The sequence below is a fragment of the Pan troglodytes genome, chromosome 6, assembly GCF_028858775.2.
Source record: "Pan troglodytes isolate AG18354 chromosome 6, NHGRI_mPanTro3-v2.0_pri, whole genome shotgun sequence".
Classification (NCBI taxonomy): domain Eukaryota; kingdom Metazoa; phylum Chordata; class Mammalia; order Primates; family Hominidae; genus Pan; species Pan troglodytes.
In genome coordinates, this window is record NC_072404.2 from 75,675,853 (window position 1) to 75,788,862 (window position 113,010).

The 113,010-nt window shown below is 49.3% G+C and overlaps 6 protein-coding genes and 1 pseudogene across 10 annotated transcripts; 1 reads left to right on the top strand and 6 right to left on the bottom strand.

Annotated features, from left to right (window-relative positions):
- Positions 1-16,706: 16,706 nt before the first annotated feature.
- On the bottom strand, positions 16,707-31,433 carry LOC134810439 (ras GTPase-activating protein 4-like). Its single transcript, XM_063814420.1, has 4 exons — positions 31,349-31,433; positions 25,736-25,867; positions 25,339-25,433; positions 16,707-19,293 (listed from the first exon to the last, which is right to left on the bottom strand). The coding sequence occupies exons 2-4, from the start codon at positions 25,799-25,801 to the stop codon at positions 19,188-19,190; spliced, it is 267 nt and encodes an 88-aa protein (XP_063670490.1). The 5' UTR covers positions 25,802-25,867; positions 31,349-31,433; the 3' UTR covers positions 16,707-19,187.
- On the bottom strand, positions 19,892-25,333 carry LOC104005172 (nucleoporin NUP35-like; annotated as a pseudogene).
- Positions 27,804-53,721, bottom strand: LOC134806942 (ras GTPase-activating protein 4-like). Of its 5 annotated transcripts, none has more exons than XM_063814311.1 (14): positions 53,581-53,721; positions 46,915-47,046; positions 46,518-46,612; positions 42,620-42,737; positions 42,242-42,392; positions 41,913-41,977; positions 41,056-41,168; positions 40,658-40,850; positions 40,315-40,452; positions 39,602-39,746; positions 38,890-39,059; positions 36,784-36,921; positions 34,829-34,942; positions 34,243-34,310 (listed from the first exon to the last, which is right to left on the bottom strand). In XM_063814311.1, exons 2-13 carry the CDS (start codon positions 46,978-46,980, stop codon positions 34,901-34,903), a joined length of 1,434 nt encoding a protein of 477 aa, XP_063670381.1. In that variant the 5' UTR covers positions 46,981-47,046; positions 53,581-53,721; the 3' UTR covers positions 34,243-34,310; positions 34,829-34,900. The 5 variants fall into 5 exon arrangements, with proteins under 5 accessions (XP_063670382.1, XP_063670381.1, XP_063670385.1 ...); XM_063814315.1 differs by having other exon boundaries at positions 42,620-42,715; positions 53,581-53,598; XM_063814312.1 differs by lacking the exons at positions 36,784-36,921; positions 41,056-41,168 and adding an exon at positions 27,804-27,885 and having other exon boundaries at positions 34,249-34,310.
- Positions 53,667-84,317, bottom strand: LOC134810622 (DNA mismatch repair protein MutL-like). Its single transcript, XM_063815930.1, has 9 exons — positions 84,238-84,317; positions 83,165-83,276; positions 82,101-82,323; positions 81,826-81,888; positions 75,669-75,755; positions 75,389-75,491; positions 74,021-74,204; positions 53,939-54,065; positions 53,667-53,759 (listed from the first exon to the last, which is right to left on the bottom strand). Exons 1-9 carry the CDS (start codon positions 84,315-84,317, stop codon positions 53,680-53,682), a joined length of 1,059 nt encoding a protein of 352 aa, XP_063672000.1. The 3' UTR covers positions 53,667-53,679.
- Positions 62,453-67,344, top strand: LOC134807025 (speedy protein E2-like). Its single transcript, XM_063814380.1, has 4 exons — positions 62,453-63,246; positions 64,197-64,415; positions 65,727-65,954; positions 66,984-67,344. The coding sequence occupies exons 1-4, from the start codon at positions 63,087-63,089 to the stop codon at positions 67,061-67,063; spliced, it is 687 nt and encodes a 228-aa protein (XP_063670450.1). The 5' UTR covers positions 62,453-63,086; the 3' UTR covers positions 67,064-67,344.
- A 137-nt stretch (positions 84,318-84,454) lies between the features above and the next one.
- LOC134810437 (uroplakin-3b-like) lies at positions 84,455-91,026 on the bottom strand. Its single transcript, XM_063814378.1, has 4 exons — positions 87,579-91,026; positions 87,264-87,413; positions 86,434-86,659; positions 84,455-85,230 (listed from the first exon to the last, which is right to left on the bottom strand). The coding sequence occupies exons 1-4, from the start codon at positions 87,661-87,663 to the stop codon at positions 84,792-84,794; spliced, it is 900 nt and encodes a 299-aa protein (XP_063670448.1). The 5' UTR covers positions 87,664-91,026; the 3' UTR covers positions 84,455-84,791.
- Positions 91,027-91,168: 142 nt separating this feature from the next.
- Positions 91,169-110,904, bottom strand: LOC134810438 (probable E3 ubiquitin-protein ligase DTX2). Its single transcript, XM_063814379.1, has 9 exons — positions 110,752-110,904; positions 108,880-109,053; positions 104,745-104,845; positions 99,492-99,632; positions 95,678-95,757; positions 93,754-93,903; positions 92,623-92,784; positions 91,763-91,852; positions 91,169-91,273 (listed from the first exon to the last, which is right to left on the bottom strand). The coding sequence occupies exons 3-9, from the start codon at positions 104,779-104,781 to the stop codon at positions 91,247-91,249; spliced, it is 687 nt and encodes a 228-aa protein (XP_063670449.1). The 5' UTR covers positions 104,782-104,845; positions 108,880-109,053; positions 110,752-110,904; the 3' UTR covers positions 91,169-91,246.
- Positions 110,905-113,010: the final 2,106 nt, after the last annotated feature.

The window sequence follows — 113,010 nt, forward strand, 5'->3', positions numbered from 1 at the left end:
AGAATTGCTAGCACTGTATCTTCTGTAGGAGGTAAGAGAGGGAGGAGGTTAGGAAAACATATTTATGACATCAACAGTTATGTTGAGGATGACATAAAACATAGCAAACATTTATCTTTGTTTACTCATAATTTCCATATTTCTCTAACACTTGTGTGTGACACTATGAACAACAAACATTTATTCCATATATTTTATTAGCATAATAGGCACTAGAAACCATGCTATGACTATGTACAGTGTACATTGGATACAAAACCAAGTAGACACTGCCTCTGTTCTGAAGGAGCAGATGCGCGAAAAGCAAATAGGTGTTATTCTTGTCATACCCGCAATATGAGAGGAGTAGACGCTTGGTTTTTTTTCCTATGAAAGTAGCCATAGTTAAATTTAAGTAGTGAAAGTTCTGTTGTTTAATGAGTATATCCATTTTTCACTGGCTAGGATAAGGGATTAATATGACAGTATAAATTATCCCTATGATTGAAAATAGAAATGCCAATTCCTTCCACAAGAATTGACCATTAGGTTAAATCTTAATAACAAGCCATAAGCTCATACAATACTGATTTTTTAAAAAATCTAGAGCAATGAACTCAGTACAGATGCAATAACCCTATCCATCTAAGTCCTTAAGAGAATTTCAGAATGAAGAGAAATTCACATTCCTTCTGCAACCACACTACCTAGGAAAATTGTTTCACAATAAATGATCTCACAAGAATTTCATAATGATGAACATATGATGAGTCTTTTAAAATTCTGTAGGCTATTCAGTGTTTAACATTAGAGCGAGAGAAAAATCCCAGGAGCAAACAAAAATGTAGAGAATGCCTATCCTTTCTGATCACAGAAAGAAGAAAATGGGAAATGTCCACTCTCTGAAAACACATGAAGAATAACTTTTTTGTGTGTATTTCTAATTATTTCCATGGGACAAATGCTGCGAGTTGGATTTTAAAGGTACATTTATGACTTACAATCTTTAGAAATATTTTGCTAAATTATACCCCCCAGCAGCTTCTCTTCCCACACTCAAAAATTCTGGGTCATCTTTCTTTTGATGTTTGCATACGACGAAATAATGATGTTTCACCGGCATTTGATGAGGTGCACAGAGCTGAGGTCCAAAACACAGCACTAATGGTGAGCTCTTGTGTCCAGGCCTGTGATGGCCCTAGTACCTAAGGTGCTGGCACCTGCTGCAGTGTTAGTCATATGATGGAAGGCACAGATCCTTAGGAAGGCCTGGCTCTCTACAGGGCTGAGGTGGTACCCAGGGCATGGGCCGCACAGTGAGTACTTGGCTCTGGGGCCCCACGTGCAATGGTTCTGATGTCTAAGACGGCAGCAGGCCCAGTGCTACCACACAGCCTGGGTCTGTACTGTGGTTACTTAGAGCAGCTGGGACTCCTGACACGTAAGAGGTTGGGAGAGGTGGTAGCTCCTTTCTCAAAGCAGGTCAACAGCAGCTGGTCCTGGAGCATGAGGGGTGTGCAGTCAAGTTTCCCTCTCAGGTTCCCTGGTGGGAATGGCTGTTGGTTACCTCAGTGGCAAGAGATGCCACTCTACTGAGCAGACTGCTGGGAACCCGGTGGCTGCTGCCATGTGGCTGATACTGATAGCCTCGCCTTTCTCCATTGCTCCTGGTGTCTCAGGCATGTCAATCTTATCAGCAATCCTTTCCATGTGGAAATTCTCTTTAAAAAAAAAATTTTTTTTCACTGTGTTGTTGTAGATTCTTTAATCAGCCCTTGAGCCCACTCCACGCTATTTTGGTTTGTGAATAGCTGTCTATGTGTATGTGTATACATACATATGCATGTGTCTATGTATATGTATATGTGTGGGGGGGAGGATAAAGGGATAAAGACTGGTATCTCCTACTCTGCTATCTTGCATTCATATTTCTAAATACAGTCATGCACTGGGGATATGCTCCGAAGAAATGAGTCATTGGCCGGGCGCGGTGGCTCATGCCTGTAATCCCAGCACTTTTGGAGGCCGAGGCGGGCAGATCATGGGGTCAGGAGATCGAGAACATCCTGGCTAACATGGTGAAACCCTGTCTCTACTAAAAAATACAAAAAAAATTAGCCAGGCATGATGGTGGGCGCCTATAGTCCCAGCTACTCGGGAGGCTGAGGCACGAGAATGGCATGAACCCGGGAGGCGGAGCTTGCAGTGAGCCGAGTTCGCACCACTGCACTCCAGCCTGGAGGACAGAGCGAGACTCCGTCACACACAAAAAAAGAAAAAAAAAGAAATGAGTCATTAAGCAACTCCCTCCTTGTCCAAACACTATAGACAGCACTTACGCAAACCTAGATGGTATAGGCTACTACACACCTATTCTATATGCTATATGGTATAGTCTATTGCTCCTAGGCTACAGACCTGTACAGCATGCTACCATACTGAATTCTGTAGACAATTGTAATACAATGGTATGTATTTGTGTATTTAAACATTGCTAGCCATAGAAAAGGTACAGCAAAAATATGATATAAAAGATAAAAAATGTGCACCTGTGTAGGGCACTTACCGTGAGTGGAGCCTGCAGGACGGGAAGTTGCACTGGGAGAATCAATGAATGAGTGGTGAGAGCATGTGAAAGCCTAGGACTACTGACCTGCACTACTGTAGATTTTATAAACACTGTACACTTGAGCTATGCTAAATTCATTTTTTAGAAATTTATTTCTTTAATAATAAATTAACCTTAGCTTATTGTAAGTTTTTTACTTCATAAACTTTTTAATATTTAAAAAAATTTAACTCTTATTGTAATAACACTTAGCTTAAAACACATACACATTGTACAGCTGTAAATTTTTTTCTTTATATTCTTATTCTATAAGTATTTTATATTTTTTAAGTTTTTAAAAAAACATTTTTGTTAAAAAGCAAGATATTCACTCATTAGCCTAGGCCTACACAGGGTCAGGATGATCAATATCACTGTCTTCCACCCCATATCTTGTGCCACTGGAGAATTTTCAGGGGCAATAACATGCATAGATCTGTCATCTCCTATGATAACAATGCCTTCCTCTAGAATACCTCCTGAAGAACCAGCCTGTGGCTGGTTTACAGTTAACTTTGTTTTTTGTAAGTATAAAGAATACACTCTAAAATAATGATAAAAATATAGTAAATGCATAAACTAGTAAAATAGTTGTTAATTGTCATTATCAAGTAATATGTACTGTACTGTAATTGTGTGTGGTATACTTTTATAGGATTGACAGTGCGGTACATGAGTAATGCATTGTGCTACAAACTTAAAAAAGCTATGACACCAGGCAATTTGAATTTTTAAGATCCATTATAATCTTTTGAGACCACCATGATATATGTGGTCCATCATTGACTGAAATATTGTTATGCAAAGCATGACTGTATTAGGCATTATATATATATATATATATGTATGTATATATAACATGTTTCACATTCTGGGATACATGCACAGAACATGCAGGTTTGTTACATAGGTACACATGCCCTGGTGGTTTGCTGCACCCATCAACCCGTCATCTACATTGGGTATTTCTCCTAATGCTATCCCTCCCTGAGCCCCCCACACCCTGGGCTCCAGTGTGTGATGTTCCCCTTTCTGTGTCCATGTGTTCTTTTTGTTCAATTCCCACTTATGAGTGAGAACATCCAGTGTTTGGTTTTCTGTTCTTGTGTTAGTTTGCTGAGAATGATGTTTTCCAGCTTCATCCATGTCGCTGTAAAGGACATGAACTAATCCTTTTTCTACGGCTGTGTATTCCATGGTGTATATGTGCCACATTTTCTTTATCTGTCTGTCATTGATCGGCATTTGGATTGGTTCCAAGTCTTTGCTATTGTGAACAGTGCTGCAATAAACATATGTGTGCATGTGTCTTTATAGTAGAATGATTTATAATCCTTTAGGTATATACCCAGTAATGGGATTGCTGGCTCAAATGGTATTTCTGGTTCTAGATCTTTGAGGAATTGCTACACTGCCTTCCACAATGGTTGAACTAATTTACACTCCCACCAACAATGTAAAAGCGTTCCTACTTTTCCACATCATTGCCAGCATCTGTTGTTTCCTGACTTTTTAATGATCACCATTCTAACTGGCATGAGATGGTATCTCATCGTGGTTTTGAGTTGCATTTCTCTAATGACCAGTGATGATGAGCTTCTTTTCATATGTTTGTTGGCCACATAAATGTCTTCTTTTGAGAAGTGTCTGTTCATATCCTTCTCCCACTTTTTGATGAGGTTGTTTTTTTTTTAATTTTTTTTCCTGTAAATTTGTTTAAGTTATTTGTAGATTCTGGATATTAGCCCTTTGTCAGATGGCTAGATTGCAAAAAATTTCTCCCATTCTGTAGGTTGCCTGTTCACTCTCATGGTAGTTTATTTTGTTGTGCAAAAGCTCTTTAGTTTAATTAGATCCTATTTGTCAATTTTGGTTTTTGTTGCCATTGCTTTTGGTGTTTTAGTCATGAAGTCTTTGCTGATGCCTATGTCCTGAATGGTATTGTATTAGGCTATTTTAGTGGTGCTTTTTTTTTTTTTTTTTTTTTTTTTTTTAGTGTGTACTGGCTCTCTGATATGGTAGCTGAGGATCTGGCATTCTTTTACCACGCTCTTATTTCTGCTTCTTCCATCTTTCTGTTATAATTACATTGTAATGTTTGGTTAAATCAAAAGTCAATGTTTATATTGCTATGAGACTATAAGTATTATTCACCGTTAAATGATGTAAAAAAATTGTATTTCCTTTCTCATGGAACTTTTTTTCCTGATGATAATTTCTTAAGATTTTTCTTCTCTTAGCTTTTCCATGTAGTAGTATCACTCTTTCCCCTCATATAGCCCAACATGACTGGAAAATGCTCAAGCACATCAGCCTTTGGTTTTCCCTCCCTCTCACTCCCTCCATCCCTCCCTCTTCTTCCTTCTCTCTTTCTTCCTTTCTTTTTCTTCTTCCTCCCTGTCACTTTTCCTCCTTCTTCCTCTTTCTTTTACTTCTCAGAGCACGTCCTTATTCTAGTTCCAATTGGAATTTCTTACTCTTCAGGACTTGAAAACGTATTTTTTCCTTTGACCTCTCTTTGTTTAACTGATGTACACCTTCCAGTAGGTTCCTAAGAGAAGTCATCATGGTAGATAAATTGTTTTACCTTGAATGTCTGAAACCACTTTTTCCTGCTCTCACAGTTGATTAGTAATTTGGAAATCATTTTCCTTCCACCTCTCAAAAGCTTTAGCTCACTGGTCCTGGGCTCCAATAAATTGCTGTTGAAAAGTGTAAACCTCACTCCTGCCTGAATAGTTTCTGCTATGTGCCTCTCGGGATTTCTGTATTTCAAACTCCCTCACTTTTAATCAGAATTTCCACTCTGCTTGAAATTAGCTCTGTTTTCCCTCCAGCTAAGGTATTTACCAATCTTCCAACTATTTTCTGTTTGAAAAAGTTGTTGAAATATGTCTTCTGTAATGAGAAATCTGACTCCATTGTTCTACGTCTGCTGGTAGCTTTTGAGCCTCATCCCCTCTTCTTTCCCTGCTGTCTACACACAGGCAAGCTGCTAAATAGGCCTGGGTGCTCCCTTCTCAGGTGCTATCAGGAGATATAAACCACAGAGTCCCAGCCCATACGTGTGGGAATCCTCAACCTGTTACCTCACCTTAACCACAACAAAAACTCAGGCCTGACTTCCTTCTTTGTTCTCTCAAACCACTTCAGACCTGCTTGAGAGGCCTGTCCTGCTTTCCCTAGAGACCTTAATTATGTAAGTCATAAACTTTTCATACCCTCTTGGTGTCAGCATGTGGTGTGATTAGTCTCAATATCCAAACCAAACCTGGAGTGGGGCTCCCTCCCACTTTTGCAGAGTGACCATAACATTTACTACTCTGTCCTATTCCCTTTGTCTTTATAAGATATTAACTTTTTAATGCTCTGTTGCATTTTCGTGGGATGTGTGGAGAGAAAGTGAATAAAAGACTATTATATTTATCCAGAAATCTTACCATCATTTCCTTTAGCATCTCAAACTCCAATCATTAGTCATACTGGATTTTCATGTCTCCTTTTTCTCTATACCCAAGTTTTGTTGATTTTTTTCTTTCTTGATATCTGTCTGTTCTTATTTCTGCACAGATACTTTAAATATTACAATTTGCTTGTTTATTAACACAATTTAAAAATGGAATTCTTTCTGCTTCAGCTTCAGCTGAGGTCTAAGGCCAAAAACAAAACAATAGGTGGTTTCTTCTATATTCTTACATGAGTGGTTAGAATAATTATATAGGGATTTCCGAGGGGGTGGTTCAAAAACTGGTTTTATACTATGAAAGTATGTAAAAGGGTTGATTTTGAAGAGGTGGTCTGTTGTCATTTAAAAATGGACCCCATCCAACTGGGCTTCATGCGGCAACCTTGAGAGCTGAATGGAAGGATGCCTGCAGAGTGCTGTCTGGTGCAGAGCTGAGGGGGGCAGGTAAGCAGCTGGAGGGTGGGATGGCTTTGCCCTCATTTAGGTAGCCACAGTTAGTAGTTCTCAGTGGGAGGGTCTCTGAGAAACCTATGAAAGCACAATATGATAAAAGCATTCAGCATTTGGACACCTGCCAGGGTACATTAGCATCAGAATATAACTGCTAGCAAGTAAAACTGTCTCTACCCCTTATGTCTCTTCCAGCTGGCCAGTTTTATTATGTATCCAGCATTTTGTGGGGCCTTTTAAAATGGCTCCTATGCTGGCTCCCTCCCACAGGGTCCACATCCAATCCAGAGGAAACACATACCTCTGGGGAGCTTGTGGGGGCAGGAGGGTAGGCAGGGAGCAGTTTGATGTAACAGTGGTCACCTCTGTGAACCCTCCTGCCTGGCAGATAATCCAGTCAGAGCCTTTCACTCTCTCCTTCAATATTAAGTCAAAACCAGCCTTTTTGCCCCATCAAGCTTCTTGGGACACATATCAAGCAGTCAGAATCATGTCCTAAAGCCCCTCTCACTCAGCGTGAAGTTTTGGGGAAGAGTTCCTGCTCTGTGATCAAGGAGAGAAAGATGCTTAAGCAATCCAAATTATTTCTCAAAATAACTCCCTCCCTTGGTGCCTAAAATGCCTTTCTCCTGACTTCACCTGGTCTGTGATAGGAAGCCTACCTTTATGGGGCAGATTTTTAAGTGATTGTTAGTCCAGTTTTTGACCTCAAGCATTTGATACTATTGAGATAGGTTAATGATCACAAAACTGATTTTTGAGACACCACTTTGGTAGTGTTTGCATAATGGTATACTATATTATATCTCATTTCAAAACATGGGGGTACTTGCTACTTATTATATTCTCAGCACTTAGGACTTTATTAGAATTAAACCAGAAAAAGTCTAATTTTATCAGTGTTACGTTGGTTCATTGATTTATCTATGTCTATCTTACAGCTTAGAGGCAACTTGGAGCTCATATGAGTTAAAAGTAGGCAAGAAAGAGGGGGGAAAAATTCAGTAGAGATAGAACACTTGAGCAACAAATGAAGGTAATATCAAAATATATCCTATAAAAACCTATATAGTACTATGGATGAGCTAGACATAGCTCTGAGAATTATCACTATCAAGGTCATAGAATTTATTTTACTTATTCATTTAATTATCTATCTCCCTTAACTAATTGTAAGCTCCTTAAGGACAGTCTTTTTGTTATTGATGTTTTGTTTCATGTTTTTGCTTTGTATTTTTGTTTTCCACTGACATAGCTCCAGCATCTGAAGCTTTGCATGATGGATGACTTATGCTAAAAAGCTATTTGTTGAATAAAAGGATGAATAAATATATGTATTTTTATGAGTTTTGTTTTTGTTTTTGAAGTTGAAACACAAATACCTCTCTGGGGATATATACTATAACTATGTTCTCTCTGTCTGGTCTTTGTTTTTCAACATTAGGAATCTTTGCTGTCATAGGAAAATTTTTTTTTAATTCAACTGTATTGAGGTAATATTTACATAAAATAAAATTCAACAATTTTAAGTGGACAGTTGGATGGGTTTTGATAATTGTTATATAATTGTGTAGTCACCACCACAATTGTGATATTTCCATCACCCAAAGAAGGTGCTCTTGTCCCTATTTGCAGTGAATCTCCTAACCCTACACCACGCCTGAATTTAGTTCTTGTAGTTTTCCAATAACTTTAATCATAGAACATGGTAGTATGAGAGATTCTCTAAGGAATTCCTTGTATTCTGAAGATATTTTTTCTTGTTTCCATTGAGTCGTAGCAGCCCAATTTTCCCCTCCATAATTAAGATCAATCATGCAAGCTAGTACAATAACTCACTTCTTTTCCTGTTGATTCAAAGTCATGAGGAGCCCAAAGTGGCTGGGTGGCAGTCATGACTTCCAATTCAATGGAATCATTGTTGTGTCTCCTGGTAGAAGCATTTCTCCTTTGAAAGCAACACCCTAGATCAGCAAAGCCTAAGGTCATGGGAACAGGAAGCACAATTTTGTTAATTAATTACCAGGGTTAATGAGTGGTGCCACTGCCATTTTCACCCCTTGATTCCTACATCCGTGAACCTTTGTTTTGGTAAGGATAGTGCCATACTGAATGCTGATTTGGAGCACATACAATATCCAGCCCCACAAGGCATTACCACTTAACTAGCACTGTAATTGACTCTTCAAAAGACCAATGTATCATTCTATAAAGCCAGCTGCTCCAAGATATTGGGTAACATGGAAAGACTGGTGAATTCCATGAGCATGGTCCTTTTTTGCTATGAAGTGAGTTCCTTGATCAGAAGCAATGTTGTATAGAATACAATGATGATGGATAAGGTAGTCTGTAGGTCCACAGATGGCAGTTTTGGGAGAAGCATTGCATGCAGGGAAATAAAACCATATTTGTAGTGCCTCTTCTGGTAGGAACAACGCACTACCCCTCCCATGATGGAAGCTGCCCAATATAATCAACCTACCACCAGGTAGTTGGCTGATCAGCCCATATTAGGGCACTCAGTATTTGCCCAATTTGTTCATGAGTTCACTGGAAAAGGAAAGGAGTGTCTTTAAAAGAGGATGGCACTCAGTATTGGTCTCTGATACTGACAGATCGGGCATTCAGTAGTGGCTATTGACAAGCTAGTGGCAGGCTGGACTTGGTACGTAAAAGTCCGTGTTGCTTAACACTTGGATAGCCTCCATTGCAGCCAAAAGGACAGTTTGTTCTTGGACTCATTGGAAAATGAAAGGAGTGGCTTAGAAAGAAGATGACTGGAATCCAAAAAACTGGTCATCCTATCCACATGATTATTAAAATCCTCCACTCCTGTGGCCATCCTCTACCAACACTCATCTTCCCCAGACCACCTTGTCACCAATTTTCCAATCATATTCCTTCTAAGTCCCTTAACATACAGCCAAACTAGTGGTCACAGCTTGTGAATCATTGTAGACTCTCAGGGCTGACTACTTTTCCTTCCAAGCAAAATGAATAACCAGATGAAACGCTCAAAGTTCAGCCCTTTACATGAATTTCCCTTCACAATGGTCTTTTATGCATCTCCCATAAAAGGAATTTAGTGCTACAACTGTCCACTTTAAGGCCATGTCTGCATATTGTGCAGAACTGTCTGTTAACCAAGCCTGAATGTTTTCTTCCTTAGTCAACTAGTTACAGGAAACACACCATGAGGAATATTCTCGGTTTAACAGTTTGTAAATGTAAATAGAAAATTTCTTTCTTTTTTTTTTTTGAGATGGAGTCTTGCTCTGTCACCCAGGCTGGGGTACAATGTCTTTGTCTTGGCTCACTGCAATCTCCACCTCCCGGGTTCAAGTGATTCTCCTGCCACAGCCTCCCAAGTAGCTGGGATTACAGATGGCCGCCACCACGCCTGGCTAATTTTTGTATTTTTAGTAGAGACGGGATTTCACCATGTTGGCCAGGCTGGTCTCGAACTGCTGACCTTGTGATCTGCCCACCTTGGCCTCCCAAAGTGCTGGGATTACAGGCATGAGCCACTGCGCCCAGACTGTAAATAGAAAATTTCTTATCACAGAGAAATGGTTTCTTTGTATTTAACTATGTAGTGAGTTTTTAATTTCAAGTGTATTTCAAGGCAAATTTAATTATATCATTGATAAATAATGTACTTCAATATTAAATAAGTTTAACTAGAACAGGGTTGCTCAGTGTCAGAACTACTGATCTTTGGTGTCAGATAGCTTTTGCAGTTGGAGAATAATTTGTGCATTGTAGGTTTAACATCACCTCTGGTTTCTACCTCCCAGATGTCTGTTCCTTTCAGTTGTGACAACCAAAAATGTGTGGGCAAAATATCCCATGTGGGCAGAATCATCCCAATTGAGAACCACAGAACTAGGGCTATGTGCTGCCTTACTATTATGCACAGTATTAAATATTGGATATGCATTTCTTTTTTTCTTTTTTATTTTTCTTTTTTTGAGATGGAGTCTCGCTCTGTCGCCAGGGTGGAGTGCGGTGGTGTGATCTCGGCTCACTGCAATCTCCACCTCCCAGGTTCAAGTGATTCTCCTACCTCAGCCTCCCGAGTAGCTGGGATTACAGGCATGCACCACCACGCCCAGCTAATTTTTGTATTTTTATTAGAGATGGGGTTTCACCATGTCGGCCAGTATGGTTTCAATTTCCTGACTTCGTGATCTGCCCATCTCAGCCTCCCAAAGTGCTGGGATTACAGGCGTGAGCCACCGCACCCAGCCAGATATGCATTTCTTAATGACTTAAATGTGTAACTGAAAAAATTGAAAGACTAAGCAAAATCCTAGATTTTGCAATGCCTCTCTGTTTTGTAAAATACACAATTCATTTTTTCTTCTCAGTGATTCAAGTAAGTTTGCCTGGTATGATAGAAAAACACCCCTGTAATCATATACTTAAAATTCTGTTATAAAACTAGAATTCATTACAGTAAGTTATGTCTTTTAGTACTTGCCATGTATCATTAATTTATTAATTAAGGGTTGTTATCTTTTGACTCAGAGATTTAGAGGATATAATGATAACATAAATCATATACCACATTGAGAATACTTATTTGCCTATTTATGTTCATTGGTGTGAAAACTTCTTGGGGGGCCCCCAAAATTTATTCTTTACTTAGCTTTCTTCCTTTGGATTAAAATATGCCCTATTTGTAACCAATATTAAATGTTCAGTAAGTTATCATGAATGAATCAGCCAAGAAACTGAGAGCATAAATAAATTTTAATATACTTACTATTTTTACTTTCACACTAGATGAGCAAAGCACAGTAAAAATTACTGTGGTGAGACTGATTGATTTAGTCACTTTCATAGTTACTTTACGTAAGGAACCCTTATCATACATAGGAGCTAGGTTAGGCTTTAGTCTATTTGAAAAGCATGCCAGATTATTGTTCGTCTCTATACCAATTTTAAATAGTTTGTGATTGTGAAGTGTTTTTTCCATAATTTTCATGTTACATGATTTTGTAACACGAACTGGAGCAGTCATTCCTAGACTTTAGTAAGCACAACTATAACCTGGAGAGTTAACAATGAGGTATTTGATATTTTGTCTTGCGGAAACTTAAGCAAATTTGCAAAGTAGGCGTCTATTGCCAAGATTCAATGCCCTTTCTCCCACTCCTTGCTGTATTGATCTTTGTCCCATTTGTCAATATTATCATATTGTTTTTTTGTTTACTGAGCTCTTTCCTCCCCTGTTCTTCCATTTGTATGACCATTCCCATGGTTGTTTCATCCTCCATTAGCATTACCCAAATTTTGAAATGTTATCTTTTAGTCCAGTGGCTTACAAATGTCTATAAACCAAGTCTTGGAGGAAAATATAAGTGGAGATATTCTAGTTGAAGTTCTTGAGACACCTTCTGGAACTTCTAAGGCCCCATGAAGGAGCATTTGAAAACTACTTCTTTGAGATTCCAAAATTTAACAGTTTTTGAGTAGTTGACACTTAAGAAAGAGTGGAGCAATGTCATTTACATTAGGTTCGCATACATGATAAGTCATATATATTTTTTTCTTGTGATACACACTTTTGAATAGAAAATACATTTCAAATTAGGCACTACATTGAATAATTACTAGTAGAATTTAAGACGTCAATGAAAGTCTTTTAATATGGTGGACAGAGATTTGGCTAGGTGCCTTTAGAGTTTCTTAACATACTTCACAAGCTAACATCATTTGACTTTTTCTGAAGATCAGTCTTGGTCATATGTAAATTACAGAAAATAATATTAGAAAAACTATTCACTTGATATTAAAAAAGAGGAAGTTTGATAAGAGCAACTGACCTATTACATACTGTTTTAAATTTGTTTCTAATCTCCAGCTTGGACCTTCATAGTATATATCACTTACCAATATTAACTTCTTTTTATATATCTAAAATTATTGTTCCAATGAACAAAAGGAAAACTAATGAAAAATAGAAATAATTCCCAAGTCACAATATTAAAGGCCAGAGAGATATTAACTGAATATGTTGCAGTGAGCGAATGGAGTATTAAAAAAAACTAAGGAGTTTTGCAGTGCTTATTGGAAAAATGGCATAGTAGCAAGCAAAAGGGAATACTTTTAAGCATAACTGATGTATCATAAACTTACAAAGTGAAAATTTTAATTTTTTCATATAAAAAACATTGGCAACTTTAACTTTTGTTAACTCTCAGGATATCAATTATGAAACATTAACATATTCTGATAAAATGGCTAGATTATGATGTAATTAATCTGTGTAATTCTACAAATAGGAAATGTTCTTTATATGTGTACATATGCATATTCCTACAATCATCATATGCACATAATCAGCAGTAAACCCTATCATTCTGTGGGTTTAATGTTTGCTAGGTGCAAACATTAAACACAGTAAATGCTATATTTCACCTAAGTACCCCAAAGAAGTATATATTAAAACATATTTTCAGAGTAGATGAATAGAATTTTAGAAATAGGAAAAACATCCAATTCCACTTTGTATCTTATTGTACAGCAGATGACATTAAGATCCAGAGAGGTAAAATGATTACTGAAAGTCAAAGAACTAGCTAATTGAAGAGCTGGAATGAAAACTGCCAGGTCCACACATTCTCAGCCCTCAGGTGGCTCCTTATCTCCACATACCAACTAAAATGTGATTGGTTATATCTAGATTATATCTGCATTTGAATAGACTGTAGGTTGTTTCTCAATTGAAAGGAGACTTCTTAATTAAGCTTCTTGATTTAATTTGGGGTACATAAATGCTTGCTGTGAATTTGGACACATTCCTGGCTTCAGACAAATCTACAAACCTGATGAAACCAGAGCTTTAATCAAGAGAATAGAAGGAACCTTTGAAATGCTAAACAATGAAATGAACTGAAGGAAATTCACCCATTTCTTTTTCTTTTCCTTTTTCCTTTTTCTCTTTACCATATAACTTTGAACCTATTTGAAATCCCCTGGAGTTCTAACTTCAGCTGAAGGGTTCAGGAGGATGTAAACTCCCAAATTTCACAGAAATGTGAAATGGAGCACTTTTCCACTTTCAAAAGTATTTTGATTTGTATCTTTTAAAGCTCATGTGGCCTTTGTCTGTCCATGACATTTTTATTTGTAGGTATGGTTTTAATTTTGTATACTAAGGCAAATGCATAAGCAAATATGAAAAGAACAAAGAGGGTCTACTGAAAAGGCAGGCAGAGAAATCCTATCTTTTACTGTTTCAGAGGATGATAAAATGGGTTGTCTTTTATTCTCTTTTTCAGTAGTATAAGAATCTCTATGGTGAGTTACAAGCAGGATTTTAGAGTTCCCATTTCTAACCAAGAATTTCATTTCAGGCCTTTTCTATGTGAATTTACAATGGCAAATTTTTTTTTAAATAGTAGGCAAATAGACTATGCAAAAGAAAACATGATTAACTTGACCTATGAGAGATTTTTGTTCTGCTAACATTGTAATATGAAGAAATAGTCAGTATAAGGCTACAACAATGTATCAATAATTAAGGGGTTAAGTGAGATATCTATTTTGAAGGAAGCATAGGGAAGATCTCTGTAAATTGCTCATGGAAATCACTTTAGGTTTGTTGTTTAAGTTAGAGATACTTGACAGATTAAAAAGTGTATCTCTAAAACTTAAGACTGAATGAACATTTTTAGAAAACTACATTTCAACACAAAAAAGGAACATACTTCACTTTGTATCATAGTATTTACATTTTGCAATGGATACCCTGAAGTAAGAAGAAAAGGGAAAGCACACAGAGGAAAAACTTCAAAAGAATAAATCAGAGTAATGATTCATATATATTTAACGTTCCATGTGTTTGAGTGTTTGTTGAAGCTTTTAGTCCCTTATGGTGCATTTTTATTAAGTGAGGTACAAGAAAGAAAGAAAAGGAATTCAGAAAATGAGGTGGAAGAATAGGAAATATTCTTGAATTCACTACTGCTAGAATATAATATTGCCAGACAATCCTTTTCACTTAACTCCTTTTGACTTACTACCTTGTCCCTAATTCTGCTGTTCTCCTACTTTCCTTCACATGCTCATCTGAACTCTGGGCCTTGGTCTTAGCATAGCATTACTGCTATCTCTGGAGAATGTCACAGCTGCTTGCTGAAGGCCCTCTGAGTGTCCTGTGTGCACCTAGGAATCTCTTTACTTTCTGTCTCTATGTTGTTGTTGTTACTATTATTATTATTATTATTTATCTCTAAGAAAGAGTATTCCTCCTTGATATAGTTTGGCTCTGTGTCCCCATCCAAATCTTATCTTGAATTGTAATCCCCACATGTAGTGGGAGTGACCTGGTGGGAGGTGACTGGATCATGGGAGCAGTTTCCCCATGCTACTCTCATGACAGTGAGTGAGTTGTCATGAGATCTGATGATTTAAAAGTGTGGCACTTCCCCTGCTCTCTCTCTAGCTCTCACTCCTGCCACCATGTAAGAAGTGCCTTGCTTCCCGTTTGCTTTCCACCATGATTGTAAGTTTCCTGAGGCCTCCACAGCTATAGAGAACTGTGAGTCAATTAAACCTCTTTCCTTTATGAATTACGCAGTCTCAAGTATGTCTTTATAGCAGTGGAAAAAGAGACCAATACACTCCTTTCAAAGGTAATTTATCACCTGCTTCCTTAAGGCATCTCCTGCACTAATTATCTACTCCTGTACATTCCTGTCCAATATCTTTGCTTTAGATTTTCCCCTGAGTAAACAAACTTAGTAATGCTTCAAGCTATTATTCTATTTCTCTATTTTCTATCACCATCAAAATGAGTTTTTAAAAATATTCTAGTTACTCTTTATTCTCTCACTTCCTACTCACTTGTTATTCCTTTATATTTTGCATAATCCCCCTGATTTTTCTCACACACTTTTTTTTCGGATAAATTCTACCTCTACATCTCTAGAGTTAGTCTCTGGTTCTTGTTTGCAAGGAGCAGGTACCAACTGTGCTCCAGTTAAGTAGAAAAGCAATTTAATGAAAGAGTATCAGATCATACAAAGAACAGATGGGAAGACTATGCAAACAGTTCAAAAATTAAGCAAGAAAGAACTTATAATTGAGCAATAAAAAGACAACCCAATTTTTACAAAGGTAAGGCCAAACCACAAAGAAACCTTTTTATACCCACTAGGATGGCCACAATAAAAAGACACATAATAAGAAGTATTGGCAAAGATACGGAGAAATTGGAATGATCATAGATTGCTGGCGAGAATGTAAAATGGTGAAAATACTTCGGAAAACAGTTTGACAGTTCCTCAAGATGTTATCACTCTGTCTGTTGGTGAGTGAATGGATAAATAAAATGTGGAGTAAAGATACAAGAGAATACATTTCAGTATTTAAAAAGAAGTTACTTTTGTCATTTGCAATGACACAGATTAGCCTGGAGGTCATTATGCTAAGTGAAATAAGCTAGGCAAAGAAAGACAAATACTGCATAATCTCACTTATTATCTGGAATCTAAAAAAGTTGAATTCATAGAAGCAGAGATTAGAATGTTGGCTGCCCAGGCCTGGGGGTGGGAGAAAGGTAGAGGGAAATGCTGGTTAAAGGGACAAAGTTTTATTTAGACAGGATAAACAACTTTTGGAGATCTATTGTACATCATAGTGACTACAGTTAATATATGGTCTACTTGACAATTGCTGAAAGATTAGATCTTAAATGTCGTCACACAAAAATAATAAGTATGTGAGGTGATGGGTATGTTAGTTATCTTGATTTAATCATTTCACAGTGTGTGTGTGTGTGTGTGTGTATACTGAAACAGCACATTGTAAATCCACAAATATATACGATTTTTATTTGTCAATTATACTTTAATAGAGTTATCAGTGAAAATCATCTGTTAAAACAGATTCTGGCAGAAAAAGTTAAACATGGTGTTGTCGTATGGCCCAGCAATTCCATTTCTACATAGCCAAGAGAAATGAAAATATGTGTGTCCACATCAAAATGTACACACAAATGTTCATAACAACATTATTCGTAATAGCTAAAAGGTGAAAACAACATGCATGTCTGCTAGCTGATGAATGGAAAAATAAAATGTAATATACCATATAATCATTTGGCAATTAAAAGGTGTGAAGTATTGATACATACAACAACCTGGAACTTTGAAAACATTATGCTAAGAGAAATAAGCCACTCACAAAATATTGCACATTGTAAGATTTCTTTTAATGAATGTCCAAAGTGGAAATATCCATAGAGATGGAAGGGAGAATATTATTAATATTTGTTCGGAGGGAGGTGAAGGTTGACTGTTAATGGGCACAGGGTTTCTTCTGGATGATGAAAGTGTTCTAAAATTAGATCATAGTGATGGTTGCAAACTCTGTTAATATACTAAAAGCTACTAAATTATAAATTTTAAATGCGTGAATTTTGTGTTGTGTGAATTATGTCTCAATGAAGCTGTTTTTATTAAAGTCAATCAGGGACCAAGGAAGGTCATTCATAATAAGGCATATCTAGCTCTGGCCACAAGACCAGTCAGATTTCCATGCTGCCAACGGTCCTGTTACACCTGAATACATGCTGCCTCTGCCACCAGTGGGCAAAGATATTGAGTGTTGGTGGTGACATGAGGCCTTTTCTCTTCTCTCTTCTCTGTGTCAGCCACCTCAGACTCATGCCCTGAGAGGGAACATCTGATTGTCCAAGTTTAAGACAAGTCTCTGAGGTCTACGGTCAAGGAGTCTGGGGGAACACGTACCTGATCTTTTATATAAAACAAAAGCAATGTTCTACTCTCTAACTATAGACAAGGGAGTTCAAACACTAGGCAGCTATAAAATGAAAACTGTTACCTAGGGTCTCTACAGGAAGATTTGGATTTGTTTTCCCTATGGTCAGTTGTACTATCTAACTAAATGACCTGCCTAAACTTGAACATTAGAATCCTCAAGATTGGAGCGAGGAGAACACTCTGGCTTTAAAAAATGTGGTACATGTATGCCATGGAATACTATGCAGCCAGGAAAAACTACAAAATCATGTGCTTTGCAGTAACATGGATGCAGCTAAAGGCTATTATTATCCTAAGCAAATTATTGCAGGAACAGAAGCCTGAATACCTTATGTTCTCACTTATAAATGAGAGCTAAACATTGAATACACATGGACATAAAGATGGGAACAATAGACACTGGGACTACTAGAGTGGGGAGAGAGGGGTAGAGAAAGGGCTGAAGAACTACCTACTGGGTACTATGCTCACTCCCTGGGTGATGAGACCATCCATACCCCAAGCCAGTATACCCATGTAACAAAACTGCACATGTACCTCCAAATCAAACAAAAAAGGGTGCTCAAGACAACCCCTTCAACCATTATTGGATACTGAATTACTGCATTCTCTCCTTTATTGGAAACTCTATTCATCCTGACACTGAAACAAATGTTAGAGTTCTTTTTGATTTCTCACTTCTCATTACTCCCTACCACCAACAAGTGGCAAAGTCTTAAACTCTGTTATTATCCACCCACTCACTTTAAAAATAAGTTATTAGTACTGCTAGTTTTAATTAGTTTAAGCCTCTGTAATTTTCCATTCAATTTATTTCAATTAAATTGTAACAGGATTTCCTTCTCTCCTAAGTTCAAACCACTTCATATGCCACTGCCTAGAACAAACTTCTCAAGGCATAGCTTGATAAGCTATTGCCCTGTTCCAAACCTTCCACGATAAAACATGAATTGCATGTTAAACCAAAGTGTGATTGATATTCGAGGTCCTTAAAATTTGACCCAGTCTCCCTTTCCAAAATACTTTCCCAATTTTCTCATTTAGGTAAACATGTATTGACAAATAAGTTTTGCTTTTCACTTAAAGTATATAATTCAGTGATTTTTAGTATATTCAATGACAATTTTGAAAAATTGTTTCAAAAATAGATAAAATTACAATCCACAGGAATAGACAAATTTGTGTCATTCCTTTATCACTACAAATCTAATAATTTCTTACTAGAAAATCTGTTATTTAAATAGGTTTAAATTTAGATAAACTAATTAAAATTTCCTAAAAATGGTAAAAGTTATTTCCCTGATCCCTTAAAAAATCTGAATAAGCATACAATTATTCAACAAGTGGCAAACTTTATTAGTGGCTATCAGATATCAGTTATAGGTAAAATGACATAAAATACATAAGCTTTTGGCCACTTACAATAGACATGTCTTTTTCAATTATAAATACCTACCCTAAAGTGTATCTAATTTTAACTGAAAAGCTTTTTCTTTTTTTTGCCGTTTTTGACTTCATGGAAGTATAACTGAAGTCCACTAAACTTCACATATTTAAAGTATACAATGTGATCACTTTTGGCATATGCATGCACACCTGGGACATGATAACCACTGTCAGGATAACAAATATTTCAATTTCTCTGAAAGTTTCTTTGGACCCATTTCTAATCTATCCCTCATGTGCCCATATATTTGTTCTGCTTTTTGTCACTATAAACTAGTTTATTGCCATGGTCTGAATGTTTGTGTCCCCCCAAAATTCACGTGTTAAAATCTTAAGCCCTAAGTGATGGTATTAGGAGGTGGGTCCTTTTGGGAGGTGATTGGGTCATGGAGGCAGAGACCTCATGAATGTAATAAGTGTGAAGGGAGCTAATTGGCTCATTCTACCATGTGAGAACACAGCAAGCAGGTGCTATATATAAATCAGCAAACAGCTCACCAGACATTGAATCTGCTGGAAACTTGATCTTGGACATCCAGCCTGTAGAGCTGTGAGAAATAAATTTCTATTGTTTATAAGCCACCTAGTTTATGGTATTTTGTTATAGCAGTGTAAATGGACTAAGATATTGATTCCCTAGAATCTTATATGAATGGATTTATAAGATGTGTTTATTTTCCCCCTTTTTGCTTTTGATTTTTGGCCTGGCTTTGTCCACTTAGCATAATCATTTTGAGATCCAACCATGTTATAGCATGAATTAATAGTTTCTTTCCATTGCTAAGTAGTGTGTTATTAAATGGATATATCACAATATGGTAACTCATCATGTGCTGGACATTTGAGTTGTTTAGAGTTTTTGTCTATTTCAAATCAAGTCGTTATGAATATTTGTGACCTGGTCTTTGTGCAGTCACACATTTTGGTTTCTCCCCGGTAAATACCTAGGAAAGGAATATCTCAAGTGTCTGATAAGTATATATTTAAGTTTACAATAAACTTTCCAACTCTTTTCCAAAGTGATTATACCATTTTATATTCCCACCGGCTATGCAGGAAAGTCCCAGTTGCCCCACATCTTTTCTGCTTCTGTTCTAATTTTTTTAATTGTTATTTTGCCCATTCTTCTGCATGGGTTGTGATGAATTTGCATCCCCAAACACTAGTCATGTTTTATACCATTTCTATAGGTCATCTGTGTACTTTCTCTTTCAAGATAACTATTAAACTCTTTTGCTCATTTAAAAAAATGCTGAATTATTTATTGTTCTATTATTGAGTTGTAAGCATTTTACCATTGACAATGTGACCGTTTGTTTTTATCAAGAAACTTTAGTAGTAAGTTTTTAAAAATAATGTATTGGTTTTATAATACACCAAGATGACAATCCATGAAAGGACATATATAAACAAAGATAATTAAAATGTGAAATACTATCTAAATTAAAAGACCATAATTCAAATTGCTAATAATAATCTTTGTGTAGAAGCAGCTGTAATTTATGAAATTCACCTACCTTCTCATGAAGACTACGAAGCCTTACCACAAATTCAATTATTTAATTACAGGAATCATGCTGTGTTTTTTGTGCTTAAATAAGCATGCATGATCACAGACAGCACAAAACCTATTTACAGGGATTTTTAGTTTTCTTTAAAATGTATTCCAAGCATCCTTTAAAGTGTATTCCAAGCATCCTTTAAAGTGACAACAGGCTATGTCCTTAAAGAAAAAGCCTTCTTTCTAAAAGAAGTATGTAATAGCTATTCAATACTGCAGTAGTGGTTATATAACTAAGTGATGGAAATGAGCAGTACTCTGCTAACTCTGTTTTAGCGTAGCAACCTTCTCTTTGGTCGTGGAGTTCTTTTGTCTTATGCTAGCAGCCAACACATATTGCTTTGGATAAAAGACTTTCATTGTTTTTAGGTGTTTCTCTGTTAGAAATGATAGAAGCTCTGTATGCTGTACCAAGAGGTCTCAGGGTAGAAATTCTAGAAGTATTTCCAGGTTGTTTTGGTTTATCTAAGGTTTTGATTGGTGATGTAAAGGCTGAAGATGGAGATGATAAAGCACATCTGTCACTGTTTTCTGTAACACTTGCATCAAAACATGGTTGTGCACCAATCATGATGAATTCTCTAAAAATTCTCCTGTCTTTGCTTAAGGCTTTCTAGGCCTACAGTTTAGATTAATAACAAATATGCAATTTCCTGTGTGTTAGACATAACATATTTTAAGATATTCCCATAGTATGCAAATTATAATATGTAAAAAGCAGGTGCTTGAGGAAACCCAAACACAATCACCCAAGTGTCATTGAGGTGATCTTCTGAAGTCAGAGGATCTCCTTGAGTATAAAAGGATCCAAGTGGGCGGGAGATAATGCTGTCTTTCATGGCTGACTGATATGTGCTAGACTAAACATACTTTGTCCAGTTGCAGGAGTAGTTGTCTTAACTCCAACAAGAGGACTCTGCATTAAGAAAATGTTTGACTCTCTTCTTGAAACTAAAAGTGTTGATCCAAGCCCTGGTCTAAAAATGTCATTTTATATATACTTCTAACTGGTGGAGCTCCACTTTTATCTTTATGAGCTGGTGTAACTGACTATGGCCGTGGTGAGCCACCTGCAAGTAAACATGATCTCATTTCCATTACTCCTACTAGGACCACTAATTGATTGAACTTATAGACTCACTGGAAAATCCATCATTAAAAAGACAGGTAAGAACTGGACATTATCTCCTGGCTTTGGAGATGTGGATGGATGAACTCACCGTCACTGGTTCAGATCCCAGCGTGGGCACGTATGGTTTCATAGCAAAGGCTGCCATTGTGGCAGGAACTACACTAATCCTGGGACCTTGAGAGTTGTAAACATTCTTATATCTTTTTCTAATTTATGTGTTTTGAATATTTTCTCTTAGGTTATAGCTTGCCATTTCATTCCTCCACTATATCTTTAGAATAATATGTTTTAAATTTTAAATAAGTCCAATTTGTATTTTTTTTTAAATTTATGGTTCATTGCTGTTGTTTCCTATGTAAGAAAACTTTGATCACCAGGAGGTTGCAAAGATTTTCTCTTATTTTTTTCCTCCAGGAATATTATAGCTTTTGATTTTATATTTAGGTCTATGATTCACTTTGGGTATATTTTTATGTGCAATGTATGATAAGAGTTGCCACTCATTTATTTTTCCATATGGGTATCCAGTTGATACCACATTTCTTGGATTGCCTAGAAGGCATTGTTCCATTGATCTATATGTTACTTTGCTCAAGGTCCATAGTCTTGATTACTGTACTTTTAGAATATGTCTTGAAATCATGTATAGTAAGACCTTCTCTACTTTGTTCTTTTCTTGAAAAAATTGCTTTAACTATATTAGGTTTTTTTGTGTTTTCATATAAATTTTAAAATTCCTTTGTTAAATTCTACAAAGAAGGCTGCTGCAATTTTAATTGTCTCCTCATTTGTTCAACTGCCAAAAAATTATGCCCCTATTATTATTTGCTTTACCTTATAATCTTCTGGGAATTGATATTTGCTGATTGAATACTTCGGGAAAGAGCAGCCCACCTGCCACGGGTATACCATGTCGCATTGTACCAGATACAACCTTTTTGTTCCTGACACAAAGCACTGAATTCAGTGGTAAGTGGTTGTGATAATACTGACAATATTTATATGCTTAGAAAATAGAGGAAGCAGTCATGATTTGACATCACTGAAACCTCTGCTGGGTGACCAGTATTGAGTTGCCCTCTGAAACTGGATTTTGGCAAAGCTAGTGGAGACTCTACATGTTCTGCCTCTAATTTAGTTTTCTTGCTTATATATTGATATTTGATATATATCATATATTTGTATGTGTATATACATGCACAAACACACATATGTTTATGTGTGTCTGCTTTCTATCCTTATGTCTGTATTCTATCCTTAATCCTATTTTGGAATAAATAGTTTCTGACAGGATGATGTTCAGCCTTGAGTCACGTAATATGTTACATTGCATATTCCATTGAAACAAAATCTCTAGGTTTATTTGTATTTTCTAGAAAGTTACTAATAGAGTTATACTGATAGAGTAGATCTGGCAGAAATTTACAATAAAACATATTGAGTGAGAATTATTTTTGAGAATTTACAAATATTTTAATTATTCATTGTAATTGTTTGCTTTTCCAAAAAGCAAACACAGCATCAAATGATGAACTTCTATAGGTTTATTAATTTCTGCTTATTCAGCCCCATAATTCTTACAGATGAATTTTTATCACAGTCTTCACAATTTCATGGTATATATTAATTTCCTTTAGAATTTTGGTTTTGTTGGGTTAGTCTGAGATTCTATGATGATTAAAAACTGTATACTTGTTCACTAAAGAGCCCTAGTGTAAGAATACTTTTTTTTTTTTTTTTTTTTTGAGACAGAGTTTCGCTCTTATCACCCAGGGTGGAGTGCAATGGCACGATCTCGGCTCACTGCAACCTCCGCCTCTCAGGTTCAAGCGATTCTTCTGCCTCCGCCCCCCAAGTAGCTGGGATTACAGGCATGCCCCACCACGCCGGCTAATTTTGTATTTTCAGTAGAGATGGGGTTTCTCCATGTTGGTCAGGCTGGTCTCGAACTCTTGACCTCAAGTGATCCACCTGCCTCAAACTCCCAAAGTGTTGGGATTACAGGTGTGAGTCACCACGCCCAGCGGTTATTCTTATACTAAAAAAGTATTCACAGCCGGGCACAGGTCAGGAGTTCAACATCAAGCCCGGCCATCACGGTGAAACCCCATCTCTACTAAAACTACAAAAAATTAGCCAGGTGAGGTGGTCCTAGCTACCTGGAACGTTGAGGTGGGAGGATTGCTTGCACCCAGGAGATGGAGGCTACAGTGAGCTATGATCACCACTGCACTGGTGGTACAGGTGCATGCCTGTAATCCCAGCTACTCGGGAGGCTGAGGCATGAGAATTGCTTGAACCTGGGAGGCGGAGGTTGCAGTGAGCCAAGACCGTGCCACTGCACTCCATCCAGCCTAGGTGACAGAGTGAGATTCTGCTCAAAAAAAAAAAAAATTCACTGTTTATCTGAAATTAAGTTTTAACTGGGTGTTCTTTTTTTTTTTTTTTGAGACAGAGTCTAGCTTTGTCACCCAGGCTAGAGTGCAATGGCGCAATCTTGGCTCACTACAACCTCTGCCTCCGGGGTTCAAGCAATTCTGCCTGCCTCAGCCTCCCGAGTAGCTGGGATTACAGGCGCCCGCCATCTGGCCAGGCTGGTCTCAAACTCCTGACCTCAGGTGATCCGCCCACCTCGACCTCCCAAAGTGCTGAGATTACAGGCGTGAGCCACCGCGCCTGGCCTAATTTTTATTTCTTTGTAGAGACGGAGTCTCACTTTCTTGCCCAGGCTGGTCTCAAACTCCTTGCCCCAAGTGATCCTCCCACCTTGGCCTCCCAAAGAGCTGGGATTACAGGCATGAGCCACCGCTCCTGGCCAACGGTGTCCTATCTTATCTCACAACCCTATTCCTGGAGAATCTGGCATAGGGAGTTGGAGCTATGGCTCAGGGACACTGACCTTGGAGACTGAACCCTGGTCTGAGGTCTGCAGGGAAATTTTCAAAGGGAAAATGTCTGAGTACTTGTTTCAGAAACTTCCAGAGGCAGAAAGCAGGAGACCTGTACAAACTGTGAGCTAAGAAGACAGACCTGGCCGGGTGCGGTGGCCCATGCCTGTAATCCTAGCACTTTGGCAGGCTGAGGCGGGTGGATCACTTGAGGTCAGGTGTTCGAGACCAACTTGGCCAACATGGTGAAACCCTGTCTCTACTAAAAATACAAAAATTAGCCGAGCATGGTGGCACACAGTTGTAATCCCAGCTAATCAGGAGGTTGAGGCAGGAGAATCACTGGAACCCAGGAGGTGGAGGTTGCAGTGAGCCAAGATTGTGCCGCTGCACTCCAGCCTGGGTGACAGAGCAAGACTCCATCTCAAAAAAAAAAAAAAAAAAAAAGACAGAAGACAGAGCTGAGCTGAATGCAGAACTGTGGGGAAAAATAAAGGGGAGGGGCCGGGCGCGGTGGCTCATGCCTGTAATCCCAGTACTTGGGGAGGCCGAGGCGGGTGGATCACAAGGTCAGGAGATCGAGACCATCCTGGCTAACATGGTGAAACCCTGTCTCTACTAAAAATGCAAAAAATTAGCCAGGCGCGGTGGCGGGTGCCTGTAGTCCCAGCTACTTGGGAGGCTGAGGCAGGAGAATGGCGTGAACCCGGGAGGCGGAGCCTGCAGTGAGTCGAGATCACGCCATTGCACTCCAGCCTGGGGACAGAGTGAGACTCCATCTCAAAATAAATAAATAAATAAATAAATAATAAATAAAGGGGAGGTGGAGCCCAGCCGGGATGAGAAGGATGCTGGCTAGGTGGGCAGGGGCTGAGGGGACCCTGGAGCTGTGTCTCCTGACCTCTCACCCCTGAGCAGCCCCCCTGCCCTGCCCTGCCTGCCTGTAGCCAATTCCCAAATGTCAGCCCCCACCCCACCCCTTGAGGCCGGCTGCCCAGCTCCATGCACTTACTCGTCATGCCGCCGGCTCTTGGACTGGTCGGGCTGCAGCCGGAACCAGCCCTCCTCCTGCTGCGCCACCCGCAGTCTCTGGACATCGATCACCACCTGGGGACATAGTGGCAGTTTTCCTGGAGCTGGGAGACCTGGGTCTCCTCCTTGCCAACTACTGTTCTTAGTGGGGAGGGGCCCCTTCCAAGGGTCCCTGAGTGCCAGTGGTGGTGGGGGGAAGTTGCTGGTTCTGGCAGACGGTGGAGGTGGGGGGGTAGTCCCAGGCTTCCTGAGTGTCTCTCTTTGGGGAAGCCGGAGGGAGGTCCCTGAGGATGGGACGGCTGCAATGGAGCCAGGTGCTGGGGGACAGCAGGTGCAGCCTGCCGGGGGAGGAGGGGTAGCGGGGCGGTGGTGCTCACTTTGCCCAGGAAGTCGTTTCGGCTGACAAGGTCCCAGTCCCAGGCCTCCACGCACAGCGCCTCCATGGCCCCCTCCTGCAGCTCAAATTCAAACGTCTCATTCCAGCGTGGGTAGCATGACTTCTTCACGATCTGCCCAGAGGAGGGTGGGAGGGGCTTAGGCTGATGCCACTGGACTCCCCAGGCTGGGCAAAAGGCAGAGCTGCCCTAGACACCTCCCCTGGGTTCCCCACAGCCTCCTCGCCTTGGAGGTTCTGCCACAGCAGAGGTTAAAATGTCCTGTCCAAGCTCCCACCCATTTCTCAGATGGGGAGAACTGAGGCCCAGGGTGGGGAAAAGATGTATCCGAGGCCACACAGCAAAACAGTACTGACTATGAGGATGTGGTGAACAGGGAATACCTCTACACTGCTGGTGGGAATGTGAACTAGTACAACCACTATGGAAAACAGTGGAGATTCCTTAACTAACTAAAAGTAGAACTACCATTTGATTCAGCAATCCCACTACTGGGTATCTACCCAGAGGAGAAGTCATTATACAAAAAAGATACTTGCACACATATGTTTTTGTTTTGTTTGTTTTGTTTTGTTTTTGAAACAGTCTTGCTCTGTCGCCCAGGCTGGAGTGCAGTGGCACGATCTCAGCTCACTGCAACCTCCGCCTTCTGGGTTCAAGTGATTCTCCTGCCTCAGCCTCCCAAGTAGCTGGGATTTCAGGGGCCTGCCGCTACGCCCGGCTAATTTTTGTATTTTTAGTAGAGACGGGGTTTCACCATGTTGGCCAGGCTGGTCTCAAACTCCTGGCCTCAAGCAATCTGCCAGCCTTGGCCTCCCACAGTGCTGGGATTACAGGTGTGAGCCACTGCGCCTGGCCAAGATACTTGCAGACGCATGTTTATAGCAGCACAATTCGCAATTGCAGAAATGTGAAACCAGCCCAAATGTCCATCAATCAACAAGTGGATAAAGAAACTGTGGTATATATATACAATGGAATACTACTCAGCCATAAAAAAGGAATGAATTAATGGCATTCACAGCAACCTGGATTGGATTGGAGATTATTATTCTAAGTGTAGTAACTCAGGAATGGAAAACCAAACATCGTTATGTTCTCACTCATATGTGGGAGCTAAGCTATGAGGACGCAAAGGCATAACAATGACACAGTGGACTTTGGGGACTCGGGGGGGAAGGTTGGGAAGGGGGTGAGGGATGAAAGACTACAAATTGGGTGCAGTGTATACTGCTCGGGTGATGGGTGAACCAAAATCTCATAAATCACCACTAAGAACTTATGTAACCAAACACCACCTGTTCCCCAATAACCTATGGAAATAAAATATTAAAAAACAAAGCAAAACAAACAAAAAACACAGGGCTGGGCGTGGTGGCTCATGCCTGTAATCCCAGCACTTTGGGAAGCCGAGGCGGGAGGATCACTTGAGGCCAGGAGTTCGAGACCAGCCTGGCCAACGTGGTGAAACCCCATCTCTACTAAAAATACAAGAAATTAGCCTGGTGTGGTGGTGTGTGCCTGTAATCCTAGCTACTCGTGTGGCTGAGGCAGGAGAATCTCTCGAACTGGGAAGGCAGAGCCTGCAGTGAGCTGAGATCCAGCCACTGCACTCCAGCCTGGGTGACAGGGTGGGACTTGGCCTCAAAAAAAAAAAAACACCACAAAACACATAACAAAAACAGTAGCAACTATACTGAGAAAGCAGACCTTGGTGTCTTCGTGCCCAGGACTGGGCCCTCGACTCTGGACGTTTCCTGGGGGTGGGGAAGGCAGCATGGGTGTTCCCAAATAAACCCCACTCCGGCTGTCTCAATCCCCTCCTTACCCCCAAGCATAGCCGGGAGTGAGCGAAGTTGGCCCCAGAGGTCCTGGGACCTATTATGTCCCCTCAGAGAGGTCGCCCCTTTCCCTGGGCCTCCTCTGTAAGACTGTGGCCCCCAATCTGTCCCACCAGGGGACGGGGAGCAGGTGGTGAGGTGAGCAACGGGGGCGTGGCTGGCACGTCCCCCGAGCCCCCTGCCCCTTCCCTGCCCTCTGGCCTCCTCACCGAGGTCTCCTGTGTCCGGCCCTTGTAGCGCACTCGGATGAAGGGGTCAGATGCACCATTGCGGTCCTTTGGGGCCAGATCCCTGGTGGGGGTGGAGGAAGACTGGATCATCGACTTGTCCCTGAGCCCCCCCTCCCCTACTTGTCACCACCATTATGTAACCACAGCGGGCCAAAAGGCCTGGGCACATTCCGTCCCTGGCAAGTTGACTGTGGACAGTGCGCCTCTGCCCTTTCTGGGCCCTGCTCCCATAGCCATCTCCTCAGGATCGCCCATGTGGCCAAGAACCCTCCAAGGTAGAGGCCATGGGTCCTTCCCACCAGGCAGCTGCAGGCCAGTGGCTGCACCTTGCTCTGGGGGTGGCAGGGGGGTGGTGTGAGTGCTGCCAGGGAACCGCCGGGGCAATGTTCCCAGCCCTCCATTCCCAGGGCTGCCCTGAGCCTCGGTTTCCTCATCAGGAAAATGGAAAAGTGAATCGCTACTGGGCTCAGGTTTAGGGAGAGAGTGTGCTTCTGGAAGGTCTGCCCCAGTAATGTCGCTCTACTTGGTGGAGGAGTGAGGTGCAGCCCTGATGGGCGGCCCTGCCCTTTCTCCATAGATGGGTCTTTACACAGCCCTAGTCTAGTCACGGTACCCCCAGCTTTTTTTTTTTTTTTTGAGACGGAGCCTCGCTCTGTCGCCCAGGCTGGAGTGTAATGGTGCAATCTTAGCTCACTGCAACCTCCGCCTCCCGGGTTCAAGTAATTCTCCTGCCTCAGCCTCCTGAGTAGCTGGGATTACAGGTGCCTGCCACCACGCCCAGCTAATTTTCGTATTTTTAGTAGAGACGGGGTTTCACCAGGTTGGCCAGGCTGCCCTCGAACTCCTGACCTCAGGTGATCCGCCTGCCTTGGCCTCCCAAAGTGCTGGGATTACAGGCGTGAGCCACCGCGCCTGGCCCTTTTATTCTTTTCTTTTTTTTTTTAAACAGGGTCTTGCTCTGTTGCTCAGGCTGGAGTACAGTGATGCAATCATAGCTCACTGCAGCCTCCACCTCCTGGGCTCAAGCAATCCTCCCACGTCAGCCTCCCAAGTAGCTGGCACTATAGGTGTGCCCCACCACACCTGGCTAATTTTTAAATTTTTTTGTAGAGACAGGATCTTGCTGTTGCCCAGGCTGGTCTCGAAATCCGGGCCTCAAGAGATCCTCCCACCCCTGCTTCCCAAAGCACTGGGATTACTGGAGTGAGCCACTGCACCCTGCCAGTATCCCCTACTTAGAACTCTTTGTGGAAGAACACCAAAGCCCACTCATCTTCGATATTTTAAGCCTCTCATACCTGCCTTTCTTCCCCCTCAAGACTGTCTAATAAAACCCCAACATTGAGGCTGGGTGCAGCGGCTCATTCCTATAATCCCAGCACTTTGGGAAGGAGGCTGAGGCAGGAGAATTGCTTGAACCTGGGGAGGCAGAGGTTGCAGTGAGCCAAGAAAACGCCCCTGCACTCCAGCCTGGGCGACAGAGCCAGACTGCCTCAAAAAAAACAAAACAAAACAAAAAAACACCAAAAAAAAAAAAACCAGCCCGGGTGCAGTGGCTCACGCCTGTAATCCCAGTACTTTGGGAGGCCGAGGCAGGCAGATCACCTGAGGTCAGGAGTTTGAGACCAGCCTAGCCAACATAGTGAAGTCCCGTTTCTACTAAAAATACAAAAAATTAGCCGGGCGTGGTGGTGCACACCTGTAATCCCAGCTACTAGGGAGGCTGAGGCAGGAGAATTGCTTGAACCCAGAAGGTGGAGGTTGCAGCGAGCTGAGATCGGGCCACTGCACTCCAGCCTGGATGATGGAGCGAGATTGTCTCAAAAACAAAAAACAAAAAAACCCCAAGGTTTTACTGAAATATTGAGAATCTCCCCAGAAAAAATAAGGAGGAAATGTTCTTTCTTCCTCTGCAGCAAATGGACCTTCTTAGGCTGACTTGGAATTGCAGCAGGAGTCTCATTGCCGAGGACAACGGGGGACAAGTCCCCTCACTCTGAGAGAGGCCTGGACATTCCTCTCCCCTGCTAGGACTCACTAGAAGGCCAACCACTGTGGCCCCAGAGGATGGGAGAGGGGAGATTCCTGGAGAGAGGGGAGGGCCAGGGAGACATGCTTCCATGCCTCCCATCTCCGTGGGTGACGATGGGTGCCTGAGAGAAGTGGCCCCGAGGTCCCAGAGCCCGGCCACGTGTGTGAGTGGGTGCACACGTGTGCATGCCTGTCCCCCAGACAGCCTGGTGCCCGGAAAGGATAAGGATGGAGGAAGCGGGTGAGTTGGGGTGGGGTGGGGGGGAATGAATGGCAGAGGCCAGAGAGTGAGCGAGTGTGGGGGCGTGGCTGAGGCTCGGCCCAAGCCCAGACATTTTCCATCCATTTCTATTTTCCCAGGACAGAAAATAACTCCCGGGAAGCCAGAGTGAGCAACATGGGCATCATCTGACCCACACCCCTCTGCCCAACGGAAGTCTTCCTCTTAGACAGGCTGACCCCTCAAGGGTGGGGGGAACACTGGCTCCATAGGGCTGCCTGGCTGGGGGCCACCCTCCTGCCTCACAGGCAGGGAGCGACTTGGGGAGGTGGGTTTGGAGCCGGAAGGGAAGACGCTTCTCACGGACAGAGTGTGACTCAGACCCAGGCCCAGACGGGAGTGCAGCCTGCAGCTAAAAATACCCTGGGGGTTGGGGGGTGGCCCTGTCACAGGTGACTCAGGCCCATGGAACCATCCAAACCACTGTCCCTCCTTGGGGGAACCCTCAATTTGCCCATCGGGAGATTTTCAGCAACTCTTTTCACCCCCCCAGCCCCACGAGGGACCCACTTACACACACTCCCACCAGGCCAAGTTCACACTGGCGTTAAACATAGGGAAGCCGGCCTTAGCACTGGGGGACTGAGGCTGTGTGATCAGAGTTCGGGGTCTCCTCACCCGTACCCCCTACTCCACTCCTCTGTGATGGCTCCAGTTCCTCCATGAGAACATTAGACTGTCCCTTAAGGGACATATCCCCTTGAGTGGAAATCACCCAAGAAGCATCTTCAAGTCCAGAAAACCTCCCCAGACCCTCTCTTTTTTCTTTCTTTCTTTTTTTTTTTTTTGAGATGCAGTCTCGCTTGTCACCCAGGCTGGAGTGCAGTGGCGCCATCTCAGCTCACTGCAACCTCTGCCTCCTGGGTTCAAGACTCCTGCCTCAGCCTCCTGAGTAGCTGAGATTACAGGCGCCTGCCACCATGCCCGGCTAATTGTTGTATTTTTAGTAGAGACAGGGTCTCACCATGGTGGTCAGGCTGGTCTTGAACTCCTGGCCTCAGGTGAACCACCTGCCTCGGCCTCCCAAAGTGCTGGGATTACAGGTGTGAGACACCGTGCCTGGAGAGACCCTCTCTTGAGAGCAGGCTTTGATGGGAGGTGGCCAGCTCTGGGACCAGGAGGTAGAGGTGGGGCGAGGGGGTGCTCAGCTTCCTCATTGGGTTTCTCTAGTTGCAGGGGACCCACTGCCCGCCCCCAGGCCCCTGAGTCTCACCTGGCCTCCAGCACAGAGCAGCGTAGCCGGCAGGCCCGGGCCCCTGGCCGCACTTCCAGCCGCAGGTGGATCTCGCCCTGCACCTCCTCATCGGGGTCAACCTCCGTCAGGTGGGCCCACCCGCTGAAACCTGTGGGGTCAGCTCAGCCAGGGACCCGGCCTTGAACCCCCATACCCTCCACCCTCAGCCCCACCAGGCACCTTGAGGCACCTCCATAATCTCCTGGGAATCCCCTAGGCACCTGTGAAGCAGGGGCTGGTATCCCCAATGACAGATGGGGAAACTGAGGCTCAGCAGGTGAAGAAACAGCAGTTGGAAGAGCTGGGATTAGAATCTAAGTCAGTGACCTGGGGCCTGTGCCCTCACTATTGTGTCATTTTTGTCGTCGTCATTTTTAGAGACAGGGTCTCACCCTGTGAGCCAGGTGTGGTGGTGCATGCCTGTAATCCCAGCTCCTCAGGAGGCTGAGGCAGGAGAATTGCTTGAACTCAGATCGCGCCATTGCACTCCAGACTGGGTGACAGAGCAAGACCCCATCTCAAAAAAAAAAAAAAAAAAAAAAAAAAGATGGAGTCTTGCTATGTTGCTCAGGCTGGTCTCAAACTCCTGACCTCAAGCAATCCTCCCACCTCAGCCTCCCAAGGTGCTGGGATTATAAGCGTGGGCCGCTGTACCCAGCCAGATTCCCCATCTTAAAACGGGAAGAGAGTGGCCCTCCCCTAGGGCTGCTGGGAGGAGGGTCTGAGGCCCAGATGGAGAAGCTACAAGATTGCGCCATTGCACTCCAGACTGGGTGACAGAGCAAGACCCCATCTCAAAAAAAAAAAAAAAAAGATGGAGTCTTGCTATGTTGCTCAGGCTGGTCTCAAACTCCTGACCTCAAGCCATCCTCCCACCTCAGCCTCCTAAGGTGCTGGGATTATAAGTGTGGGCCGCTGTACCCAGCCAGATTCCCCATCTTAAAACAGGAAGAGGGTGGCCCTCCCCTAGGGCTGCTGGGAGGAGGGTCTGAGGCCTGGATGGGGCAGCTACAAGGCACCCGGAGGAATAGCCTCACTGGGGCCCCTAGACCCCAGAGACGCTGGCTAAGGCTGCAGGTGGGAAAGCCCTTTGGCCTGGCAGGGGCCAAGAAGCCCCATGAGTCAGCAGAACCTGCCTCCGCCCTGCCCCCATCCCTGGCCCAGCGTCACAGACAGGAGCAGGTGTGTGTGGGGGGAAGCCAGTAAGCGGGACACAAAGGCTCTGATGGCAGAGCCCATAGCATCCAAGAACTGGTTTGAACCCTCAGAGAAGCCCAGAGAAGGCAAAGAGCTGCCCAAGGTCACACACAGTGAGGCTGGCACAGGGCTGAACCCTCAAAATCATGTCTGGGCAGAGCATGGTGGTTCACACCTGTAATCCTAGCACCTTGGGGAGGCCAAGGCGGAAGGATCTGTCAAAGCCAGGAGTTCAAGACCAGCCTGGGCAACAGAGTGAGACCCCCATCTCCATTTTTTTTTTTTTTTTTGAGACACAGTCTTGCTGTCACCTAGGCTGGAGTGCAATGGTGCAATCTTGGCTCACTGCAACCTCTGCCTCCCAGGTTCAAGAGATTTTCCTGTCTCAGCCTCCCTAGTAGCTGGGATTACAGGTGAGTGCCACCATGCCCAGGTAATTTTTATATTTTTAGTAGAGACAGGGTTTCACCATGTTGACGAGGCTGGTCTTGAACTCCTAATCTCAAGTGAATTGCCACTGGGATTACAGGTGTGAGCCACCATGCACGGCCTCCATCTTTGTTTTTCTTTTGGAGATGGAGTCTTGCTCTGTCATCCAGGTTGGAGTGCAATGGCGTGATCTTGACTCACTGCAACCTCCGCCTCCTGGATTCAAGCGATTCTCCTGCCTCAGCCTCCTGAGTAGCTGGGATTACAGGTGCCCACCACCACGTCCAGCTAATTTTTTGTATTTTTAGTAGACACAGAGTTTTGCCATGTTGGCCAGGCTGGTCTTGAACTCCTGACCTCAGGTGATCCACCTGCCTCGGCCTCCCAAAGTGCTGGGATTATAGGTGTGAGCCACTGCACCCGGCCTCTATTTTATTTTTTGTTTTTATTTTTTATTCATTTATTTATTTATTTTTGAGGTGGATTCTTGCTCCGTTGCTGAGGCTGGAGTGCAGTGGCGCCATCTCGGCTTACTGCAAGCTTTGCCTCCCGGGTTCACGCCATTCTCCTGCTTCAGCCTGCCAAGTAGCTAGGACTACAGGTGCCTGCCACCACGCCCAGCTAATTTTTTTGTATTTTTAGTAGAGACGGGGTTTCACTGTGTTAGCCAGGATGGTCTCGATCTCCTGACCTCGTGATCCACCCGTCTCGGCCTCCCAAAGTGCTGGGATTACAGGTGTGAGCCACCGTGCCCGGCCTTTTTTTTTTTTTTTTTAAACTATATAAAAATTGTAAAAACAATAACACAAAACAATGTCTGCATCCCAGAAATAATTGAAAGGGATCTCCAGCCTGGACTGGCTCTAGGCCAACCCTTCAGACTTAGGACACAGTAGTACTAGGGCCCAGATGGAGGCGACCCCATGGGTTACAGAAGGAGCTGGCCTGATTTGGAGAAGGGGTCCCTATGCTTCAGCAATAGAGTGTAAGGCGGCCCCTTCTTCTGCCAGCAGAGGCCTCAGATTCCACCCATAGCAGCCCCTCTTCACCCTAGGGAAGAGGCAGTAACAACCAGGCTTGGGAACATGCTGCAGAACAGAGGCCAGGAGTACAGAATGTGGCCCCGGCTTCTGGGGAGAGTAGAAATGGCTTTCCCTGAGCAGGAGACCAGACGGAGCCTAGAGGGGAGGTCTCCGAGTGGGAGGGAGGCCAGGGACTGGGCAGACCAGTGCGGGAGGGAAGGGAGAACTTACCCTTAGGGTGAGAGGCTATGGTGTCCCTTGTAAGGCAGACCTTTCCGATAACGTCGTCCCGGCTAGAGGAGGGAGATGGAGGCAGAGCTGGGCAGGGCTTCAGTATCTGCCCTCTGGGACCTCCCACCAAGTTCAGGACCCCCCCGGGGGGAGCAGGGTGGTGGACACCGCTGTCATTTCCAGAGTAACCCAACAGAGCTGGACCTGTGGCCCTTCTGTAGGCTGTGGGTTCTGGACCCTCTAGGGGGATGTGATAGGTTTCTCACATGCCCACACATGCCAAGCTCACACTCTCTGGGTGCCCATCTCACAGCTCACAACTGCACGCACACGTGTAGTCCATGCACACTTGTGCCCGCATGCCTGCACACACACGTGTGTATGTGGCGCATGCACCATGGAGCCACGCATGCGCACACCCACACGCTCAAGCCTTTCGCCCTCCCAGGCCCCCAGGCTCTGCCTCCCTCCAGGCTGCAAAGAGGATGCCAAAAAGGACCCAGGAGTCCTGGTGGTGCAATGGGCCAGGGAGCAATCAGATGGCCAGGTCTGGGTCCCAGCTGGAGAGGGGGGCACTCACCTGAGGGCATCCTCATCCATGACGTAGAAAGCCACAGCGTGGAAGGTGGGCGGCAGGTGCACTTGGTACTCCTCACCCCAGAAGGGGCACAGGGTCTTCTACACTGTGGCTGTCCTGCAGGAGAGAACCCTCAGCATGTGCCCAGGCCACTCCCAGGCCCTGGGCTGGGACCTTCCTTGTATCTCCCCCTACCCCTATAACAACTGGCTCTGCCACTGATGTGTTTTCCCTGTGCCAGACCCTACTGTTCACCACCAATCACTACCCCCTGACATTCCTCTCTGCTCTGGATGGGGCACAGGGCTGCCTCTCTCTGGCTGTTATTTATTTTATTTTATTTTTTTGAGACGGAGTCTCGCTCTGTCGCCCAGGCTAGAGTGCAGTGGCGTCATCTCAGCTCACTGCAACCTCTGCCTCCCAGGTTCAAGCAATTCTCCCTGCCTCAGCTTCCTGAGTAGCTGGGATTACAGACGCCTGCCACCACGCCCAGCTAATTTTGTCATTTTAGTAGAGACAGGGTTTCACCCTGTTGGCCAGGCTGCTCTCGAACTCCTGACCTCAGGTGGTCTGCCCGCCTCGGACTTCCAAAGTGCTGGGATGACAGGCGTGAGCCACCGTGCCCAGCCTCTCCAGCTGTTTTACATTTGGGGAAACTGAGATCACAGTTGGCAGGCATTGGCCTCAGGTCACAGGGTAGCTGCCTCAGGGCGACTGCTGAGCCTGGCCTCACATCCTCACCCAGCTCTGGTCAACCCCCTGTGGATCAGAGCCTTCAACTCATGGGACTCACTCCGTAGCCCAGGCTGGAGTGCAGTGGTGTGATCATAGTTCACTGCAGCCTCCAACTCCTGGGTTCAGGCTATCTTCCTGCCTCAGCCTCCCAAGTAGCTGGAATCACAGGTGCATGCCATCATGGCTGGCTAATTTTTTTTTTGTAGAGATGGGGTCTTGCTACATTGGCCAGGCTGTTCTCAAACTCCTGGCCTCCAGTGATCCTCCCACCTCAGCCTCCCAAAGTACTGGGACTACAGGCATGAGCCGACATTTGAAACATGTATTTATTGGCCCATCTTCTCCCTGGGATATCAGCTCCATGAGGGCAGGACTCTGCCTCATCTGCCACTGTATCCCCTCACCTAGAATCATGCCTGGAACCTAGGAGGTGCTCAGTAAGTATTTTTTAAATAAATGAATGAATGAGTTAATGAAGGAACAGATGAGAAGGTTACTTGAGAACCTGCACCCAAAGCCACACAGAGCATAATGTTTGATTATTAGGCATTGATACAGACACAGAACCACACAGGTGCCAGCTCAGACTTTCTTTTTTAGAGAAAGGGTCTTGCTCTGTTGCCCCGGCTAGAATGCTGGGATTATCCGCGTGAACCAGCGTGCCTGGCCCCCATCTCAGTTATCTGGAAATAGTTTCCAACAAACGGGTGCAACGTGCAAATTTCACCTCACAGGGATGCACCTGTCTGTGCACTGGCCCACACACAGACCTACACATGGATGCCCAGGGAAAGACATGGGCCATGGCCTCCTGGGGGCTCAGGCCCCTGGACAACACACACACACCTGTCCCTGACACCTCCCAGATTAGACACACCCTGCGGTGCCTGATGTAGCTGGTAGCGGGGCGAGAGGCTCAATCAACTCTTTTCTCATCCAGTCCACTCAGGCCCCTCCCACAGCACCCAGGCCACTCCCACAGAGCTCAGGCCACTCCCATAGCACCCAGGCCATTCCCACAGCACCCAGGCCATTCCCATAGCATCCAGGGCACTCCCACAGCACCCAGGCCACTCCCATAGAGCTCAGGCCACTCCCACAATACCCAGGCCACTCCCACAGGGCTCATGCCACTCCCACAGTACCCAGGCCACTCCCACAGCACCCAAGCCACTCCCACAGTGTTCAGGCCACTCCCACAGCACCCGCTCCCCTCCCTGCACCTTGCACTGCAGGTAGGCAGTCTGGGGTCTGCCGGCGTCGTCCGTGTAGATGACCTGCATGACGTGCAAGCTGCCAAAGCTCTTTTCCTCAACCTTTTCCGCTGCCCGGATGTTGGCTAACTTGATGAGGGCGCTTTTCTGGGGCAGGCAGGGAGGAGGAGGCTCAGGGACCTAGCCAGGGCCATTCCATTCCCCATCTCTGGGCCTCAGTCTCCCCTTCTGCAGCACCAGGGGTAGGCGTGGGAGACCCAGAGTGACCTCAGCCAGGGCAGAGCACAGACTGATGGTGACCAAGTGCCCAGCAACTGGGAGAGGAGGACCTGGCCTCCCTGGGGGGCACTCCCAGAAGGCCTCGGAGGTGTGAGCTTTGGGGTAGTGTCTGGACAGCCAGCATTCCCTGGGCTACAAAGTCAATCCAGCCGTGGCCAAGACTTTGTGACTTTGCATTTATTAGTTTTCCCACTTGCTTTTGTAGTCCCAGGCTCTAATAGTCATATCCTGACCGGGCGCAGTGGCTCACACATGTAATCCCAGCATTTTGGGAGGCCGAGGAAGGCAGATCACCTGAGGCTGGGAGTTCGAGACCAGCCTGACAAACATGGAGAAACTCCGTGTCTACTAAAAATACAAAATTAGCCGGGCATGGTGGTGCATGCCTGTAATCCCAGCTACTTGGGAGGCTGAGGCAGGAGAATCGCTTGAACCCGGGAGGCGGAGGTTGCGGTGAGCCAAGATCGCACCATTGCACTCTGGCCTGGGCAACAAAAGCGAAACTCCATCTCAAAAAAAAAAAAAGGGACCAGAATTAAATAATGCCCATGTAGTCAAATCTTTGAACCCTGGCAAGGAAGATGTATAATAATCATCTGAGTGCTTTGGGAGGCTGGGGCAGGAGGATTGCCTGAGGCCAGGAGTTTGAGAACAGCCTGGGCAGCATAGCAAGACCCCATCTCCGCAAAAAAAAAAGTTAAAGAAAATTAGCTGGGCTTGGTGGCACGTGCCTGTAGTCCCAGCTACTCGGGAGGCTGAGGCAGGAAGATTGCTTGAGCCCAGGAGTTTGAGGCTGCAGTCAGCTATGATCGCACCACTGCACTACAGCCTGGGTGACAGAGCAAGACCCTGTCTCAAAAAATAATTATCATCATCTGAGGGGTCTTTGGTGGGAAGGGGCGGGCCCATCATCTGGTGGGACCCCTGAGCTGGTTGAGAACAGGGTGGGTGATGAGCTCCTTCACCTACTCCTAGCCCGCTCTCACCTGCCCAGGGCTAGGCTGGGTACTCCTGGAAGATCATCCCCATAGCCTGCATGACTGGGGGCAGGTGTACAGCAAGCAGTCACCAGGTCCATGGAGGAAGTATGTCCTCAGCTCTTCCTGGGAGAAGAGAGCTTGCAGGAGAGGTGACCCATGACTCAGAGAGGGCTGTACAAGGTGAACTTTGAGATCCCTTCCCACGCCAAGATTCCGTGCTTCTATATTCCTGCCTCTTCCAGGAAGCCTCCCCTGTTTGCCCTAGCCTCCTACTCATCTAGCAGCCCAGGTGATGTACTATCTTTAATAATACCATTTGCCTAAATAGTACTACCTGCCAGGCCCTGGGTCAGGACCCTTAGGGAGATCATCTCATTTAATCCTCAACAACCTGGTAAGGTCGGATCAACTTCCTCCATATTCATTTTCTTTTTTGAGACGGAGTCTTGCTCTGTTGCCCAGGTTGGAGTGCAGTGGCACGATCTCGGCTCACTGCAACTTCTGCCTCCCGGGTTCAAGCGATTCCCGTGCCTCAGCCTCCCGAGTAGCTGGGACTACAGGCACCTACCACCACACCCGGCTGATTTTTTGTATTTTTAGTAGAGACGGGGTTTCTCCATGTTGGCCAGGCTGGTCTCAAACTCCTAACCTCAAGTGATCCACCCGCCTCAGCCTCCCAAAGTCCTGGGATTACAGGCGTGAGCCACCATGCCCGGCCCTCCTAGGTTCTGACAAGCAGTACAGATGCCACACACCTGGCTTTCTTCTCTGACCCCGGGGGTACCTCAAGTGGGCTCCAAGGAAGGGGACAGGTGCCTCTAAGGTGCCCCACTTGCCGGCCTCCCTCCTTACCCACCTTGGAGCTGGGCGTCTTCGCGAAGCTGAGGGCCTCGGTAGTGAGGGAGAAGTAGAGCTTCTTGAAGGAGGAGGACATGAGGGGGCCCTTGCCCTTGGTCCTGTGGATGAAGAGTGGCCCCTCCTTCACAGGTGGCGCCTGCAAACTCAGCGTCCGCTGCAGGTCCAGCTCTGCCAGGCCAGGGAGGGAGGGGAAGAGAGAGCCCAGTGAATGAGGGCGGGACTGGGGGGGGGGGGCGGAGCAGTGGGCGGGGCCGTGGGGCTCAAGGGCTGAGCAAATCTGAACAGCAGGCAGTGGACGTAGTCATGGGGCTCAAGGGCGGAGCAAACATCAACAGCTGGTGGTGAGCGGGGTGACAGGTGGACTGAGGAAGGCAGGGCCATGGGCTTGGAGGCGGGACACGCGTCAGTAGCAGGTGGCGGCGGGGCCATGGAGCTCAAGGATGGAGCAAATGTCAACAGGCACAGATGATGGGGGGTGAGGCCATGGGTCTAGGGGTAGGGCAAACGTCAACAGCAGGCAGTGGGCAGGGTCACAGGAAGCACAAACAGTGGTGCGTGGGTCTATGGCCTGGGGGCCTGGCAAATGTCAACAGCAGGCGGTGGGTGGGGCCACGAGAGGAACAAACAGCGGTGGGTGGGGCCGTGGGGCTCAAAGGCGGAGCAAATGTCAGCAGTAGGCTGTGGGCGGGTCTGTGCAGGGCGGCGCTCACCGTCCTTCTCCTCGATGTCCACGAGCTTGATGATGAAGTCCTTCAGCTGCGCCACGCCCTGGCGCACGGTGGGCTGCAGCGGCTCCATCCAAGCCTCCTTGGCCCTGGAAGCCGGCGTGTCCATGTTGCCCACGTTCTGGACTGCCTGGAGGTGACAGCAGGAAGGACCAGGTTCTGCTAGGTTAGGGGCCTAGCCACTGCACCCCCTCCCACCCCCCCTCCCCAAGTCTTTGCTACTCAGCTGTAGCGATGGAGGCAGAGGCGACAGAGGCCATGCCCACGGGCCCCCTCCAGCGCCACTAGGGATCAGGGAGGAGAGGATCATGAAGTTTGATGCCTTATGATAACTGAGACCACTTGGGCCTTCCTCTGTAGGTTTAGCTGACGCTGCTGCACTGGATACCCCACCCCGGTGCCGGGCACATAGGTGCAGCCTGAGAGTAAGCAGACCCGGGTTGGAAGGTCCCGCGATTCACCACCGACAGGATGGGAGGCCTTGGCAACCCCCGACCCCTCGCAGGTCTGTTCCTTTATCCATGAGATGCAGCTCGGACAAGGTGGCCACAGGAAGGCTTTGCAAACTGTGAAGTGCAGTGCCTACGTGAGCGTGCCAATGGCCTCGCCGGAGCCGGTAGGGAACACTCTGCAGTCCAGGCCAGGGCCCCGGTAGGACACCCAGCTGTGCATCCCGCCCGTGGCCGCAAGGCCCGCACCTTGGCCAACAGGAGCGGGGTGCGGCTGGTGCGGGCGTCCGCGTGGCGCTCCCGCAGGTGGAAGAGCTTGGGCGACATGATGGCGGGAGAGAAGAAGCGCAGGCACAGGAAGCTGGTGACGGCGATGAACGGTACATTCTGGAGGGGTGCGGAAGAGCGCGGGCTGGAGTCCCCCAGACCAGGGCTCCTGGCAGCCCCCTCCCCTTAGGCTCCGTCCCTGACCCTCGCCGGGACACAGCCTCCCTGGTCCTCCCCAGCGCTCCCTGGTTCCCCACCGCTCTTCGCCCCTCGCCCCAGCCCAGTCCAACCCGGCCCAGCCTAGCCCAGCGGGTGGAGGGCGCACCTCGTGCTGGGCGCCGGGGAAGCGCTCGCGCACGCGCCCGAAGAGCTGGCGGAAGGTGGCGCGCACCACGGCGGGGCACGCGCGAACCGAGCGGCTGAGCGCGCTCAGCAGGGCCCCCAGGTGGGCGCGCAGCATCTGCGCGCTCTGCTCCAGCACCTCGGCCTCGGTCTGCGGGCGGTGCAGCCCGGAGCACCTGCGTGGAAAGGGGCGGGTTGGCAGAGGAGGTCGCGGTCAGCGCCAGGGCCACGACAGGAACAGTGGCTCTCACAGCAGCCAGGACACGGACACAGGGGACAATACACGGGTGGGCAGAAGCACAAACACACATGCTGACAGGGCCTGATCCCAACCCGCTGCCGCTGCGCCCCGCACCCCCCCGGAGTTACCCCCGGCCTCACCCTACATCCTCAACTTCCACTTTGCTGGGGTCCAGCTCCACGTACTTCTTCTCCTCAAACACCTTGTTGATGATGGGGACCAGGACGCCGTGCAGGTACTGCATCCCGGTCACCTGGGGACCACCCCAGGTCACACTGATCCTGTCTCCCCCAGTCCCACTCCAGCTGCCCACCTTCTCCCGGCAGCCGCCCTTGCACCGTTTGCCTGCCCTATCCGCCCAGGAGGGGGCCAGGTACACATGCAGGGCAAACTGTTTATTCATGAATGAATGAATGAGTGAGTGAATGAGTGACTAGAATTCTTAGCCCTTGTAATCCTAGCACTTTGGGAGGCCAAGGCAGGAGGATCACTTGAGGCCAGGAGTTTGAGGCCAGCCTGGGCAACATAGTGAGACTGTCTCTAACTTAAATTTTAATCACACACACATTCTTTTTGGGGGGGGTGCGGGGCACGGAGTCTAGCACGGGGCCCAGGCTAGAGTGCAGTGGCGTGAGCTCACTACAACCTCTGGCTCCTGGTTCAAGTGAGTCTCCTGCCTCAGCCTCCCCAGTAGCTGGGATTACAGGTGCCCACCACCATGCCAGGCTAATTTTTGTATTTTTAGTAGAGATGGGGTTTCGCCATGTTGGCCAGGCTGGTCTCCAACTCCTGACCTTAAGTGATCCGCCCGCCTCAGCCTCCCAAAGTGCTGGAATTACAGGCATGAGCCACTATGCCCAGCCCACGTTCTTAACCTTAAAGGGCTCTGAATATGGAGATAGAACACTGGAGTCGAAGTCCCAGCCCCCTCTGTCACTCTCTCTGAAGCTCAGTGTTGTCATTTGCAAGATGAGGACAATATAGCATGCAACCTCACCTTCAGAAAAGACTCCATGGACTTTGAGGCCAGAGAGTTGCTCCGGAACAGGGTGTTGGTCTCACCTACAAACAGAGGTCCCAGTGGGTAGGGGGCTGGGACAAAGCTTTTGGGGGAGGGGGAGGACAGAGGACCTTGGGGCTGGGGGATCTAAGCTGGCCCCTCAATAAAGGGCCTCCTCACCACCTCCCAGCCCACTGTCCCACCTCTGCCCTTGGCTCTGTTCCTTGCCTCCCTCCTGTCTGACCCCATCTGCCTCCCACAGGAGGAGCCCACCCACCCCCAAACACCTCCCAGTGTTCTGGGCCCAGCTCCTTCCCAGGCCTCACTGGTGCGACTCAGCTCCAGCTGGAAGAGCAGGTCCAGGAAGTCCTTGGCCAGCCCCTGCCCCAGGAAGAGCTTGAGCAGGTTCATGGCCACGTCCTGGCGACACTCGGTGCTGGTTGTCTCCTTGATGAGTGGGATCAGCTGCCCTGGGCCCTGCAGGGAGAGGCACGGGGGATCCCGAACCTTTCCCTCTGAGGACCTCAGAGCATCCCAGGGAAAGAGGACATTTTCCCAAGGGGTGGCTGGGGACGGGGCCCTGGACACTGGCCAGCTCCTCACATCCCCAGACCTCAGGTTTCTGCTCTGCAGAATGGGTTTAGAAGGACAGGCGCACAGGCCTACTGCCACTGGACCCTCCCACCCTGCCCAGGCCCCCTCACCTGCATGCCCAGCTTGACCTCGTGGCACAGCAGGTGCACCAGTGGCTGGTAGTAGCTGGAGGGCAGCACCGTCTCGTCCCGCAGCCGAACCTCCAGCTGCAAGGAGCCCAGGTTGCCCCTGGAATGGGCAGCCTGTGACCTCTCCACCAGGGACTCAGGCCACCCTGGACCACACCGCTCCCATGGCCTCCAGTTTTTTCCCTTGGGGCCAGCCTCCCATCTCTCTGCTCATGCCCTCCATCCGGGTGCCCTGCACAGCTCTGCCTCCCAGGCTCTGCCCGGGCTATTTATTTTCTGTTTTTGGAAAGCCCTTCCTGTCTCTGCACTCAAGGAACCTCTATCTGTCTTCGAGGTCTGGCTCCCTGCCACCTCCAAGCTTGGGTATGTGGAGCTGCCAGCCTTGAATCTATCAACTCCCAGATAATGGCACCATCATGGGTACACTTTACAGCAGAAGCAAATCCCCAACCCTCATAACAACCTAATAGGGAAACTGAGACCCGAGCCAGTTCAGCAACTTGCCACATTAGATTGAGCTTCCCAGCTTCCCTGTTCTGATAGGGAAGTTCAGAACAGAGGAGGGTGTGGACCAAGTGGGAGCCTCTAAGGCTCGCACTGCCCCTGCTCAGCACGAGCCTCATGCACAGAGCAGTATTAAGATGGGCCCCTGGGCCTGGCGCAGTGGCTCATGCCTGTAATCCCAGCACTTTGGGAGGCCAAGGCAGGCAGATCACTTGAGGTCACGAGTTCAAGACCAGCCTGGCTGACACGGCAAAACCCCATCTCTATTAAAATATATATATAAAAATTAGCCAGGCATTGTGGCAGGTGCCTGTAATCGCAGCTACTCGGGAGACTGAGGCAGGAGAAGCGCTTCAACCCAGGAGGCAGAGGTTGCAGTGAGCCAGGATTGCACCACTGCACTCCAGCCTGACTCTGTCTCAAAAAAAATAAAAATAAAAAATAAGATGGCAAGATGGGCCTTGGCTGGTTCTATGGAAACACCTTGTGCTGGACACACAGCCGTCCACCTGCTCCTACCCTGTTAAGGATGGGAACTGGGGGAATGGGGGTCTGGGGCCTTCCACAGGGACACAAAGCTGAGCCATTGAGGGCTGTGGGCCACAGCAAACAAGCCAGAGGGCTTCCTAGACAGGCTGCCAGATTTAGCAAAACGACCCAAGACACCCAGTTAAATGTGAATATTTTATTTACTTATTAACTATTTTTTTTAGAGATGGGGTCTTGCTATGTTGCCCAGGCTGGTCTTGAACTCCTGGGCTCAAGTGATCCTCCTGCCTTGGCCTCCCAAAGTGCTGAGATTACAGGCATGCGCCACCATAACCGGCCTAAATTTGAATATTTTTAGTATAGGTATGTCTCAAATAGTGCATGGTCATTCTTCTTCTTTATTATTATTATTTTTTTTTTGCTGAGATGGAGTCCTGCTCTGTCACCCAGGCTGGAGTGCAGTGGCGCGATCTCGGCTCACTGCAACCTCCACCTCCCAGGTTCAAGCAATTCTCCATCCTCAGCCTCCCAAGTAGCTGAGATTAGAGGTGCCCGCCACCATATCCGGGAAATTTTTGTATTTTTAGTAGAGACGGGATTTCACCATGTTGGCCAGGCTGGTCTTGAACTCCTGATCTCATGATCCACCCGCCTCGGCCACCCAAAGTGCTCAGATTACAGGCATGAGCCACCGCACCCGGCTGTTTTCTTGAGACGGAGTTTCGCTCTTGTCACCGAGGCTGGAGTGCAGTGGTGGGATCTCGGCTCACTGCAACCTCCGTCTCCTGGGTTCAAGCAATTATCCTGCTTCAGCCTCCCAAGTAGCTTGGATTACAGGTGCCCACCACCACTTTTTGTACTTTTAGTAGAGACGGTGTTTCACCATGTTGGCCAGGCTGGTCTCGAACTCTTGACCTCAAGTGATCCACCCGCCTCAAACTCCCAAAGTGTTGGGATTACAGGTGTGAGTCACCACGCCCAGCGGTTATTCTTATACTAAAAAAGTATTCACAGCCGGGCACAGGTCAGGAGTTCAACATCAAGCCCGGCCATCACGGTGAAACCCCATCTCTACTAAAACTACAAAAAATTAGCCAGGTGAGGTGGTCCTAGCTACCTGGAACGTTGAGGTGGGAGGACTGCTTGCACCCAGGAGGTGGAGGCTACAGTGAGCTATGATCACCACTGCACTGGTGGTACAGGTGCATGCCTGTAATCCCAGCTACTTGGGAGGCTGAGGCATGAGAATTGCTTGAACCTGGGAGGCGGAGGTTGCAGTGAGCCAAGCCCGTGCCACTGCACTCCATCCAGCCTAGGTGACAGAGTGAGATTCTGCTCAAAAAAAAAAAAAAAAGTATTCACTGTTTATCTGAAATTAAGTTTTAACTGGGTGTTCTTTTTTTTTTTTTTGAGACAGAGTCTAGCTTTGTCACTCAGGCTAGAGTGCAGTGGCGCAATCTTGGCTCACTACAACCTCTGCCTCCGGGGTTCAAGCAATTCTGCCTGCCTCAGCCTCCCGAGTAGCTGGGATTACAGGCGCCCGCCATCTGGCCAGGCTGGTCTCAAACTCCTGACCTCAGGTGATCCGCCCACCTCGACCTCCCAAAGTGCTGGGATTACAGGCGTGAGCCACCGCGCCTGGCCTAATTTTTATTTCTTTGTAGAGACGGAGTCTCACTTTCTTGCCCAGGCTGGTCTCAAACTCCTTGCCCCAAGTGATCCTCCCACCTTGGCCTCCCAAAGAGCTGGGATTACAGGCATGAGCCACCACTCCTGGCCAACGGTGTCCTATCTTATCTCACAACCCTATTCCTGGAGAATCTGGCATAGGGAGTTGGAGCTATGGCTCAGGGACACTGACCTTGGAGACTTGAACCCTGGTCTGAAGTCTGCAGGGAAATTTTCAAAGGGAAAATGTCTGAGTACTTGTTTCAGAAACTTCCAGAGGCAGAAAGCAGGAGACCTGTACAAACTGTGAGCTAAGAAGACAGACCTGGCCGGGTGCGGTGGCCCATGGCTGTAATCCTAGCACTTTGGCAGGCTGAGACAGGTGGATCACTTGAGGTCAGGTGTTCGAGACCAACTTGGCCAACATGGTGAAACCCTGTCTCTACTAAAAATACAAAAATTAGCCGAGCATGGTGGCACACAGTTGTAATCCCAGCTAATCAGGAGGTTGAGGCAGGAGAATCACTGGAACCCAGGAGGTGGAGGTTGCAGTGAGCCAAGATTGTGCCGCTGCACTCCAGCCTGGGTGACAGAGCAAGACTCCATCTCAAAAAAAAAAAAAAAAAAAAAAGACAGAAGACAGAGCTGAGCTGAATGCAGAACTGTGGGGAATAATAAAGGGGAGGGGCCGGGCGCGGTGGCTCATGCCTGTAATCCCAGTACTTGGGGAGGCCGAGGCGGGTGGATCACAAGGTCAGGAGATCGAGACCATCCTGGCTAACATGGTGAAACCCTGTCTCTACTAAAAATGCAAAAAATTAGCCAGGCGCGGTGGCGGGTGCCTGTAGTTCCAGCTACTTGGGAGGCTGAGGCAGGAGAATGGCATGAACCCGGGAGGCGGAGCCTGCAGTGAGTCGAGATCACGCCATTGCACTCCAGCCTGGGGACAGAGTGAGACTCCATCTCAAAATAAATAAATAAATAAATAAATAAATAAATAAATAAATAATAAATAATAAATAAAGGGGAGGTGGAGCCCAGCCGGGATGAGAAGGATGCTGGCTAGGTGGGCAGGGGCTGAGGGGACCCTGGAGCTGTGTCTCCTGACCTCTCACCCCTGAGCAGCCCCCCTGCCCTGCCCTGCCTGCCTGTAGCCAATTCCCAAATGTCAGCCCCCACCCCACCCCTTGAGGCCGGCTGCCCAGCTCCATGCACTTACTCGTCATGCCGCCGGCTCTTGGACTGGTCGGGCTGCAGCCGGAACCAGCCCTCCTCCTGCTGCGCCACCCGCAGTCTCTGGACATCGATCACCACCTGGGGACATAGTGGCAGTTTTCCTGGAGCTGGGAGACCTGGGTCTCCTCCTTGCCAACTACTGTTCTTAGTGGGGAGGGGCCCCTTCCAAGGGTCCCTGAGTGCCAGTGGTGGTGGGGGGAAGTTGCTGGTTCTGGCAGACGGTGGAGGTGGGGGGGTAGTCCCAGGCTTCCTGAGTGTCTCTCTTTGGGGAAGCCGGAGGGAGGTCCCTGAGGATGGGATGGCTGCAATGGAGCCAGATGCTGGGGGACAGCAGGTGCAGCCTGCCGGGGGAGGAGGGGGAGCGGGGCGGTGGTGCTCACTTTGCCCAGGAAGTCGTTTCGGCTGACAAGGTCCCAGTCCCAGGCCTCCAAGCACAGCGCCTCCATGGCCCCCTCCTGCAGCTCAAATTCAAACGTCTCATTCCAGCGTGGGTAGCATGACTTCTTCACGATCTGCCCAGAGGAGGGTGGGAGGGGCTTAGGCTGATGCCACTGGACTCCCCAGGCTGGGCAAAAGGCAGAGCTGCCCTAGACACCTCCCCTGGGTTCCCCACAGCCTCCTCGCCTTGGAGGTTCTGCCACAGCAGAGGTCAAAATGTCCTGCCAGAGTAAAAGACAATCCTTATGATCCTCACCAAGGCGTGACATGACTCCCTACTCCCTCTTGGATCTCAACTCTCTCCACCTTTGCCTTTGCTGAACTTCGCTCCAGCCTCATTGGCTTTTTCTGCTGTTCTAAACATGCCATGCATATTCCTCTCTGGAATGCTGTTCCTTTGGAGGTAAGCATGGCGCTCTCTCCACCTCCTTCAGCTCTCTAAGTATCTTATCAGTGAGTCCTTTCTCAACCACCTTATAAAAAGTAATCACTTCCCACTCCCAAGGAACTTCTTTCCCCTCACAGTAATTGTCACCATTTGACACATATATTTTATTTTGTTTATTATTGTTACTTTTTGAGACAGTGTCTTGCTCTGTTGCCCAGGATGGAGTACAGTGGCACGATCTCAGCTCACTGCAACCTTAGCCTCCCATGTTCAAGTGATTTCTGGCTAATTTTTGTATTTTTAGTAGAGACGGGGTTTCGCCATGTTACCCAGGCTGGTCTCGAACTCCTGACCTCGGCCTCCCAAAGTGCTAGGGTTACAGGCATGAGCCACCACGCCCAGCCTTGACACATATATTTTAGTGTCCATCTTTTCCTGCAATAAAGTGTACAATTATTAGGGTAACGTGTTCAGTTCACTGTCTTATTCCCAGTGCTTAACAGTGGCAGGCAAATAGTTAATGATCAGTACATATTTTGTGAATGAATGTGACATGTTCTAATAGAAGTAGGAAATGAACACTTCGTGGGATGGGTAAACAGTGGGAGTCATGGCCAAAAATAGTTTAGAATGGATCATTTACTGCAATGGTTTTCAAGCACTTTTCTTTCTTTCTTTTTTTACAGAATCAGGGTATCACTCTTGCCCAGGCTGGAGTGCAGTGGCACAATCATAGCTCACTGCAACCTGAGAACTCTGAGCTTAAGCAATCCTCTTTTACCTCAACATTCCCAAGTAGCTGGGACTACAGGTGCGTGCCACCATGCCCAGCTAATTTAGCTTTTTCTCTTTTTTTTGAGAAAGGGTCTCACCCTGTCACCCAGGCTGGAGTGCAGTGGCACTATCACAGCCCACTGCAGCCTTGACCTCCTGGGCTCAAGCAATACTCCCACCTCAGCCTCCTGAATAGCTGGGACTACAAGTGCATGCCACCACTTCTGGCTAATTTTTAAATTTTTTTGTAGAAATGGGGTCTCCCTATGTTGCCCAGGCTGACCTCGAACTCCTGGGCTCAAGTGATCTGCCCACCTCGACCACTCAAAGTGCTGGGATTACAGGCATAAGCCACCATGCCCAGTCCAGCATATATATATATATTTTTAAACTGGAACTCATTTTTTTAAATGGAAGCACAATCTGAAAAAGGAATAAAACCCAAAGATTGACAACGGGCTAGAAAACCAGAAATCCCCAATTCAGCTTCTTCCCCTCACTCTCCCCTTTGAACTCATGATGCGTCTCAAAGCCCAGCTTGAAAGCCACAGATCTAGAGCTTGGATGGCATTCTAATGAGCTAAGCATCTAAACCGACCACAGTTGGGAGCCACTGAAAGTTTTCGAGCAGGTAAATGATAGATTGATTTATTCATTTTGAGACGGTCTTGCTCTGTCACCCAGGCTGGAGTATAGTGGCGCGATCTCAGCTCACTGCAGCCTCTACCTCCTGGGTTCAAGTGATTCTCCTGCCTCAGCCTCTGGAGTAGCTGGGATTACAGGCGTGCACCACCACGCCTGGCTAATTTTTCTATATTTAGTAGAGACGGGTTGGCCAGGGTGGTCTCGAACTCCTGACCTCAGGTAATCCACTTGCCTCCACATCCCACAGTGCTGGGATTACAGGTGTGAGCCACTGCGCCTGGCCTAAATTATTTAGATCCATGCTTTAGGAAGATTAGTCTCAAGAGAATGGGTAGACTGAACGATGACAGAAGGAGATGGCAATCAGGAAGATCAAAGAGAAGACTGCTGCAATAGGCAAGCTAATACTTAAAGTACAGAAGGAGGGGCCAGGGGAGACCAGTGAGAATGCAAAGAACAGAAAAATGGAGACAGCTGTCTAGGACCTGGCACCTCCCAGAAGGAAAAAGACGTTCAGAGTAAAATCTGTCAGTTTCATGCCTTAGTGACTGGTGAATTTAGTGAATGCACAGGAGGTGAAAGGCTGGGAGAGGAAGCAAATACCACCACTTCAGATTTAGACAGGGTCTGAGGTATGAAAAAGGTACATACAACTGTCCTACAAACAGATGAAATGCAGTCCTCACATGATATGCCCTGTTGGGAGCCTTTAGGAGCCATCTGGACAACCCTGGTCATTGAGATGGTGTGGAAGAGCAAGAAGTGCTCCAAGTGTGTCCAGAACAGACAGGCAGGGTGCTGTGGCTCATGCCTGTCATCCCAACACTTTGGAAAGTAGAGGTGGGAGGACGGCTTGAGGTCTGGAGTTGGAGACCAGCCTGAGCAACACAGCAAGACTCCACTTCTATAGAAAATTTTTAAAAATTAGCTGGGCGTGGTGGGCAGGCCTGTAGTCCCAGCTATGTGGAAGCTGAGGTGGGAGGGTTGCTCGAGCCCAGGAGTTCAAAGCTGCCATGAGCTATGATCACGCCACAGCACTCCAGCCTGGACAACATAGGGACACCCCATTTTTACCTAAAACTTTTAAAATTAGCCAGGCATGGTCAGCTGTGCGCACCTGTAGTGCCAGCTACTTGGAAGGTGGGGTGGAGGATCTCTTGAGTCCAGGAGTTGGAGGCTGCAGTAAGCCATGATAGCACCTCCGCACTCCCAGCCTGGGCGACAGGGATGGAGATCTCGATCTCGATCTCTCTCTCTCTCTCTCTCTCCCCGTCTCCCCTCTCTCTCTCATCTCTTTCTCTCTCTAGAAAGAGTTTTTTTTTTTTTTTGAATGAGGTTTCACTCTTGTTGCCCAGGCTGGAGTGCAATGGCACGATCTCAGCTCACTGCAACCTCCGCCTCCCAGGTTCAAGCGATTCTCCTGCCTCAGCCTCCTGACTAGCTGGGATTACAGGTGCCTGCCACCATGCCCGGCTAATTTTTGTATATTTAGTAGAAACGGGGTTTCACCATGTTGACCAGGCTGGTCTTGAACTTCTGACCTCAGGTGATCCACCCACCTCGGTCTCCCAAAGCGCTGGGATTACAGGCATGAGCCACCATGCCTGGCCTCGAAAGAGTCTTTATTTATTTATTTCTTTAAGACAGAGTCTCGCTCTGTCGCCCAGGCTCTGCACCAGAGTGCAGTGGTGCGTTCTCTCCTCACCACAACTGCCGCCTCCCGGGTTCAAGCAATTCTTGTGCCTCAGCCTCCAAGTATCTGGGACTACAGGCGCGTGTCACCACGCCCAGGTAATTTTTGTATTCTTAGTAGTCTCATTCTGTTGGCCAGGTTGGTCTGGAACTCCTGACCTCCAGTGATCCACCCGCCTCAGCCTCCCCAAGTGCTGGGATTACAGGTGTGAGCCACCATGCCCGGCCGAGACCTTGTCTCTTAAAAAAGACAAAACAGGGTCAGGGGGAGGGGGCAGCACAGAACAGAAACAGAACTTTGGGGAACAGAGACACGGCGCCGAGTTGAGCAGAAACCAGGGCAGAAGCACCAGGCAGAGATGGAAGACTGAGTTTCATCGAAGGAGTGGGATCCTGGGACCCAAGGGAGCGGGAGCACAGTAAGTAGGGATGAAGATGGCGAAAGCACGACCTGCCAGAGCGCTTGCTGACGAGCCACACTCCACACCTACTACGCGCTGTCACGTGCTCGACAAAACCCGACACACAACGCACAACGCTAAAGTTTATTGCTCAACAATGCAAATACAGTTAACATTACCGTACACTTAAAAATGGTTAAGACGGTAAATTGTATGTTACGTTTTTGTTTTTTGAGATGGAGTCTGGCTCTGTCACCCAGGCTGGAGTGCAGCGGTGTGATCTCCGCTCACTGCAAGCTCTGCCTCCCGGGTTCAGGCCATTCTCTTGCCTCAGTCTCCCAAGTAGCTGGGACTGCAGGTGCCCGCCACCACGCCCGGCTAATTTTTTTGTATTTTTAGTAGAGACGGGGTTTCACCGTGTTTGCCAGGATGGTCTCGATCTCCTGACCTCGTGATCCGCCCGCCTCGGCCTCCCAAAGTGCTGGGATTACAGGCATGAGCCACCGTGCCTGGCCATGTTACGTGTTTTTTTAACCACAATTTAAAATTAAATGAAGGGGGCTGGGTGCAGTGGCTCACGCCTGTAATCCCAGCACTTTGGGAAGCTGAGGTGGGCAGATCACAAGGCCAAGAGTTCAACAGAGAACTCCTGGCCAACAGACTGAAACCCCGTCTCTACTAAAAATACAAAAATAGGCCGGGCGTGATGGTGCATGCCTGTAATCTCAGCTACTCGGGAGGCTGAGGCACAAGAATCACTTGAACCTGGGAGGCAGAGGTTATCGTGAGCCAAGATTGTGCCACCGCACTCCAGCCTCAGTGACAGAGTGAGACTCTGTCTCAATAAATAAGTAGGCTGGGCACAGTGGCTCAGGCCTGTAATCCTAGCACTTTGAGAGGCCGAGGCAGGTGGATCACAAGGTCAGGAGTTAGAGACCAGCCTGACCAATATGGTGAAACCCCGTCTCTACTAAAAATATAAAAATTAGCCAGGCATGGTGGTGTGCACCTGTAATCCCAGCTACTTTGGGAGGCTGAGGCAGGAGAATCGCTTGAACCTGGGAGGGGGAGGCTGCAGTGAGCCGAGATCATGCCATTGCACTCCAGCCTGGGCGACAAGAGTGAGACACTATCTCAAAATGGAAGGAAGGAAGGGAGGGAGGGAGGGAGGAAGGGGGGAGGGAAGAGAGGAAGAAAGGAAGGGAAAATATGTATTATCTCAGCAAGTAAAATGCAGATGAAGGAAAAGGACAATGATCATTTGAATGGAAGATGGATCCACTGTAATCCAGGTATGGGAGAATACTGAACACTAATGTCAAAAGAAACAGAATGTGCTGACGATCTGCAAGGCATTTCACAGAAGACAAAGAACACAAACCATGGAGAGAAGACTAGCACAATCAAATAGTGGGAGGTGAGGAAGGTAGACAGAATTCATGATTTTGGAATGTGCACAGTTTATCATCAGACATTCTGAGAAAGAAGGAAGTGAACTATCTCACTGGTACTGCTATATTGTCAAGTAAAATATTCAACTAGGTTAAAAGTGTCAGACATATCAATTTGGAGGCAAGCTGCAAAAATACACAGGAAAAAAGGTCTTAGAAGTTGAGATTAGATAAACTCTTTTACGGGATACAAAGAAAACCAAAAAAGTGGAAAATGGGTTCTAAGAGGACACTCCTGAAAAGGCAAGAAAAGGAACTGACATTCACTTATGAAATTCACACTTCCTGAATGTCTACTATGGACAGAGCATGATTCCAGTTATGGGGAAGGGGAAATGAACACACAGACAGGTCATAAATGAGCATTGGGGAAAGAGGGGAAAGCTGAGGGAGCGCTACATCATCACATCAACTGAGCATGGACTTGGGGAAATAAGGTACACCACAAGCTGTGACTCAATTCACAAGCACAGGTGGAGGACGAGGTTTTGGTATCTGAATGCCTAAAGAAATAAATAAAATCGAGGGCAGAAAATAAGTCCAAGGTATTTTTAAAGCAAGGAAGGAAAGAAAATGGAAGATAAAAAGAATGAACATAAAAGTCTCAAGTTAATTTTTTATGTCAGACTTCTGAATGCCCCAAAATGAAACAATTCTGTAAGGCCAGGAGCAGTGGCTCAGGATTGTAATCTCAGCACCTGGGGAGGCTGAGGTGGGTGGATCACTTGAGGCCAGGAGTTCAAGATCAGCATGGCCAACATGGTGAAACCCTGTCTCTACTAAAAATACAAAAATTAGCCAGGCTTGGTGGCATGTGCCTGAAATCCCAGCTACTCAGGAGGCTGAGGAAGGAGAATCACTTGAACCTGGGAGGTGATGGTTGCAGTGAGCTGAGATCATACCAGTGCACACCAGCCTGGGTGACAGAACAAGACTCCGTCTCCAAAAACCAAACAAAAAAACAAACAAACAGCCCACAACAATTCTCTAATGGCGAGGGAGTAAATAAGTGACCGATAATGCTGGAGGAAGAGGAAGTGAATGGGTCCCCAGTATAGGTTAGAATGAAAAAATCCCTACCAATGTAAATCAAATATAAAATAAACAAAAGAGTTCATGTACGTGTGCGGGAAGGAAAGTGATATTTGGGGGTTGGGAGGTGTTACTGAGGGTACCGAATACATATAAACAACTCTTTAGTCACTCCCAAAGGTCTGGGATGAGCATTTTTTAACATTTGATACTCTACTAACTTACCTGGACTATGTTGACATGGAAATTCACCTCCCGTTATCCACAGCTCCTCTCCCTGCTCCAACTTAATGATGACGTTTGGCTTGGTGATATCATATCTTGTTAATGGGAAAAGAAGAAGGACTTGGGCAAGTTGCTCGGCTTCAGAATCTCCGAAGTACAAGATGTTGCCACCTCATAAGCTGCATAACAGAAATGCTCCATTTTTTACCTTATCAAAGTTAGAACCTTTCAATGAAGAATAATATAAACACTGCAGCTACTGCCCACAAGGAATTAAATGCTGTTGTCACTTATTTCTTCAAACTCAAGCATAAAACCCCATTCAACTGAGAGCATTCAGAAAGCAAGCTATCCTCACCCAAGGAAACTAGATGGCTGTAGTTCTCCAACATCACATCCCCGTATGTTATCTTCTCATCAGGGTCCAGTTGCCGCCACTCCTCCTGGGTGAAATCCACAGCCACATCTTTGAATGACACTGGCCCCTGTAATGGCAACATGATCAGAATTGGGAGATATGGAAAAGGGATAGGGGGATAACATTTTACAAAGCTCACTGGTGAAGTTAACCATACCTTATTTTATGTTACAGATTATGGAAGGGAAATCATACAGGAAACACATATCCTTTGGGGATATATATATAAAAATATATATTACCCCACAAAAATAAAAACCCAAAACACAACTGAGCTCCTATTTTGCAACTGAACTGAGTTTTGGGGATATGAGATGAGTGAAACACCATGCCTGCTCTCAGAAAGCAGACAACCTAATAAGGAGATAAACATGTAAACAAACACAAGCATTTTACTCCTTGTCACTTCTTTGCTGCCAGGCCCTCCCCTTCTCCGGGACCTCTTCATGTTGGAGTGCCCACCACTCAGTTCCTGGTCTTCTTCTTCCTAACTCACTGCTCTGGGGCTCTCACCTGGTTTCAGCTCCTTGTTCTTTTGTCTTTTTTATTCTCATAGCCAGTGGCCTCTGGCTATCTGCATGGCTGAGTTTTATCTCAAACATCTCAATCTCACAGCAATAAATATTCGTTAAATGAATGAATGCCCAAAGCTGCTTTTAGAGTAATGCAGACAAGGTGCAGAATGATTTAACAAAAGAGGATCAAATTATTTTAACTTTATGCCATCAGATTAGGCTTCACAGACTCAGTTAACTTGAAGTCCTTAAAGATGAATTGTGTATTCTATGGGATGAAGGGGAGAAAGAATATGATGAGGTGTAAAAGTACCAATGGCAAACATGAAGCAGCTTCAATTTTTAAGAGGTTGGGGCTGGGCATGGTGGCTCATGCCTATAATCCTAGCACTTTGGGAGGCCGAGATGGGAAGATCGTTTGAGCTCAGGAGTTCGAGACCAGGTTGGGCAACATAGTAAGAACCTTATCTCTGCTAAAAATAAAAAAATTTTTAAAAATTGGCTGGGCATCACGGCACATGCCTGTAGTTCCAGCTACTTGGGAGGCTAAGGCAGGAGGATGGCTTGAGCCTGGGAGGTCAAGGCTACAGTGAGCTGTGAATGCAACACTGCACTCCAGCCTAGGCAACAGAGCGAGACCTTGTCTCAAAAAAAAAAAAAAAAAAAAACAGAAAAATGCAAAGCTCCTGGGCTCCAGCAATCCACCTGCCTTGGCCTCCCAAAGTATTGGGATTACAGGCTTCAGCCAGCATGCCCCACCCAAACTTGCAGTTTAGAAAAAGGAAGTGCCCAGTAAGCATGTTGCATTATCCTGTTATGTATAAAGAACATATCAACAAGGGGTTCAAACCCAGTGATACAGCTAGGACCATGTAGATCCCAAGAGATAGCAGAGGCAGAGCTGCTAGGCTGGTGGGCTGAGAAACTAAAGCAGAACATCCAAGCTTATCCACAGGCAGGCCACAGGAGCTGATAAAATCACCGAGAGAGAGTAATAACTTTCTGGGTTAAGTTAGTCCAGAAGGCAAGGAGGTGGTAGGGGTTAGAAGACTGATCGACCAATAAATAACATAAAATTACATGTCAATGCCACTTACATCAATACAAATACCCAAAATGAAACATAACCAAACAAAATCCAGTACCAGATTAAAAACATAATATACAACAGACAAATAGGACTTATTCCAATAATATAGACTACTTTAATATTTGGAAATCTATTAATATGATAAGCCACTATAACACAGCAAAGAAGAAAAATCTTGTATCCATGAAGATACTTGAAAAAGCTTGACAGAAAAAGCTGATTTAAAAAAACAAACTAAAGAAAATAGAAACTGATGGATACTTCATTAACATCAATATTATATACACAAATATAAATATTACACCCTAATATGCCATAGTACATATGATATGTGACATATGTATTTCAATTACACACAAGCACATATATACAGTTTGCGTGTATACACACACACACACACACACACACACACACACACATACTCTTATGCCTCAGTCTTCTCGGTCCGAAAGTCAGGATTTTACTTAACAGGGAAAAACTACGTATCTTCCCACTAAGATCAAGAACAAGGTATTAATAAAATGCTCATTATCTACAATTAGAGAAGAGAAAACAATTAGAGCAATATAACTAAGAAAAAGTAAAAGTGCTTGGGCACGGTGGCTCACGCCTGTAATCCCAACACTTTGGAAGGCCGAGGCGGGCAGATCACCTGAGGTCAGGAGTTCAAGACCAGCCTGGTCAACATGGTGAAACCCCATCTCTACTAAAAATCCAAAAACAACAACAAAATTAGTTGTAGTATTAAGGTCAACTTAATAATACAGAGATACCAGTTTCCCTAAATTACTTTATAAATATGCAATCCCAATAAAAATACCAAAAAGCTTTTTCCTGGAACTAGATAAGCTGACACTACAGTTCATATGAGGTGGAAGAAAATCAAAAACAGCTCAGGGAAAAAAAAATTTGGACATGGATAAAACTGGACCCAGGCCAGGTGTGGTGGCTCATGCCTGTAATCCCAGCACTCTGGAAAGCTGAGGCAGAAGGATTGCTTGAGGCCAGGAGCTTGAGACCAGCCTTGGCAACATAGCAAGACCCTGTCTCTACAAATAAAAATATATATATATTAGAAAAAACATATAGACAGAGACATGAGGACCTCTGCCCTCAGGTGTGATAAATTAACAAGTACTGGATATACCCTCCAACCTGAAACAGCACACACCAAAGAACAACAAAATCAAAAACAGAAAGAAAAATAAAACAAGAACATATATGAAGCAATGATTTGTTTTTTTGTTTTTGTTTTTGTTTTTTGTTTTTTGAGATGAAGTCTCGCTCTTGTCTTCCAGGCTGGGGTGCAATGGCACAATCTTGGCTCATTGCAACCTCTGTCTCCCGGGTTCCAGCAATTCTTCTGCCTCAGCCTCCCCAGTAGCTGGGATTACAGGCGTGCACCAGCATGCCCGGCTAATTTTTATATTTTTAGTAGAGATGGGGTTTCACCATGTTGGCGAGGCTGGTCTTGAACTCCTGACCTCGTGATCCGCCCGCCTTAGCCTTGTTGTTGTTGTTGCTGTGATTACAGGTATGAGCCACCACGCCTGGGCTGAAGCAGTGGTTTTCAAGGCACTGATTATCAGGCAGTAGAGTTATCTATGAGTGATGGGAAATAAACAAGGTGAACCTATCAATTTCTGCCTTGAGCGTTTCCAGGCCATGGAGCAGGGAAGAAGAACCGAGGCAGATGTGAGGAGAAAGAGTTGTGGGATGGGAAAATGGGCAGGAAATTACAACCCATAAGGAAGAAAAGAATCAGTCCATCACAACTGGCCCAGAATTGACACAGAGTTCACAACCGGCACAGAGCACTGAGAGAGTTCATCGTTCTATTCCAAATGTTCAAAAAAATCAAGACAGGCGAGATGTAAAAAAGACCCATGCTAACTTTCTACAGATAGTACAATATCTGAGATGAAAATTATACTGGAAAAGATGAACAGCATCATGGAAAAAAGAGATTAGTGAATATAAAGACAGCAACAGAAGTTACATAAAATGAAACAGAGAAAAAAGAATTAAAAGCAAATAAAGAGCAACAGTGTGCTGTGGGAAAATTTCAAGTGGCCTAATATACAGGCAACAAGAATCAATGGAGGGGAGGTGGCGGGTACATGAAGAGATAATGATAAAAATGTTCCCCAAGTGATGACACCACAAACCCAAGATCCAAGAAGTTCAATGATCCCCAAAACAGAAACATGAAAAAAAGATACCATGACATATTGCAATCAAATTGTCCAAAACTAGTGATAAAAAGTTTAAAACAATAAGGGGGGAAGAAAAAAAGACATGTTATATATAGGGGAACAAACATGAGTATGAGATCAGATTTCTCTTAGAAAAAAATGTAAGCAGGAAGACAACAGAGAAACATATTTAAAGCACTGTGGAGAAAAATCCAGCAAAAACAACTTTAAAAGCAAAGACACAATGAAGACATTTGCAGACATATAATAATTCATCATCAACTAGAAGAAATGTTAAAGAAAGTCCTTCAGGCAGAAGTAAAATGACAGCAAATAAAAATTTAGATTTACACAAAGGAATGAAGAGTACCAGAAATGGTAACTGTGTATTTTCTCTCATTACTTAAATCTCTTTAAAAGATACCTGGGCCAAGTGTGGTGGCTCACACTTGTAATCCCAGCACTTTGGGTGGCTGAGGCAGATGGGTGACCTGAGGTCAGGAGTTCGAGACCAGCCTGGCCAACATGGCAAAACCTCGTCTCTACTAAAAATACAAAAATTAGCCGGGTGTGATGGTGGGTGTCTGTAATCCCAGCTACCCAGGAGGCTGAGGCAGGAGAATCACTTGAACCCGGGAGACAGAGGTTGCAGTGGGCCAAGATAGCACCCCTGCACTCCAGCCTGGGGGACAGAGTGAGACCCTGTCTCAAAATAAATAAATAAATAAATAAATAAATACAGTTTAATTAACAACAACGTAGTAGATGGTGTGTGGCACTGATACCACCTGTAAAAATAAAATGAACAACGGTGTAAAGACCAAGAGGAGAGAAATGGAAGTGTCCTATTGTAAGCTTCTCTTATTCTAAGAAAAATGGATATTACTTAAGAATAAACTATGACAATTAAAGTTGCATACTATAAATTCTAACTCACTAAAATAACAAAACAGTGTGATAGCTAAAAAGCCAACAAAAGATATAAAGTAGAATCATAAAAAATTCTCAACTAATCAAAAGGAAGGAAGACAAACAGAGACATTTTAAAAAGAAACAAAGAAGATGAGACTAAAAGAAAGCAAAGACAACGGACTATAACCTAACTCGTTTTATCAATAATCACATTACATGTAAATGGTTTATACATCCCCAATTATGAGACAGAAATAGACTGATGAAAACAAGCAAGATCCAAATTTTGCTGCCTGTAAGAAATAATACTTTAGATATAAAGATGCAAATAGGTTAAAAGTAAAAGGATGGAATAAGATATACCATGCATGTATTACTCAAAAGAATGCTACATAAATAACAAAGTACATTTCACAGCCTGGAATATTAGCAGGGATAAGGAAGGCCATTTTACAAAGTGGTTAATTAATCAACAGGACGTAATAACCTTGAACATTTATGTATCTAACATAACACATAAAGCAAAAAGTGGTAAAATTGCAAAGAGAAACAGAACCACAACTGCAGCAGATTTCAATCCCCTCTCCCCCACAATTGATACAAGTGGGCACACAATCAACAAGGATATAGTACACCTGAACAACACAACCAACCAACTTGATCTCATTAACACTTATCAAACACTCCACCCAACCAGAGCAGAACAAGCCATCTTCTCAGGCATGCACAGAATTTTCCCAAGACAGATCCTGTTCTGAGCCATAAATTTAAGAGGTTCCATGTAGCATTCCAGACAAAAATTCACAGTCTAAATCTAATCATGAAGAAACATCAGGGAAACCTAAATTTAAAGACTTCTATAAAATCACTGGCCTGTATTCTTCAAATGTTATAATGGCACTGAGGAACAAATCCGTATTAAACAGACTTAAAAAGCATGAAAACTAAAGGCAATTAACAGTCCTAGACTGAATCTTCTACCAAAAATTAAAAATTGCTATAAAGGAAATTATTGGGAAATTGGCAAAACTGGAAAATGAACTATAGTTTAGATAAAAGTATTAAATCAATGATAAATTTCCTGAATTCAATTACTGTGCTATGGATATTTAATAGAATATTCTTGATTTTATGAGCTCTAATCTAAAACTTTATAGGGTAAAGAGGCATGACACATTATACCCACTCTCAAATAGTTCAGAATATATATATATATATATATATATACACATACGTATATAGGCATATAAATGATTAATGTGGGAAAATGTTAAGAATGAAGTATCTGAACAAAAGGAAGTATCTGGGATTTCTTTGTAAAATCCTTGCAATTTTTCTGAAAATCTGAAATTATTTCAAAATAAAATGCTAAATAGAAAATAATGCTATCAAATATATATGTATATATTTGCTATTAAAAACATATATGTATATATTTGCTATCATATATATCAAATATATTTCAAAAGGACTCAGAAACCAACTTAAAGGGATTCTGTCTGGCCAAAGATGGAACCACTTAATTTTCAAAAAGAATCACAACTTCTATGTACTGAAATATTTACTATCTGTTTAAACCCATGAGCTCATGATGGTAACAAAACAAAATACCCTCCTGCTTAAAAGCCTACTCAATATTTTAGAAACTGTCTTTCCTGCATGAATTACATAAACAAATAGAGAATAGAAATTTATCTTTAGAAAAGTATTCTAGGCCAGCCGTGGTGGCTCATGCCTATAATCCCAACACTGGGAGGTTAAAGAAGAGGATCACTTCAGCCCAGTTCAAGACCAGCCTGGGCAACATAGAGAAACCTGTCTCTACTAAAAATTAAAAAATCCGCTGGGCATTGTGGCATATGACTATACTCCCAGCTACTTGGGAGGCTGAAGTGGGAGGATCACTTGAGCACAGGAGTTTGAGGCTGCAGTGAGCCATAAACGTGCCAGCCTGGGCGACAGAGTGAGACTCTGTCTCCAAAAAAAGAAAAGAAAAGTATTTTAGCCATTTTTTTTTTTTTTTTTTTTTTTTTTTTTTGCGATGGTGTCTCGCTCTGTCACCCAGGCTGGACTGCAGTGATGCAATCTCGGCTCACTGCAACCTCCGCCTTCCAGGTTCAAGCGATTCTCCTGCCTCAGCCTCCCAAGTAGCTGGGATTACAGATGTACACCCCCACGCCCAGCTCATTTTTTCTGTATTTTTAGTAGAGACGGATTTAAACATGTTGGACAGGCTGGTCTCGAACTTCTGACCTCTGGTGATCTGTCTGCCTCTGCTTCTTAAAGTGGTAGGATTACAGGCATGAGCCACCGCGCCTGGTTTGCCAATTTTTTGACAACATATCAATAACATTTACGATGGGCACGGCCTCAGTGTAGTGTGTCTAGACAAGGTGGCCGGAAGAGAGAGGAATATGCAAACCAGGCTTGAAGATGAGTTAAATCAGAGCTTTTCATTCCACAAAAGAGAAATTTTAATGGGGTCAGAACATTGATCTTCTAATATTTGAAAGCCTGTTAACTAGGAGAGAGAGAGCAAACTATTTTGTTGTAGGAGGACCCACCCAGCTCTGACGGTTTAAAGCGTCATGAATGCTTCCTCTTTCAGTTTGTGCCTGTTAACTAGGAGAGAGAGAGCAAACTATTTTGTTGTAGGAGGACCCACCCAGCTCTGACGGTTTAAAGCGTCATGAATGCTTCCTCTTTCAGTTTGTGCCTTTTCTATGAGCAAGAGACTCCTAGGAAAACAGCAGCCCATTAGGAAAACGTGTGGGAACTCACTCGCGGGTTCTTTATTTTTTTTGAGATGGAGTTTTGCTCTTGTTGCCCAGGCTGGAGCACAATGGTGCGATCTTGGCTCCCTGCAACCTGCGCACTATGAGTTCAAGTGATTCTCCAGCGCCCTCTCCTGAGTAGCTGCGATTACAGGCATCCACCACCATGCCTGGCTAATTTTTTGTATTTTTAGTAGAGATGGGGTTTCACCATGTTGTCCAGGCTGGTCTCAAACTCCTGACCTCAAGTGATCCACCCACTTTGGCCTCCCAAAGTGCTGGGATTACAGGCATGAGCCACTGAGCCCAGCCGGGAACCCACAGGTTTTTTGGATGGTCTCTGAATGTCATGTAACTCTTTTATTTTTTATTAAAAAAAATTTTTTTGACACAATATCTTGCTGTGTTGCCCAGACTGGAGTGCAGGGGCAAGATCATGGCTCACTGCAGCTTCTAACTCCTGGGCTCAAGTGATCTTCCTGTCACATGAGTCTCCCAAGTAGTTGGAACACAGGTGCCAGCCACCACACCTGGCTAATTTGGTTTGGTTTGGTTTTTTTAGAGATGGGCTCTTGCTATGTTGCCTATACTGGTCTTGAACTGCTGGCCTCAGGCAATCTTCCTCCCTTGGCCACCCAAAGTGCTGGGATTACAAGCATGAGCCACTGTGCACAGCTGAAATTTTTGACTTAGTCTTTTTGTACATGTGATATTTTATTCATAGAATCCATAAATGGTAGGGAAATTTCTGAGTTCAGAGCAATACATATGATACAAAACTTGATATACAGACTAGAGTTTCTTAGCCGAACTGGAGGGTCTGGCTTAGGTAATCCATGGATTCCCTGAAATTGGGGACACCATTGGAAATATGTGTGAGCTCAGGGGCAGTTTCCTATGATTTTTAGGCCTCAAAATGTCTCTTGGACTCAAAATTGCCTTAGGGCAGAGGACGTGTGTACCCCCAGTACAGAATCTCGGACAGTGAATGTGAGTAAACATTCGGCAGAAAAGCTCTGCCAAACTGAGTGCTCTCATGTGACTTTTTCATCAAGTCAGTATTCCTGGGATCTCTTGTACATGATAATCTCACTCTTGTACATGATAATCTCACTCTTATAAGGTTTCATCGTTTCTGCTTACCCTAGTTTTCTTTCCCACTCTGTTCCCTCTCCCACCAGACTGGACTCTGAAATGGGCATGTACAGAGACGAAGAGACCCCAACATGCTTCAGGCTTTGAGTGGAGAGGACAAAGCCTCTGCTGGGACAGGGAACAGAGGGATGTGGAGTCCCTGAAGATGCTTTTGGACAATGGTCTGAGGTTGGGACAGTGGCAGGAGATACCATTCACCCAGGATCTCCAGGACAAGAGATCAGAATGGCAGTTACAAGTGTTTTTTTTCAAACTGGTTGCCAGGTTGGCATGAGCCATGACATCAGAGATTCCGACCTTCCTGATTGGAGGGACCGGACTCCGTGGTGCCTGGAGATCAGTTGGACAACAGTATCTTCTCAGAGCTGTTCTCCACTCCTGACTTCTCCTAGGCTTGAGAATTGATAACATACTCTTCTGGATCCGAGCAGTGTCCAGAAGAAGGCCATGGACAGAACGGAGACTAGGTTCCGTAAGAGGGGACAGATTACGGCAAAGATCATGACCAGCCGTCAACCGCACCCCCAGAATGAGCAGAGTCCCCAGCAGAGCACCTCGGGGTACCCCCTCCAGGAGGTGGTGGATGATGAAGCGTTGGGACCATCAGGTGAGGGGACTGGTGGAAGAAGAGGTGGGATAGGATTGACTAAGACGAAGGAAGGGGGCCGGGTGCGGTGGCTCACGCCTGTAACCCCAGCACTTTGGGAGGCCGAGGCGGGTGGATCACCTGAGGTCAGGAGTTGAAGGCCAGCCTGGCCAATATGGTGAAACCTCATCTCTACTAAAAGTATAAAAATTAGCCAAGTGGTAGTGGTGCACACCTGTAATCCCAGCTACTCAGGAGGCTGAGACAGGAGAATCACTTGAGACTGGGAGGAAGAGGTTGCAGTGAGCTGAGATCACACTACTGCACTCCAGAAAAAAGAAAAGAAAAGAAAAGAAAAGAAGGGTCAGCGGTCAGGAAGGAGAACCTGAGGAGGCTGTGTGGGAAGAATGGAGAAATTCAGGCTGGGTGCGGTGGCTCACACCTGTAATCCCAGAACTTTGGGAGGCCAAGGCAGGCGGATCACTTGAGGCCAGGAGTTTGAGACCAGCCTGGCCAACATGGTGAAACCCTGTCTCTACTAAAAGTACAAAATTGAGCTGGGCATTATGGCAGGCACCTGTAATCCCAGCTACCTGAGTGGCTGAGGCAGAAGAATAAGTGGAATCCAGGAGATGGATGTTGCGGTGAGCTGAGATTGCACCACTACACTCCAGCCTGGGTGACAAAGCAAGATTCTGTGTCAAAACAAAACAAAACAAAAAAGGAGGGACTCAGAGAGCCAGGGACCAGGGAAGGACATGAAGCAGTGTTCGGAGGACAGAGAGAGAGAAGAATGGGGAGGGGAAGGAGCGGCACATGGGGTTGAGCAGAGGAGAAAATCAGAAAGATGGCTTAGAGAAGAAAGCAGTCTGCAAGTCTGGGGAGGATGGAGAGTGGTTTGGGGTTTGGGGTCGGGGTCTAAGGTGATCAGATGCAGAAGCATTACACGGTGGCCTGGTTTCTTTACTCAGCCCCTGGGGTAGATCCCAGCCCCCCATGTAGGTCCCTTGGCTGGAAAAGGAAGAGGGAGTGGTCAGATGAATCTGCGGAGGAGCCGGAGAAGGAGCCCGCCCCTGAGCCTGAGGAGACCTGGGTAGTGGAGACGATGTGTGGGCTCACGATGAAGCTGAAGCAACAGCAAGTGTCACCCTTCCTCCCTGAGCACCACAAGGACTTCAACAGTCAGCTTGGTAGGAGGACACCCCAGAGAGCACCTCCAATCCTGTTCTTTCTAAAAAGAGGAAACTTCCAATAACCACACTTTTCCAATGGGAAAGATACGCCCCCAGTGGGTGAGCTCTCCACGCAGGAGGACTCAGAAGTGATCACTCATGAGGGACACTTAGGAGACGATAGAGGACTAGGCTAGACTTGATAAAGTTTGGCGCTTGGGATGAGAAAGCTTGGTTTCGGGCCAGGTGCAGTGGCTCACGCCTGAGATCCTAGCACGTTGGGAGGCTGAGGCAAGAGGATTGCTTGAACTCAGGACTTTGAGGCTGCAGTGAGCTATGACTGCACCACTGCACTCCAGCCTGGGTGACAGAGCAAAACCCTGTGTCAAAAGAAAAACGAAGGCCGGGTGTGGTAGCTCATGCCTGTAATCCCATTACTTTGGGAGGCTGAGATGGGTGGATCACTTGAGGTCAGTTGTTCGAGACCAACCAGACCAATATAGCGAAACCTCATTTATACTAACAATACAAAAATTAGCCAGGCATGCCTGTTATCCCAGCTACTCAGGAGGCTGAGACAGGATAATCGCTTGAACCCAGGTGGAAGAGGTTGCTTTGAGCCAAGATAGCGCCACTGCATTCCATTCTGGGTGAGAGAGTAAGACGCTGTCTCAAAAAAAAAAAAAAAAAAGAAGGAAGGAAGGGCCCAGAAGTCAGGAAGGAGCATGTGAGGAGGGTGTGTGGGAAGAATGGAGGTACTGAGGCAGGGTGCAGTGGCTCACACCTGTAATCCCAGCACTTTGGGAGGCCAGGCAGGCAGATCACTTGAGGCCAGGAGTTGGAGACCAGCCTGGCCAACATGGTGAAACCCTGTCTCTTCTAGAAGCACAAAAATGAGCTGGGCGTTCTGGTGGGCACCTGTAATCCCAGCTACTTGGGAGGCTTAGGCAGGAGAATCACTGGAACCCAGGAGGCAGAGGTTGCAGTGAGCCAAGATCGCACCACTACGCTCCAGCCTAGGCCACAAAGGAAGACTGTTTCTCAACAACAACAACAACAACAACAACAACAAAAAAAAAAGGGACTCAGAGAGCCAGGGACCAGGGAAGGATATGAGGAAGTGTTCTGAGGACAGAGAAACGGGAGAATGGGGAGGAGAAGGAGCGGCACATGGAGCTCAGCAGAGGAGACAGACAGAAGGAAAGATGGCTTGGAGAAGCCAGCAGTCTGCGAGGCTGGGGAGGATGGAGAGTGGTTTGGGGTTTTGGGTCGGGCTCTAGTGTGATCAACTGCAGAAGCATTACACCGTGGCCTGGTTTCTTTACTCAGCCCCTGGGGTAGATCCCAGCCCCCCGCATAGGTCCTTTTGCTGGAAAAGGAAGATGGAGTGGTGGGACGAATCTGAGGAGTCGGAGGAGGAGCTACGGAAGGTGCTCGCCCCTGAGCCTGAGGAGATCTGGGTGGCGGAGATGCTGTGTGGCCTCAAGATGAAGCTGAAGCGACGGCGAGTGTCGCTCGTGCTCCCTGAGCACCACGAGGCCTTCAACAGGCTGCTTGGTAGGAAGACACCCCAGAGAGCACCTCCAATCCTGTTCTTTCCAAAAACAGGAAACTTCCAATAACCACACTTTTCCAATGGGAAAAATATGGCCCAGTGGGTGAGCTCTCCATGTGGGAGGAATGTGAAGTGATCACTCATGAGGGACACTTAGGAGATGATAAAGGATTAGGTCAACTTGATAAAGGTCAGCGCTTGGGGTAAGAAAGCTTGGTTTCGGGCCAGGCGCGGTGGCTCCTGCCTGAGATCCCAGCACGTTGGGAGGCTGAGGCAAGATGATTGCTTGAACTCAGGACTTTGAGGCTGCAGTGAGCTATGACTACAACACTGCACTCCAGCCTGGGTGACAGAGCAAAACCCTGTCTCAAAAGAAAAACCAAGGCTGGGCACAGTAGCTCATGCATGTAATCCCAGCTACTCGGGAGGCTGAGACAGGAGAATCGCTTAAACCCGGGAGGCAGAGGTTGCAGCGAGCCAAGATCAGGCCACTGCATTCCAGCCTGGCCCACAGAGCAAGACTCTGTCTCAAAATAAATTAATAAATAAATAAAAATAAAAATCCAAGAAAAACAAAATCAATAAACAAAGAAAGTGGTTTCAGCTGTGCCCTCTGAAACTTAATGTCTCTTACTGACTTTTCTAAACCGAAGTGTCTCCATCCATAGTGGGGGATACCAAGGCCATGGTCACACCCTGATGTGACTGTCTCATGACGAAATGATGGGAATTCCTCTATGACTCTGCAGTGGTCCCTCCGTGTCTGCTGGAGGGGGTCCTGGCTGATTCCCAGCTCTACATCCTGTAGATTCTCACACCCAGGGCCTCCTTCGGCCTCTTCTCAGGGGAGTCTCAGAGCAGGAGCCTCTCTCCCTTGCCCAGTGAAAGTCATTCTCCCCTCTCCCATCCACCTCACCCGCGGCCACAATCCTGAGACTTCCCCCCGGGAGGCACACTTCTCCTCGCTGCCCTGCTGCTCCCACGGAAACCCTGTCCTGCTTCTCACACTGACATCTGCTCTCTAATCACAGAGGATCCTGTCATTAAAAGATTCCTGGCCTGGGACAAAGATCTGAGGGTGTCGGACAAGGTAAGGTTGTTCTCCATGTAACTGTTCCTGTTCCAACGCATGGCTGGGGGGAGGGCGCAGCTTCCAAACCCACAGTTCTCCCTCCACCACCTCCCACCAGATGCTCCTACAGTCTTTTTTTTTTTTTTTTTTTGTGAGACAGAGTCTTGCTCTGTTGCCCAGGCTGGAGGGCAGTGCCTCTATCTTGACTCACTGCAGCCGATGCCTCCCGGGTTCAAGCGATTCTCCTGCCTCAGCCTCCAAGCAGCTGGGATTACAGACATGAACCACCACGCCTGGCTAATTTTTGTGTTTTTAGTAGAAACGGGGTTTTGCCATCTTGGCCAGGTTGGTCCTGAACACCTGACCTCAGGCGATCCACCCGCCTTGGCCTCCCAAAGTGCTGAGATTATAGACGTCAGCCACTGTGCCCGACCAGCTCCCACAGTCTTGAGTCTTGGCACCCACAAATTTTTTTTTTGTGAGACAGAGTCTAGCTCTGCTCCCCAGGATGGAGTGCAGTGGCATGATCATAGCTTATTGCAGCCTCTAATTCCTGGGCTCAAGCAATCTTCTTTCCTCAGCCTCCTGAGGAGCTCGGAGTAGGCACATGCCACCACGCTCAACTAATTTTTGAAATGTTTGTAGAAACAGGGTCTCACTATGTTGCCCAGGTTGTTCTCGAACTGTTGGGCTCACATGATCCTCCTGTCTCCACCTCTCAAAGTACTGGGATCACAGGCTTGAGCCGCCACTCCCAGCTATTCTTGGTCTTTTTATGATTTGTCAGCATCTCCCTCAGGATTCTGCTGGTCTCTTGCAGAGTGAATGAGTGGCCCCTGCCTCTCCTATGGGTCCTTTGGGATCTGAGCTCTGGGCCACAGTCTGGCCACAGCCCTGAAGCTCCTGGCCCCTCTACTCTCAGCTCTTTGGGACAGTTCTCTGCCTGGCACACAAATGACCCTCCTGACACCAGCCGACCTAGACACACCCCCTCCAAAGATACCATCGGAGCCCACCATCCTGGGAGCATCACCCAAAACCCTTCCTCTGGCTTCTCGGATTTGCATCCGACCTTCGAATACCCCTCCATCTCACGCCCATGATCCCAGCAGGAGTTTGAGACCAGCCTGGCCAACATGGAGAAACCCTGTCTCTACTAAAAATACAAAAATTAGGCAGGCGTGGTGGTGCACGCCTATAATCCCAGCTATTTGGGAGGCTGAGGCAGGAGAATCACTAGCAGAGATTGTGTCTCCTCACCCCCTCTCAAAAGAAAAAAAAAAGAAAGTTCCTGCAGCAGTTAAAGCTGTGAAAGACAGGCACTCTGCCATGCAATTCTTTGTGATTTTTCTCTTTTCTTTTTGGAGTTGGGGTCTTGCGCTGTCACCCAGACTGAGGTGCAGTGGTGTGGTCATAGCTCACTGCGGCCTCAGACTCAAGCTCAAGCGATCCTGTTACCTTGCCTTTCAAATTGCTGGGATTATAAGCATGAGCCACTGCATCTGGCCTGTGTGACACAATTCTGTTTTTTATCTTTTTTTCTGGGGGGGGAGGGGGATGGAGTCTCGCTCTGTCACCCAGGCTGGAGTGCGGTGGCGTGATCTTGGCTCAATGCAAGCTCCGCCTCCTGGGTTCACGCCATTCTCCTGCCTCAGCCTCCCGAGTAGCTGGGACTACAGGCGCCCGCCACCATGCCTGGCTAATTTTTTGTATTTTTAGTAGAGATGGGGTTTCACTGTGTTAGCCAGGATGGTCTCGATCTCCTGACCTCATGATCTGCCCGCCTTGGCCTCCCAAAGTGCTACGATTACAGGCGTGAGCCACCGCACCCAGCCTATGTGATGCAATTCTGATGTCAACTCCCTGATGTTACCTCAAATGCCACAGGTTAAGGCCACCAGCCCCCACTAGGCTGCCCTCGCTTTAGACACACCTGCAGGCTTGGGTGTCCTCAGACCACATGTACTTCTCACCAACTGGCTGCAAATGTGGAGGTTCCCACCATGCCCTCAAGTTCGATAACTCACTAAAACAATTCACAGAATGCAGAAAAGCATGATACTTTCTTTCTCTTTTTTTTTTTTTTTTGAGACGGAGTCTTGCTCTGTCGCCCAGGCTGGAGTACAGTGGCCACCATGCTTGGCTAATTTTTGTATTTGTATTAGAGACGGGGTTTCGCCATGTTGGCCAGGCTGGTCTTGAACTCCTGACCTCAGGTGATCCACCCGCCTTGCAATCCCAAAATGCTGGGATTATAGGCATAGCCACCATGCCCGGTCGACTTCTAGAGTTTCAATAACAGAGATGTGATTCAAGAAGGGAGACATGTTTTGTAGATGGCAGGAGCTTCATGAAAAGAAGCCAATGAAGGGCAGGACGTGTAGCTGTCTACCTACAGGAAACCAGCCAGGAGCCTCCCCACAGGGACTTCAGCACAGATGGCCGGGAAAATCTGCATTAACCTGACCTCTGGACCTAAGAGAGGACAAGGCCTTGACCATTTCTACAGACTCACAAGATGCAGTCTCTGTGGTCCATGCCCATGGTGTGATCTGGGAAACGGGGGACCTTCTAAATGCCAACAACAAGGAAATCAAATGTGCAACAAACAGAAATACCGGCATAGACGTGGGCCATGGAGAGGCCTAAACAGATGACTGCAGTTCACTGCCAAGGTCATCAAAGGGGTGACTCTGAAATAATAAATTTCAGGTGCCACGGCCCAAATAGCTGCATGAGTTGGGGAAGTCCTCCACATGCCTCTGCTTCCTTCAGTACCTGTTTATGAAATAAGCCGAGGTACTTCCCTGGGGAATTTCCTTTCTCTTTCTTTCTTTCGAGACGGAGTCTTGCTCTGTCGCCCAGGCTAGAGTGCAGTGGTGCAATCTCGGCTCAATGTAACCTCTCCCTCCTGGGTTTTAGCAATTCTCCTGCATCAGACTTCTGAGTAGCTGAGATTACAGGTGCATGCCACCATGCCCAGCTAATATTTGTATTTTTAGTAGAGACAGGGTTTCACCATCTAGGCCAGGCTGGTCTTGAACTCCTGACCTCGTGATCCACCCGTCTTGGCCTCCCAAAGTGCTGGGATTACAGGTGTGAGCCATCACGCCCGGACTTTTGTTTTATTTTTTGAGACGACGTTTCACTCTTGTTGCCCACGCTGGAGTGCGATGGCACGATCTCAGCTCACTGCAACCTCCTCCTCCCAGGTTCAAGCGATTATCCTGCCTCAGCCTCTCGAGTAGCTGGGATTACAGACACCCAACACCAAACGCAGCTAACTTATTGTATTTTTAGTAGAGATGGGATGTCACCATGTTGGCCAGGATGGTCTTGAACCCCTGACCTCTAATGATCCACCTGAATTGGTTTCCCAAAATGTTGGGATTACAGGCACAAGCCACTGCGCCCAGCCCCTCCCATACCTCTTTTGGTCAAGGCAGCACAATTCAGAAGAATCTTGCCAGGGAAGACTGGTAAATGGACGTCGACGTGATGCCTATGGCTCCTGGTGGATTTAGATACCTCCTGGTGCTTATTGATATCTTTACCAGTTGCACGGGGGCTTTTCCATGCCAGACTGAAAACGCAGGAGATCAATGATCAACCTTCAACTATTTACTAGCAGAACACTGAGGGGACTGTGCGGTCACCAATACCTCCTATTGCACTTGGATAAACACCTCCCAGGAAATAGAGATGAATAGAAAGGACATAGTCAAACAAGCAGAATGGCTGCATTCCTTCAACCAGAAGGGCCATTAGTCTGTTTTCACACTGCTATAAAGAACTATGAGAAACTGGGTAATTTATGAAGAAAAGAGGTTTAATTGACTCACAGTTCTGCAGGCTGTACAGGAAGCATGGCTGGGGAGGCCTCAGGAAACTGACAATCACGGCAGAAGGCGAAGGGGAAGCAGGCACATCTGGCCATGTTGGAGCAGGAGAGACAGAGAGAGTGAAGTGGGAGGGCTGCACGCTTTTAAACAACCAGATCCCACAAGCGCTCACTCAATATCACGAGAACGGCAAGGGGGAAGTCGGCCCCCATGAGCCAATCACCTCCCACCAGGTCCCTCCCACAACACTGGGAATTACAATTTGACATGAGATTTGGGTGTGGATACAGAGCTGAACCATGTCAAGGGTAGTTCAACCGCTGAGATTGATTGATTGATTGATTGACTGAGATGGAGTCCTGCTCTGTTACCTAGGCTGGAGTGCAGTGGCACAATCTCGGCTCACTGCAACCTCCGCCTCCCGGGTTCAAGCGATTCTCCTGCCTCAGCCTCCCGAGTAGCTGGGACTACAGCACATGCCACCATGCCTAGCTAATTTTTGTATTTTTAGTAGAGACAGGGCTTCACCATGTTGGCCAGGCTGGTCTTGAACTCCTGACCTCGTGATCACCCTGCCTCGGCTTTTCTTTTGCTGGAATTACAGGCGTGAGCCACTGCACCCGGCCAACAACTGAGATTTAGAAGGCAGTCGAGTCCACTATACCGCACCTCACCTGGTTTCTTCCTCTGTTGGGGCCCCTCGTGGCCACTGTTCTGTTACTTTTTGGTCCTATTTATTTAAATGGATGGTGAGCTGTTTGTCCTCCAGGCTCCAACACTTCCACCTTCAGCTTGTATTACAACAATACCAGCCTTTCAAGCTACTCCGGGTGACCCCAGAACTCATTTGAACTCAGAAGCCCAAGAGTTTCATTCCTTTCACTTTAGGGGACTCAGTGCCCTGCTCAGCATGAAGTCGAAGCAGAAGCATGACCTCCATCCCTAATCCCTCAAGAATGAGGAGTGGAAGGTGTTGGCAGGAGGGTGGGGGTGAGGTTTGTAGATCTGTAACTGCATCAGACCAAATCTGGTTCAACTTTTTTTTTTTTTTTTTGACGGAGTTTCACTCTTGTCACCCAGGCTGGAGTGCAATGGTATGAACTCAGCTCACTGCAACCTCCACCTCCTAGGTTCAAGTGATTCTGCTGCCTCAGCCTCCAGATAGCTGGGATTATAAGGGTGCACCACCACACCTGGCTAATATTTATATTTTTAGTAGAGACGGGGTTTTACCATTTTGGCCAGGCTGGTCTTGAAGTCCTGACCTCCACCTGCCTTGGCCTCCCAAAGTGCTGGGATTACAGGCTTGAGTCACTGCACCCGGCTCAGTTCAACTTTTATGTAATGAGGTTGTCAGTTGTTTTTCAATTGCCATGGACCCACAGGTTGAAGGGCATGTACCCTGTGCATGCCCAGGGTAACCAAGCATGCAACCACGGAGTGGAAACTAAAAGCTCGGCCTGAAGAGCTGAGACTGATTTAAGAACTGGACACTCCATGGCAGGAGCCAGGATCCAATCAGATTGAGTTTTGCTGTCACCCCATGGCAGGATCCAGTCAGATCACACCTCCCAGCATTACTTTATTGCAAGATCCAATCAAATCACAACTCATTACCCTATGCTTATAAAACCTGACATAGCCCCCAGCTGGGTAAGGGAGATTTGAGTATTTCTTCCTGCGTTCTTGCTAGCTGACTTACAAAAAAGCTTTAAAAAAAAGGCCACGCGTGGTGGCTCATGCCTGTAATCCCAGCACTTTGGGAGGCTGAGGCAGGCAGATCACTTGAGGTCAGGGGTGCAAGACCAGCCTGGCCAACATGGTGAAACCCTATCTCTACTAAAAATACAAAAATTAGCTGGTCATGGTGACACATACCTATAATCCTAGCTACTTGGGAGACTGAGGCAGGAGAATCACTTGAACCCAGGAGGTAGAGGTTGCAGTGAGCCAAGATCACACCACTGCACTCCAGCCTGGCCGACAGAGTGAGAAGACTCTGTCTAAAAAAAGAACAGTTAAAATTAGCACCAAATGCTTTACGAGTAAAAAAAGTTTTTAGCTGCATATGTTTAAGTAACTTTTTAGATTGTAAAAAATACACATCCAAAATGGAAAGGCACAAAGAAGAGAGCAAAAAGTGCATGAGATCTCACATCCAAGGATAACCGCTGAGAACATGAAAGTGCTGACTCTTCCAGCCTTTATACTATACACATTTCGGCCGTTGTTTTGTTTTTATAAAACCGTAATCATATAATACAGATAGTTTTATAATCTGGTTTTTAAACACAACAATTACATAACATTTAGCTGTTTCTTTTGCATTCAGATTCATAAGGGTTCCAGTAACTCATTTATCAGAAAACCAAGAGAAATAGTCTCATTAAAATATAAGTACATAAGGCAGGCATGGTGGCTCACGCCTATAATCCCAGCACTTTGAGAGGCCGAGGTGGGCGGATCACCTGAGGTCAGGAATTCGAGACCAGCCTGGCCAGCCTGGACCACATGGTGAAACCCCGTCTCTGCTAAAAATACAAAAATGAGCCAGGTGTGGTGGTGCGCGCCTGTAATCCCAGCTATTCAGAAGGCTGAGGCAGGTGAATCGCTTAAACTCGGGAGGTGGAGGTTGCAGTGAATCGAGATCGTGCCACTGCACTCCAGCCAGGGCGCCAAAGTGAGACTCCATCTCAAAAAAAGATAAAAATTAAAAATAAAAATAATATATATATATGTATATATATTTTTCCAGACAGGGTCTTACTCTGTCTCCCAGTCTGAAATACAGTGGCGCAATCATAGCTCACTGCAGCCTCAAGTTTCTGGGCTCAAGTGAATCTCCCACTTCAGCTTCCCAAGTAGCTGGAACTACAGGTGGATGCCACCATGCCCAGTCAATTTTTTTTTTAATTTTTCATAGAAAGAGTCTCACTATGTTGCCCAGTCCTAATAAACACTATGTGATGAAAAGAAAAAAGTAAATCACCCTAAAGTTAAGTCTTTAATGTTAAGTCTTTAACGAGAAATGCAAATAAAGCATTTCTCAATAGATTATGGCAAGAGAATCAACTGAAGAATAAACATCTTTAGTAAATCTTTTGCTCATGTGCATTAACCAATACTCTTGAAAACCAAGATTAATTTACTGTACCTTCTTAATATTCCTTTGAAATTCCTTATGGCGCACAGGTAGTGTAGAAAATAACTGCTTCACGCTGACTGTGGTCCCTCTGGGGTGGGGGTAGGGGGTTTTCTGGATTATTTTCCCATCGTGATCAAACACCAGTCGAGTCCCAACCTTCACCGATGCAAGGCAGGTAGAAATGGTGACATCGCTGTGAGAGAATACCAGGCGTGGTGTGTTCAGTGAGAGACCCGTGATGTTGAGCATTGACTATGCTTTTCTTCACTTGCTTTTCTCTCAAAACTTTCTTAAAAAGCTGATGATCCCTCTGAGATAACCAAGATCTAAACGGTTGAGGAGTCATCATAAAATCTAAGGTTTGGCATCTAAAAGACAGGGAGACAGAGAGCACTAAACATGCTTTGTTTTGATAAAAGCTTTGATTTCATTTTTCAGGTTGAATTGCCAAACCATAAATGATCTCAAGGTTTATTTATTCACAAATAGAGATTTGTTTTGTTATTACTCTTCAAATAAAATTGTTTTAAAGAATTTTTTAAAGAATTAAAAAAAATTTTTAAATTTTTAAAGAATCCAAGAGATATTATAATTAAAATGTATATGTAGGGCAGGGTGCAGTGGCTCATGCCTGTAATTCCAGCACTTTGGGAGGCCGAGGAGCGCAGATCACTTGAGGCCTGGAGTTCCAGACCAGCCTGGGCAACATGGCAAAACCCCATCTCTACTAAAAATACAAAAATTAGCCAGGAGTGGTGGTGCACGCTATAGTCCCAGCTCTTCAGGAGGCTGAGGCACGAGAATCACTTGAACCTGGGAGGCAGAGATTGCAGTGAGCTGAGACTGTGCCACTGCACTCCAACATGGGTGACAGAGTGAGACTCTGTCTAAAAAAAAAATATATATATATATATACACATACATATATACACACACACATATGTGTATATATACACACACATATATATGTATATATATACACACACATATATATGTATATATATATTTAAATATAATTATAAAAATTTAGTATCTGGGCTATAATTAAATAGTGCTTTGGTGAAATGTTTCCCTAAAATTTGATGATGAAAAGCAATGGTAACTATCATTTATTACCTATATGTTATGTTAAAATTGAGAAGTTACTGTTCTAATAAGGGTAACCATTTTTTTTAACAATACTATTTGCTTCATTTCATTCATTTATTTCCCACATTTCAGAAGTACTAGGACTTAGATTGGCAGTGAGACAAAACAGAATTCAGAAGCTAGAAGCTGAGATACCGAGATAGAAAACTGTAAATAATAACGATTCCAATTAACTTTCTGAGAGGTTTTTCTAAGGGGTCAAGTGAATGGATAAAAACATTGTATCACCTCAGTGCACACAGTGAGCTCAGAGCTTCCCCCTGAAAGCCGAAAGTTTCAACCTCAGTTAGGTCGGCAAACTCTTGAATCTTACATGTGTGATGTTTCAGAGCTGAAAGAGACTGTAAAGTAAGGACTAAGATACCTCAAGTGCTAAAACAACGGATATACATGATATCTAGTAACTGGCTGAAAAAACTGTTTTTGCGTTTCCCAAGACAGTGTTACTCAAAATTCTGAGACATGTGGCCCAATTATTTTATAATAGAATTAGAAAAAGTCAACTTACTTAAGCCTTCAAAGTTTTCTTCTTCTACCCCACATCCATTGTCTGAAACTTCAATGAGATCCACTCCATAGTCCTTAAGCTTTAGATCTAGAAAGTTTAAATATTTATGTATTTATTAAAAATGGACCCATGCTAGAATGGCATGAACCCGGGGGGCGGAGCTTGCAGTGAGCCGAGATCACGCCACTGCACTCCAGCCTGGGAGACAGTGAGACTCCGTCTCAAAAAGAAAAAAAAAAAAAAAAAAAAATGGACCCATGCTATAAGCTTTTATATTGATATTATTTATAACATATGCAAATTGAAGAGTCATAACTATACCTTTAGTTAAACGTACGAGTATCATTTTGTATATTTCATTTTTATAAAGCCCTTTCTGGCCATTTACTAGCCCAGATTAAATAGTTTAGCTTTTTCTTTCCTCTTTTTTTTTTTTTTTTGTCCATAGGCTAGTCAAATGAAGCAGTTGGAGTGGAGAAGGAACAAAAAAATCTGTAACTGGTTGTGATCAATTAGTGGTTAACACCGTTGCACTTTGACCAGCCTTTTCTTTTGAAAGAAATAATTTTAACATACCCAGTAAGGAGAAAGGGGGGCAGGCGCGGTTGTTCATGCCTGTAATCCCCGCACTTTGGGAGGCCAAAGTGAGCAGATCACCTGAGGTCAGGAGTTCCAGACTAGCCTGACCAACGTGGAGAAACCCTGTCTCTACTAAAAATACAAAATTAGCCAGGTGTGGTGGTGCATGCCTGTAATCCCAGCTGCTCATAAGGCTGAGGCAGAATTGCTTGAACCCAGGAGGCGGAGGTTGCGGTGAGCCGAGATCGTGCCGTTGCACTATAGCCTGGGCAACAAGAGCGAAACTCCATCTCAAAAAAAAAAAAAAAAAAAGACAACTGGTTCTGGAATCAGACTTCCTGGATCCTATTTTATTAGCTTTATAATCCCAAAAAAAGGAAATTTCCTGTTCTTTAATTTCCTCATCTGTAAAATGAAGATAATAAGTTCTATCTCATAAAGTTACTCAGCTGATTAATAATTTTTTATGTTTATTTTATTTTGTTATTTTCTCTTTTTTTTTTCTTGTTTTTGTTTTTTGAGATGGAGTTTTGCTCTTGTCACCGAAGCTGGAATGCAGTGGCATGATCTGATCTTGGCTCACTGCAACCTCCACCTCCGAGGTTCAAGCAATTCTCCTCCCTCAGCCTCCCGAGGAGCTGAGATTACAGCCATGCACCATCACATCTGGCTAATTTTTGTATTTTTAGTAGAGACAAGGTTTTACCATGTTGGTTAGGCTGGTCTTGAACCCCTGACCTCAAATGATCAGCCCTGCTCTGCCTCCCAAAGTGCTGGGATTATAGATGTGAGCCACTACTCCACGCCTATTTTATTTTATTTTATTGAGACGGAGTCTTGCTCTGTCCCAGGCTGGTGTGCAGTGGCACGATCTCGGCTCACTGCAACCTCTGCCTCCCGGGTTCAAGCCATTCTCATGCCTCAGCCTCCCAAGTAGCTGGGATTACAGGCTTCTGCCACCAGGTCCGGCTAATTTTTATATTTTTAGTAGAGACAGAGTTTCACCATTTTGGACAGGCTGGTCTCAAACTGCTGACCTCAGGTATCCACCCACCTTGGCCTCCCAAAGTGCTGGGATTACAGGTGTGAGCCACCACACCCGGCCTGCTTTATTTTTTTAATAGAGATGAGGTCTCACCATGTTGGCCAGGTTGGTCTTGAACTCTGGCCTCAAGCAATCCCCCCACCTTGGCCTCTCAAAGGGCTAGGATTACAGGCGTGAAACACCACGCCCAGCTATTCTGCAAATTAAATGAGATATTTCTGTGCAATTCTTAGCATAACACCTGCCTGGCACACCATAAGAACACAATAAAAGCTGTTGTTAGTATTATTACTACCTAGCTAAGTACTAGGCACATAATAGGTGCTAACTTTAAATTAAAAATAATAATTTATTACTACATCAACACTTGATAGTCTTATTTCAATAACAAATGTTTCTTGACTACAACAACACCCACTAATCATTTCTTGTGGCTTAAAACTCTCCCAAACTTACCAATATTAGTGGCACCAGCATCCAGACTGTTTTCTACTAACTCCTTCACTGCAGTGCTTAGACTCAGTACCACCTGGCTGCCTGTGCCCACCTGCTGCCATCCGAATTCCTTTGATGTTTGGCCTGCTGAGTCATCTGCAAGTCATTACCCCACAACAGTTGCTGTTTTTCCTTTTTAACAATGCATTTGTTTTGAACCATTGAGCCATTATGTTCCGGGCCAGTGGATTTTGTGGTGTTTCCCCAACTACACAGTCCTGGGGAATATTTTAAATGCCATTTAATAAAAAGTTCTGCACAATGCCGTTCCCGTGACATGTTCTGCTCAAAGCCGTCACGAGCTGGTATTCAAGGGGATGGGGTTCAGCTGAGGACCCTTTTAGGTGTGACCGTGCTGGGCAGAACGCCCTGGCATGGCTCCCCAGGGCCTGATGGGACTGTGCCTGTGCTGGGCAGTGCCCCCTCCCTTGGGTTCTTCTTCTTCTTTTTTTTTTCTTCAGATGGAGTCTCGCTGTGTTGCCCAGGCTGGAGTGCAGTGGTGTGATCTCGGCTCACTACAACCTCTGCCTCCCAGATTCAAGCGATTCTCCTGCCTCAGCCTCCCGAGTAGCTGGGACTACAGGCACGAGCCACCGCATCTGGCTATTTTTTGTATTTTTAGTAGACACGGGGTTTTGCCATGGTGCCCAGGCTGGTCTCAAACTCCTGAGCTCAAGTGATCCACTTGCCTCAGCCACCCAAAGTGCTGGGATTACAGGTGTGAGCCACCATGCCCAGTCTTGTCTTTCAAAAATATTAACGATGTATTAATGTTCTTGTGAAACACACCTGCCGTTGAGATGACATCCCCAGCACCCCTTTTCCTGGGGCCTTGCCGTAAAGCAAACTGTGGTGGTGCACTCACTTGCAAAGCACAGAAGACCCCAATTTTTGCATTCACGCCCAGGCCACATCAGAAACTGGGCATGGCCTCTTCCCTCTGCCTTATCTCCCAATTCCTGCGGCCACCTCCTGCATATTTCTGGAATCCAACTCTTCCTCTCCAATCCTCTTTGTCTGCCCTGGTTCAGATCTGGTTCTTCCCAGCCCACAATCCCTGCTACCACCCCTTGGCCACCATGGGTGCCACTGCAGAACAGGACCGTATACACCCCTGGTCTCTCTGAGTAGCTCTCTCTCCTCCTCTCTCCTTCTTCCCTCTTTTTAAAAAAAACTTTTTAGAGATGGGGTCTTGCTGTGTTGCCCAGGCTGGTCTTGAACTCTTAGGCTCAAGAGATCCTCCAGCCTCGGCCTCCTTCTTCCATTTGCCCTTCAAAATTCAGCTCAAGGCCAGGCATGGTGGCTGTCACCTGTAACCCCAGCACTTTGGGAGGCTGAGGTGGGAGGATCTGTTGAACTCAGGAATTTAAGACCAGCCTGGCCAACATGGTGAAATCCTGTCTCTACTAAAAATACAAAAAAATTAGCCAGGCATGATGGCAGGCACCTGTAATCCCAGCTACTTGGGAGGCTCAGGCAGGAGAATCACTTGAACCTGGGAGGTGGAGGTTGCAGTGAGCCAAGATCATGCCACTGCACTCCAGCCTGGGCAACAGAGCAAGATTCCATATCAAAAGAAAAGAAAAGAAAAGAAAAGAAAAGAAAAGAAAAGAAAAGAAAAAAAGTCAGCTCAGAAATAACCCCAGGGACCAGGCGTGGTGGCTCATACCTGTAATCCCAGCACTTTGGGAGGCCAAGGCAGATGGATCACCTGAGGTCAGGAGTTCGAGACCAGCCTGGCTAACATGGTGAAATTTCATCTCTACTAAAAATACAAAAATTAGCTGGGTGTAGTGGCAGGCGCCTGTAATCCCAGCTACTCCAGAGGCTGAGGCAGTAGAATTGCTTGAACCCAGGAGGCAGAGGTTGCAGTGACCTGAGATCGCACTGTTGCACTCCAGCCTGGGCAACAAGAGCAAAACTCGGTCTCAAAAAAAAAAAAAGAAAAAGAAAAGAAAGAAAGAACCCCTAGGAAGCCCCCTTGGCTCTCAGTGGGGGCCAGTAGCCTCCCCTGGGCTCCTGGACTATGATTCAGTCTTTACACCCTAGGTTCCAAGATCTGTTTAGAGGGTGTTTCCAAAGTCAAGTTCCAGGCGGCTCCTGAGGGTGACGGCAGCTCCTCAGTGGGCTCAGAGAGGCTGTGCAGAAGGGAGGGGCAGCTGCAGGCTCGCATGGGAAGTCCCTGGCGCTGCGCCTGGCATCAGCACGGATTGTGACAGTAAGAACAAACACAGAAGGGCCCCAGGACATGCAAAAGCCTGTGGCCAACATGGCGAAACCCCATCTCTATTGAAAGTACAAAAATTAGCTGGGTGTGGTGGCAGGCACCTGTGATCCCAGCGACTCAGGAGACCAAGGCTCGAGAATCACTTTAACCTGGGAAGTGGAGGTTGCGGTGAGCAGAGATCGCGCCACAGCACTCCAGCCTGGGCAACAGAGTGAGACTCCACGTTAAAAAAAAAAAAAAAAAAAAGCCGTGGCAATCCTGCTCCTAGCTGGTCCTTGAACCCTGGGAGGATTAATTCATCTTTTCACACAGCAAACACCAACGGCCCCCTCCTTCTCCCTGTCATACCCCTCCGGGGCCGGGCCCCTAGCCAACTGTCTTGGGTCTGGATAGGACAGCGTGAGACAGTCTCTGCTGAAGGGTCACTGACAGGGAGGTGGTCTTTTAACTCTGTCTTTTTTTTTTTTTTTTTTTTTGAGTTGGAGTCTCGCTCTGTCGTCCAAGCTGGAGTGCAGTGGCACGATCTCGGCTCACTGCAACCTCCGTTTCCCAGGTTCAAGTGATTCTCCTGCCTCAGCCTGCCAAGTAGCTGGGATTACAGGCACCCACCACCACACCAGGCTAATTTTTGTATTTTTAGCAGAGACAGGGTTTCACCATGTTGGCCAGGCTGCTCTCAAACCCCTGACCTCAAGTGATCCGCCTGCCCTGGCCTCCCAAAGTTGGGATTACAGGCATGAGACACCAAGCCCGTCTGTTAACTCTCTCTCAGTTCCAGGCAGAGGGACCTGGGCTCCACCGTGGTGGGGTTTTTTTGTTTGTTTGTGTGTTTTGTTTTGTTTTGGAGACAGAGTCTTGCTCTGTCACCCAAACTGGAGGGCAGTGGCAAGATCTCGGCTCACTGCAACCTCCACCTTCTGGGTTCAAGTGATTCTCCTGCTTCAGCCTCCCGAGTAGCTGGGATTACAGGCCCCCACCACCATGCCCTGCTAATTTTTGTATTTTTGGTAGAGACAGGGTTTTGCCACATTGGCCAGGCTGGTCTCTAACTCCTGACCTTAAGTGATCTGCCCACCTCAGCCTCCCAAAGTCCTGGGATTACAGGTGTGAGCCACTGCACCTGGCCTGTTCGTTCAAGACAGGGTCTCACTCTATTGTCCAGGCTGGAGTGCGGTGGCATGATCACGGCTCACTGCAGCCTTAAACTCCTGGGCTCAGGTGATCCTCCTGCCTCAGCCTCCCAAGTAGCTGGGACTAGAGGTGCACACCACCACCCCTGGCTAATCTCTTTTTTCATTTTTAGTAGAGACAGAGTCTCACTATGTTGTTGCCCCAGCTGGTCTGGAACTCTAGGGGTCAAGTAATCCTTCTGCCTGAGCCTCTCAAAGTGCTAGGATTCCGGGTGTGAGCCATGCAATAGTGTAACTTAAAGGGGCTGGCTCCCCTGGCCAGACGTCACCTGGGACACCAAGGAATTTGACTGAATCTGTTTCTGTCTATACCTGAAGGGGTTCTGGTGGCTGGTGGGGGTGCAGGCAGCATGGAGGAGAAGCCTCCAGAGATAAGGGGCTCAAGGGCTTGCTTGGGAGGGAGCACTACCTAAACCACATACCTGGCCCTGAAACGCATGTGTGGATTTTCCAGGAGATGGGGGCACCTCAAAGTACAAGCCGGGACAGCAATCAAGGGACAGGCTCGGGGTAACCCCATGGGGCAGAAGCTGAGCAGGGCCCTGGGCTCCCGGTATAAATTTCCTGTCCCAGCAGGGGCACCATTCAGGCCAGGGTGGGCTCCAGACCGCATTTACTCACCTCCAAAGAGGGCTGCAGACCAAGGGTCACCACCGGGCTCCCTCCGCTGGCAGGGCCTGCATGCCGGGAGCCGTGGTCACATTAGAAGGTCCAGGAGCACAGCCCAAGGGGGCGTGTGCAGCGGCCGTGGACAGAGTGCAGCGGGCAAGTCACTGAGCCTCAGTTTCTCCATCTAGAAAATCGCTGCGGCTGTGCGGACTGCATGGCACGCAGTGGGCTCTCAGGCGTGATTGCTCATCACTCTGGCTTGGCGGAGGGAGGCCTAGAGTCCTGACCTTCACCGACCCCGCCAACGTGGCATCTGCTACCGCCTCGGAGGCAGAAGGGGCAGCGAATAGGAGCGCACATGGGCACTGGCCGTGAGGCGGCCTGGCTGCGGCTCACCGGCAACCCCCGAGTGGCGACGACGGGAACCACCGGCCTTGTGCACAGATGGACGCTTGAGGTTTTGCACAGAGGGTCCTTCCAGGTGATGGAGGCTCCTGGGTCCTGGAGAGCCTACTGGGGTGACAGTCTAAGGGCCTGACAGACCCCCGACAGCAACAGGTCACATCTGGACACGTGGTCGTCTCAGGTCTAGAGAAGGCAGCTCCCCAAGGTCAGGACCGGCTATGCCTGAAGCCCCAAGTCTAACACTGTATGTGGCATACAGCAGATGCTTAATAAATGCTTGAGGGGGTGGATAAGGGCTAGAGCCATCCATATGCGCAAGAGGGTTGGAGGTGGTGGCCAGAATTGGTAGTCAGATGACCATGGAGAGTCCCACTCTCAGAAAGGTGCTGTGCCCAGGGGCAGTAGAGACGCCTCTGAATCCTCACCCCGCCCAGCCACTGATATGTGGGATGGGGGACGGAGGGTGGCTCAGGTCTCATAGGCCCCAGGATGGGCCCAGCTCCCTGCATCAGGCAAAGCACAGTCCTCTGCAGGCCTCCTCCCAGGGTCTGGAAGCTTGCGGTCAGGGCGGCCTGTCCACACAGTCTCCAGCCTCCCTCGCAGGAGGTCAGGTGAGACAGAGGTGGGGATGGAGGTGGGGACTGGCCAGCCTGCCCATGGCCCTCCCCTAAACGCTCCTGAGTGCAACTTACAGATGCTTGGAGAGGGAGAGAAACCAGAAAGGCAGAGGAGAGGCAGGGGGGCTGGTGCTGGGATTCCAGGCAGGGTACGGGGTGTGCTCGTGGAGGGGGAAAGGCAAGGAGCCCTGAGGGGGCCTGTGGGTGCAGGAGCTGGGACAAAGCACCATGCACTCACTCCCGGCACCCCATCTCCCCCAGCCCCATGCAAAGAGGCCAGGCTAGGGGCTGAGGCTGGGGAGGGGGTCCAGGCCAGGCTCGCAGCCCACCGGCAGTGTGGCGGCCTCGCTGGGTGGGATGTGGTGGGTCATGTAGCGCTTGCCCATGAAGGAGCCGATCCGCAGCTGCTCCGGGGCCTCCTCCGGCCACCACAGGCTGGAGCTGGGCGGGGAGAGGAGGAGGAAGAGACATATGTCCCTGCCACATGGGGCACGTGCTGGGTCAAGGCCTGCTCTCCTCCCTCCCAGCTCCCTCATGTGCAGTCTCTCTCTTCTTTTTTCTTTTTTTTTTTTTGAGATGGAGTCTGGCTCTGTCACCCAGGCTGGAGTGTGGTGGTGTGATCTAAGCTCACTGCAACCTCCGCCACCCAGGTTCAAACGATTCTCCTGCCTCAGCCTCCCGAGTAGCTGGGATTACAGATGCCTGCCACCACACCCGGACAATTTTTGCATTTTTGGTGGAGATGGGGTTTCACCATGTTGCTCAGGCTGGTCTTGAACTTTTGGCCTCCAGTGATCCTCCCACCTCGGCCTCCCAAAGTGCTAGGATTACAGGCATGTGCCACTGCACCTGGCCTCACCTGCAGTCTCTGATCCCTCCTTCCTCCCTTCTAGAACCAATTGGAGGACCACCTCTCCAGGTGGCCACCCTGACTACCCTGGCGTCAGCTTACTAAACCACCAGAGGATCCACAGACAGCAGGTGAGGCCCGGGAGGAGAAGGGCCTTGGCTGAGGACACACTGAAAAGACAGGGCCCGAGTGAGGCGGGACCTCCCGAACCTGTCCTCAGAGGGGCTGCTGGCCCCATCACTGACCCCTGAGGTGCGAGATACTCAGGGTGGGAGTTCCCTGCACAGGCCCTGGGAGGGGCGCTGCCCAGCTCGAAACCACGGGGCTCGGCAAGGTGGCTCACGCCTGTAATCCTAATACTTTGGGAGGCCGAGACGGGAGGATCGCTTGAGCCCAGCAGTTCCAGACCAGCCTGGGCAACATAGCAAGTCCCTGTCTCTACCAAAAATAAAATAAACCCCATGGCATGCCTGGACGGCTTCCAGACACTGGGACCAATTCAACAGAGGGGTTCTGGGTGGGAGAGGGGCCCGAGGGGGTGTCCCCACTCACAAGCGCATGGTAGAGGCTGCCAAGAAGGCCAAGAGTAGGAGGCCGGCCAGAGAAGAGAGGATGGAGGTAATGACGATCATGCTGCCACTTCACCGCCCTGGCCAGGTGTCGATGGATCCGGGGGTCTTCCCTGCACACACACCAGCTGCTCAGAGGGGCTGCCCCTCGACCCCAAGGCTGGCTGTCATCTCCTCCCTCGCTCCCTCCCCACCCACGCTGGCCTAGCTTCAAGGCCTGGCTGTCTCATATCCCCAGGCGCCCCCCTGATCCCACCCCCCGTCCCTCTTCCTCGGGACGGCACAGCATCTGTTCTCTGCCAGCCTGGACCACAGCCTCCGCCCTGCTCCTACCTTCTAGGCTGCTCCCACCCACGTGCTCATCCACTGCCCTGCTCCCTGGAGCCCAGCAGTCAAGGCCTTCAGATGACAAGACTTCCACCCCACACCCCCTGACCTCTGAAGCCGTCTCCCAGGAGACCCCCACCCCCGACACCTGGGCCGTGGCACTCGAAACTTCTGGGCCTGGTACATTCACGCTTGCCCCTTGGGGTCTGCTCAGAACTCAAGCTGGCTGCCTCCCCAGCCAGCCCCGACCCTGACCCTGACCTCCTCCACACCCTCTTCCTCCCTCCCAGCAGGGGCTGACACAGGCTGACTCCCTACAGGAGGGGGGAGGCTGTCTGTGCCCACAATGTGGCAAACGCTTGCGGATGGGCCAAGATGGTGCCCCTGCCGAGGGGGCTGGCTGGGTGCCCCACTCCCCCAGCATGAGGTTCTGTTGGGGGCTGGGCCCGACTTGGACATGGCCTCCAGGCCCCCAGCCCTCTGGGAGCAGGGGTGTGGCCAGCTCAGCAGAGGTGGCCCAGAGAGATCGTGAGTCCACTGGGGGCAGCGCCCCTCCTGCCCAGCGCTACCTTGGTGGAGAGTGATGGGGTCTGACCACTTGGTCTCAGCCCTGGGTGAGCCCCTGGTGTCCATCAGGAGGAACTTCACCCTGGGGATGGGAGGTGGTGGGGGAGGAGGGGAGAGCTTCAGAGGCCGGGACCACCCTGGGCAGGGCCAAGCCCCAGGCAGCTCCTCTGGGGCCCTCCCATGGATGTGGAGTGGGGGTGCCTGTCAAGAGCAGCAGCCCATGGCCTGGCCCTGCTCTGAGAATCCCCTGAGATGTCTCCAGCCACTTGGCCTGTGCCACCACCCCTCATCCCCCCGAGCAATTGCTCTCCAGACACCAGACCTGGGCCGGGGATGCTGGTTTAGGGGCCCTGGTTCCTAAATGTCACAAGCCAAAAGAGCAGGTGAAGGTGGCTTAGCAGGGCACATGGGGCAGGGGTCACAGGCCTCCCAGAGGGGCAGCAGTAGCCAGGGGGCAGGGGGCTCAATCACCAGCAGCCTGAGGACCCAGGGCACCAGGAGCCCCGCAGAGGGGCTTGGTTTGTGTCTTTGCAGGGCTGGGAGCTCTGCAAGGCCTGGGAAGCGGGGAAGGACCTGGCAGGTTGGCATTGAAAAGAGTGGCTGCGGGGGATGGGGCGGGACATGGAGCTGGAAGGCTGAGCCAGGGTGATGCAGCGGGGAGGGCAGAGGGTGGACCTGGAGAGTGGGTGAGAGGGCAGAAGGGGGCTGGGCGGAGCGGGGTGCTGTTCCAGCCTCACCACGCCCTGCCTTCCCGGCTTCCCCTGGGCCTGGTCTTCCTGAGGTCACCCCGCCTCCTCCTGTGTCCGGACAGTCCTGACCTGGACACACTGCCTGCTTCCCCATCCCGGCTCCACCCCGATGTTGGCAGGCCACTTGACCTCCTGTGCCTCAGTTTCCTCATCTGTAAGAGCGGGTGGGAGCCACCTCTCCTGCTCCCTGCCTAATACCGACGAGACTGGGTCTGAACTCGGCCCCCGAGTTTCCTGCCAGATCTGCCCGTGGTGGGGGACAGGGGCCTAGACTTTGGGGAAGCTGCCCCCTCCCACCTTGACTAAGATCCCACCTCCCCAAGGTGCCCACCCGCTCCTCCTGGGCCTTGCCCGGCCCCAGCGGGGGTGAGCACTGTTGCTGACTCTACAGTGGAAGGAGCCCGGGCTTGCAAAGGGGAGGACCGGGGCCGGGGGACTCCTCCCTGGAAAAATGCTAGAGAGAGCATCCCTGGTCCCAGCAATGCCTCCGCCCCAAGCACAGCCCCAGTCCCAGGGCTCCGGTGGGGACCACCCACCGATAGGGTCCAGGGCCAGGGAGGGGCGCGTTGCAGAAGGGCTGCTGGTGGCAGCCGTGGTCATGGCCCACCTGCAGCACGGGGGCGCCTCCGCTGCCCGCCATGGGGTTGTCACAGGGCAGCTGGTCCAGAGACAGGGGCAGCGTCATGTAGTGGCCATCGGTCAGCAGCTGTGGGGAGGCCGGAATGTCAGCCAGTGTCTCCGGGTTCTGGAAGCCCCTGGAGGCTGCAGGATGAGAGAACAGATGGAGGTGGGAGGGGAGAAAGCAGCTTTGTCCTTATGAGTGGGGGTTCTGTGTTCGCCCAGTCTCCAGCCCTGACCCCCCATGCCACCTCCTCCCTCAGGGCCCCCAGAGATAGTCCAGACCCAGTCGACTTTGTTACCCCTGAAGGGGAGCTTCCCTCTGGCCTTTTGTCCCCACCCAGAGCCAGGAGTGGGGAGCAGCGGGCAGTCCCAACCTGCCCAGCCCCAGCCCCAACCCCATCGCAGTGCACCAGCCCTGCCCCACAGGAGGCCACATCCTCCCAGGTCGCAGCCTCGGTTCCCTGTCCAAAGGAAGAACTACTTGGATTCAGAGAAAGGGTTGCAGAGCCCTTGACAGCTGACAAACCCACCACTTGCACTACTCCCGGGATTTGGTGTTCACTACGTGTGTATTTTTCAATACACATATTATCCCTTTAGATAAAGCCCAATTCATCCACACCTACTCTCCCAAAGGCCCCCACAGGGGCTCAATCATTGAAGGCGCTTGCTGGTGAGGGGCTCCTAGGGCCCACCACTCTCCTCAGCCGTCACCCTCACCCAGGCCCCACAGCAGTCCCCGCACCATTGCTGAAGGCCACCACGAGCCAGACGGTATCACTGGCGCTGGCAAGCCCATCGAAGACACAGCGCGGCTGCTCCAGGGAGAAGGTGGTGGCTGTGACCTTCCCTTCCAGGTCCCAAGCTGTTATCTGTGGTGTGTAGGGCACCAGCTCTGTGGCCACGGGGGACAAAAGGTGAGCCACGGAGACGGGCGTGGGGGTCCCTGGGGCTGCCTCTCCCAATCAGAGGGGGGCGGGCGCCCAGGGTCCAATCACTCCAGCAGGGCCCCCAGCCCCTTGGGTCTGGCTGGACGCGTCCATCCGGGACCCCCACTCACCCAGGCTCAGGCTGGGCCGGAGACAGTTCAACGCCAGGAGGAGCATCTGCAGCCCTAGGTGAGGCTGCCCCCAGGGTAGCCCCATGACAGCCGCCAGCACCCGGGAGGCTCAGGGGCTGGTCTGGCTGCTTCGGGCTGCACCCCACCCCCAACAGCTTGGCCCTGGAGAAGCTGGTTAATCAGGCTGCCCCAGGGGCTGGAAAGACCTGCAAATGTAAGTGCACCCCACCCCATTCCTCCCAGGCCAGCCCACAGCAGGGAGGAGCTGGGGGAACTCTGGTGGGAGGCAGGCCAGTATCCAGCCCCACTGCCAGGGCCAAGGGAGACAGGCCACTGGAACCCCAGATGCCAGCCAAGCCATCCCGGAGCCTGGATTGGGGCCCCTCCCAGTCTCTCCGCCCTGGGGAGGAGGGTCTGGCTTTTGGAAACAGGCTCAGGACCACATGCCTGAGATTCCTGTGCCCCAGGTGCCAGGAGCCTCCCTCTGCCTTCTGTCCCCACCCAGAGTCAGGAGTGGGGAGTAGCAGGCAGCCCCAACCTGCCCAGCCCCATCCCCATCACAGCACGCTGGCCCTGCCCCCCACGAGGCCACATCCTCCCAGTTCGCAGCCTCGGTTCCCTGTCCACAGGAAGAACAACTTGGATTCAGAGAAAGGGCTGCAGAGCCCTTGACAGCTGACAAGCCCGCCACTTAAACACTACTCCCGGGATTTGGCGCTCACTATGTGTGTATTTTTCAAGACATAACTCACATACCTTCACAACCTTCACAGCTCAGTGGCTTAAATATATATATGTCACCCAGGGAGGTCAGTTCACAGCTAACTGGAGCCTCAAACTCCCAGGTTCGGTTAATCCTCCCACCTCAGCCTTCCCAGTAGCTGGAACCACAGGCACACAACACCATGCTCCGGCTAATTTTTAAAATTTATTTAATTAATTTTTTTTTAAGATGGAGTCTCCTTTGTCGTCCAGGCTGGAGTGCAGTGGCGTGATCTGGGCTCACTGCAACCTCTGCCTCCTGGGTTCAAGCGATTCTCCTGCCTCAGCCTCCCAAGTAGCTGGGATTACAGGCACATGCCCCATGCCCAGCTAATTTTTGTATTTTTAGTAGGGACGGGGTTTCACGACGTTGGCTTGGCTGGTCTCAAATTCCTGATCTCAAGTGATCCACCCGCCTTGGCCTCCCAAAGTGCTGGGATTACAGGCGTGTGCCACCGTGCCTGGCACCCCCGCCAATTTTTTGTTGTTGTTTTTTTTTGAAACGGAGTTTTCACTCTTGTTGCCCAGGCTGGAGTACAATGGCTCGATCTTGGCTCACTGCAACCTCCACCTCCTGGGTTCAAGTGATTCTCCTGCCTCAGCCTCCTGAGTAGCTGGGATTACAGGCATGTGCCACCACACCTGTCTAATTTTGTATGTTTAGTAGAGACAGGGTTTCTCCATGTTGGTGAGGCTGGTCTTGAACTCCTGACCTCAGGTGATCCACCCACCTCAGCCTCCCAAAGCGCTGGGATTGCAGGTGTGAGCCACTGCGCCCAGCTGGCCAATTTTTAAAAATGTATTTTTTATAGAAACAGGATCTTGCTATGTTGCCCAGGCTGATCTCTAACTCCTGGGAGGATCAAGCAAATCTCCTGCCTTGGCCTCCTAAAGTATTGGGGTTACAGGCGTGAGCCACCGTGCCTGGCTATTTTTTTTTTTTTTTTTTTTTTGAGACATGGAGTCTCACCCTGTCACCCAGGCTGGAGTGCAATGGCGTGATCTCTGCTCACTGCAATCTCCACCTCCTGGGTTCAAGCAATTCTTCTGCCTCAGCCTCCCTAGTAGCTGGGACTACAGGCACCCACCACCATGCCCAGCTAATTTTTGTATTTTTAGTACAGATGAGGTTTCACCATCTTGGCCAGGCTGGTCTCGAACGCCTGACCTCGCGATCTACCTGCCTCGGCCTCCCAAAGTGCTGGGATTACAGGCATGAGCCACTGCACCCAGCTGCTAATTTTTAAAAATATAGTTTTTGAGGCTGGGTGTAGTGACTTATGGCGGTAATCCCAGCACTTTGGGAGGCCGAGGTGGGCAGGTCACTTGAGGTCATGAGTTCGAGACCAGCCTGGCGAACATGGTGAAACCCCGTCTCGACTAAAATTACAAAAATTAGCCGGGTGTGGTGGAACGTGCTTGTAATCCCAAGTACTCGGGAGGCTGAGGCAGGAGAATGACTTGAACCCGGGAGGCGGAGGTTGCAGTGAGCTGAGATCGCACCACCGCACTACAGCGTGGATGACAGAGTGAGACTCTGTCTCAAAAAAATATAATAAAAATATATTTTTTGTAGAGACAGGGTCTCACTGTGTTGCCCAGCCTGGTCTTGAACTCCTGGCTCAAGGGATCCTCCTGCCTCAGCCTCCCAAAGTGCCCAGATTACAGGCATGAGCCACAGCACCCAACAGCTTTTAGTATATCAACAAGGTTGTGCAACCATCACCAATTCCAGAACCTTCTTACTTCCCCAAAACGAAACACTACACCCATTAAATGGTAACTCTCCATTCTCCCCTGTCCCCAGTAACGACTAAGCTACTTCTTGTTTCCATGGTTTTGCCCGTAATGGACATTTCATAGGATGCAGTCACACAACATGTGACCTTTTGTGTCTGGCTTTTGTTACTTTTTCAAGGTTCCTCCTCGACTGTGATTGCTTCATTCCTTTTCACAGTTGAGTAATATTCCATCCTGTGAACGTATCACACTTTCATTCATCGGTGGATGCAGAATTTGGTTTTTTCCACTGTGGGGCTACTGTAAATAATGCTGCCATGAGCATCTGTGCGCAGGCTTCTGTGGGCACATTTTCAATTCTCTTGAGAATGTACCTAGGAGTGGAACTGTGGTCATATGCTAATGCTGCTTTTTGAGGTTCTGTTTGCCAAAGTGGCTGCATTTTACATTCCCAGTAGCAGTGGATGAGGGTCTCATTTCTCGACATCCTCTCCAACACTGCTTTTTGTTTTAGTATAGCCATCGTAATGGGTGTAGTGTGGCATCTCATGGTTTTGTTTTAATATATATTTTTTGAGACGGAGTCTTGCTCTGTCGCCAGGCTGGAGTACAGTGGTGTGATCTTGGCTCACTGCAACCTCTGCCTTCCGGGTTCAAGCAATTCTCCTGCCTCAGCCTCCCAAGTTAGCTGGAATTGTAGGTGCACACCACCACGCCCAGCTAATTTTCGTATTTTTAGTAGAGGGGGTTTCACCACGTTGGCCAGGCTGGTCTCGAACTCCTGACCTCAGGTGATCCACCCACCTCGGCCTCACAAAGTGCTGGGATTACAGGCATAAGCCACTCCACCCGGCCTATTGCTGAGTTCTATGGGTTCTTTATATATTCTGGATACTAGATCCTTATCAGGTATGCAATTTGAAAATATTTTCTCCTATCCTCATCCTCAGAATCCTTTCAAGGAGAAGCACCCAAGGCACCCCTGGTACTGGCCTGGGGGGCAGCCCTGTCTTCATACCCACACCACGGGCTCCCACCCTCCTCGCCAGCTATCCTGCCTTCCTAGAAGGCTCGTCCCCAACCTTCTCTGCAGCCATCGAAGACACAGCGCGGCTGCTCCAGGGAGAAGGTGGTGGCTGTGACCTTCCCTTCCAGGTCCCAAGCTGTTATCTGTGGTGTGTAGGGCACCAGCTCTGTGGCCACGGGGGACAAAAGGTGAGCCACGGAGACGGGCGTGGGGGTCCCTGGGGCTGCCTCTCCCAATCGGAGGGGGGCGGGCGCCCAGGGTCCAATCACTCCAGCAGGGCCCCCAGCCCCTTGGGTCTGGCTGCAGCCACAAAGTCCCTATTCATGTCTCAGTGCAGACACCACTGCTCCAGCCTTCCGTGGTCACCTGGTCTAACACAACTCCCGTCCCTGCCTGTCACACTCTGACTCTCAGGAGCTCCTGACCCCACCCGGCAGGGTGCTGGAAGGTGATGGCCTCTCCTCCTCCCTCAAGGCTATGTGAGGTCCAGGCTGCCCTCCCTGTACCTACAGCAGGTCCCCAGAAAAGAGCAGCAGACACTCGGCCCGGCCTCAGCCTCTGTCCTCCGCTGCAGAAGCAGAGTCCAGTGTGGCGCCTGGCCTCCTGCCGCCTGGTCAGGGCCCCGTCCACCCCCGGGGCGCATGGTGACACTCACCTTGCGGCCCTGGGCGTTGTCTGGAAGGTAGCACTGGCGGGGAAACCCTCTGGCAGTGAACGGCTTTCCGGGATTGGGGTGCTCAGGGTCCTGCGGTAGGAACAGACACCAGGATAGGGTGCTCCGAGAGCCCGCACAGGGACAGGCCCCTGCACAGCTCCAGCTCCTCCCCCGCTCCGAGATGCCAACCCCAAATGTTCCTGAATTTCCCTCTGAGCTGTGGAGAAGTGGAGGGAAACCAGGGGAAAGGCTCATGGTTCAACAAGACAAAAAGATGCCTCCATCCACCACAGGTGGACCTTGGCTGGCAGCCAGTGCCCGCTGCCTGCTGCCCCCTGTTATCTTCCCACCCTGCCCCAGGCCCTACGATCCACCTTGGCTCAAGACAGGAGACCGAAAGGGCTAGGGCCCGTCTGAGTCTCCTCTGGGACTCTGGGGCCTTGTGCCTGGGCTCCTGACACCCACACGCCTGGCCCTGCCACTCCCAACCCAAGGTTCCTCGACGCACACCCTGCTGTGGCCCCGCTTCTCCAGCCCCTCCGCAGGGTTCCTCCCACTGAACTGCCTGCCCTTCTGCCCAGAACAAGTCCAGCTAAGATGGCTCCTCCTCTAGGAAGGCTTCCTTGGTTCAGGAAAGAGTGGAGGGCCAGCCTTTTGCTGCCACAGCCCTAAGAGCTTGCCCTAAGCCCCGGCACTGCCTCCCCATTCCCGGCCCTCCATGGCCCTGGCCTTAGGGGACCTGGGGGCCTGAGCTTGGCCACATGGGCATCCTCAGCCTTGATCCAGGGGCAGACTGCTGGGACGTGGGTGGGGTGGGAAGAGGAGTGGCCAGGAGTGGGGGACTCAAGAAGGCCCCTCACCTGGATGCCATGGGGAATGCTGTAAACTATGAGGATGGTCCCGCAGTCCTCGTGGCCGGGGAGCGACATCTGGAACCGTAATACCTCCATCTTTCCCTGGGGCTGGGTCCCCGTCTTCTCTCCATAGATGGTTTTGCAGGAGGGACACTGCAGACTTCCATCCTGAGAGAGGCAGACGCAACCCACTGAGCTGGCAGTCTGAGAACACCCAAGACCGTCACCTCCACCGTCAGATGGTAAAGGGCCCCGGGAATGGGCTGGCCACCATCCCAGGGAGTTGCTGGCAGCCTCCTGCCCGGAAACTGGCTTCCAACAGCTTCCCTGGAAAGCTTTGTTTTGCACCAGCAACTCATGCCATTTTCGTTAAGGGACATGCTATCAGGAGACAGGTGGCGAGTGGGAAAACTCGGATCCTGAGCAGAAATCTCCACGGGTGAATCGCATTTGCAGTCAGATAGACAGCCTTGCAGTGTCTGATCTGCGGAGCTGGGCCCTGGCTGCCCAGGACGGCAGACACTAGGGAAGGCCGAGCCAGACTCCAATGCGCCACATGACTCGGTTCTCTAAGCCTCTAAACTCTGCCCATCCCGCCTGAAGGCCGATGCAGGGAGAGCAGCTGGGGGTCGGTCTGGGCGCGGCTCTTCATGTGTAGGCTACCGTGGGGCCCAGGATCAGCCCTGCCTCAAGGCCTGGCTCCCACCTCCCAGTGGGGTGACCGTGGGCACAGCCCCCGCTCTGAGCCTCTCCCTCATGAGCACTGTGCTGACTGCACAGGGATGCTGTAAGGAAGAAGGGAGACAGTGTCTGCGGTGCTTACAAGTGGCTGAGGGGGAGGCGGTGCCCTGAGGCTCAGAGAAGCCCAGAATCTTCTCAGGCCTGGCTGGAGGGGTGGAGGGAACCAGCCGCCCTGGTCCTCCTTTCTAAAGTGTGGGGCAGACCTAGAAGAGTAGGGCAGGCCTAGGAGAGCCGGCCAGGCCTTTAGAAAGGTCTTCAAGCTGGCCCCACGCCCAGCACCATCTTTTGCAGAGGCCCATTCCTACAGCCACCCCCGGAACCCTCCCGCCCCTGCAGGGGACAGCTCAGGACTGTGGGGGCGGGCCACCCGCCTCCGCCCCGGGCCAGTGGGGGCACCTTATTGCCGTTGCAGTACATGGCCAGGAGGCACAGCAGGTGGAAGGCGTGGCTGCACTTGGTGAGGCGGCCCACAGCCAGGGGCCCGATTGCCTTGCTGTCAGTCACATCGCTGTATCCAGACGCTGCGGACAGCTTCTCGATGCAGTCCTGGAGGAGACCAAACACGGGTCATGCTTGCCAACAGTGGGCTGGGCTGACGTGGGCCAGTCTTGGAAAAAGAGGCTTTCATGTGCTGAAATGCTGGAAGTGCAGTCAAAGTCAATTCCGAGGCCAGGCGCAGTGGCTCAGGCCTGTAATCCCAGCACTCTGGGAGGCCGATCACTTGAGGTCAGGAATTTGAGGCCAGCCTGGCCAACACGGGAAAACCCCATCTCTACTAAGAATACAAAAATTAGCTGGGCGTGTTGGCAGGCGCCTATAATCCCAGCTACTCGGGAGGCTGAGGCAAGAGAATCACTTGAACTCAGGGGGCAGAGGTTGCAGAGCTGAGATTGTGCCACTGCACTCCAGCCTGGGCGACAGAGCTAGACTCCGTCTCAGAAAAAAAAAAAAAGTCCATTCCACAGGCTGGAGACACAGGTGAGTCACCGGGACCTGTGCCCTTGAAGGGCTTACCAGCAGCACAGGCCCGACATGACAGCAGAAGCCACCAAATGGGGAGGACGGACAGGGCAAGATCCTGGGGGAGGCCCTCGGAGTGGGGTCTTACAAGGGAGACAGGAATTGCCAGATGGACAAGCACAGAGCGGGCACCCGGAAGAGGGAGGAGGACGTTCTGAACGAGGAGCCAGCGCATGGGCACTAAAGCTGGCAGGGGGTGGGCTGGGAGCAGGAGATGAGACAGGATCAGGGAGAGGCGCGCCCTCGGGGGTCTGGCTGCCACACTCAGGGGCTTGGGGCTGTGTGTGAGTTGGGGGTCCTGCTGGGGGTTCCAGGCAGGGAGTGCTCCCATGATCCAAGCTGCGTGCTGGCTGTGCAGATGGCAGCTTGGAGAGGAGGAGCCTGGGGTGAAACGGCCCAGTCACACCAGATGGACACCAGGGCCGAGACAGAGCTGAGCGCTGGGCAGGCGGGAATGTGGCAAGGGCTTGTGGAAGGGGTGGGACACATGAGGAGGACGTTCAGGCTCCTTTCCAAACCTTTACTTACCAGATTTTTCTCATGGACTCAACAGACTGGAGAAAGAGACAAGTGAAGAGTCCCTGGGTACTGGGGCTCCTGGCCTTCCACCCACCCCCAAGTATCTGAAGATCTCTGGGTACTGGTATTCCCGGTCGTTCACCCACCCCCTCCCCCAACAGTATCTCCAGGGCTCCCAGCTAAAATCAGGGGAAAGTGGTGCTGCAGCCCCCAAAACGTGGCTCAGCAGAGGTTCAGGTTCTATGGAAGCGCAACAGGAGTCTGATTGGTCCTGTTCATTACAGGAGGTCAGGAGGACAGGGCTGCAGTGAGCTGTGATCACGCCACTGCACTGAGCCTGGGCGACAGTGTGCACCCATCTTTAAGAATAAAAAAATTATAAGAACCTTGACCAGCTCTCCCAATAGCCGGGGAGCAGGACAGCCACCTGGACGAGGCCACCTCACTTCTACACCAGCATCCGCAAGGTGGAGAGTGGGGCAGGCTGGCCCATCCCTTGTCTCTGGAATTCCTGCTCCCAGGATGGCCATCAGGCTATGGAGAGGCCAGGGCCGGGAGAGGAGGGGCTTTGCTCAGGACCACAGCTCCTTAAGTGCAAAGCTCAGACCATAACGATGTGGGTCTCGGGAGGCTGGGAGATGAAACCAAAGGGGCTGGAGCAAGGCCCTGGCACCCAGAGGCACCTGGGAAGCACTCTTCAAGCAAGATGGGGCGGATGTCCTTTCCATGTGGAGTTGTTTCCAAACAGAACCAAAGGCAGCCAAGGTCCCAAGACACAAACCTCATCTGGGGGCACTTTCAGCTCTTCCGTGTAGTTTTTTATGACCTGCTCTGGCTCTGGCTCTGGCTTCGGGGTCGCTCCTAGAAGAGAGAAGTACATAAGCAGCGTCCTGAGGAGCACAGGCTGGAGAGGAGACCAGAGGGCAAGGAAGGCAAGGGAGAGGTCTAAGCTGCCAGGAGGAAATGCGAGAGGGGCCCAGACAGGGAGGCCAGTGTGCGGGACGGGAGAGCTCAGCGCCAGGCACAGAGCCCCGAGCTCCGTCGGGCAAAGCCTTCCCCAGTCCCACCGTCCGGGGACCCGGCTCAGCCCCAGGAGCCATGGAGAATACAGAAGAGCAGAAACAGCAGCACAGTCTCCTGGGAGCCGCATCCCTGCGCACATTGAGTGAGGAAACCGACCCCGGCGCTTCTGAGGCTGCGCGGAAGAGTCAGCCGCTTCGGGCACAAACTACTCCAGGGGGCGTTGTGGCAGCACGATTTGATTCAACTTGCATTACCCTGACATGAACACCGCAGGGACAAGGGAGTCTGGGGTCCAGCATGTACAGGCAGCTGCACACACGCCGACCGCCACACAGACACTGTCCCGGGAAACGCCTGCCACTGACTGGGAAGGTCTGTCACGTGCAGACTAGCTCCTAAGTCCAGCGACTCTGGGGAGGGGCCAAGACGTGGCAGGAGCCCACCCTGACGGCCTCACTCGCTGTCTGTGCACACGTGCACGAAGCTGGAGGGAGAAGGGCTGCATCTCCATAAACACCGAACCCCACATCCAGTAAAGCCTCTCCTATGGACAAGAGGCTCCCCGAGCTGGTGAGGATCGGCGCGGCCCGGGGCGTTCTCTAGGTAGTGGGAGTAGCAGAACCACAGAAGCCAGCAGCCAAGCCCGTGCAGGGGTGAAAGAGGGACGGGGAGCCCAGTGCCACCCGTGGAGGCGCTCCTGACAGGGGCTCCACCCCAAGGTCATGGTGGGGCTGCGGTCGTCCCAGACTCCAGGACCAGAAGGGGCTCTGGTTTGAATCCAAGCTCATGGCCTTCAGGGGCTGCAGAGAATTCTAAGCCTGAGGGCTCACAACTGCACCTGCTGAACTCCCTTTACACCAAAAAGGGCCAGGGAGGGGACAGTTTGGCAGGGAGGTGGCATGGTGGGGCAGAGGCTGGAGTCGGCACGGTTTGTTTAATTCTAGTTCTCTTGCTGTGAACGAATCATGCCACCTCTGAGCCTTGGTTCCCTGATCTCAAACGGGAAAGACGAATATGTAACCAAGCTGGAATTGCTGTGATGGCATGGCTGCTGTGACCTGGAGGGAAACTGCTGGCAAGACCACAGCCCCCAACCCCCATCCACACACCCCACACCTCCACCCACACCCCCCACACCTACAGACACCACACCTACACACACACCACACACCCCAATCCACACCCACACCCCCCACACCTCCACCTAACTCCACCCACACCCCCCACACCTAGACACCACACCTACACACACACACCACACCCCAATCCACACCCACACCCCCCACACACACACCCAACTCCACCCACACCCCCCACACCTAGACACCACACCTACACACACACCACACACCCCAATCCACACCCACACCCCCCACACACACCCAACTCCACCCACACCCCCCACACCTACAGACACCACACCTACACACACACCACACACCCCAATCCACACACACACACCCCCACACACACACCCAACTCCACCCACACCCCCCACACCTAGACACCACACCTACACACACACCTACACACACCACACACCCCAATCCACACCCACACCCCCCACACACCCAACTCCACCCACACCCCCACCTCCACACACCCCCACCTCCACACACCTCCATATCCCACACACCTCACATACCCACCTCCACACATCCCACACCACACACCAACTCCACCCACACCCCTCACAACTCCACACACCCCACACTCCACACACCCCACACCTCCACACCCCCACACCTGCATACACCACACACCTCCACACACCAACATCTCCACATACCCCACACCTCCACACACCACTCCTCATATCACACACCTACACACACCCCACACCTCCACATACCCACACCTGCACACACCACATACCACACACCCCACACTTGCACATACCCACACACCTGCACACTTCCACACACCTGCCCACCCCAACATCTCCACATACCCCACACCTGTACACACCCCACACCTCCACACACCCCACACCTCCACACACCACACACAGCTCCACACACCCCACACCTCCACACACCTCACACCCCACCTCACACAGCCCCACCTCACACACCCCACACACTTCTACACACCCTACACACCTCACCCCTCCACACAACTCACACCTCCATACACCCCGCACACCCACCTCCATACACCCCATACCTCCACACACCCCACACACCCCACACCTCCACACACCTCACACACCCCACACCTCCACACACCTCACACACCCCCACATCTCCACACACCCATACAGACTGCCCGAACCCAAATCCTGTCACGGTGGCGAGAACGCCAGACCAGAACGATGGCCCCCAGCTCAGGGTCACCCTCCGTGTGGCTGGAATGCCCTACTCAGGCTGAGGGGGGCCTTTTCCTTTGGAAAAGCCTGCCAACTCCAGAGCCATCTCCGGGTGAGCCTGGGCCTCGCCTCTGCCCAGCCCTGGTGAGGCCGGGCACAGCATCCCACCCCCGCCCACCCACCCCGGCCCTTGCAGCTTTTCAGAACAGAAGGGAGCTTTCCATTAGCCACGTGTCTCAGAAGGGGCCAGCCAGGTGACCCACCAAGAGCGTGTCCTTCCCAGGTAAACCCGAGTGCCACAGAAGGTTGCCAGCCCGGGCTGCCAACGAGTCTGGCTCCTCCCCCAGGGCAGGGGAAGGGCAGGGCGTGCAGAGCCCTGGGCTGGGGGCAGGAGCTCGAGGCCCACCCCTCCCTGAGCCCACCTCCTCGCCTGTGGGCTGGAGGTCGGACACGATCGGAAGCCACCCTTGCCGCATGCCAGGCGCTGCGAGTATTCCTAGACCTCGCCAAGCCCCTCTGCTAAGCGGAGGCTCCGAGAGGACCTGCTGAGATGACACAGACACTGAGGGCCAGCAGGGCCACGGCCACCCTCCCTGCCCGCCACCACGCCCACTCCAGAGCATCTGGACTGGCCACAGTCCACACTTCCACAGCCCAGGGGTGGAAGCAGGGCCAGCACCCACTTGGGAAAGGTTCAGAACTTGACCATCACAGGCTGCTCCGAGCAGGTCTTGCTATAACTCCCTGGACCTGCTGTGGTCCTAAAGCCGCTTCTTCTGTGGCCGTGCAACGAGCAGGGCAGGGGTCACCGAGGGACCCCTCTCAAGCAGCCCACGTGGCAGTCACACAGGGCTGGGGGTCAGGGCAGCAGACCTGGGCAGCAGACCTGGGCCGCTGTCTGGGGGCCTTTCCCGAGACACGTGCTGGCCCCGGCGGAAGGGACGGTTGTCCCCGCATCCTGAGCCGGGCGCCACCTCTCACCCACAACTTGTTGCTTACAAAAATCACAAAGTCCTCAAGAACAAGCCCCCTCATGCCAGCTGTGACTGGAGGAGAGGAGCTGAACTCTGGGGCTGCGGTGGAAAGTCAGCTTCCAGGGGCCGCCTCTGCTGCCCAGCGGGGGCAGGGAGAAGGGCCACTGAGCCCCTTCCCCCGGGATTCAGGGAGCAGAGAGAAGGAAGAGGGTCTGTGCAGAACAGTCAGAGGCAGCGAGGCTGGAAGGAGGCTTAGCAAAGGCCAGAGAGTTTTTGGGAACAAGAATTACCTTTCACGGACATTTTCCTCAATCTCTTAACTGAGCCGTGACTTTTGGAAGCCAGACGGGAGGCGGGAGGGCTGGTGGGCTGGGGTGTGCGGCTAAGACACACGGGGAGTCCAATGGCTGACATCAGAACACTCGTCATGCCTGCACAGGTGTGAGAGCAGACACGCAGAGAGGGAGAGACATTAGAAGACTCATTCGGCATGTGACGCCAACAAACCCTGCTCAGGCCAAGGATGTGACACCATCAATGGCCACGGGGACGCACAGGTCTCCCTGGGGAATGTGGCCTCTGGGGGCTTCCAGGACTACCCAGACCAGGAATCAGAGGGTGGGGCAGCCTGGCTCATGGTAGCCCTGGCCCCAGAGCCCACAGGTTTCTATAGGAGCAACAGACAAGCCCGTGCCCTCAGTGTGCAGGTGGGCACCGGGGCAGGACCCGTGACGTCAGGAGAGCAGAGGGCGGAGGACGCCACTCCAGGAAGCCGCCCAGGGCATGGGGTCTCCTGGGTGGGGCTGGCTCCAAGGGCTCAGCTTCCCCAGGAGGCCCTGGGCCCTCCTGGCTTGGAGTTACTAGGCCTCCAGCCTCCATTGGGCGCTGTGTGTGCTCCATGCCCCTCCTGGCTGATCTGGGTGCCACGGCCTTCAGCGACAGCGCTGGGGTAGGCGGGCAGGAACGTGGCCCCTGGGCCTGCTCCCACACTGCAGCATCCCCATACTGTGAGGGCTGGGCTGCAGCAAAGCCCCAGGCTGTGGCTCTAGCGCCCTCGGGCAAGGGTGGGCCTGTGGCCAGCAGCTATGCTGGGACAGACCGGCCACTCTTTCCAGAGCTCACCACTGCCGGATGCCTGCAGGGAACCCCACACTTGCCCTGGGGGACTCTCCTCTGACACTGCTTCCTTCGTGCTCCCTGATGACCCAGCGCTTCCTGGGACACAGCGTGTCCTGCTGGACGAACCCGTTCCTGCCACACCCTCGGCCTACCCCACTTTCCATAGTGCCAGCTCCCCGGTCCTCCCTGTCATCGGTCAGTTAGGTCAAAAGCACCTCCTCTCCAGAGAAAGGGGAAGCCCAGAGCTTCTTAGCCATCCCTTAAGGTGGCTTCCAGGGTCTGCAGAACCTGGCTCAGGAGCTGGGCACAGCCGGCTGCCGGGGGAGTTGGTAGAGATCCCAGTCCTCCTGGACCCCACTCCCCATCCAGGAACAGATGGCGTGACTCAGGGGTGAAGGGCGGCCAGGCCAGCCACTGCGCCCCCACTAGAAGAACAAAGCTTCTCAACCCGGCACATGTGCCTGGCTGTGGGGAAAGAAGCGGAGACCAGCCACCAGCCTGGGCAGCAGAGCCGAGGTGGGCAGGGTGAGTTGCAGTGGCCGCTCAGCAGGAGACACCAAAGCGTGCATCAGAGGACAGAGGTTTGAGCCCAGGAGCTCAATGCCCCCAACATCCCAAGCTTGTTCCTGGGCTCAAATGCGGTTCCTGTGGGAACTGAATGTCGGGTGGAGAGAAGGACAAGCGGGCGCGGGTGGCAGAGAGATGGGAGAGGACAGGGACAGGTGCAGTTTTCCTCAAGAGAACCTGGTGCCTCTGCGCTGCCCACGTCGTCTGGGAGGACCAAAGGCCAGGACACGTCTCCCTACCCAGGGTTCTCCGGCAACACTGCCTCGGCGGGCAGGCCTTCCCTGAACACTGCCTGACGGGGCCTGTCCCTCCAAGCCTCCCGCCCCGCCCTGCTGGACTCCTGCTTTGCACTCCCCTCTGTTTCTATGGACTGTCTTCCCTCAGCACGAGTTCCACGAGGTCCCACCCGTAGCTGCATCTCCAGCACCCCGCTGGGGCAGTGCCTGATCCCTGGGAAGCCTGCAGCCCTCTGTGTTTGCTGAGGAATGAAGACATCCTTGGGCCACCACCAGCCCCCAGGAGGCCGCATGAGTGACACACATGTCCTTTTCAATGCAGGACCCACTCCCCTGAATTCAAGTCACAAACACACAAGTTTCAACCCAGAAGCCTGGAGAGGAGGAGGGCTAGGGACAGCCCCCCAAACTCCTGACAGCCCCCAAATCACCTGAAGAACTCGGAGGGCCACAGCCTTTTTCTCCACCCATCTGGGAGGATTCCCGCTGTCAGAGCCCTGAAGAGTGAAGCCCCCACTCACTGATTCTCACTTCCAATTTGCAGACACCCCTCCTTCTGACACCCAGGGCCAGGGCTGAGATCCAAGCCTCTCCTCTGTGCGCTCTGACCTCCCCAGCCTGGGTTCGAGCCCAGTGCCAGCCCTCACCAGCTGAGCAGTCCTGGGCAGGCTGCTGACACCCATCCCTGCCCCAGGCAGCAGTGTGAGCTGTGGATGGACCGCTGCTGTGACCAGGTGAGGGGTGGAGACCCTGGCCCCAGCCTCACAGCCCCTGCCCCCACCCGATAGAGGGACTGGGCTATGCCACAGCCAGGGGAGCTGTCACCTGGAGGCACTGTCACCTGGAAGCAGTGCCTCCAGCACTCAGTCCTTCCAAAGCATGACCTCCTGGTTATAAACCTCCCTGCAAAAACCCTGTGCGCAAACGCTCGTCTCCGCAGCCGGGCATGGTATAATTCCTCAACCCACAAGCACACCAGGGTGACAGGACACTGCTCTCCAGCTCTGGCTCCGGGGTGCTGGCCAGGCTCCTCTCATTCCCTGCTCCCCTAGACAATGCTCCCCCAGTAGGTACCAACACTGGGCCTTGAACTGGGGGAGGCAGGAGTCTACACAGCCTCCAGGCTCTCCTATTTCCTTAGGCCTGAACCAGCTTCCCGAATCTATTTCCCCACAAGTAAAATGGATGTTAAAATACCTGCTTTAGCTCCAGGATTGCTCTGAGAGCAACGGGGACAGACAACAGGATGGACAATTTGGGACACAGCCTGAACAGGACCTTCAGCCTCAAGAGCAGAGGAAGGGGGCAGGTGCTAACTCCACACCCAGGGCACTCAGATCTGTGTCATGGCCTCAGAGGTCACTCACTGTCAGGCCTGGCCACGAAGGCTTGCGAGAGCCCCAGAGCTGGAAGGAGCTGGGCCATGAGGAACCGTGTGGGGGCCCCGTCTGTTTACCCACAACCTGTCTCCAATGCCACCACGGCCGCACATGCACACACGGTACACTGTGATTTCCCTACGGCGCCGCACGGTGACTTCAGTGGGCAGGGACTTTCTGGCCAGTGTGTCTTGCTCATTCTGTCTCCCCTGCCCCACTCCAGCTCCTCTCCCTCCTGCCCCCACCTCTCTGGCTGCTCCTTCATTTTCTCTTTAGTCCCGCCCACGGTCTCTGTGGCACACATGCTCCCACGAGGGGTCAGGGGCACCCCATTCCACCCAAGACTGCTCTTCTGAGGCCCACAGCCAAATCCCACTGCCCCGGAACAGCTCCAACGGCCACTCCACAGCCATCACCCCCTCCCAACCTCACCCTAGACTCAGCAGCACTGAACCGTCATAGGCAAGAAGGCCCGGGGCTGTGTCTCAGCTCTGCCAAGGGCTGGCAGAGAATTTTTAAATTCTCCGAGCCTCAGTTTCCTCTAATGAAAATGGGAACAAAAGCCTCCACCTCAGTGATTTAAGGACGAAATGAATTCACACACGCCAAGCCCCAGGCTGCTCCTCAGTTGTGACTGGCTGCACTCCAGCAGGCCTCAGTCTACCCCCAATCCCCCCTCACAACCCCCGGCCTGACGGCTCATGCCTCTGAATGTTTCAAGCCAAACCTCCCCCTCCACTCCACTGCCTCGAAGCTGGTCAGGCCTTGGCTGGTGCCCCCAGGTCTGAGGTCAGGCTCTGCACCAGCCACCCTGCCTCCAGGCCTGTCCCCTCTCAGCCACTACCACAGCGACTCCCCTAAAACACCAACTCATTATTGAATTCCGCCACATCACCCTGTGAACAACGATGGAGCCATCCACCTCCTTACATACCTCGCAATTTCCAGAAGTTAGAAAATAACCTCAGCTGGGCGTGGCAGCTCATGACTGGAATCCCAGCGCTTTGGGAGGCCAAGGCATGAAGACGGCTTGAGCCTGGGAGTTCAAGACCAGCCTGGGCAACATAGTGAGACCCTGTCTCTACAAAAAATAAAAAACTTCCCTGGTATGGTGGCATGTGTCTGTAATCCCAGCTACTCAGGAGGCTGAGGCAGAAGGATTGCTTCAGCCCAGGGGTTGGAGGCTGCAGTGAGCTATGACTACACCACTGCACACCAGCCTGGGGAACAGAGCAAGATCCTGTCTCTTATAACAAGAAAAAAAAAAATGGCCAGGCACAGTGGCTCATGCCTGTAAACCCAGCACTTTGGGAGGCCGAGGTGGATGGATCACTTGAGGTCAGGAGTTCAAGACCAGACTGGTCAACATGGCGAAACCCCATCTCTACTAAAAATACAAAAATTGCCCGGGCGTGGTGGCATGCACCTGTAATCCCAGCTACTCGGGAGGCTGAGGCAGGAGAATTGCTTGAACCTGGGAGGCAGAGGTTGCAGTGAGCCGAGATCCCACCACTGCACTCCAGCCTGGGCGAGAGAGACTCCATCTCAAAAAAAGAAAAAAGAAAAAAAATCCTGCCACCTGTGGAGCTTCTGAAAACCCTGCTAGCCAGGCTGCTAAAACAGAATGGGTGTGGGGGCCAGCAGTAGGTATTTTTAAGGATCCTTAAGGTGAAAGGATTGCTTGAGCCCAGGAGTTCAAGACTTCAGTGAGCTGGGTTAGCGCCACTGCACTCCAGCCTGGGTGACAGAGCGAGACTCTTGTCTCACAAAAAACCAAACCAAACCCAAAACAGTTCCAAGATGTAAGATGTATGGTTAGTACAGCAAAAGATCTGGTTGGACCCAAAAGGTGCCTCTTATTCAAGATGTAAGAGTAACTACAGCCGAAATAGATCTATTAATTCCCCAGAGGGCCTCTTTAAGGAAATGTTTAAAGTATTTCAGGACAGGAAAGTGACTATTTAAATATAATGCAATTCAATGCAAAAGTGTTAAAGGATGTGAAAAGGTCTGCACCCGAGCGCCCACCGTCATCAGGCCCCACGTCCCCAGAGAGCAAAAGGAGGGGCACCTGGGCTCACTCTGGGGTGACACCATCACCAGAAAGAGGCACTGCTCCCCCAGGGAGCCCCTTTGGCTCTCCCTGAGGATCCAGAGGGTGACAAGGCCCCACATCACAATTTCCTCCCCACCAAGTCCTGCAGGGCACAGACTGCTCTGCAGCCCGAGGGCAGGCACCTACCTGCGAGCGCCTGCTGGACTCTGCTGGGCTTTGGCATCTGCACGGGCACAGTGGCAGGGACGTTCCCCGGGCTGCTCGAGGGACCGCTGGGGAGGGAGGCACTGGGGGAGAAAAGAGCAGAGCTTACTGCACACCGCTGACTTATTGGAAACGAGAGCTCGAGAAACACTGTGTCATGGCCAAGTGGGAGTCACTGAGGCGCCTTCGCGCTTTTACGCTCCTTGGGTGCCTGTGTGGAGGCCTTTGGTTTTGTTTTCCTGGGCAATTCAGGGAGACTCAGGAGGGGTGTGGTGGCTCACACCGGTAATCCCAGCACTTTGGGAGGATGAGGTGGGAGGATCACTTGAGGCCAGGAGTTTGAGACCAGCCTGGGCAACATAGTGAGACTCCATCTCCAAAAAAAATTTTAAAAGTCTGCCAAGTGTGGTGGTGCGCACCTGTACTTGGGAGGCTGAAGCAGGGGGATGGCTTGAACCCAGGAGGTTGAGGCTGCAGTGAGCCACGACCACATCACTGCAGTCCAGCCTGGGCGACAGAGTGAGACCCTGTCTCAAAAAAAAAAAAAAAAAAAAAAGACTCTGAAAACAATCATTTCATACCTGTTGTGAATAAAGAAAATAAAAAGAAAAAAAAGATATTTTACACTCACTAGTGTCATCAAAATGCAGGCTTTCAGGCCAGGCGTGGTGGCTCACGCCTGAAATCCCAGCACTTTGGGAGGCCGAGGCAGGTGGATCACAAGGTCAGGAGATTGATACCATCCTAACACGGTGAAACCCCATCTCTACTAAAAATACAAAAAATTAGCTGGGCATGCTGGCACACAGCTGTAGTCCCAGCTATTCAGCAGGCTGAGGCAGGAGAATCACTTGAACCCAGGAGGTGGAGGTTGCTGAGACCGTACCACTGCACTCCAGCCTGGACAACAGAGCAAGACTCCGTCTCAAAAAAAAAAAAAAAAAAATGGCTGGGTGCAGTGGCTCACGCCTATAATCTCAGCACTTTGGGAGGCCAAGGTGGGTGGATCGTGAGGTCAGGAGTTCAAGACCAGCCTGGCCAAGATGGCAAAATCCCGTCTCTACTAAAACTACAAAAATTAGCCAGGCGTGGTGGCAGGCGCCTGTAATCCCAGCTACTTGGGAGGCTGAGGCAGGAGAATCACTTGAACCTCGGGCAGCAGAGGTTGCAGTGAGCCGAGATTGCACCACTGCACTCCAGCCTGGGCAACAGAGAGAAACTCAGTCTCAAAAAAAAAAAAAAAAAAAAAAAAAAAAAAAAGCAGGTTCTCATAGCACCTGTTTAGAGGAGAAAAAACCTGGCAGACACCACTTTAGCAAATGATCATGACCTTCATCACCAGTAAAAGACAGGTCAGTATCATAAACCCCACGATAGGATGCTCTGGGAGGGATGCAACACCATTTTGGGGGGATTTAATGTCAAAAATGCATTATCTAGCCTGGGCAACAATCGAGACCCCAACTCTAAAAAATAAAAAACTAGCCAGGTGTGGTGGCATGCACCTGTGGTCCCAGCTACTTGAGAGGCTGAGGCAGGAGGATCACTTGAGCCTGGGAGTTCAAGGCTGCAGTGAGCTATATGCAAACACCAAAGAGACTGCTGAAGTCATCTTTGTACTCCAAGTGCCAAACACAAGCCTCGGCGCACAGAATTTCGGGAGGCATTTGGGGAATGAATCAGGGCTCTTCTCTCTAGCCCATGGCCTCATTTCCTGTTGGCCTCTTAATACCTTCAACACGTCTGAGGCCAAACGCATCTTCCTTCCTCATTCTCCTTTTCCCCCTGGATTTCCCCCAGGCGGCCAAGAGAAAAACCTCAGATTCTCAGTCCTCCGCAGCCCGCTCCCCCAGGCCTAGCAGCTGCCTGCCCTGCTCTCTCCTCACCTCTGAAGCCCCCTGCTAACACCTGGCCAGGACCCTTATGCCTCTCACTTTAATAAGTACCCCCTCCCTGCCGGGCGCAGTGGCTCACGCCTGTAATCCCAGCACTTTGGGAGGCCTCGGTGGGTGCATCACCTGAGGTCAGGAGTTCGACACCAGCCTGGCCAACAGAGGGAAACCCCGTCTCTACTAAAAATACAAAAATTAGCCAGGCATGGTGGCAGGTGCTTGTAGTCCTAGCTACTTGGGAAGCTGAGGCAGGAGAATCACTTGAACCCGGGAGGCGGAGGTTGCAGTGAGCCAGGATGGCGCCACTGCACTCCAGCCTGGGTAACAGAGCGAGACTCCATCTCAAAAAAACAAAACAAAACAAAACAAAAATAAGTGCTCCCTCCCAAACAGCTTCTCCAACTCTGCTTTCTAACCCTCTTGTACATCTCAGATGGGGGGGCAGAAAAGATTAAGCTTCCTGAACTAACGTTCTGATCCTGTCTTTTACACACCTCCCCTGGATCTCTAGAATGAAATTCAAATTCCTTAGGCTGACAGTCAAAGCCGATCACAATACAGCCCTTCCCTTGCTATCAACAATATTTGCCGGTGCCCTTCCCTTCCATCCCCTCATCTATACCTCCCTCTCCACAATCCCCTTCCAGAGTGTAAGTGAGGATCCACTACTCCCATGTGCATCAGCGTGTCTGTCCCCACCCCCATGACTCTGCTCCACCCTGAATCCCACCCACTTGGTCCCCTGTCCTCACCTTACCCACCCTTTTATGGCCCAATTTAAACAGCACTTCCCACGATGCCTGGACGTGCCCAGCAGAAAGCAAACACCCTCTAAATTAGCCAGGCGTGATGGTGTGCACCTGTAAGCCCAGCTACTCGGGAAGCTGAGGCACAAGAACCTCTTGAGCCTGGGAGGCGAAGTTGAGCAGTGAGCTGAGATTGCACCACCGCTCTCCAGCCTGGGTGACAGGGTAAGACCCTGTCTCAAAAAGTAAACAAAACAAAACAACAACAACAAAAAGAATGAAAGAAAACACCCTCTTAGCAAGTTCCTTTTCAGTTCTCTATGTTCACTTTATCTCTTCAACTAGACTATAAGCAACTGAGGGCAAAACCACTCACCTGCCTCTCCCCACGAAGAAGCTGGCATGATGTAAGAAGACCACCACAAAGCGAATAATCCAGTCTAAACTCATTCCACATGTTCCAGTGTGCTCCTTTAAAATGTCCCTCACGAGGCCAGGCACGGTGGCTCAGGCCTGTAATCCTAGCACTTTGGGAGGCTGAGATGGGAGGATCCCTTGAGGCCAGGAGTTAGAGACCAGCCTGGACAACGTAGAGCGGCACTGTCTCTAGATAAAATTATCAGTCGGGTATGGTGGTAGGCACCTCAGCTACCCCAGAGCCCAGGAATTTGAGGCTGTGGTGAACTATGATCACTCCACTGCACTCCAGCCTGGGCAGCAGAAGCAGACCCCAACTCAAAAAAATAATTAATAAAATGACCCTCATGGAAATCTCCTAAAATCCTTCCACTCCCGAGTCTTGGCATGGCCCACATAACCCTCCTCGCTCAGAGCCCTCTGCCTGCTTTTCCAGCCTCCTCTATTACATACTAAGCTACTTACAGTAGCCCAGCTGTGTCCCGGTAGCTTCATGACTTTGCAAACGCTGACTCCTATCCCACGCAACTGTGCCCCACTTTCTAAGTCCTACTCCTCCTTCACAACGCCCCTCAACTACCACCTTCCAGGAGCCTTCCTGACCTTCCCTCTAACCGTCCCCTTTCTGGATGTGGGTAGGAGAGCCTTGTGATTTCTCCCAGCTCAGTATATATCACACTGACAACACCTTGTCACTGACTCTGCTTTGTCTTTTCCACCAAACAATGCACTCCCAAAAGACAGAGATCTTGTCTGGCACCCAGTAAGGGTTTATGCAACAAAAGAAATGAAAACTGCCAGTTCAAATGCAGAAATCGTGACTTGTGTCTTCTATCCCATAAAGCATGTCTTAAAGTGGAAAGCATCTTCTAAGACTAGTTAGTTAAACAGAAGAAGCAGTGGCAAGACGCCACTGCAATTTATTTGAGACAGGTGGCAATCAACAGTCAACTCCCAGGGCACACGTTTATCCTGCAGACCTCAAAATTCCACCCTCCCCAATCCCCACCTTCTCTGCACCAGATAGAGAAGGCAGCAAGGTCAAGTCCCCATGGCTCTCACCTTTTCTCTCTGGAGAGCTGGCACAAACTGTCCCTTCTGGATGAAGACACCAGCTCCTTAGGAGGAATGACTTGTTTGAGTTCCCATCTTGATACAAACCACAAACAACAAAAACCGGGCAAATCTGAAAGGCTTGCTGACTCAGCGACACAAATTCCAAGGCACCTTTGCCAACTAGGAAGAAGATGATCAGGTTTTAAATTAAGAAACAGCAGTTAGTAAAAACAAAGGTACAGATGTTGGATCCGTGTGCTGTGCCTGGGGACTGAAAATCACCAGATTTATTTTCCAATAGCCTGGGTGGAGCAGGAGGTACAACAGTCTTCCTCCACCCACTTAACAATCAAGGAGATGGTTGAAAAAACAACAAAAAGCAAACAAACAAAAAAACCCTGAGCTCTTTTTAAAATTTTTTATTATTATTAGTTTTTGGAGACGGAGTCTTGCTCTGTCACCCAAGCTGGAGTGCAGTGGCGTGATCTCGGCTCACTGCAGCCTCCGCCTCCCAGGTTCAAGCTACTCTCCTGCCTCAGCTTCCCGAGTAGCTGGGATTATAGGCTCGAGTCACCACGCCTGGCTCTGAGCCCTTTTCTTAAAAAAAAAAAAAAAAAAAAAAGTTCTTTTTTTAGTTTGTTTGTTTTTTGTTTTTTGAGACGGGGTCTCCCTCTGTCGCCCATGCTGCAGTGCAGTGGTGTGATCACAGCTCACTGCAGCCTCCAACTCCTGGGCTCAAGCGATCCTCCTGCCTCAGCCTCCCAAGTAGCTGGGACTACAGGCACCCACCAACACGCCCATCTGATTTTTTATAGAGACAGTGATCTCAGGAATCCTCCTCGTTTCCCAGGCTTGTCTCAAATTCCTGGACTCAAATGCTCCTTCCACCTCGGCCTCCCAAAGGGCTGGGATTACAGGCATGAGCCACCGTGCCTGGCCTGAGCCCTTTTACAGAAAACTCTAAAAGGACTTCATAAGCCAGTCTGGCAGCTAAGCATCCAGGAAATCAACACACCAGAGAGGGTAAATATTTAAGGTCACAGAGCAACCGAATCAGAGGGTTTGCTATCCGGATGGCTTAAGCCCGGATGGTGGCTACCAGAAAGTCTACCTTCTAGAGCGCTAGAGGAGCTAGGAAGGCATGCAGAAATATTCTGAGTTTCTCAAGGGTCCAGGCGTCTGTACACATGCTATTTATTTCCATCGCTGTTGGCGCTTAGAGAAATGGAGCCAGCTTGGAGGAGGAGGGCAGCTGGCTGAGACAGTCGCGATGAAAGCGCAGCTCCAGAAAAGGGAACCGAGTTCTAAATCTTTGTCGGCACCCCTTACGCACCCCAAAAAGTGACCCAGGGCCCCAGGAACTCCTGGGAAGACCCCCCACAGGAAAGCAGAGTTAGGAAGCAAACTCCTCCAAAGTACAACCCCCGGCCCAGTGAGTCCCTTCACCTGGGGGTAGACCCCAGCAGGACCAACCCCTCGTCAGGGAGCCGGTGGCAATCTCGTCACCGCCTCCTCCGGGTACTTTGGGAAGGGGTGCGCTCCTTCCGAGCGACCCGGAACCGCGCCCCTCCGCCTGCGAGCCCCTCAGCCTTCATCCGAACGCCCCCTTTCGCACCCGGCACCCTGTCCCGTCCAAAGCTGCCGGCGCCTCCCAAGTCCCCCAACTCCCGCCCTCAGGACCTTGATCCCGGAGACCGATCCCTCCGACACCCTCGATCTCCCGGGACCCCCGGGTGTCCCCGCCGCCCCGGCCGTCGGCCCCCCTCACACCCACGCCCGCCTCCTTCCGGTCCCAGCTAGGCTCCGGCTCCCCGCGCCATCCCGCGCCCCTGGGACCGCAGCCCTAGCGACGCGCAGGTGGCCTGCCCGCCCTCTCACCGAGGCTGAGGAGGACAAGAGGACGGGGCTGAGGGCACCACCGCGCTCGGACTGCAGCTCCGGCTCGGCCTGGGCAGGGCTCTGGCTGTTGCTCCGTCTCTCAGGAGAAGGCAGCCGGAGTGAAACTGCGTCGCAGCTTCCGAGCGAGCCGCTGCGCATGCCCGGGGCGTGCGGCCTTCTGGGAAATGTAGTCCCGGTAGGGCCCAGGGGCGGGCAGAAGGCGGGGCTCAGCGGGGAAGGGCTCAACCTAAGGCGCACCTGCTCCGGTCTATGTTTTCTTCCTTCGCCTGCTCACTCATTGACTTATTCCTTCATTAATTACTGACTTAATTTTAACTAGTTTTTACTAGTACATACATGGTGCCAGTACATACATGTGCTACTGTTTCTCTTTTTTTGTTTTTAAAATTAATTTTATTTTTCTTTTTTGTACAGATGGGGGTTTTGCAATGCTGCAACGTTGCTCAGGCCGATCTCAAACTCCTGGCCTCAAGCGATCCTCTTGCTTCATTCAGCCTCCCAAAGCACTGGGGTTGCAAGTGTGAGCCATCGAGCACAACCTTTTTAAATTTAAATTTTCCTTTTTCTTTTCTTTTTTTCTTTCTTTCTTTCCTATTTTTTAATATTTATTTATTTATTTAGCTACTGTGTAGTGGGAGTGCGGGAGTGAAAAGGTGAATCAGAAATGGTTTCTTGCCTGGGCGCAGTGGCTCATGCCTGTAATCCCTGCACTTTGAGAGGCAGAGGTGGGCGTATCACCTGAGGTCGGGAGTTCCAGACCAGCCTGGCCATCATGGCGAAACCCCGTCTCTACTAAAAATACCAAAAAAAAACTAGCCGGGCGTGGTGGCTCGTGCCTGTAATCCCAGCTACTCGGGAGGCTGAGGCAAGAGAATCGCTTGAACCCGGGAGGCAGAGGCTGTAGTGAGCCAAGATCGCGCCATTGCACTCCAGCCTGGGCGACAGAACAGGAATCCTTCTCAAAAGAAAAAAAGAAGAAGAAGAAGAAAAAAGAAAAAGAAAAGATTTCTCGCCGGGAGCGGTGGCTCACGCCTGTAATCCCAGCACTTTGGGAGGCCGAGGCAGCCAGATCACAAGGTCAAGTGATTGAGACCATCCTGGCCAACATGGTGAAACCCCGTCTCTACTAAAAATACAAAAATTAACTGGGTGTGGAGGCCGGGCGCAGTGGCTCACACCTGTAATCCCAGCACTCTGGGAGGCCGAGGCGGGCGGATCACGAGGGCAGGAGATCGAGACCACGGTGAAACCCCGTCTCTACTAAAAATACAAAAAAAAAAAAAAAAATTTAGCCGGGCGTAGTGGCGGGCTCCTGTAGTCCCAGCTACTCGGGAGGCTGAGGCAGGAGAATGGCGTGAACCCGGGAGGCGGAGCTTGCAGTGAGCCGAGATTGTGCCACTGCACTCCAGCCTGGGTGACAGAGCGAGACTCCGTCTCAAAAAAAAAAAAAAAATAATAATAATAATAATAATAATAATTAACTGGGTGTGGTGGCGCGTGCCTGTAATCCCAGCTACTTGGAAGACTGAGGCAAGAGAATCACTTGAACCCTGGAGGTGGAGGTTGCACTGAGCCAAGATCGTGCCACTGCACTCCAGCCTGGACGACACAGTGGGAATCTGTCTCAAAAAAAAAAAGAAAAGAAAAGAAAAGAAAAGAAAGAAGAAAAGAAAAGGATTTCTTTCCTGGGAAAGCTTTGTATCTAGTTGGAAAGCCCGGCACTTAAACACACAATTACGATATAGTGGGGAAAATGTTTGGAGGACCAAGTACCCCGTTAAAGATACTTACCTGGAATGACATTATCCTAAGGTCATTGATCCTTTATCAGGGATTTTTATTTTCCTTTTTTTTTTTTTTCAGGTGAGTTTTGCTCTTGTTGTCCAGGCTGGAGTGAAATGGCACAATCTCAGCTCACTGCAACCTCCGCCTCCCAGGTTCAAGTGATTCTCCTGCCTCACCTCCCGAGTAGCTGGGATTACAGGCATGCACCACCACACTCAGCTAATTTTTGTATATATATATATTTTTTGAGACGGAGTCTTGCTCTGTCGCCCAGGCTGGAGTGCAATGGCACAATCTCAGCTCACTGCAAACTCCGCCTCCCAGGTTCAAGCAATTCTTCTTCCTCAGCCTCCCGAGTAACTGGGATTACAGGCGCATGCCACCATGCCCGGCTAATTTTTGTATTTTAGTAGAGACAGGGTTTAACCAAGTTGGCCAGGCTGGTCTTGAACT

What these genes read in the sequence shown, in the direction of transcription:
- LOC134807025 (XM_063814380.1), top strand. Translation starts at nt 63,087, where the DNA reads ATGGACAGAACGGAGACTAGGTTCCGTAAGAGGGGACAGATTACGGCA. An exon ending in TGAAGCGTTGGGACCATCAG is followed by an intron (nt 63,247 to 64,196) that starts GTGAGGGGACTG and finishes TTCTTTACTCAG; the next exon opens with CCCCTGGGGTAGATCCCAGC. An exon ending in GGACTTCAACAGTCAGCTTG is followed by an intron (nt 64,416 to 65,726) that starts GTAGGAGGACAC and finishes TTCTTTACTCAG; the next exon opens with CCCCTGGGGTAGATCCCAGC.
- LOC134810438 (XM_063814379.1), bottom strand. Translation starts at nt 104,781, where the DNA reads ATGCCAAAGCCCAGCAGAGTCCAGCAGGCGCTCGCAG. An exon ending in TGAAAGTGCCCCCAGATGAG is followed by an intron (nt 93,904 to 95,677) that starts GTTTGTGTCTTG and finishes GGTCTCCTCCAG; the next exon opens with GACTGCATCGAGAAGCTGTC. An exon ending in GCATTCCCCATGGCATCCAG is followed by an intron (nt 91,853 to 92,622) that starts GTGAGGGGCCTT and finishes TTCCTACCGCAG; the next exon opens with GACCCTGAGCACCCCAATCC.
- LOC134806942 (XM_063814311.1), bottom strand. Translation starts at nt 46,980, where the DNA reads ATGGAGGCGCTGTGCTTGGAGGCCTGGGACTGGGACCTTGTCAGCCGA. An exon ending in GGACATCGAGGAGAAGGACG is followed by an intron (nt 39,060 to 39,601) that starts GTGAGCGCCGCC and finishes CTGGCCTGGCAG; the next exon opens with AGCTGGACCTGCAGCGGACG. An exon ending in CGAAGACGCCCAGCTCCAAG is followed by an intron (nt 36,922 to 38,889) that starts GTGGGTAAGGAG and finishes TGCCTGCCCCAG; the next exon opens with AAAAGCGCCCTCATCAAGTT.
- LOC134810437 (XM_063814378.1), bottom strand. Translation starts at nt 87,663, where the DNA reads ATGGGGCTACCCTGGGGGCAGCCTCACCTAGGGCTGCAGATGCTCCTC. An exon ending in CCGGCCCAGCCTGAGCCTGG is followed by an intron (nt 87,414 to 87,578) that starts GTGAGTGGGGGT and finishes CCGTGGCCACAG; the next exon opens with AGCTGGTGCCCTACACACCA. An exon ending in CGTGGTGGCCTTCAGCAATG is followed by an intron (nt 86,660 to 87,263) that starts GTGCGGGGACTG and finishes CTCATCCTGCAG; the next exon opens with CCTCCAGGGGCTTCCAGAAC.
- LOC134810439 (XM_063814420.1), bottom strand. Translation starts at nt 25,801, where the DNA reads ATGGAGGCGCTGTGCGTGGAGGCCTGGGACTGGGACCTTGTCAGCCGA. An exon ending in GAAACGACTTCCTGGGCAAA is followed by an intron (nt 25,434 to 25,735) that starts GTGAGCACCACC and finishes CTATGTCCCCAG; the next exon opens with GTGGTGATCGATGTCCAGAG. An exon ending in AAGAGCCGGCGGCATGACGA is followed by an intron (nt 19,294 to 25,338) that starts GTAAGTGCATGG and finishes TATTTCTCACAG; the next exon opens with CTCTACAGGCTGGATGTCCA.
- LOC134810622 (XM_063815930.1), bottom strand. Translation starts at nt 84,317, where the DNA reads ATGATCGTCATTACCTCCATCCTCTCTTCTCTGGCCGGCCTCCTACTC. An exon ending in GTCTGCAGCCCTCTTTGGAG is followed by an intron (nt 75,756 to 81,825) that starts GTGAGTAAATGC and finishes TAAACTTTCTAG; the next exon opens with ATCTAAAGCTTAAGGACTAT. An exon ending in AGAAAACTTTGAAGGCTTAA is followed by an intron (nt 75,492 to 75,668) that starts GTAAGTTGACTT and finishes AGTCTCTTTCAG; the next exon opens with CTCTGAAACATCACACATGT.